Source organism: Nuphar pumila, chromosome 4 (genome assembly GCF_984573655.1).
Source record: "Nuphar pumila chromosome 4, dmNupPumi1.hap1.1, whole genome shotgun sequence".
Classification (NCBI taxonomy): Eukaryota; Viridiplantae; Streptophyta; class Magnoliopsida; order Nymphaeales; family Nymphaeaceae; genus Nuphar; species Nuphar pumila.
The window spans coordinates 125202407-125308937 of NC_143252.1; the positions used below are offsets into that span (position 1 = coordinate 125202407).

The following is a 106531-nucleotide window of genomic DNA, read 5'->3' on the forward strand; positions in this document are numbered from 1 at the left end:
TATTAGGGTTATTACCGGACTTTAGGGGTCAGGTCCATTTCTCTGTTTTTGAGACTCTCTCTCTCCTCTCTCTTCTCATCCTCTCAGCCGAGCTCCCCCATCGCCATCGCCGGCCCTCTCCCTCTCTGGCCACCACCAAGCCCTCAGCCCTCAGCCCTCTTTTGTGGGTACATTCATCGGACTCCTCTCTCTCAGCGGAATCCTTGCCGCCATCAGCCGGCCCTCTCTCTTCGGCCACCACTGTCGTCGGACACCACCGATGGCGGTGGCGGTGTAGGGAGAGAGATAGAGAGCCATGAGTGCTTTTTTTCTTTGGTAATCTGATTTTTTTAATCTTTCTTGTGTTTTTGTTCTATTTTTTATTGGGTTTTTGTTTTACATCCGTTTTCTGCTATTTCTTGATTCTCTTCTTTCTCTCCGTTTGTGTGACCGATTCGAGGTTTCTTTTGGCACCAAAGATCCTGGATTTTGGGAGTCTTGAGGAGTTTAGGGCGAATTTTAAGCGGCAGTAAGGATTTCTTTCTTTCTTTCTTTTTTCCTTTATTTTTTTCTCTTTTTCTGGTATTTTAATGTGATTGTTTCTTACCGATTAGAAAAAAAAAAGTTTTTTTTTTCTTTTTGTGAATCAAGATCGGTTTGTTCTTTTTCTTCACACCCTTTTTTCTAAGGAGAGGTCTTTGTCTGGTTTGATATCCGATTGTTCGTGAATGGAGGAGTTGCTAGTGTTGATCGATTAGGTGTTCCTCTTGGAGGATTTTGTTTTCCGGGTTATTTTTTTGCTAAATCGTTCTTGATCCACTCAGAATGTGCGAGTAGCGTGATAAAGATGCGGAGATTTTGATATGCTAGTATGTCCTTGTGAGTAGGAGTTGTTTCTGGACGTATCGATTATGTTCTGATGAAAATTTTTAGTGATTCAATCGAGAGGGTTGAATTCTGTGGGAGTCCTCTTGTTCCTTGATGCCTTTTAATATTTGCTTCTTATTGGTAAGTGAGAAACCTTCTTATTTTCGTCCACTCGCTGCACGGTCTTATGTGATGCAGAAATCAGCTTGATAACCTGCTATAAGAGCCTTAATTTTTTTTTCTGAAAACTTAAAAAAAAAATTTATAAAAAATATCTAAAAATATAAATAAATAAAATTTACTTTATTAATACCAATAAGAAATAGAAAATCTTAAATAAATATTAAAAAATATAAAATTAACATGTAAATGTAATTATATAACTGAGAAACTGATTATATAATTAAGAAACTAATTATATAACTTAGAAATAAATTATATAGCATAACATTGATTAAAAAAATCATAAAAAAGTAATTAAGAAATTGATTATATAACTGAAAAACTAATTATATAATTGAGAAACTAATTATATAGAGCAGCAAAATATAATGTCCTATCTTGTATGTATATGGGTTTTTCACACAAATACACACAGATTTATATAATTAATTAAATATATTATAACTAAGAAGCTGATTATATAAAAAAATTCTTGTTAGAAACTGATTATTATAATTGAGAAACTGATTATATAATTATAAAATTATTATTCTTCTTCTCCATGCCTTAGGCTTTAGGCACAAAGGGCCTCGCCTTGCACCTCTAGGCACACTTTTAACAACACTGCTTTGTACTAAAAGTTTCAAGATTAAAAAAAGACTTTGAAATAAGTTTTCAGTCATTTTTATTAGTCCAATCATATTAGAACTTTGCTTGTTATCATATCTGTTACCCGTAGAACCAAATCAGTCAGGATTTCACAAGAGTTGCAGAGTAACCGCGGATGGTAGGATCTGCAAATTCACATCTCAATCTGTACTTCCCATTTAGGAATTGATGGTAGAAGATGATGTCAAATATAAATTTTCTATGCAAGATTGAGAATAAATCAGATGACCTACTTTGAAGTGATCGTTTTTAAATTGGGTGAGGGAACTGGCCATATCAAATTGCAGCCATTTTGAGTTGGAACTGTTGGATGCATCATGTGAAGAAGCCCTGGGAAAGAACTGGCCATTTTTTCTTTTGGGTGTTTGCAGAACTACACCTCTGTGATCACTCTGCGTTCACAGATCATCGATGGGAGGCCGAGCACGTTGCTGATCGAGTCGTTTGTTGTGGATGTTCCAGAAGGAAACACGAAGGATGAGACATGTTACTTTGTCGAGGCTCTCATCAAGTGCAACCTCAAGTTGCTCTCGGAGCGACTTGCAATGCAGGACAGAACAAAACCTATTGATCGCATGTGAAGTTGTTAGAAGAGGGGAGAGGAAGAGACGGTGAAACAAAGGGAGAGTGGAGCTGAGATTGATGCCAAGGGCACACCATGCACGGAGGCTGAGCCTGAGCTTTCTTTGAAACCAAAAGTTTGTGGTTTCTATCGCCTGTAAAAAAAATCATAAGAATCGCTTGTTTCTGTCGCGAGTAAATTCAAATCACTTTTACACACCTAGAGTATGAAGGAGCTTCCCCGTTCCCCAATTCCATCAAAAATAGAAAGGACCATTAAATTTCATTGAAGTCGAGAGACACAACATATTTACAATAAGTTTCAAAAAGGTATCTTTTTTTTTTAGGCAAGCAACCCTCACCAGTTATTATTCAAGGGGTTTGAGCCTGCAATGTCCCGCCACAGGAAGACGTGCACTGACAGCTCCTACCAAGCACTTCATAAGGTTATTAGGTTGAATACAACAAACTTTTGTTGAAAGAGAAGAAAAGAGAGCCAACAAAGACGTGTGTTGGGGTCGCCTTCGACAATCCTCACACTTGATATGTATTTTTCTAATTGATAAGAAAACAATAACATAAAAATACCAAAAAAAGAGAAAGAAATCTTTATTGCAGCTTAAAATTTGCCCTAAACTCCTCCAAGACTCTCAAAATCCAGGATCTTTGGGGGCAAAAGAAACCTCGAAAAAAGGAGAAAAAGAAGAGAATCGAGAAACAGCAGAGGATGGATTTAAAACAAAAACCCAATAAAAAATAGAACAAAAACACAAGAAAAAAGATTTAAAAGATCATATTACAAAAGCACTCATGACTCTTTATCTCTCCTTCCACCGCCATCGATGGTGGCCTCAGAGAGAGAGAGAGGAGGAGGAGGAGGCCCACGAAAGAGGGAGAGGGTCAGTGAAGGTGATGGGGGACCTCGTTGAGAAGGTGAGAGAGAGTTTCAAAATCAAGGAAAATGTAAGACTCATAATTTTTTAGTAAAAATTTTGAATAAAACTAAAAGGTATTTTATGTAAAATTATCATATTAACCCCAAATGTAAAATAAATAAATTTTAATGAACCAATTATACTTAGAACGTATATATCTTTAGAAATATATACTCAAACAGTCGGGGAGACATAACTTTTTTTCTAAACAAAATTAGGAGATTTCAACAAGTAAATCTACTTCATCTCGTCGATATGAAGAAAATAGTGTACTCACATTTTTTTTGCAAAAAATATCAACGAAACCTCAAAAATACGCAGGTCCTATAAAAATATCTGAGGGGCCTTACGAAAATATCTCACCAAAAATATCTTTTGGGCCTCACATAAATATCCCATGAAATTATTAAATGGGCCTCACAGGGATATAGATGCCATTCAGTTACTTTGCCCTTAAGTTTGGGTCTTTGATCAAGTAGGCCATCTCAATTAGAACCAGACCTCATGTGGTTCTAAGATCCACTTTTTGCCTATAAATAGGAGCAGACACTTCCTCCTTTTAGAAAAAAATTCCATCTTTCTCTCTCCCTCTCTCTCATTTTTCTCTCTTCTTTTTCTTGGTTCTAGCCTAGGTTAAGCCTAGTTGACCTAAACCAAACCCACTTGCAGTAAGCATAGACCTGCCTAGCCTAGGTTGAGCCTATTTGAATCAAGTCAACTTGACCTACCAAGTTAACCTTTCTTTCTCTTTCTTTATTTTGGTCTTAGCCTAGGTCAAGCCCACTTGACCTAGATCAAGCCCACTTGACCTAGATTGAGCCTAATTGAGGTAAGATTGGACCCACCCGATCTAGACCAAACCCAATTAGAACAAAACCCCTTAGCCATGAATGCTTGATCTTCTTTATCATTTTCTTGACTAGGTCCAACCCATCTGACCTAGCTTAGCCCACTTGAGGTAGGTTCGAACCTAATAGGACCTAAACTAAGTCCAATTTGTTCTTGGTATAAACCTCATCATTTCACTGCATCATTAAGTTCTACAAAATACACTTGGTTGTGACCATACCAGATGTAAAGGATGTGTTGACCATAACCTAAGAATGTCTTAACACCTTGTTGAGTCACCGTCGTCGATCCTTGGTAGGTTTGCACACAGAACAGTACCAAGACTCCTACTTTTCTTGATAGATGCTTTGCTTATGCATTTTGTCTTGTCGTCGCACTGTATGATGCCAAGGCTCATGTTTTTTGTAATATATATATATATATATATATATATATATATATATATATATATATATATATATATATATATATATATATATATATATTGCTTATCTATTTTGTATTGTCGTCGCGCCGAATGATGCCAAGGCTCTTGCTTTTTACAATATATATGTACTTTGCTTTTGCATTTTGTATTATCGTTGTGCCGAACGGTGCCAATGCTTTTGCTTTCTGTAATATATATATTTTGTTTATGTATTTAGTATTGTCATCGCGTCGAACGGTATTCAAGCTTCTGCTTTTCACAAGTTATTTAGTCTTATTTCACCCGTCGAACCTTATATATACTTTTTATATTGTCATCGCACTGTTATGCGCACAAGCTCCTACTTTTACTAAATATAGCTGCGTATAAATAAGCATATAAATAGAGACTGCTCTCTGACGCCAAAGCGATTTCAAATACCCTTCCATATTTAAGATGTTTGGTGAAGAAACTCTTATTGAAAAGATTTTGTAATTTGCGCAAAACTGCTTTTACGTAAATATCTAAGTCACTAGCATATGGCCTAACTAAGGCATGAGTTTTCAATAAACCATGGTAGATGCAAAGTACGCACAATGGTACGTATCTGCCCTCGAACGAGCGTAGTGCTTTCTCCATCAAAAAGAGAAAGAGTTGCTAAATTTTCTGAAAAGATGTTCATCGATCTTAAAAGAGCGTAGTGCTTTCTTCGTCAAAGAGAGGAGGTGATGCCGAATTTTCTAAAAAGATGTTCACTGAGCTTAAAAGAGCGTAGTGATTTCTTCGTCAAACAGAAGAGGTACTGCCAAAATTTCTAACAAGTTGCCTTCCATAGTAAAAAGGAATGTCACGCTTTCTTCGTCAAACAAAAGAAATGCTACCAAAATTTTTGGCAAAATATATACCTGAACTAGTATGAATGGCATGATGATGCCCCCATTGTCAGAACTCTGTTTGGATGGGTCATTCTATTTTCACAGTCAAGGGCACCGTACTTGTAAGGGTCGATATATCAGAGTAGTTGTTGTGCCTTGTTAGGCCAGTGCTCATTGTGGCTACATATGCCAAGCAGTTGATCTAAAGTGATCATTGTCTATGCATGCACGTGTAAAACATTGTACTACAACAAGACTCGTAAGGGTGGTTGTGCTGGAGTTGGTTGTCCACTCGCAAGGGATGAAGCACTTGTTAAGGCCGTAGATGTTGAGTGAGATCATGCATGCATATGAATAAAACATAACGGTAGTTCCTGAACCACACGGGAACCGGCCCGTGCTTCAAAAAACTGAGTGGAGTTTGGGGTATATGTTCTCTTGGTGCATAATGTACTAGACTGCCTATATGGCACTCGACATCCGAATAAGAAAGATTATGCCATCGAATCTCTTTAGAACTTATGCTCATTGTGGCATGACGATGATTATACTACCTCGAGTCACCTGTACGATGTTATAGATCAAAGAGTTCAGGTGACCTCCTGTCATTCAGAGGTTAGGAGGTCAGGTTATCCTTAAGATCTAGGAATTAAACCCCGCTACTGTAGTAGAAGGATGCATTCGAACGAGTCTCGTGGGGATCTCACGACATGAAAATTGTTGCCCCACTATGGATAAAGTCACTCAGGGCACTGGGATATACAAAATACATAGCATAATACCCCAGATGACTTTGTTTGACGCCGAAGTTAAATTCTCTTGTGTACTAAGGGGTGAATGAGTAAATATCAAAATAATGCATTAGTTATAGATACAACGATGAATGAATAAATGAATGTGTGTTAATATTACTCATACATAACCTTGTGAAAGGTATTGATATTGGTACATTGTTGAACCGATAAGGCAAAGGACCCAAGTTGTATCAGAACGGCTAAGCTAAGTTCGAGGAGCTCTTGCTTTGATTCATGGGATACCACTATGCTAAGTCGTAGAGACTTGAGCTACGATATCCCAAATGCGGTCCTGAACAAGCTTTTTCGTATTTATATGATAAGTCGTAGAGACTTGAGCTACGATGTTTCAACTATGACGCTTAAAAGGATTCTCATGCTTATACGCTAAGTCGTGGAGACTTGAGCTACGTTGTTTCCAATTACGACCTAAAGATGCTCCTCATGTTTACAAGCTTTATACTTGTTTGAATTGACATACTTTTCTACCATACCAGCAATGGTTCTAGCCCCGTTTTATAGAGAATACAGGTACTGAACAGGCAATGTGATATACAGAGCAAGGCGACATCGAAATCCAGGGTTTCTCTAGACTGTGTTGGACATTTTATTTATAAAAAACAGTTTTATATAATACTGCTTTACCAAGCAGTGTTGTTTGTAATAAATAACTCGTTTTGGTTTGCATAAATGGAATACTTTGGTGGTTAATGAGTACTTGGTCATAAACCTGTGACTTGCCCGATATCTTCTAAAATCGATGACTAACTATCGTCTATTTTCGCTGCTAAAAACTTTTTCTAAATTCCACTGCAAAGAAAAAAATCCATGATTTTTTACCAAGTTTTGTTTTGAAAATCTGAGGCATTACAAAATTGGTATCAGAGCCTAAGTCTAAAAAACCTAGTTTGTGATTTGTCATGTTCACGATATCATGTTGTAAGTATTACTTTCAAGCTCAAAAAAATATTTTGTCAAATATAGATGGCAACTTACGACTCGAGGGGTTAATGCGATGTGACAATAAACAGGCCTATTTAAGGCAATTTATGTCACAAAAAAACACTCAGTTCTTAGAAATCAATGTGTTTTGAATCAGTGAACTCACATGTGACGTTTTCGCTGCCTATGTCTGTCAGTGAGGCGTGACCCTTGTAATTATAGTGATATGTGTCAGTATTATATATACAAATAAATTTTTACTTCCCTATATATGATCAAAAAGCTGGATCATGTTAATTGTATGTGAATAGACAAATGGCTCTCACGGTAAGCAGAACCGCGTCTAGTGATGAGTCTCACACTCAGGGGTTTTTATTGGAAACCCTCAACAACCTAGTCATCATCATCCGTGAAACAAGGCAGGAATCGGTCCTGCCTCGTAACGAGAACGCTGGAGAAATTACTTATGATCGGTCTTCGTCGGTAAAGCCAACCCAGAACTTGCAGAAATATGGATTAAGAAAAATGAACATGTGTTTCTAGTGTTGGGAGTGCTAGAGGAACGAAAAACTAATTTCGGCACATATCGATTAAAGGACAACGCACGGAAGTGGTGGGACCACCAAAATTATCTAGTTTTCAGAATATGAAGTCACCACTAGGGGTAATTTTTGAAGGGTCTTTCGAAATAACTGCTTTCCGATATACTTTAGAAACTGGAAAAATATGAAGTTTTTGGAGTTGAAACAAGGTAGATACTGCTCCAAGTTGTTCGAGACTGACCGGAAAGAGTTGACAAATATGTCAATAGATTGCAGGAAGAGTTGCGGTCTCGCGTGATAACCAACATACCTCAGACATTCCAAGTTGTTGTGGTGGCAGCTTTGAGGATTAATACGAACTGGGAGCGATCCAAGGGGATCGCAGGAAAGAGGCCAGTAGCAAGTGATAGGAACAACAAGAAGACATTTTTAGGTGGGTAGGAATCACAACCACCTTTTTTCAAGAGGGAGTTCCGAGCAAAGAACTTTGCTCCACCAGTCGAAGGGCACCGTAGATGGAAGGATTCATTCAACCCTATCAATAGTTCAATTTTTGTTGCCCGAGGTGTAGCGCACATCACCCTAGAGAGGCTTGTCTCGGCGATACAGATGGTTGCCTATATTGTGGCAAATAAGGTCATCTATAAGAGAATGTCATAAGAAGGCATCAGACCATCAACGAAAAAATATGGGATCTACAAGACCCTCCCAACAAATGCAACAACGTCCATCATTCCAACGATCGCTACCACCTAAGGCAGAGCAGAAACCCGTGGTGGGTCCTGTATATGCTGTATCAACTAAATAACTCACGAATAACAACCTTATAGAGAAACTCAAATACCCTTGATAGGTAAAAGTTATGTTGGGTAAAAAGCAAGCAAAAAATAAAATAAGATCAAATGAATGCTCGAGCCTAGAGAGGTGGCTCATGACCTTGTGTATGGTAATCTGAATCGATATGTATTTATTCTCTAAAGTAATGATCGAAAATCTTGGACTTGTCAAATCGAATTTATACGTGATTGTGCCGAAATTGGTGATCATTAACCCTATAAATGGGTAATTGAGTTTGTACAATTAGGACACTAGAAGTCACTTGATAAAATTCATAAATCGTTGATGAACTGTTCTCAAGAGTAGGATCCTATGAGGTTTTACATATCCAAGATTGGATAGTCTGGCCAGTGTGAGCCTGTGAGTATGTACAACTCCACGACCAGGCAGTCCTGAGAGACCTTGTATGAGTGTACATGTCCAAAACCAGTAGTTTGGCTAGAATGATTCTGTGAGGGTGTATTGTCCCAATATCAAGTGAGTCTAACAAAGACGAGCCTGTGACGATGTATGTTTCTAAGACTAGGTAATCTGATAGGGGACTTATTCTAATATAGTAAATCTTTGCGAGAATGATCTGGGTATATAAAATAGTTACATGAAATGACTATGATTGATAGCCAATTGGGAGACTTTAAATTTAACTAAGCTGTCAATGTTGTAGCATGATTTAATACTAAACTCATATATGAAAAGCATAATCTCATTGATTATAAATCGTGATATAAGGTTATAATTAAAATGAATATGATAATGAACTAGGTGAATGACACACCACACCTACTTAGACACCTTGCAAATGATTACAAAATTATTTATTCGATATCTGATTGGGATAGATACGTTGACATACTAGTGAACGAAATATCATGCCTACTTAGTCTTGTTGCTGATAGCATAGAAAATCCAATATGAGAGAAAAATATTCTAAGTTATTCACGTAGTACTCGCAACGGAATTTCGAGAGCAGAATTCTTTTAAGGGAGTAATGATGTAAGACCTGCAATTTTTCAATAAAATTTCTTAATAAAATTAAGAGTTATTTTATGTAAAACTATCATATTGACTCAAAATGTGAACTAAATAAATTTCAACGAGCCAATTATACTTAGGATGTATATATCCTCGGGGATATATGCTCAAACAGTCAGGGAGTCATAACTCTCTCCCTAAACAAAATTAGGAGATTTCAATGAGCCAATCTGCTTTATCTCGTCGATACAAAGAAAATGGTATACTCACATTTTTTGTGACAAATATCGGCAAAACTCCAAAAATACACGGGCACCACAAAAATATCTCACCAAAAATATCTTGTGGGCGTCACATAATTATCCCATGAAATTATTAAATGGGCCTCAAAAGGATATAGATGTCATTCAGTTACTTTGCCCTTAATTTTGAGTCTTGGATCAGGTGGGCCATCTGGATTAGAACCAGACCTTGTGTAGATCTAAAATCCACTTTTTTGCCTATAAATAGGAGCAGACACTTCCTCCTTTTAGAAAAAATTACAGCCCTCTCTCTCTCTCCTCGTTCTCTCTTCGCTCTCTTGGTTCTAGCCTAGGTTAAGCCTATTTGCCTTAGACCAAGCCCACTTACAGTGAGCTTGGACTTGCCTAGCCTAGATTGAGCCCAGTTGGGTCAAGTCAACTTGACCTACCAAGTTAGTCTTTTTCTCTCTTCTTTTATTTTGATCTTAGCCTAGGTCAAGCCCACTTGAGGTGAGCTTGGACTCACCTAATCTAGATCGAACCTAGTTGGGACAAAACCCCTTAGCCCTGACTGCTTGACCTCTTCTACCATTTTCTTGACTAGGTCCAACCCATTTGACCTAGCTTAACCCACTTGAGGTAGGTTTGAACCCAGTTGGACCTAAGCTAGGTCCAATCCGTTCTTGGTCTAAACCTTGTCATTTTATCGCACTGTTGAGTTTTGCAAGAGACACTCTTGATTGTGATCGTATTTGACCGTATTGGATGTAAAGGATGTGTCGACCATGACCTAGCAGTGCCTCAACTCCTCGTTGAGCCACCGTCATCAATCCTTGGTAGGTTTGCGCATCGAACAGTGCCAAGACTCCTGCTTTTCTCAATAGATGCTTTGCTTATGCATTTTGTCTTGTCGTCGCACTGTATGGCATCAAGGCTCATACTTTATGCAATATATATGTACTTTATTTATGCATCTTGTATTGTCGTTGCAGCGAACAGTGCCAAAGCTTCTGATTTCGCAATATATATATATGTACTTTGCTTATGCATTTAGTATTGTCGTCACGTTGAACGGTGTCAAGGCTCTTGCTTTTCATAAGTTATTTAGTATGATTTTACATGTTGGGCCTTACATATGCCTTTTATGTTATCGTCGCGTTGTTATGTGCATAGGCTCTCGCTTTTACTAAATATAGTTGCACATAAATAAGCATACAAATGGAGATTGTTCCTTGTCGCTAAAGTGATTCTAAATATCCTTCCCCGTTCAAGATGTTGTTTGGAAAAGAAGCCCCTATTCAAAAAGTTTCATAATTTACGCAAAACCACTTTTACGTAAACATCTAAGTCACTAGCGTATGGCCAAACTAAGGCATGAGTTTCTAATAAATCATGGCAGATGCAAAGTATGCACAACGGTACACATCCACCCCTGAACGAGTGCAGCATTTTCTCCATCAAAGAGAGAAGGTACTGCTGAAATTTCTGAAAAGATGCTCACATAGCTTAAAAGAGTGTAGCGCTTTCTCCGTCAAAGAGAAAAGGTGCTGCCAAATTTTTTAAAAGATCTTCATCGAGCTTAAAAGAGTGCAGCACTTTCTTCGTCAAATAGAGAAGGTGCTGCCAAATTTTTTGATAAGTTACCTTCTATAGTAAAAAGGAACGTCATGCTCTCTCCGTCAAACAGAAGAAGTGTTACCAAGATTTTTGGCAATATACCTACCTAAGCTAGTATGAATGGCACGATGATACCTCCATTGTCGGAACCCTACCTAGATGGCTTGTTTCATTTTTGCCTTCAAGGGCACCGTACTTGTAAGCATCAATGCATCAGAGTAGTCATTGTGCCTTGTTAGGCCAGTGCTTATTGCGGCTATATATGTCAGCCAGTGCTCATTGCGGCTATATATGTCAAGCAGTTGATTTTATGCATGCCTATGTGAAACATTGTACTACAACAAGACTTGTAAGGGTCGTTGTGCCAGAATTGGTTGTCCACTCGCATGAGGTGAAGTGCTCATAGATACCGAGAGCATGGTCCAGCATGCATATGAATAAAACATAACGATAGTCCTTAGACCACACAGAAACTGGCTTGTGCTTCGAAAAAATGAGTGAGGTTTGAGGTACATGTTCCCTTGGTGCAGAACACATTGTATTGCCTATATAGCATTCGACGTCCTAATAAGAAAAATTCTGTCATCGAACCCCTTTAAGACTTACATTCATCGTGGCATGACAGTGATGGTACCACCTTGAGTGACCTGTATGATATTATGGACCAAAGAGTTCAAGTGACCTCCTGTCACTTAGAGGTTAGGAAGTAGGGTTATCCTTAAGATCTAGGAATTGAACCTTGATACTGCAATAGAAGGATGCATCCAAACCAGCTTAGTGGAGATTTCCTAGCATGAAAACTATCACCTCACTACGAACATGGTCACTCAGGCTTCTAGGGTATACAAAATACATAGCATAATAAACCCCCAGATGGCTTCACTTGACATCGAAGTTAAGTTTTCTTATGTACCATAGGATGAACAAGTAAATATCAAAACAATGCATTAGTTATAGGTACAACGATAAATGAATTAATGAATGAATGTGTGTTAGTATTATTCATGTATAACATTGTGAAAGGTATTGGTATCGGTATACTACTGGACTGACAGGGCAAAGGACCTAAGTTATATCCACACGGCTAAGTTAAGCTCGAAGAGCTCTTGCTTTGATTCGCGTGATATTGATGTGCTAAGTCGTGGAGACTTGAGCTACGATATTTCAATTGTGGTTCTGAAGATGTTTTTTCGTGTGTATACGCTAAGTCGTTGAAACTTGATCTATGATGTTTCAACTGCGACCTTGAAGAGGTTTCTCATGCTTATACGCTAAGTCGTGGAGACTTGAGCTATGTTATTTCCAATTATGACCTAAAGATGCTCCTTACGTTTACAAGCTTTATACTTGTTTGAATTGGCATGCTTTCTTAGCAGACCAATGATGGTTCTTACCCCATTTTATTGAGGATACAAGTATTAAACCTGCGATGTGATATGCAGAGTAAGGCGGCATCGAGATCCAGGGTTTCTCCAGACTGTGTTGGACATTTCATTTATAAAAATCAGTTTTATAAAATATTATTTTATCAAACAGTGTTGTTTGTAATAAATAAACTCATTTTGGTTTGCGTAAATAGAATACTTTGGTAGTCAATGAGTGATTGGCCACATACCTGTGACTTGCCCAGCATCTTTTAAAATCGACAACTAACTATCGTCTATTTTTGCAGCTAAAAACCTTTTTTAAATTCCGCTGCAAAGAGAAAAAAATCCCTGAATTTTTTACTAAGTTTTGTTTTGGAAATCTGGGGCGTTACAGAAAGGGACCTAACCCCTAACGTCGGGTAATAACCCTAATAAAACAAGGGTTGTCCAATATGGTCCTAATGGGTTCAACAATTTACATCTTTCCCTGGTTTACATATTCCTGAGATCCTATATATATATATATATATATATATATATATATATATATATATATATATGTGTGTGTGTGTGTGTGTGTGTGTGTGTGTGTGTGTGTGTGTGGAAATATTTGGTATTAATGAATATAAGGAATTATTAATATAAATTATAGGTACAAGTTGTATCCACTCAATCTACACACGTGTTCAATATGGTATATTTGCCAAGGATCAAGCCTTGGATTGAGCCTTAGTAACGTAAAAACATGATTTTTTGAGTTATGAATTTTTGGTAGATTATAAGCCATTGAGTTTTAAACCCCTTTAAAAACCTACTTCCTTGTTGTAATCACATTATTTAAAACATGTTTCCTAATAAAGAAATGATAGCAACCCAACCCAAAATACTTTTTGTATTATTATTTGGTGTTTTTATTTTTGGATTTGGGTTTACACTCGTAGGATTTGGATTTGTTGATCCACTTGGGTGTACGGAGGATTTGGGGATTAGGTGGAGGGTAATCTAAACATTAGTATTAGGCAAGGGCATTTGGGAGATTGTCATGTTTCAGAGCGATCATTTGATCCCTTTTCTAGGATGGCATCATTTTAGGGGCAAAATAAAAAAGAAAAAAAGATAGGATCTCTACTGGATAAGGCCGGCCAACTTGGGTCCTCAATTTTAGGTTGAAATTGCCTTTCTTTCTATAAAAGGCTCATATAATTCTCATTTACTTTGTATCTTAATGAAATTCTACTTTGAGAGCTTCCTTTACCTTTCTTGGCTTACTGAGTTTAGTAGGAATACGTCTCCTTCCTTAAAAGGAGAAGGCTCTTCATTGATCAAGAGAGTCCACCCCAACAGTCCAACCTTCCTTCCATATCCTCTCTCTCTCACGAGTTCCCTAACTCGCTCGCCTCTTCACCTCCATCTCATTCACCACCATGGTCACCTCCTATAACCCAGCCCACCCTGGTTCGAGTGTAGCAGCCCCCCTTGAGTTGTTATCAAGAAACCATGTATATCACAACGGTAACATTTGACAAAAAAATTTAAATTTTTTTAACAATAATTTCTACTAAATAGTTGTGTACCCTTCATTAGTACCAAATATTTATGGTATATATGGGTAATACATTCATGTTAAATTAAATGCTAAATGGGTTTTTTGGCTTTTCAGGTGTTTTTTTTTAGGTTTTAACCCCATAAATGTGTTGTGCATTGTCGATTTATTAGGAATCCACACCTTGATCATGTGTTTTTGATAAAAATATATATATTTGGAACCTCAAAACTTTATATAGATTTTGGACCGCTAATTTTTTGAACCTTATAAAAACCCACCCATGTATTAGAATCGAACACTTCAAGAACTAGTCCCTATAAAATCAAGTACATAGATCACATTTATACGGTCAAAATTGAAAAATAAAATGACAAAACTCAAAAAAACAATTTAGCGTGTTTCATTTAGCACTATTACCCTCCTATACATAGGGACGAGAGTAATGTCAAACTTTTTTTTTGACATTACTCGAATGCTTGTGCGTTAATGAAAAAACCAACCTTTAGCAACAGTTACAACTGCCGCTAAAGGTCGGTATTCTGCCCACATCTTTAGTGAGGGTCAAAGACCACCACTAATACAGTTAAATCATTTTTTTGTTGCACATTACTCCCATATCTATATATAGAGAGAGTCGTAGCTGTTAATCCCATGCTGAGGCTTTTGAAAGGACATTTGCATGTTTTCTTTAAATCTAATCATACATATGTGTTCTACATGCTTGATTTTATAGGAATCAACTCTTGGATCATCCCATTTCGATATGCAAGTAGGTTTTTATAAGGTTTAAAAATTTGGCAGTCAATTTTTTCTAAATATTGAAGGCTTAAAAAATCAAGTTTATTGAAAAAACATGATCTAAGTATTGTTTCCTAGTATATCAATTGTGCTGAACACATCTTTAGTCAAATTTGAGTAATATATGAGGAAAACCCTTGGAAAGCCCAATTAGCATGGCAGTTAGCTAGAAAAGTGGTACGCACCTACCACCTTCTCATATATATATATATATATATATATATATATATATATATATATATATATATGAAAACCTGCAAAATACAAAACCTACTAAATGAAACATAATAGTGGATTTTTGTTGTTTTTTCGAAATTACGATTGCATAGATGTGTTTAGCATGATTGATTTACTAGCAATTGACACTTGGATCATGTATTTTAGATGAAAAAAATTGATATTTGGAGCCTCAAAAATTTATAAAAATTGTTGATTTTTGATTTTTGGTTTTTGATTTTTTATTTTTGAAACCTTATAAAAACCTATCCATGCATCAGAATCAAATGTTTCAAGAAGTGATTCCTATAAAAACAAGCATATAGACCACACCTGTAATGTCAGAACTTCAAAAAAACATCAAGAAATTCATGAAAATCCAATAACCATGTTTCATTTAATAGGTTTTGCATTTTGTAGGTTTTCATTTTCTATATATATAGGAAATCCCATAAGAGTGAGCAGGTTAAACAATGAACGTTTGTCCAGTGTCGTTAATCCGTGCAGGATAAACGGCAGATATGAGCAAATTGTCCACTGTTACGGACACACACACACACACACACATATATATATATATATATCAAGAGAGAGAGAGAGAGTAGCGTGTAGCTGCCTACACTGATTGATGCCTACAGCCATCATTGTAAGGCTTTTGGAGGTTTTTTCATGTTTTTGTCAAATCTAATCATATAAATTCCAACATGTGAGTAGGTTTTTATAAGGTTTGAAAATCAACAGTTTAAAATGATCATAAATATTTAAAGCCTAAAAAATCACATGTTTTCATCAAAAAAAATATGATTCAAGTATCATTTCCTAGCAAATTTAACCATGCCAAAAAAATCTACTAGGTCAGATTTGCTAAAAAAACACCCCCAAAACCGTTCTCTCTCTCTAGGCACACAACTTTTGTTAGCATATAAGGTACTATAAATTGTTTCATGCTATCTGGCAAAGAAAGTAACAATTGTAAGTGTTTTTTTGCTTAATTGGGCTATATTTATACGTTTACTAGAAAACAAGCATAGGATCGAACTATTTTAATAAAAATCTCTATTTTATCATAAAGTTTTGGTACAATATGGTCATCGTTTCTTAAACTTATTCAAGTAACTTGTCTAAACATCAAAATTTCCTAAATGATGTTTTCCACTAAATAAATTATGGAGATCAATGTAGTCTCATCTACAAGACATGAAATAGAATATTAAAAAACTAACGGGGTCTAATTGATGGTATGGCAGTATAGAGTTGTGTGTGTGCTCACAATTTCTGTAAAGCCTTTCCCGTATTAACAATAATAACAAAGGAAGTTGGAGAGAAACATTTTCTAAATAAAAGAACTTGCCTCTAATTCCTAAATGCAGGAGAAAATATTGCTAATTCATTAATTTGTTTCCAAAGTAAACTAGACGTTGGAAATGGAGCACTTGAATGCAAAGAACACTATTTAAGAACGCTTTTGAAGATTACAAGAGTATCAAGCGCACTATCAGAAATTAGGAAAATCCATAGCACGCCTTTTGACTTGTATTCATGAAGCCCAAACAAAAACCAAGTTCATGAACATCCATAGAGAACAATCATTTTCTGTGAAGGGTTTATATGGGGGCACCCAACTGATCTTTCCCGATATTCCAGAAGTAAATTGAAAGAAATTGACACAAATGCCATGTGCATGATCCCCGTTTCACAAAGTGCGACAGAGAAACTAAATTATTATAAACCATCATATTATTCTAGACTTAAAATGCATGTTAATATCGTTTCTACTTCCAAAGGCTCCATCCAGCAGAGATCTACAGAGATAATTGAGAATAACTTCTGAAATTCTAGTAGTTGTATTAGGTGGAACACTAATATCAACAATGATAGAAGATCCTTATGATCTCTCAATTTCAAATCGTCAGCATACAGGTCAATCTAATTGTCTTATTATATACTCATTCTATACTTCAGATCCCTATAAACACCAGGCCACATTTCCATCAACAGCAATTGATCTTATAGCTTAGATTGCTAATCAACATACCTCTTCCTTGACGTTTTTATGTGGCCTATATGTCATTCCACAGAAAAAGGTAGTACAGTGTACTTGGAATAAGCAAAATTGCCCAATTAATCCTACAAATAATGAACCTTGAACAAGATGTAGACATCCCAATCGTCAATGTCACCTCATTTACCTAATTACAAGAAAGATGGAAACAAATGAGAGGCAACTAAACTGAAATTTAATTTGTAGTGAGTTTATTTCTTCATCCAGACATGATAAACTAAATAATGGCTCCATAATTTCTAATCACATATGCATCAGGAATATGGATACATCAACATGTTTCGCTGGGTTATAACAAGAAATTAGTTTCCGTTTCTAATTTTGATCATATTGTTTCATGATCTTAAGTTTCCTAATCATATACGTGTTTTCATCTGTTACAAGTGTATGCTCGATTCTTCCATAAGCTAGGACAAGTACCATACATCTTTTCTTTTGATAAGAGTAAATCACCAAATCTGCATTTAACCATAATGGAATGGACATAATACCACATGCATTTATCATGAAATTATTATAATTCTTCATGCATTTAATTATCAAGAACTAATCCTGATCATGTAATATGTTCATAATGAGATCAACATGACACATCTGTACCAATCCTGATCATGTCACACACATGCAGGCATGCACTCACACATGATTCTGAAAGCAAGATACCCCACATTAAAATTCTGAAAAGATCTGCATCAAACTTTCAAAATGAACTATTTTTTATTATTCATAGTAATCCATAAACCATATAACAAGAAATACATGTACATTCAACACCACTAAAATCTAACTACAAAAGAAGATATGATAAAGATATATTTAAGATAGTTCTCAAAATCTTTATCAAGAAATTCATATAGCATATCCTTAAAAAATTTCCTTTTTGAATTGCTATTCAAAAAAGAAAAATTAATGCACGCAAATTTGCAAAAGGTGAAGCTATTGCTTTGAGAAAATTAGTGTTAATATAATATCCCAAAGCATCACATTAAGTTAGAAAATAAAATTTAGTTGCAAAATCTCTTTTTTGCTTTTTTTTCTTGAAGAAAAGGGAAGCAATTTAGTAATAAAATGATCAAATCAGTAGGACAAAGAGATAACATGGCTAAGAAGGCATCACCTAGAACCAACAACAAAAATCATATTTGAAAAGATCTACTCCCCTATGCCTGAATGCTTCCAGAACCAATCGCCTAAACTAATTTAACTGCAAAACTTCTTGATTCCCGAATTCCAGTTTCCTAGATACTTCTAGAGAACTTTTTTTTTATATTTACACGTAGAATCCACCACCATGAACAGAGACCTAGCTGCACTGGCTCTGCCTGCCATACCTACGGTCACTGTCCTGGCAGTGTAAAACTCTGTGGGCTTACCCTTTCCCCCTGGGAGTCGCCATGCTTTGGCTTGCGCAAGGGGTGACGCTTATGAGATTTGAACCTAGACCGCCTGCCTAGCAGCCTAGGCCCCATCCCACTACGCCAAACCCAAACCAAATATTGAGATACCTACCAAATGACAAATGAGTTAATTTACAAATGGCACATACAATAGACGACAGAACAACATTCATTTGAATTTCCTTATCCAAAATCTCCAATTGTAAATCATAGAATTTTCCAGAACATGACTCATATAGGACTGCTTAAAAGCTGCAAAAGGTAATCTCATAAAATTTAAATTGCTAAATAACAACAATTTAAGGTTTATAATCACAAAATGTACCATGCTAGTGAAAGAATGGGCTAAAATGATAATTTATTGAATTTATTCTGTGTAAACTCGTTCATATTAAATATCTGTACCAAAACCTTCCCAAGCTCACCCACAAGGACTATGAAGTTGCAAATATCACAGAACATATTGCCTACCAATACAACTTTTGTTTAGGAGCTTCTTCAATTCCATGTGAAGATTTAAAGTAAAATTCACCCTTATCATTGTTCTAAGTAACTTTCTCAAGTTCACTGATTGTAGCTGCTGACGATAATGAGCGACAACAACTGAGTTGCTGATCACTATTCGCACACACTTGAGAACGTCCAACACTAGAGTAACAACGCAGCAACTGTAAACAGTCAAAAGTTTTAAGTGCAGCAAGGCAGTTCAATGTGACAGCAGTTAATCATGCATTCAGCGTCCAGATATGCAGAAAACAGAAAATATGTTGCAGGGAACGAAAAATGTGCAGAGAAAACAAAGGGGCTTCGAACCACTTTAATGCCTACAAATATTCAAATTGAACACACTTCAGTCCCATGCTAACACAAACAGATTTCATAGGCAGTTTATAACGCACAGAAAATTTGAATTCAGATGTTCTAAATCGATCTCTAATGCACCAGTTTCACGTGTGCATTCAACAAGAGAAAAAGGCAGAATTTGGTTTTACTCGATTTTCTGAACAACATACAAATTAAAGAGCTGAAACCGAAAATTCCAAACTGATGCCATGACAGAATTTGCGAACAGCAATTGCAAGTTTCACACTCTAAGATTCAAGCATGCCACAATGAACAGAAAAATATATTTCAGATTTGAAACGTGTATCTGATAAAAAATGGCAGCCACCAATCACGGTTCAGCAGCAACCGTCCACCAACAGCAGGGACTCGCACGGTTCGGTTCAGCAATGACCAGGTTCACGCCCAGCCACAAGTTCAAGGAACGGATAAACTATGTTATTGTGATTGAAGGATCAAACGAGTCACACATTATTTCTGTATATGATGATCATCACAAGGATATAGCATGTGAACAGAGAATTTAAACATGAAATATGAGAGATCCACCTCCTTTTTCTTAACTAATCAACAAACGAGCTGAACGGTAACCGACCAACAATTGGTATCAATAGTGATCAACCAATTGAATCATCGTCTACCAAATCTACTTCTTCATCTTGCAATTTTTCCTTGGGCCCCAAACCTCTACTCTACCAATGGGGCAACCGCATTTTGCCCGAAAGATAAGAACCGCTCTACCATTTGGAGGTGCCACCTTCCTGAGATCTTCTTCCAAATCCTTGTGCTCCTCCCCCAATTCGAACAGCCCTCTGCCCCCAGAATCCTCTCTGGATGTGGATCGAGAATTCTTTATGCACTCTTCAGTCTCGAGCTGGAGATCAAATTCAGCTGATTTTCTCAGGCCACGACAATTTGGCTTGTTGCATTTTCTGGTCATGTACCGCGAAATCTCCCAAAGAGAAATGGAAACCAAAATCCAGAATGCAATAACTGATGCATAAATGGATGGGGCTTGACGAAACTCTTCAACGACGATCAAGACGGTATCATAAACAATATGGGAGACTTCGTGGTAGAAGAATTTGATGAAGGGGAGAACCAAGAAGCCATAAGCACCAAGAACAAGGATCAATATTACAAGATCGACGGCGGCAGCATGCGAACCATCACAAAGCGAATGAAATGAGGAATTCGACGAACTGGGGTGTTGATGCTTCTTGTTCCTGTGATTGTTTTGAGAGTTTTTAGAATGACCCAATTGATAATGATCTGTTTGGGCAACAGAAAGAGTCATCTTGGCACCAATACAAAGCATAAATATAGGAACTAATAAATCCTGACAAACATGCCATGCAAGCCAAGAACCATCAATTGAAACCCAGCAATCAAAAGAACAAAAGTGAGCGCAAAAACCACCAAGGTAACAGAAAAAAAAATGGGAGGAATTATAGAGTTCACCTGGGTGAGAGATGCATTTCGGAGAATTGGGTCTTCCACTGCCTGACCTTGGAATTGAAGAATTCCTAGGCAAGATCTAGATGATAATCTGGAAAAAGAGGTCCCTCACCGATCCCAGAGAGAGAGCATCTGAATTGCCGCTGACCCAAGAAAATGCTAAAAGGATTATGGGGAAAAGACAAGAAATGAGAAGTCTGTCTGGCTTCCAATGCATCATTTCCCACTTTTTCAATATAGGAAGAGTTGCCAAAACATGGGATATGTATGGTCAAAGTCAACAAGGAGGTGGTAGACCGTATAAACCTAATCGTTATTCATGACTTGGTAAGGGCATCCTGAACCTGGATAAGCTGATTTTCAGAGTACACTTTTTTTTAAGAAAATAACCGTACTACTCCTTAGAATAATGCTATTACAGCAAGATGTCGGGATATTCCTCTTAGCCGATCGATTTTTGCTGAATATAGAAATATTTTTTATGATTTTACCCTTTCATTAAAACATAACAATTTCAGTCAAACTCAACTTTTGTCAGATTTGCCTATATATTCAAATAGCAAATATCAATTTTGTATAAGAACTAATGAATCTCAATTGTGTGATCTTTTTTCTTTACTACTTTTTTACTACTCCATCCCCATCATCTCTATCACCACTACCACTTCTCCATCCTATCACTACCACCATTTTATCATTGTCATCGCCACCACCATTATTGCTACCACTTTCACACACCAATATTTTCCTCACCATTGTCATTATCTTCATCCCCTTATGACCATCAGCATTATCACCATTAGGTTTCACTAGTCCTATAGCAACTAGGTTACATTAGTCCTATAACAATTAGGTTGTTTCTTTATTCTATTAGAACTGAGTTTTGTTGGTAATAGTAACTAAAGCTATTATAAGTAAATCTCAATTTTGCTAAAAATTGTATAGCCTTTTGAAGTTTTAAAAAATTTTGACTTTCGCCAGCGAAATTGAGATTCACTCAACAGCAATAGAATAGCAAAACTCAATTGTGATAGAATAGTAGTACTTTATTATAAAACCTAGTTGCTATAAAATTAGCAAAACCTAGTGGCAGTGATGTTGATGGTGATGGTAATGGTGATGGTGATAGTGGATGAAGATGGTGGCAATGGTGATGATAGTGGTGGAAATGAATGATGGTAATGGCTATGGTAGTGATGGTGGTGATAGTGGTAGTGATGAAAATAGCAATAGATGGTGATGGTAGTGATGGTAATGGCAATAGCAATGGCAATGGTAGTAGTGATGATGGTAATGGTGATATGGTTTCAACAACAACAACAACGCCTTCATCCCAAACAATTGGGGTCGGCGATATGAACCAAAAAGAAAATCAATATGGGTCCTCCACATGAATCCGTCTCCTCCAATCATTTTTATCCAATGTCATGTCTTCGGTGAGGTTCAAAGCCTTCATATCTTTTCTTATCATCTCCATCCAAGTCTTCTTAGGCCTACCCCGACCTCTTTTAGCTAATATATTTTCCCATTTCTCGATCCTTCTAACCGGAGCATCATTAGGCCTTCGTTGAATATGCCCAAACCATCGTAAACGATTCTCACTCATCTTATTTTCAATGGGTACAATGCCTACCTTCTTACGTATTTCCTCATTCCGAATCTTATATTTTAGTGTCTTTCCACACATCTATCGAAGCATACGCATCTCAGTTACACTCATATTTTTTGAAAATGATGTCTCTTGGCAGCCCAACATTCTGTACCATATAGTAAAGCAAGTCTAATTGTCGTCCTATAAAACTTTCCCTTCAACCACAATGGCATTTTACGATCGCACAACACACCAGTTGTACTTTTTCATTTCATCCACCCAACCTTAATCCTATGATTTACATCTCCATCAATTTCTCCATTCTTTTGAATGATAGATCACAAATGTTTGAAATAGTCATCCATCGCTATTTTTTTGCTCACCAAGCTTCACTACACTCTCATCACTACTTCGTTGCTTACTAAACCGACATTCCATATATTTTGTCTTACTCTTACTCAACGTAAAACCTCTTGCTTCCAAAGTCTATCTCCATAGTTCTAACTTAGCATTAACCCCAGCTCTAGACTCATCAATCAAAACAATCTCATAAGCAAACAACATACACCACGGCACATTTTCTTGAATTGATCTCGTAAGTTCATCTAACACTATAGCAAAAAGGAAAGGGCTTAATGCAGATCCTTGATGTAACCCAACCGTTATAGGAAAATTGTTTGTCACCCCTCCACAAGTACGGACATTGGTTACTACTCCTTCGTACATATCTTTAATTATACTAATGTACTTGAGAGAGATACCTTTATTCATCATTGTCCACCAGAGAACATCCCTAGGTACTCTATCATATGTCTTCTCCAAATCAATAAAAACCATATGCAAATCTTTGTTCCCCTCTCTATATCTCTCAATAAGTTGTCTAAGAAGATGTATAGCTTCCATAGTTGATCTTCAAGGCATAAAACCAAATTGATTCTCCGATATCATGGCTTCCTCAACCTATACTCAATCACCCTCTCCCAAAGTTTTATAGTATGACTCATGAGTTTTATACTACGATAGTTTGTGCAATCTTGTATATCACCCTTATTCTTATAGAGAGGCACCAAAGTACTCTTCCTCTACTCATTAGGCATCTTATTTGTCCGCCAAATCTTGTTAAAAAGATTTGCCAACCATACTAAACCTTTCTCACCCAAGCATTTTCAAGCCTCGATAGGTATACCATCCGAGCCAACTGCCTTTCTGGATTGCATTTTCTTCAAAGCCTCTGCAATTTCTTTCTTTTTAATCTTGCGCATGAAATCATGATTCATCTCATGAAAAGGAATGGAGAAGTCTCCAAGATCCTGGGCATGCCTTCCATTAAATAGCTTATCAAAAAAATATTTTCATCTCACCTTAATCTCCTCATCTTTAACTAAAACCCTTTGTGTTTCATCTTTGATACATCTAACCATATCCAGATCCCTCGATTTCATATCTCTCATCTTTTCAAGCCTATAAATATCCTTTTCGCCCTCCTTGGTATCCAATGGTGATATGGTTTGAATTCTAAAAAACCTTGATCCAGATTTATCACCCCTCACCAACAAAGTAGAGTCAGGTGTGGAAGATACTGATCCACTCCTAGTAGCCCAAATTGATCCAAGTACAAATCCAAGATCCTAGCTTTACTCAATAGTGGAACTCTACCTTGAGGTGTTGCCTCTGAAAATCAGATATAAGGATCCCAAAGCCAAAACACCACATCAACATAGTCACTTCGTTGTTGCAGGCCAGATCCACCAGAGGCAGGCCAACCCTTGTGGGATTCACGACTAACTATTAAAGAACTGGAGGAACAAATGTGATGCAAGAGCATCGGGATCCATGCTACTCATGCGAGGAGTGAGAGGAGGATCCAAATCTAGAAGTCTGATAAAAAATGCATATCCAAATATACTCGATCCATTTTTTATCTATTTGGGCCAATTCGAGACCTAAAGGTATTTTGATAATTTTACACTCAATTTTTTTTTAGAATTTTGCTTCGTATATCTCAAAAATTTTATTTTGATATTTGGTTTCAATTTTGTAAATTTCTGAAACCACATGAAAAGCTTTTATATTTTTATTTTTTTTTAGGAGTTGAATTCTACATATGTGGATAGATCTAGTATCCGTCAAGCTTGCTTTTGTGGTACTAGAGGGTATAGTGGGTCAAATGAGTAGTTTTATTTTTAAATCCAAAAATCAAATCAAATTTTGGTCCCCATCTACGCCAAGCAGACTTTCCTTAGTGGAGTTTGAGGGATGTGGACTCTTGAGAGGCCAACCATGGGATAGCCACCTCACCTCAAGCTTCATTGGGATGAAATGGAGGTGCCCACCTTCACCTATTCTTTCTTCCTTGGTGGCTCTTCATTTGCCAGACAAGAGGAGAATAGGAAAGGCTTTTTGAAAGGTGGCTCCCCATTGGCTTCAATTGTGGTGGCCCCTCACCAGGGCCAATGAGAACCAAAGTAGTTTGACTCCCCAATATAAAAAGATTCCAGGGAAAAATGTTGGGGGCATTTTTGTTATACTTTGAAAAAAAATCTAGAAAATGGAAAGAAAAATGGAGAGATGGAAGAGAAAAGCGTGAGGTTGAGAGTGTGACTGAACTTGAAGTTGCGCATTTCATGAATCCAAGATTTGAAAGCCAAGACGTGGAGGCCAAGCATTGGACGTCCCCACTGTCATTTTCGTCTTGCTGGGCATCTCTTGATGAGTCCGGATCGGGTGCTTAATGCACAAATATTTGTGCAATCATAATTAGCAAATAACCACTAATCTTTCAAATAACCAGTACCTTTCTAGTGTTTGAAACCTTTTGGGCACGTTTGAAAGCAAGAAAAACTCTCATAGGAAAAGAAAATTTTGCCTATGCGAAGTTTTGATATGATAACTTTTCTAAATGAAAAGTTTTCCCTTGTTTGTGTAGCATGAGAAAAATAGAGTGAAAAAAATGAGGAAGAGAGATAGTCGATCCATTCCCTCTTAGAGAGAGAAAGACTTGGTAGAGAGAGGTGGTTCGACCAGAGAGATCTGAAAATGGTGGTGGGTAGGTCTTAGAGAGAGGTGGTTTGACCAAATAGAGAGAGAGGGGTTGTCGACCACGCCTAAGAGAGAGAGTGAGAGAGTTCACCCTCCCAAGTGGAGGAATTTTTCCTATCAAAAATCAAACTTTTTAGAAAAAAATCTTTCAAAAATTTTCTCTCGTTTGGAGAGGTTGAAAAAGTAGCCATTTTTTTTTCCTATCTGCATTTTTCCTACCATTTTCTCACTTCCAAACGTACCCTTTATGAACCAATTTGTTTCCATCCTTCAGAAAATCTGGTTTTGAGTCAGGCTAATTCACATATTTCTATCAGAGGCCATAAAATGGTAATTTTCCTTCTTTTGGTTCCTTTAAACTCTTAAGTACAAGATTTCCAAAGGTATTGTGTTTACCTAAAATATGGCACCCATTCTGATATACGTTGCAGTTATTTCCATTGCCAAACAAAACCCAATAAAATGAGCACTTATGAAAATCTCATATGATTCTCTGCTTTTTGGTTCTTGGGTTTCCTTTCCTAATAACTTGAGAGAAGGCACAGGCTACACTGAGTCACAGACAAAACATGCCAAAACACTCATCTTGTGTGCTGTTTTACCTTTAACATTGGTACCTGCATGTCTTACTGATAATTTATTAATTGGTTCTCTGTTAATATTCTGTGCTTGTAGCAAATTGTGGCTTACAAAGAACATCATTCACATGATTTGCTTCTTGAAATCCAAATTGTTAACAAATGTCTCACTAACACAACATCGCTTATATAGTGGTTACACTGCCGCCGCCTTACACTATTTTCCTCTATACCATAGTCTTTGGTACCAGCGAAGAGATGATACCAAAAGAGCATGATCCAGACTTGAACTTGAATATGTACTGTTCTTGTTTGATCAATACGTTTGCACTCATGACTACAGTAAATGGGCTTACTACCAGTGCATTAGAAGAGCCGCTGTTGTTATGCTTTGCAAATTATTCAGTTTGCACAAAATAGAAATAATAGAATGAATAATGTGAAACCATTTCACTATTATCGTCAATTAACTTTATAAAGTGTTATAGTTTCTACCTTTCCAAACTGAACATTCAGTGCAACAAACTTAGTCAGACAGTCGAAAAAAATCACAGGTCTTCTCTTAGGTATTATGTAATCCATGTTTGTGAAACATTCAATCTACAGAAGTAAAAACTGTAGAGAAGGTAAAAAATACAGAAAATGAGCACATTCGGGCAACACTCAATACGCAGGGATATCTGTACATGCCACAGAGATCTGTAAACTGGGCTTATGCAGTTTTAGAAGCAGCCTGGTTCTGACCTCGGTCCAGCATGATGCCGGGTGCCAAACAGTGACCTGTCAATCTGTTTGTCTCCTGAAAAATTCAATTTCAAGAGCTGAATGTGGTCTTTAATTGACATTTGTGTTTGCGAAATTCCTGGATTTTGCCCGTTAATGCTTGTTCGCTGTCCAAATTGAATTCCGAAGTGTAAATTAGCTTATGACTGAGAGGTGAAACTCATTTAAGTGTTCGAACTGAACATAAATCATATATATATTCTTGTTCACTCAACAAACATGTCGGGTTCAGTCCCTTCGAAGAAGCACCAACTAGCAAATTTAGAGAAAGAGAAAATTTCTGTAAATTTTATTGTAGCTAGATGGATATGTCTAGCAAAATCTACCACAGGTCGAAATTCTATCTCTGCTATGAATTAAAATTCACGAAACCACAGTCTCATCAGGTTCTTGGACAAGCTATGTTTCAAAAAAATTCAAGTTTTGAAACCATCTTTCATGATTTTTTAATTCACAGACGGTAATGAATTTGTACATCAAAATTTTATTAAAAGTTCTTTAATATGTAATATAACATATATAAAATAATTTGTCATAACTACGAGATAAATTAAGAGAAATAAAATCCACAAGACAGGGTAATCGTCTACAGAATTTTTGTTATGATAGAATTTTATTCCAACTTACCGAGGTCATATTTCTCAATCTAAACTTAAACGAAATCAAATTTTTTTTAGACTTCCTCTATGTGTCTAAAATGTCCTTTTAAAATTTTAAAAATTTTAGAGTCACTATTTGGATATATGATAAAGTTCTTAAAAAGTGGTTGACACCGAAATAACAGGACAACATGCTTTTCACACAAATACCTCATTTAATTTATGTTTTTAATAAAACAAACACCATAAACATGTTTTTATAAGGTTTGATTCAGCATTACTCAATCAATATCAGTTTAGATATGAAATATAATCAACTCAAAAACATGTAAAAGCATATTGTTTGGGTGTATGATAAAGTTCTTGAAAAGTGGTTGAGACCAAAATAACAAGACATCATGTTTTCCACACAAACACCTCATTTAATTCATGTTTTTCATAAAACAAATGTAATATCCAAACATTTTCGAGAATTTTCCAAATGAATAAAGGCAAAAGACCTTTAAAATAAATATGATAATATCATGATTTTTGGATGAATTTGGTCTGAATTGATATTGGATCCGAACAAGACCATATGGATCCAGTAATTGGATTCGGATATGGTAATTGGATTCAAAACCTAGATGGATCCAAAACCCAATCATAATTCAATTGGATCTCGATGAATCCAAATATTGTATAATCCAAGTCATGATCTGAAAACCAATTAATGGATTCCATAGACATGAGAGAACAAAAAATTGAAAAAATCAAAAAAGTGAAACTGAAGCTCATTAGCTTAAACTTGAATAAGCATTTATTTAAATTAAATTGAAAAAAATGTGCAACGAAATGAAGCATGGTGTTGTGGAGAGGTTTGTTGCCTCTAAAGGGTTTGAAGCAAGTTTAAATCCCAACATACCCATGTGTTTTTCATAATAAAGAAATGTGTTATGTTTTTTATCAAAAATGCCTAAAAGCTTACACGTGTATAAATAAAAGAAAAGAGACCCTATTTGCAATGAAACAAAATATAGTGCAGTGGAGAGGTTCGTTGCCTCTTTGGACTAAGACTCAGGTTCAAATCCCCCATGCACACAGGTTTTTATCTCTTTTTACAAAAAATATTGAAAATACATGTTTTTATTTACTCTAGAGATAAGTAGTAATTTAGGAAACTACCATATGTTTTCTTTATGCACTTCAAGATAAGAAAACCGATAATGAAGGAGAATGGGAGGTTAAAGTTGCTAATTTTTCTCCCATCCTCCATGATTTTAGGGATGGTTACGTATATAGCTAGAAAGAACAAAAAAATAATAATTAAATTCAGCAAAAATCTCTCCCATCCTCCACGAATGTACAGGGCATGATGGGTGAAGGGGCAAAAGTTAAAAAAAATAAGAAACCAATTAGGCATGAAGGGAGAAAGGTAAATTGGTATATTTAGATAAAGTTTATCAAGATGATCAACTAAAAAACATGAGTTGATGAAGGGATGGTTTCAAGACTTCAAACTTTGACTTTGGCTCAACCTCCTTAGAAGAAGAAAATTGTGATCTTGAAAAGGCATCCACGATTTTTTAGAATTATCCCTCTCTCATCCCACGCATCTCTCTCTCTCTCTCTCTCTCTCTCTCTCTCTCTCTCTCTCTCTCTCTCTCTCTCTCTCTCTTCCTTCCCTCTTCCTCTATTCCAATCTACCTTCTCTTTCTTCTTCACTGTATTACAAACCAAACCACAATCACTAGATCAAAGGAAGGGCACAGATGCAAAGCCAACCAAACCATATAAAAATATTCAGAGATTTGATTCATCAAAAGAGGTAGAGGGCCTTAGATCTATATGCTTGTGTCCAGGGTCATGTGTTTATTTCGACCAGTTTAAAAGAAAGGTTGATATCTTCTAAAATACATATTAGAAAAAAATAAATAAGTAGTCCATCATCATCTACATTTTTTAATCTTTAATTTGATATATTTGATTATTTTTTGGGGTTCGTATTCTAGAAGATATGCTCCTTACAATGGGAGACCAGTCTCTGTCTAGTTACAGGACTGTGATGATATTTTTTTTTCGTTATATTTCAAAAAAAAGGTTGATATCTTCTAGAATACAAGTCCAAAAAAATAAATAAGGATTTTATCTCAATCTACACTTTTTGTACTTGAGAATTGCATATTTATTTAACGTATTTAGATCATTATTCTAAGAGATATGACCCTCGTAACTAGGGACTAGTTTTTGTCCTATTATAAGACGATATTGTTTGCTTTTAACTGGACCAGTTCAGAAAAAGGGTTTGTACCTCTTAGATAACAAACCAAATAATTAAGAACAATGATGCTATCTGGAGCTATACATCCAGAACTTAAGTTTTTGTATTTTATTGGATTAAATTGAATATGTTGCATGGGAGATATGCTTGTTCGCTGTCCAAATTGAATTCCGAAGTGTAAATTAGCTTATGACTGAGAGGTGAAACTCATTTAAGTGTTCGAACTGAACATAAATCATATATATATTCTTGTTCACTCAACAAACATGTCGGGTTCAATCCCTTCGAAGAAGCACCAACTAGCAAATTTAGAGAAAGAGAAAATTTCTGTAAATTTTATTGTAGCTAGATGGATATGTCTAGCAAAATCTACCACAGGTCGAAATTCTATCTCTGCTATGAATTAAAATTCATGAAACCACAGTCTCATCAGGTTCTTGGACAAGCTATGTTTCAAAAAAATTCAAGTTTTGAAACCATCTTTCATGATTTTTTAATTCACAGACGGTAATGAATTTGTACATCAAAATTTTATTAAAAGTTCTTTAATATGTAATATAACATATATAAAATAATTTGTCATAACTACGAGATAAATTAAGAGAAATAAAATCCACAAGACAGGGTAATCGTCTACAGAATTTTTGTTATGATAGAATTTTATTCCAACTTACCGAGGTCATATTTCTCAATCTAAACTTAAACGAAATCAAATTTTTTTTAGACTTCCTCTATGTGTCTAAAATGTCCTTTTAAAATTTTAAAAATTTTAGAGTCACTATTTGGATATATGATAAAGTTCTTAAAAAGTGGTTGACACCGAAATAACAGGACAACATGCTTTTCACACAAATACCTCATTTAATTTATGTTTTTAATAAAACAAACACCATAAACATGTTTTTATAAGGTTTGATTCAGCATTACTCAATCAATATCAGTTTAGATATGAAATATAATCAACTCAAAAACATGTAAAAGCATATTGTTTGGGTGTATGATAAAGTTCTTGAAAAGTGGTTGAGACCAAAATAACAAGACATCATGTTTTCCACACAAACACCTCATTTAATTCATGTTTTTCATAAAACAAATGTAATATCCAAACATTTTCGAGAATTTTCCAAATGAATAAAGGCAAAAGACCTTTAAAATAAATATGATAATATCATGATTTTTGGATGAATTTGGTCTGAATTGATATTGGATCCGAACAAGACCATATGGATCCAGTAATTGGATTCGGATATGGTAATTGGATTCAAAACCTAGATGGATCCAAAACCCAATCATAATTCAATTGGATCTCGATGAATCCAAATATTGTATAATCCAAGTCATGATCTGAAAACCAATTAATGGATTCCATAGACATGAGAGAACAAAAAATTGAAAAAATCAAAAAAGTGAAACTGAAGCTCATTAGCTTAAACTTGAATAAGCATTTATTTAAATTAAATTGAAAAAAATGTGCAACGAAATGAAGCATGGTGTTGTGGAGAGGTTTGTTGCCTCTAAAGGGTTTGAAGCAAGTTTAAATCCCAACATACCCATGTGTTTTTCATAATAAAGAAATGTGTTATGTTTTTTATCAAAAATGCCTAAAAGCTTACACGTGTATAAATAAAAGAAAAGAGACCCTATTTGCAATGAAACAAAATATAGTGCAGTGGAGAGGTTCGTTGCCTCTTTGGACTAAGACTCAGGTTCAAATCCCCCATGCACACAGGTTTTTATCTCTTTTTACAAAAAATATTGAAAATACATGTTTTTATTTACTCTAGAGATAAGTAGTAATTTAGGAAACTACCATATGTTTTCTTTATGCACTTCAAGATAAGAAAACCGATAATGAAGGAGAATGGGAGGTTAAAGTTGCTAATTTTTCTCCCATCCTCCATGATTTTAGGGATGGTTACGTATATAGCTAGAAAGAACAAAAAAATAATAATTAAATTCAGCAAAAATCTCTCCCATCCTCCACGAATGTACAGGGCATGATGGGTGAAGGGGCAAAAGTTAAAAAAAATAAGAAACCAATTAGGCATGAAGGGAGAAAGGTAAATTGGTATATTTAGATAAAGTTTATCAAGATGATCAACTAAAAAACATGAGTTGATGAAGGGATGGTTTCAAGACTTCAAACTTTGACTTTGGCTCAACCTCCTTAGAAGAAGAAAATTGTGATCTTGAAAAGGCATCCACGATTTTTTAGAATTATCCCTCTCTCATCCCACGCATCTCTCTCTCTCTCTCTCTCTCTCTCTCTCTCTCTCTCTCTCTCTCTCTCTCTCTCTCTTCCTTCCCTCTTCCTCTATTCCAATCTACCTTCTCTTTCTTCTTCACTGTATTACAAACCAAACCACAGTCACTAGATCAAAGGAAGGGCACAGATGCAAAGCCAACCAAACCATATAAAAATATTCAGAGATTTGATTCATCAAAAGAGGTAGAGGGCCTTAGATCTATATGCTTGTGTCCAGGGTCATGTGTTTATTTCGACCAGTTTAAAAGAAAGGTTGATATCTTCTAAAATACATATTAGAAAAAAATAAATAAGTAGTCCATCATCATCTACATTTTTTAATCTTTAATTTGATATATTTGATTATTTTTTGGGGTTCGTATTCTAGAAGATATGCTCCTTACAATGGGAGACCAGTCTCTGTCTAGTTACAGGACTGTGATGATATTTTTTTTTCGTTATATTTCAAAAAAAAGGTTGATATCTTCTAGAATACAAGTCCAAAAAAATAAATAAGGATTTTATCTCAATCTACACTTTTTGTACTTGAGAATTGCATATTTATTTAACGTATTTAGATCATTATTCTAAGAGATATGACCCTCGTAACTAGGGACTAGTTTTTGTCCTATTATAAGACGATATTGTTTGCTTTTAACTGGACCAGTTCAGAAAAAGGGTTTGTACCTCTTAGATAACAAACCAAATAATTAAGAACAATGATGCTATCTGGAGCTATACATCCAGAACTTAAGTTTTTGTATTTTATTGGATTAAATTGAATATGTTGCATGGGAGATATGCTTGTTCGCTGTCCAAATTGAATTCCGAAGTGTAAATTAGCTTATGACTGAGAGGTGAAACTCATTTAAGTGTTCGAACTGAACATAAATCATATATATATTCTTGTTCACTCAACAAACATGTCGGGTTCAATCCCTTCGAAGAAGCACCAACTAGCAAATTTAGAGAAAGAGAAAATTTCTGTAAATTTTATTGTAGCTAGATGGATATGTCTAGCAAAATCTACCACAGGTCGAAATTCTATCTCTGCTATGAATTAAAATTCATGAAACCACAGTCTCATCAGGTTCTTGGACAAGCTATGTTTCAAAAAAATTCAAGTTTTGAAACCATCTTTCATGATTTTTTAATTCACAGACGGTAATGAATTTGTACATCAAAATTTTATTAAAAGTTCTTTAATATGTAATATAACATATATAAAATAATTTGTCATAACTACGAGATAAATTAAGAGAAATAAAATCCACAAGACAGGGTAATCGTCTACAGAATTTTTGTTATGATAGAATTTTATTCCAACTTACCGAGGTCATATTTCTCAATCTAAACTTAAACGAAATCAAATTTTTTTTAGACTTCCTCTATGTGTCTAAAATGTCCTTTTAAAATTTTAAAAATTTTAGAGTCACTATTTGGATATATGATAAAGTTCTTAAAAAGTGGTTGACACCGAAATAACAGGACAACATGCTTTTCACACAAATACCTCATTTAATTTATGTTTTTAATAAAACAAACACCATAAACATGTTTTTATAAGGTTTGATTCAGCATTACTCAATCAATATCAGTTTAGATATGAAATATAATCAACTCAAAAACATGTAAAAGCATATTGTTTGGGTGTATGATAAAGTTCTTGAAAAGTGGTTGAGACCAAAATAACAAGACATCATGTTTTCCACACAAACACCTCATTTAATTCATGTTTTTCATAAAACAAATGTAATATCCAAACATTTTCGAGAATTTTCCAAATGAATAAAGGCAAAAGACCTTTAAAATAAATATGATAATATCATGATTTTTGGATGAATTTGGTCTGAATTGATATTGGATCCGAACAAGACCATATGGATCCAGTAATTGGATTCGGATATGGTAATTGGATTCAAAACCTAGATGGATCCAAAACCCAATCATAATTCAATTGGATCTCGATGAATCCAAATATTGTATAATCCAAGTCATGATCTGAAAACCAATTAATGGATTCCATAGACATGAGAGAACAAAAAATTGAAAAAATCAAAAAAGTGAAACTGAAGCTCATTAGCTTAAACTTGAATAAGCATTTATTTAAATTAAATTGAAAAAAATGTGCAACGAAATGAAGCATGGTGTTGTGGAGAGGTTTGTTGCCTCTAAAGGGTTTGAAGCAAGTTTAAATCCCAACATACCCATGTGTTTTTCATAATAAAGAAATGTGTTATGTTTTTTATCAAAAATGCCTAAAAGCTTACACGTGTATAAATAAAAGAAAAGAGACCCTATTTGCAATGAAACAAAATATAGTGCAGTGGAGAGGTTCGTTGCCTCTTTGGACTAAGACTCAGGTTCAAATCCCCCATGCACACAGGTTTTTATCTCTTTTTACAAAAAATATTGAAAATACATGTTTTTATTTACTCTAGAGATAAGTAGTAATTTAGGAAACTACCATATGTTTTCTTTATGCACTTCAAGATAAGAAAACCGATAATGAAGGAGAATGGGAGGTTAAAGTTGCTAATTTTTCTCCCATCCTCCATGATTTTAGGGATGGTTACGTATATAGCTAGAAAGAACAAAAAAATAATAATTAAATTCAGCAAAAATCTCTCCCATCCTCCACGAATGTACAGGGCATGATGGGTGAAGGGGCAAAAGTTAAAAAAAATAAGAAACCAATTAGGCATGAAGGGAGAAAGGTAAATTGGTATATTTAGATAAAGTTTATCAAGATGATCAACTAAAAAACATGAGTTGATGAAGGGATGGTTTCAAGACTTCAAACTTTGACTTTGGCTCAACCTCCTTAGAAGAAGAAAATTGTGATCTTGAAAAGGCATCCACGATTTTTTAGAATTATCCCTCTCTCATCCCACGCATCTCTCTCTCTCTCTCTCTCTCTCTCTCTCTCTCTCTCTCTCTCTCTCTCTCTCTCTCTTCCTTCCCTCTTCCTCTATTCCAATCTACCTTCTCTTTCTTCTTCACTGTATTACAAACCAAACCACAGTCACTAGATCAAAGGAAGGGCACAGATGCAAAGCCAACCAAACCATATAAAAATATTCAGAGATTTGATTCATCAAAAGAGGTAGAGGGCCTTAGATCTATATGCTTGTGTCCAGGGTCATGTGTTTATTTCGACCAGTTTAAAAGAAAGGTTGATATCTTCTAAAATACATATTAGAAAAAAATAAATAAGTAGTCCATCATCATCTACATTTTTTAATCTTTAATTTGATATATTTGATTATTTTTTGGGGTTCGTATTCTAGAAGATATGCTCCTTACAATGGGAGACCAGTCTCTGTCTAGTTACAGGACTGTGATGATATTTTTTTTTCGTTATATTTCAAAAAAAAGGTTGATATCTTCTAGAATACAAGTCCAAAAAAATAAATAAGGATTTTATCTCAATCTACACTTTTTGTACTTGAGAATTGCATATTTATTTAACGTATTTAGATCATTATTCTAAGAGATATGACCCTCGTAACTAGGGACTAGTTTTTGTCCTATTATAAGACGATATTGTTTGCTTTTAACTGGACCAGTTCAGAAAAAGGGTTTGTACCTCTTAGATAACAAACCAAATAATTAAGAACAATGATGCTATCTGGAGCTATACATCCAGAACTTAAGTTTTTGTATTTTATTGGATTAAATTGAATATGTTGCATGGGAGATATGCTTGTTCGCTGTCCAAATTGAATTCCGAAGTGTAAATTAGCTTATGACTGAGAGGTGAAACTCATTTAAGTGTTCGAACTGAACATAAATCATATATATATTCTTGTTCACTCAACAAACATGTCGGGTTCAATCCCTTCGAAGAAGCACCAACTAGCAAATTTAGAGAAAGAGAAAATTTCTGTAAATTTTATTGTAGCTAGATGGATATGTCTAGCAAAATCTACCACAGGTCGAAATTCTATCTCTGCTATGAATTAAAATTCATGAAACCACAGTCTCATCAGGTTCTTGGACAAGCTATGTTTCAAAAAAATTCAAGTTTTGAAACCATCTTTCATGATTTTTTAATTCACAGACGGTAATGAATTTGTACATCAAAATTTTATTAAAAGTTCTTTAATATGTAATATAACATATATAAAATAATTTGTCATAACTACGAGATAAATTAAGAGAAATAAAATCCACAAGACAGGGTAATCGTCTACAGAATTTTTGTTATGATAGAATTTTATTCCAACTTACCGAGGTCATATTTCTCAATCTAAACTTAAACGAAATCAAATTTTTTTTAGACTTCCTCTATGTGTCTAAAATGTCCTTTTAAAATTTTAAAAATTTTAGAGTCACTATTTGGATATATGATAAAGTTCTTAAAAAGTGGTTGACACCGAAATAACAAGACAACATGCTTTTCACACAAATACCTCATTTAATTTATGTTTTTAATAAAACAAACACCATAAACATGTTTTTATAAGGTTTGATTCAGCATTACTCAATCAATATCAGTTTAGATATGAAATATAATCAACTCAAAAACATGTAAAAGCATATTGTTTGGGTGTATGATAAAGTTCTTGAAAAGTGGTTGAGACCAAAATAACAAGACATCATGTTTTCCACACAAACACCTCATTTAATTCATGTTTTTCATAAAACAAATGTAATATCCAAACATTTTCGAGAATTTTCCAAATGAATAAAGGCAAAAGACCTTTAAAATAAATATGATAATATCATGATTTTTGGATGAATTTGGTCTGAATTGATATTGGATCCGAACAAGACCATATGGATCCAGTAATTGGATTCGGATATGGTAATTGGATTCAAAACCTAGATGGATCCAAAACCCAATCAGAATTCAATTGGATCTCGATGAATCCAAATATTGTATAATCCAAGTCATGATCTGAAAACCAATTAATGGATTCCATAGACATGAGAGAACAAAAAATTGAAAAAATCAAAAAAGTGAAACTGAAGCTCATTAGCTTAAACTTGAATAAGCATTTATTTAAATTAAATTGAAAAAAATGTGCAACGAAATGAAGCATGGTGTTGTGGAGAGGTTTGTTGCCTCTAAAGGGTTTGAAGCAAGTTTAAATCCCAACATACCCATGTGTTTTTCATAATAAAGAAATGTGTTATGTTTTTTATCAAAAATGCCTAAAAGCTTACACGTGTATAAATAAAAGAAAAGAGACCCTATTTGCAATGAAACAAAATATAGTGCAGTGGAGAGGTTCGTTGCCTCTTTGGACTAAGACTCAGGTTCAAATCCCCCATGCACACAGGTTTTTATCTCTTTTTACAAAAAATATTGAAAATACATGTTTTTATTTACTCTAGAGATAAGTAGTAATTTAGGAAACTACCATATGTTTTCTTTATGCACTTCAAGATAAGAAAACCGATAATGAAGGAGAATGGGAGGTTAAAGTTGCTAATTTTTCTCCCATCCTCCATGATTTTAGGGATGGTTACGTATATAGCTAGAAAGAACAAAAAAATAATAATTAAATTCAGCAAAAATCTCTCCCATCCTCCACGAATGTACAGGGCATGATGGGTGAAGGGGCAAAAGTTAAAAAAAATAAGAAACCAATTAGGCATGAAGGGAGAAAGGTAAATTGGTATATTTAGATAAAGTTTATCAAGATGATCAACTAAAAAACATGAGTTGATGAAAGGATGGTTTCAAGACTTCAAACTTTGACTTTGGCTCAACCTCCTTAGAAGAAGAAAATTGTGATCTTGAAAAGGCATCCACGATTTTTTAGAATTATCCCTCTCTCATCCCACGCATCTCTCTCTCTCTCTCTCTCTCTCTCTCTCTCTCTTCCTTCCCTCTTCCTCTATTCCAATCTACCTTCTCTTTCTTCTTCACTGTATTACAAACCAAACCACAGTCACTAGATCAAAGGAAGGGCACAGATGCAAAGCCAACCAAACCATATAAAAATATTCAGAGATTTGATTCATCAAAAGAGGTAGAGGGCCTTAGATCTATATGCTTGTGTCCAGGGTCATGTGTTTATTTCGACCAGTTTAAAAGAAAGGTTGATATCTTCTAAAATACATATTAGAAAAAAATAAATAAGTAGTCCATCATCATCTACATTTTTTAATCTTTAATTTGATATATTTGATTATTTTTTGGGGTTCGTATTCTAGAAGATATGCTCCTTACAATGGGAGACCAGTCTCTGTCTAGTTACAGGACTGTGATGATATTTTTTTTTTGTTATATTTCAAAAAAAAGGTTGATATCTTCTAGAATACAAGTCCAAAAAAATAAATAAGGATTTTATCTCAATCTACACTTTTTGTACTTGAGAATTGCATATTTATTTAACGTATTTAGATCATTATTCTAAGAGATATGACCCTCGTAACTAGGGACTAGTTTTTGTCCTATTATAAGACGATATTGTTTGCTTTTAACTGGACCAGTTCAGAAAAAGGGTTTGTACCTCTTAGATAACAAACCAAATAATTAAGAACAATGATGCTATCTGGAGCTATACATCCAGAACTTAAGTTTTTGTATTTTATTGGATTAAATTGAATATGTTGCATGGGAGATATGCTTATTGCAAATAGTAAGAAATTTATGATTTGTGTGGCTATGCGCAAGGTATAGAATGCGTGTGTTAATTACATTTATTTGATAATTTTATGGTCATGAATTATGTGAAAGAAAATTTGAATTTATATGGTTTCGAAGAACCCTTATAATGTCACATGAACACTCCTGAATTGAGGTACTTGAGACGGGTCATGTGGTTGCATGACCAGCGAGGTACGATGCATGCACCCTAATCAAGAAATTAATGTGTAAAGTGGTTCAAGTACTTGGCTCGAATGTGAGCTAAAATTCTGAGAATTTTGTTGGCGCTTAATGAGCAATAGGTTAATAATGTGCATACACTTGATCAACCCGAGTGTGGGTCGAGATTTTGGAAATCCCCTATGGTGCAGTGAATTGCATAGAGAATTAAAAATAAAAACTTAATATATGCACTTATAACTTAATTGTGAGACTCTGGGTATACCTGAAAAATGATATATGTTACCAGTTTTTTCAGGGTTCTAGGTACACCTGAAATACAGTATATGTTATCAGACCCATGTTCTACCTTAGAGAGAGTAGATGGTACAAACTCTATAGGACAATTACGTTTTTGTGAGAGTGAGGCGTCTCACCTGGTTTTCAATCCTCGGAGTTAAGGAGGGACAAGACTACCAATGCATCATAGGTGGTAGATTCAAGTTTGCAGAAGTTTTCCTATGTGCATCCAAATTATTGTTATGCCATTGGGAAGTACTATCTCGGTCGTGAACCGTCTCCTTTGGGTATCTGTACGGCTAGTCACACGGGGTATTAATTGAAAAAGCATAATAAACCCTCGTGTGGTCTTGATCCGCTATGATGTTGAATGCCTATGTGTACCCATAGGGTAATTAATAAGAGAAATATAAAGTCAGTTCACTTTTAGACATGTTTAAGTACACTCAATGTTGGAAGTTGCAATTCTTATAAAATATATGAGTCATTCATGTGATGCATAGCTGCAGCAAAATATATATGAGTCACTCATTAATGCTTTCACCATGAGTTGGTTGTATTACATGAATTGTTAATATTTTAATATCATTATGTGAGTGTGTTACACATATATATGTAGACATGCCACTGAGCACATTCATATGGATATAATGCTTCTTACTAAAACGGGGTATAGTTTGGCACCATCTGAATTATTATTTTTTAGGTAGCGATTAAAGTTATCGGGCGATTGCAAATGTCACTTCGAACGAATCCATGAGGCTTCATTTATGTGATCCTGCATAAACTCTGATAAACCTTTCCTTATTTTATTAATGGGATTGTAATAACTTTGGACATAGCATTTGTTGATGTCATTAAATATTATTCGAGTACTCTCTGTGTTACCTTGTAACTCGCCCAACTATTGGATCGGATAAGCTAACTGGTATTTTATTGTCTTTAAAAAAAAATTTATTCCAAAAATTTTTTCGTCCAAATTGTTGGGGCGTTACAACAAACACCATAAACATGCTTTTACATGGATTGATTTAGCATAACTCAATTAATATCAGTTTAGATATGAAATATAATCAACTCGTAAACATGTAAAAGTATATTGTTTGTGTCTACGATAAAGTTCTTGAAAGTGGTTGAGACTGAAAGAACAAGACAACGTGCTTTCCACACAAATATCTCATTTAGTTCATGTTTTTCATAAAATAAACACCATAAACATATTTTTACATGATTTAATTCAGTATAACTCAATCAATATTAGTTTAGATATGAAACATAATCAACTCATATTGTATATAACTCAATCTAAAGCATGGAACAAATCTGGAATCACACAAAAACCGTTTTCTCCAAAACAAGCACCCATACACTAAAACCAGGTATCACAAGTTAGGATTTATTTCTGAATAACATATCAATTATGCACATGTATATCAGATGTAACATTAATATAAATAGATATAATTGATCATAAATTAAACTAACACAGACCATAAATAAAACCCTATAAATCATTTTTCCCAAAAAAATCTCTTATAGACCCTAATCAGTATAACATACATGAATCTATTTATGCAATTACATTCAGTCATGCATAACAATTTTACATCTAACATGAATAATATCCAAATCATATTGTACATGAATCCCAACATAAAACATAATAGCATAAACCCAAAAAAAATGTTATTCCAAAAAGCGACCCTAAGTCTCAAAAATTGATTTCTAATATTCAGGGTTTTATTTTCCTTTTTTTTATATTAAACTGATTATACACCACAAATACTAATTTTAACAAGGTTTATACAAACTGATCATATCAAATAAATGGCCGTCATCAATTTAGAATATCAAACACGATTTGTACAAGCAACCAACATGATTTATGGTATTTACCAAAAATCATTTTTGTCATAAATCTGTTTGGTGTTTTGCAAACCTCCAAAATCATAAGATATCAGTCCAATTATGAAGCTAGGGCTAATGTCATATTAAAATACACACTAAAATTTTATCGAGCATGCACAGGCACCTTGGCACTATGTACACACGCAAAGCCAATGTGCACTTACCTCAGAAATCGGGTAGAACAGGAAAAACCATTGAATGTTGTTTGGCTTCACCACCACCTTCTTCAAGCTGCAGCTCTAATAGCAGCAACCCCGACACGTGAATAAGGTTTCTCTTAGAGGGCGTGGATGGGGAGGAAAAAGAACAAAAAAAAACAACAAAACTCAAAAAAAATAGAAGAGAAAGTGAGAAAAGAGAGAGATGAGAACGTCGTGTGAGAGAGTCCTTATGTAATACCTGTAAATGTTTGGCATTTATCAAAATTAATAAAGATGAATTATGTCTCAATTGGGATTTGATTTTATTCAAATATATACATTTGAATAAGAATGTAATATGTATTTAAGTTCATGATTATAGATGCATCACTTTGAAATTTCCAAGAAATAAAAATGAAATTACGACTTAAATGTGGTATGAAATCTTATTAGTATTTGAATTTTTTATGTTAGAATTGAATTTGGATGTGGGTCGGGGTTGAATAATATCCGATCCAATTAGCATATCTAAATTCATATATAGTTTGATATTAGATCTTGGATAGTCTAATATTGAGTCATTAAATCAAATTAACCATAGGGTGGGATGCCCCTATCTGGTTCCCACTATGACATTGGATCCTCATTTGGAGTAGATCCAAATACATGAGGTAAGAACCCAGGTAGAGTGGAACGTCCCCACCTACTTGCTTTATCTAATTAAATAAATTAGATGATATAAAGTAAACAAAATCTTAATTTACTAGGGAAAAAGGATGGTTAAATAAGGAAATTTTAATTAACTAGGTTTAATAGGATTAATTATCTTAGATAAATAAGAAGTTTACCTAATATGGGATAGGGTTTGGTAAGACCAAAAGGAACTAACCTTCATCCAACGTTTTTGGAGAGTCCTGGGAAAGGGAAGTTTTTAAATTACTTTTGAAAAAAAGAAAGGGGGTAAAAAGGTAAGTTTCGACTCTTTTCACTCTCACATTTTTTTGAGAAACCAAGAAGTAAAGGAGGGGGGCTTGACTAGTAGGAAATTCAATTGAAATTAGAATCTTGGTGGTTTCCAATTCCCCATTGCTTTGAGGATACTCTCTTATAAGAAGGGGAGACCCTCATTCATGACCCACTCTTACATTTTTTTTGTTTCTTCTTCTTTCCCCTCACTTTTTCCATCTCACACGGTGGTGGAGGTGCTGATGTGGGTGCAGTAGTTGTACTTTAAAGTTGTGCAGCTTGAAGGAACGGCTTGGAGTTGGGGGAATGGCTAACTGAACCCAACCGAGTTATTTACACTGTCACAATTTTGGGTTCTCGGTTCATCGATTGGGGTAGGTGCATAGTATCTATATGCATGTGCTTTTTGCCATGGTGCACATGTCTAAACATATACGTAGGAGGATACATATACTCAACCATGGACCTTGGCCATGTCTGATTTGTGGATAAAATATAAAGGAAAAGCTCCAAAATGTTTTGTTTGGAGAGAAGCAGTTTTGGAGAAGTTGGATGTTTTACTAGATATGATTTTTATGCATGATCGATATTTTTTTTGTTATATGCATGGTGTATGACAATCCTAGGTTACTGAACTGTGGCAAATGTGCTATCACAACTGGATGCTTTTGCAAGGTTGAGAAAAATGGTATTAAAAAAAAGAGACCACATACTGAATGAATTAATTTTCAGGGATGCATCCTCAGGAGAGACTTATTTTACCAAGCGTTCTGTGCAACATGATTCATATGCCATACATGATAGGGATAAGTGAGCTAATTATCCCACATATAAACATCAGGTGCAATGGCCAACATACCTTTAGCTGTAATATGTAAATTAAAAATATAACTAGCAGCTCTGGTGCATATTGCCAGGCAATTAAGTTCCTTGTTGTGGATTACCTTAATCTTGACTATTACCTACTTTGCACCGCTATTGAAATATAATCCGTAAAAAAAAAAAAGAAATTTACATACTTTATGAGACAATAGATAAATGCATTTATATTTATGTTTGTGGGTTAGCAACATTTTCGGCAGTTGATATTTGGTGTAAATTAGTCTAAATTAATGGTTGGTGCATATGGCATCATGACCTTCACAGTAGCTGGGCCATGATAAGTTTATAACATAGCTTGACAAAATTGTGCAATCCTGGAGAGTTCTTCATTCAGTTGTTTTAACTAAAATACATTACTTTCAGAAAAAAAAAACTGACGTCAAAATCTTGTTGCCGTCACAGGCATAATTAGGAATTTTGAATGCATTCAGGAATACTCATTGTGGGTTGAACCGAACAAATCTTTTAGTTTTGTCATGACGTTTTAAAACAACCAGCAGTTTATAAATTTTATTTTCGTATATTCATGAAATTTTGGATCATGAGCTGGTGGTATGAAAACCAATATGTAGATGTTGCCCAAAATTTTGTTTTCTATGGAGTTGGTTGTGCTTGGTACAAGTTTGGTGATTTTTTCTCCAACAAGTATGTTTTGTCCCTAGTGCGGGAATTGATTTATATATGTGGGTGATGCATGTGTGAAGTACAAACATGTAAATGTGATATGATTGTGTTTATGACATGTTAACAGGTATGCATGATAGTGTATTCGCATGAAAATAGCATATGCTTATTGTTAAATATATGTATTCATGATGAGTTGAATCTTGCAATTCAATGAGCAAGCTTGTTATGGTAGACGCATATATGATATGATAGTTTGCATGCATGGCTCATGGATAACGATGTGCATCATGTTATGGTTTGTGCATGTTCATGATTTCATGCTTTCACCATGTGGCTCGTGATAGGCATACTTGCTTTTGCGATGTTTATGTATGCACAAGTGTTGGCGCTAGTGTGAGCCTATGGTTCATAAAAACTATTGTGATGCTTAAGTATATTTGTTTGTGTGTGATGCAGTTTACATCAAATAATAATAATTATTGAATACATACATAATTGTAAATGGGATTTTGTGTATCGTTTTCCTGTACTCTAGATAAGAAATAAGTAAATAGTGAATGCACACATAGCCATAAGTATGGGGATTTTGTATATTGTTTCCCTAGTTTTGAGTTTTTCTGTATCGTTTCCTTGGTTTGGGGAATGTGCATCATTTTTCTACTTTTTAGTATTGGTTTAAGGTATTTATAAAAGTTGATATATGTCACCAGACACTTGGTCTACGTTGAAGAGGGTAGATAGTACAAACTCCACGAGATCATTTTTTTCTCGTGAGAACTAGGCATCTCACTAGGTCTCCAGTTCTCAGAGTTAGGGAATCAGAACTGTCAATATGTCCTAGGTGGTAGATCCATATCTTCTGTAGAAGTCTCAGGATGCATCCTATTCTGGTTTTGGCCTCTGAAAAATTCTCTCTCGGTCACTGACTGTCTCCTTTGGATTCAGTTTTAGCTAGTCACTTGGATAATTAAAAATACAAAGCATAATAAACCCCATGTGCATTCGACCTGATCTTAGGTCCTATCATGTGCATACCTGCAGGGGAGGTTAAATAAAGAAACGTAAATGTTATAATCAGGTGGTTCACTTTTATGTAATAAAATGTTATGCCTTAAATTTATGGATATTTTATTAGAGTTAGATTTTATTTATGCAATGTATTGTTTTAATTTTGAAATTTGTTTGCTTAGTGAATTGATGGTTATATTGTATGTTAGGTGTATGATTTGCATGTGTCTATAAATAAAATGCCTATTATATACTGGAAAGATGTACGTGTGTTATATATCGTTGACACTGTGTATATGCATATTGCTATTATACTACTTACTCGGACTGGTTGTAGTATGACCCCTATATTTAATAATTTTTAGATAAGGAATGATAAGCATAGAGCGATTGTGGACTTGCTGCGGGTGGCGTTATGAGACCATACATTTTGATTTCTGTCCTACAGAATTCTGTTGTGGATAATATCAATTATTATTTAAGAATTTGCTTGATATAGAATTTATTGAATTGATGTTTAAGACGATTCACTTTATGGAATAAAAGTTGTGTTTAATTACCTATAGCTCTCCCAAATATTTAATTGCATTCTCAATAAATTATTTTCGTGGTGATTTTAAAAAAAATGTATTTTTCATGTTAAAATTTTTGGGGCATTACACCTTATATAGGCCCGCTCCCCCAAGCCAAGTAGGAGACCTCTCTCGCTCTCTCTCAAAATTGTGTGCATAGAGGGAGAGAGTCCAAAAATCCTTAAGGACTTTCATTTAAGTCCCAAATGAGACTCCTTTTTCAAGGGGGATTCCTTATTCATTTAGTAGAGTCCATGTACATTGATTGCCTATTCTATTATGGAGACCAACTTTCATGCACTTTTTTTAATTAATTACTAAAATTAAATAGGGAGGTAGGGACGTTCCACCCCTTTTGGGATCTTTAAATGTGCAAAGTTCATTCCATATGGACTCTTACAAGCTAGGAGGGGCCCACCTAGAGGGAAACCCACCCTAGTGTCCAATATAATTGGAGATCCAATTAATCATTAACCCATTTCAACTCAAACTCTTAATTTTAATCTTCCAAATCCAATATATTAATTTAAACTCACATTGGATCCAAACATTAGAATTTAGATCCATCTTTAAAATATTCAAAATCCATTTATCTTATTATTCAAGATCCAAATTAAAATTCACACAAATATTAGACATAAAAATACATCTTTATTTATTTAATATCAAAGAAAAATTGCAAGTGTTATAACACAAAGGCTGGACTTCTAGCCCCTTCACTTGAGTCTGAGCTCCCTCAATGCCTGGATTGTGCGTTTTGCTTTTTCAGCAAGCCAAGTAGCCTCTTTACATTCCATAACATATGTTTGAGTTCTATAACATAGAGAACTATATTTCAGCTTGCTACAGACCTTTTAGGTACCTCTACAACCCTTTCATGACCTTAGATTATCCTCATTGACTTTTTAGAACCTGAAACTTGAAATTGTGTCTTGTCAGGTGTCTAAATACCCAAATTCTCTAAACCAATAATTATTGTTCATCAATAGTCTTTTCTTGTGTTTAAATCATATCTCAATCCTTCACACATGTTTGTAAGTGTCCCTAGAACCCATGGACCAGAACCCTTTAGTTACGAACTGAAACAATACATGAAAGGATTACCAAAACCAAAGTGCACCTACCCTCTGTTTCTCTTGTTTTGCCTAATTCGCAACCATAAGAAACCTCAGGCCTCTTCCCCACTGTGTCCAACAGGGTTCAGCACTCTCAACATGTGTTACAATAGTCTCACTATCCAAAATTCACAGCTTTGATCTTCTTGAGTCCTTCGGGTTCAAATTTCAATACATGTCTGTTGAAAATCCAGACCTACCTTTCAGACCTTCTTCTGAACCACCTACTTTAGAAATTCTGAAGGGTCTAACAATATCCTCTAATACCAGGAACAAAAGTAGGACCCTACACATTAGAGAAAACCAAATCAAGTGGTCCATCAACTTTATGTGTAGACAACTCAAAGAGTAAATTATAACTTTTACCCATTTGGCATGCTCACATATATTATTATATTGTTTATGCATAACTAGTAAGCAATGTTTATTTAAAATGGATTGAATTATATGAAAATATGGGTGTCTTATCCACTTGTGCCACGGTCAATAGTAGTTATTTCTCTAAGATGAGCAGTTGCTTCATGTTGTATTAATGCTTGTTCATCTTTCTGCATGTCTAATATGTAAAGGCCCTAATCACTGATACCCTACATTACTGCTCTCCCTATTTTGCAAAAACCAATTGATGTCTAATATGTAACACACCAATTGTCATGATAAATTTCAAAAAAAGACATCATTGTCTTTAGTAAACCATTGAACAAATAAAAGATTTTGTGCAATCTCAGGCACATGAAGAGCATTTTTTATAGTAAATTTAGAATTTAAATTTTGAAAAACTAGAACACCAACATGCTTGATTTTTAAGAAAGAGACATTACCAATTTTCATGTGATAACTCCCCTTGCATTCAGATTGAAGCGAAAGATTATTCAAATTAGTTATGACATGATATGTTGCTCCAGAATTTGGGAACCAAATACCTTTTTCTAACGTGGCATGATAAACCTTAGGGCCTATAGAGTCCTAAAATTTGAATGTCTTACACTGCAGTGCATCGTTCCCTTGCTTCATGCATGCCTCACATGTAATACAATATTATGCAGCAATGTGTCTCTGATTGCCACATACATGGCATATAATAGGAGCAGAAGATCGGCCTCCTCTATTTTGTCCAATTCTATTAGACTGTCGCCCACCCTCTCTTCCTCTAGTAGGATTAGATCTACTTTGATTGGATCTATTTCCCGAATTAGAACCTTGATTATTTGGCTTATATGCAAGATTGGCAATATGTTTAGGATCATCATTTTCATATAGTTGTGCTTCATGTATAAGAAGCATACCCAAAAGGTCATCAGGAAGAATTGTATATTCTCTAGTATTTAACACAATCCTTAGAGCACCATATTCACTCATAGGAAGGCCAACAAGAATATGCATAAGAGGTCTTCATTGGAATAACTTTTTCGGCCATAGCAAGCTGATAAGCTATATTTTTTACCTTATTGAAATATGCAGATATGTTATCCATGCCCTTTTTCAAACTTTGTAGTTCGGACTTGAGTTGTTGAACTCGACCTTTAGAATGAGCTACATAAGTTTTCTTTAGTGTGTTTCACACGATGTATGATGTAGTGAGACCCACATGACAATCCATCCTTCATCACTTGAGATATTTGGAATTTTTCTCTGCTTTTTTTCTTGGTTCACTACAAAACACATTTGGTCGTGGGTTTGTTCCATCAACATAACCCATGAGGCTATAACTTTTGAGTAAGGAAATAAATTGTGATTCTCATAATAGAAAGTTATTTATTGACAATTTAACGGACAAAAAATATTGTAGAGTATTTAGAGTAGGAATAAGGAGAAAAATCATTAGAACATGTTATACTAATGCTTGTTTATGCAGTCATCGCAACTTTAAGGAGAGCAAAAATCTGGCTCTAAGAGTTGGGATCTCAATAAACACGCGAACAGGTAGGTTGAACGGCTTTAGAAGATCATAGGATTAGAGGGGCTCTGTAATACTTTTTGAAGAAAAAGAACAAAATGCATTTCATCAATTCAAGAAAGCAAGGAAACCACCTTCATTAGGGTCTTTAATCCAAGAAACTTTGGGGGGGAGTTCCTAATCTATAGAAGTATAAACCCAGGAAGCAAGACTACATGGTGTGGCCCTTGGTGTACACCAAAGGAAAGCAAAGAGAATTTATGAGAGTAAAGTTGTTATTTTCGCAAGCTGGTCAAGAGAGGGAAAGTACAGAAGTTGAGAAGTTTGACAGCTCAAATGCAGAGGAGCACAAAGTCCACAGTTGTAGCAACGGAAAGGAAAAAGCTGAATTGAGATTTGGACACTTGGGCGACCCCTATTATGGAATCAAATATTAGGAAACAGATGACTGAGTTGAAGCTAGGAAAGAATACGAGCGGGTAACATCCCCTTACATATTGGAAAGTAATAAACACAACATGTTTTTTTCACACAATCTTAATGTGGTTCGACTAGGATGGTCTACGTCCATGACCAAAAGAATTTCTCTCTATTTCTCTACCCACTTTTACATAGATGTGAGCTTCCCTTTATATAGCACATATTACATGATTTTTCTCAAAGGGATTACCTACCAGGATTATTTTTATCAATGGTTACAATCTTATTGAGGCCGGTGGTTAACTCCACATCAACTTGATCTTATAGAGTCTTATCTTGAATGGGATCTGGTCTACAGCATCTGGACTGTCACGGTTTTCCTCATGTAAAATGTGATTCTTAGATGGAGTCCTACTAAGGCTTATCTTCTCATTAATTAGTTCATCATTCTTTGTAATTGTCTGACTCTCAATAGGAGTCCTTTGAGAATGTTAACCTCCATATGCATCTTTAATATTTTTTGGAGTATTCATCTCATCTTGAACTTCCTTCACCTGATCATGTTTTAGGTGTCCCTGATCTTGATTATCTTTAATTAAACATAGTTGAACTTCTAGATGTTTCTAGATCAGATCTGGATCATTCTTTTCACTAACACGCAGTAATCCTCTAATAATTTGTCTTTATACAAACCGCATGTGATCGCATGTTTGCATGAAATCTTGCTAACCTGTCACTTTTTACAATAGCACAAGTGATTCTAAATATCAACACTATAACCATGAGATTGGTTTCGGGCTTCATACCGACGTCGATAATAATGCACTACTTGTACACGTAGTTGTGTCTTTCCTTCAGTTCCTCTAGCTTTTCCTTTACCTTCAGTGCCACAATGCCTAACATATGTTGCTCGGTATTCTTTCTTTTTTCAAAAAGTTTCATCAACATGCGATGAAGCCTTTTAATAAGAGCAATTAGGGGATTATCACATATGGAGAGAATCCATGAATTAAAGCTCTGTGCTATATTAGACGTTAAGCACCCATATATTTTCTCTAAAAAATTATTATTAGCCCAATGTTTTGGTTTTACATCAGTAACAACATAATTATATGTGGCTTCGTCTTGCTCCTAATTTTTTTTTAAACAAAATAATTACATAGTCATCTTGTGGCTACTCAAGTTACAGTCTGCCAAAGTGCATTGAGTGGTGAACCAAATTTCTTAGAAAAGTTTTTTGTCAAATGCTTCATGTAATATCCAGCATGACATGTAGGCCATGTTTGGGAGACAACATACTTCAGATCTTCTTGCCTATCTGAGATAACTGTAAGTTGTATTCTATCATTATATTCATTGAAACGTATGAGTTCTTTCTTTAGATGCTTCAAAAATTATCTTTTGAATCCTTATCAATAATAGCAAATGCTATCAGAAACATCCCACCACAAGGATCAATATTATGGGTCGACAACAATATAACTATATATTTTTCTTTTAGAAACGTACAATCTACAATAAGAACTGAAGGCATCCTTTCAAAAACTCATTGATGCTTGAATGAAAAGATAAGAATAGGTATTGAAATCTATCTTTCTGATCGGTCTCAATCTACCCTAGTGATCCTCAGTTAGCCTTCATCAAATGATCCAAATAGGTGAAAAGCATACTGAATGATTGTTCAAATAAACCATATAGTGTCTCTTTAGTTTGTTCTCATCCATGCTATGCTTATTTGTAATTAACCTCCATACCTTCCTTGCGACTGATATCATTTGTGATTTCTGTTGAAGTTACCTTCGAATTGCCGTGCATGTGTTTATGAATAACACCTAAACTTCACTTGAAAGATATTTTTTCACTACAAGGTTTCCTAATCCACCACATGTGTGATCGCTTTGATATTTCTTCACTTGAAAGAACCTGGCTTCATGCACCTTTATGCAATGGATCTTCTAGGGAAAATCAATAATCATATATGGGTCCTCTCTTGTGCATACAACAGTGATTTCGTATTGCAACACTTTAGGAATTTAGCTTTATAGTTATTCTTGGTCATATGATCTTTTAAAAACTTGCAACATTGTTGAAGATCATTAAATCTTTTGCCAAAAATAATTTTTTGACCGATTGAATATGTTGTTAGCTGCTGAAATTGTTCAAAATCATTAAGTTATTTGGTACGCAAGTCATCATGCAAACGAGATGCCGCCATTTCAATGGTTTTAAATTGATCTTCATTGTAGGAGAATCCAATGAGCGAGAACCTATTCAACCATGTCTCATTAGTGTAATAACATAAAATTGTTATATTGCCCAACAAATGTTCATATAGGTTAGACAACATACCGAGAGTTTGACTTCTCAAATATCATTTGTCTCATGTTATCACTGTCTTTCTTCTCTCCCATCAATATGGTATAGTCATTATCATCGATATCATTTGATTTTTCACCATCGATATGATAGTTGTTACCACTAATTAATTATTCAGTTATACAAACTAAATCAAAATTCATCATATCTATTGCTTTTGTTGCTTCCATGTATTCAACATTCTTTCATTTTCAACATTCATGATTAACCATAAAAACTTCACATTCATCATAAATTACAAAGTCCAACAACTTTTACCTAGCTTTGTTATCTTTTCAGGATGGTTGGATGTCATTCAAATTGCTGCGATGAAGATCACTAGTACTGGTTTGCCCACGTGGTTTCACATCTTCTGTAGTGATCTTTTGATCATGTTCAACATCAATTGTTTGTTCTTCATTACCTGCACATAGAACATCTATATCCTTAATCGATTCGGGCAATTGCATGCCCTCCATGTGCCTGAACTGAATATTTGGGACGTCAATATTGTTCACTATTTGGGATAGTTGGATGATCGCCAAAGGACTGAGCTCGATAAATGGTTCCTTAGATAGATGTGTATTTTTCACTTATTCTTTAGTTTGCAAGCAACTAAGTAAATATCAACATGAAATGACATTGATTTCACATAATCATTGTCCAACACATGCATCCATATATATTGGCTATCTAGGTTATGAGAAAAATTGTATCGAAAGATCATTAACTCTTCTACATATTTGGTCTTACGAGACATCAAATCCATAAATTTCTTATAGCTAGTATTTGTTATGATGATTATAGATCACCAAGTAGAGTGCTCAGTGTTGCAGTAGTGTACTCTAGCCATTTAAGAGTTCATCAATAACTACCTACATTAACCACATAACATATCATTCATCTAATGAAAATAGCATATGAGAAAAGATCATTCACATACACTTCATACATTTAATTAACATAACTATCTACAACAACCACTCTGAAAACCAACTATCCATAATAACCCCTTAACTCCTATTCAATGGTTGTACACAGTAAACCTTAACCCCATTACATTAAAATAAAAATGTCGAATATGAACTAAAAGACAAACAAACAAACATAAATCAGCTATAACACAAATATATATATATATATATAGTTCGCATGGAACTCAACTTTCGACCTAAACAGAGAAGTCGATGAGAAAGATGATATTGCAACCTTGTCTGAATGCAGAAAAAAATTCATGGGGCTTGCCGCAAGGGGAAAGAAAATGTTTATAGTTCTAGAAGGAAAAGGGTTAAGGTTCATTCCATAAACAAACGAAAAAGAAAAAAAAAATGAACAAAAATGACTTTATATATGATTCAGCAAAGCATGCGAAGTTACGCAGGTTCACAGGACAAAAATTTATAAAGATCGATATGTATTTGTGGATCTCTTGGAAAGAAATTCGCATATTTGAGAAAAAAATTGCCTATTTGGAAAGAACTTTGCATATCTGGAGGATATGTCCACTTAGTTAGGTATTTGCGAAGTTTTGAGGTTTGGGTTTAAAAGGATATTCGCATATATTATAAGCAAACTTCTTGATGTCCACAAAAAAATATGGACCTCTTTTTAAGTGAGAGTTTGTGATACCTTATGAACGAAGCAATATATCATGTGAACTTCATGAGTTTCGCACATGCGAAGAGTAAAAATGTCCTAACAAAGTTAGCTATTTGTGGTTTTTGTTATAGGAGGGATTTGGCAAATTATGAGGTTTTTAGAAAAATACTTCATTTTTACTTATTTTCCATTTTTTATTTGGCATTTTCACTTTTACTTTCTATTAAGATTCCACTTTCACCATTTCAATTTAAATCCAGCTACTGCTCTTTCTCTCTCCAAGTGGTGGCTGTCTCATTTGGCGGTGGTTAAGTGGACGGAAGAATGACAGGACAATGATGATAGAGATTTGTATCGTTCTTGTCAGCAAATATCAGTCAGGTCATTGGTTTCAGGAAAAAATGAGAGGGTGCTGCCAAAATTTGAGTTGATAAAGGAGTATGTCCATAAGTGCGCACCCGGGCTCCACGTTGCTGGCTATAGAGGCAACCGTAGTTTGTCACTTGACAAAGGATGACTAGGGCTGGAAACCCATTCAGGGAAGGGGGGTGTGCTGGAAGATAGAAACTGAGTGTACTCTCAGCTGGAGGGGAGGTGGGTCTTGGAGTTCTCCATCTCTGTAGACAGAAAATGGCAGGGGTTGTACCAACGGAGGCTCCGCTTATTTGACAGGAGCAGTTGGTGCATGTCACCTTGTGTTGGGACATTGCAAGTTCGAACCCCAAATGGTATGGTTGTATAACTGGTAGAGGTCTGCCTAACCTCAGCTTTCTCTGTCGAAAAAATGGTAGGGGTTGTCAAGACGATCAAATACAAAAAAATGGCAGGTGCCTTTAGGCCGAAACGGCTGGCACTTTTTCTTAATCGTAGAGGACCAATGGATTATCAACGGCTTATAACATATGAAGGAATAAAAGAGTAATTTCTAAAGCTTTTGAACTTTGTTGGAAAAGAGATTGGAAGTTTGGGGACTTTTGCAATGAAAAAAGCAGAATTTCTAGGGTGAGATCAACGCATTAGAGATACAACTCCGCAAAGTCAGTCCAGAGATATGCGTATCTCAACTAATATATGACTCGTAATCGCCATATGTTCTGATGTTTCAGCCTTGATGACCATGGATCTTACCATAGGTAGGCCCCCATAGCGAAACAGATCCCTCTTATATAAGAACCGAGCAATCATGCACACACCTTTTGGGTTTCTTTTTTTTTTTTTGAAAAGCAAGCTGGGGTTAGGCTGACCCCTACCAGTTATAACCATTGGGATTTAAACTTGCAACATCTCAACATAAGGTGACGTGCACTAGCTGCTCCTACCAGACAAGCAGAGCCCCTGTTGGTACACCCTTTGGGTTTTTGAAACAAAGAGAATAAGAGATTCCCTACAAGTGAACTAACCCGTGAACTTGTTCCTCTCCCCCCAATGTTTTAGCCAAAGCTCGGATGGTTCATCCAATAACTAATAAAAAGGGGAGGGTGATTTGAAAGAAAAAAGGGCACTCAACTTTTAGAGGTGAATGCGTCCTCTAGAAGGCTAAAACAAGAGCTACATTGAAAAAAAAAACATCTTCAATTCATATGGCCAACAAAAATCAACTCCAGGTCTTTATTCGACAATTTCCACACACAAAAAAAGACATTGCCGCTTTCTTAGTTTATTCATAAATGTAGGTCTGTATATGGAGTACATGGCAAAAGATGGGTCCCATGTGAAAACTTCCCTAGTTAGTATTCATTCATGTTGGAATCAACTCATGCCAATATATACCATAAAACCATTTTACAGGAGCAATCTGAATTTTATTATATTATTCTAGGCTATTGATCAGGATGAGGCATTTTTGCAGCCCAGTTGACAATGCCAGATAAGTATCATCAAAATTTTACAAGCACAAATAGAAACATACGATTAACATGGCCACATGTCTCATCCAAGTTCTGGTGAAAATCATGAAAGCTCCATACATTGACAAAAGATGGACTTCCACATTCATGGCGCCTTGCTCTTTTCTGGCGAAGGAAGCAACTGCAAACGCATGTTGCAACAAGCAAACATGCTCATTAGTATAAGAACAATCAAACAAAAAATGTCATCTCTTTAATACACTCGGCTCACCTGGTAGCAGGAGATGAGGGAGCTGATAAATCCAAAGCCTCCGACTAACCGAGGAGTGACTTTCCCTGGTGCCAATTGCAGCAGACCAACTGCAACTACGATATCAAAAGAAGCTTTCACCAGAGCTAAAAACCTCTCATTTGATTTTTTAACCTTCTCAAGGTATTGTTCATTCTGCTCACAGAAATTAAGAGTACAGATGTTCAGAGAATGAAATGAGTAATGAAGCTAGTTCAAAGACAGAAACGTACTTTACTCTCATCATTTTGATTGAGATTTTTCTCCAACTTTTTCATGGATGCAGATAATCTCCCAAGCTCTGCAAGCTAAAAGGTATAGCAAATGCTAATCAGGTTTACTAGTGACATGTTAACTGTATTCTGATTCCATCGATACAATTGCATACTTTAGCAAAGTTCCCACAAGCACAAAAGGACGTAAGGCTGCAAACCTCAATTATGGTACTACAAACTGACGAACCCAGCCAACAAAAGAGGGAAATCCTGCCGATCAATTCTGCCCGTTCTTTGTTCTACCACAAGAAGAGCGTCAACCTTCAAACTACCTCCTTATCAATAGCCAGAAAAAGAGTGGGAACAACAATAAAAAAAATTCTCACCTTGTAGATACCTGTTCTTCCAGCCCAAACAACTTGATCTAGAAGCAAGAAGGTTGACAACAGAGCATTTTTGGACTGCAAGAGACTGGCATTTGAGGCAAAAATGAAATAACATAAAGCAAAACCAAAAAAAATCATACCTTTCCAAGCAAAATTAGTGGAAGGGGAATTCCTCTAAGTGGTGGACTAATCAGAGCATGCAAATCATTAACAAACTGCAATTTTTTACATTAATGAACAAATGAAATCTACAAATGATAGAAAAATAACACCAAAACAAGGTCCTTTGAAATAAATAGAACAATGACAAACTAACCTTAAACAGCCGAAAAACTTTGCGTGCCAAGCTAGTTGTCTTGTCAACATTTTGAGCAGGACCTGGCTCACCATTGCTCACAAATTTTGAGCCATACTGGATAGCTCGGCATATCTTATCCCTAGTTTCAGCTTTGTTCAGATATGCAACTAGAAGAGCAAGCTCTGCACGGGTTGCATTTAATGCACTCATCCTTTATCCAAAAGGACCTGCCTATGGAAGATAAAATGTTAATCTTCAATGAAGTCACCTTTAAAAAAAAGTTTGAATAGCTATACATATTCATTATAACATGCAATCATTGGTTATTGAACAAATCCCAAATAGATTCACGTAATGCAGCTACATATTTAGACAGCGAGCAAGTTATGCTTGGAGTTCTTACAGTTGAATGTGATAGCTCACTAGAGTTGCACCACTTAATCAAGAGTTGAGGCAGTTTGAATTCAGCTTGGCCTCAAAACAGGAAAGAAAAAGAGAAAATTTGAAGAATGACGAACCAAATTTGTGATTTTGCAAGAGTACATGCAAGAGCTACTGAAACTTCTTAAAGGGTGTTTTACGTGCCTGGTTGGAACCATAGTCACCTATATCGTTAAGGTAATTTGTCGGCTGTCACCTGGGTAATTATGTTAAAATGTAATGTTCTTTATATATATATAGTATATATAAAGAGAGAGAGAGAGAGAGAGATACATGTACATATATATGGTATATAAATGTATATGTATATATATATATATATATTCAAAACCTGATAAGGGTATTTCGGTCATTTATCACATTTTGCGCATATTCTTATTTGAGAATATGTTTGTAATTTGTCTTTTCTATTTTTTTATTTTATTTTTATTTTTTTCATATTAGCCATGAGGGGAACCAAAACATATACGTTGGAGCCCCCTCCAACGGTTAGATTTATAACCGTTGGAGGTGCTCCAACGTATATGTTGGAGCCCCCCATGACTCTATTTTTGTATAAATAGGGGTCATCCCCCTTTAGATCGGTAAGCTTTTTGTAAAGCCCCTTTGGGATTCAATATATTGAAATTCATTTTTTTATGCATTTGTGCATGTGTATCCGTGCCTTTATGCACTTGTGAGAGTTCTCTTTGTGCCTTTGTGCACACTTCTTGTTTCTATTACTGTGTTTGTACACAAATTCACCTTTTATAGAGATTTTCACATGGTATCAGAGCAAGGTTGTTTGGAGAAAGAAAACCTTGTGATTCTTCGCAATAACGAGTGCCTTGAAAAGCATGCCTTCAACTTTTTGGTGATTTACGTGAAGACTTCTCCATCCAATATTTTAGAAGATTACTACAACAAGTAATATTTAAGATCTTATTGTGATACGTATCTTTTTCTCTCATCTTACCTCTTTAATGGATGAAAAGGCTCACATTTCTCTCTTAGCTTTAAGCTTAATGGTTCCAATTATCACATGTGCCCATATTAAAGGAAAAGGGCTTTGGGGTTACGTTCAAGGCTCGATTCCGGAACCGAAGCCTAAAACCACTTTGGTTGAAAGAGGAGAAATCAAAATTCTTGATGGAGGAATATAGCAAAAAATATGAGTAGGAAATGAACAACTTCAAGATCTTGTCATGGATCTTCTCCTCCGTTGAGACAAGAATCAACGTAAATATTATAAAGTTCAAAAAGGCATCTCAAGCATGGGAGTACCTTGAGAAGATGTACACTTCTAGGGACTTGTCCCGTAAGTACTACCTCCAAAAGAAAGTGTTAACCCTTCTTCAAAGAGAAATGACCATAAGGGAGTATTTTGCCGAACTCTCTTTCATTTGGGATGAGTTTGCTATGCTCGAACCAAAGTGGAGTGGAGAAGCCATAGAGCTTCGTCATAAACAATTAGAAGAAGATCGATTTTTTAATTTTTTGAATGGGCTAAAGCCCGAGTTTGAGTAAATTAGATCTTATCTTCTATCCTCCTTCACCTCTCCCTCTCTTGAAGACGTCATTACAAAATTAAGTGAAGAGGAAACTCGTATGGGCATTAGCAAGCAAAATCCAAGTGTTATTGCAATGCCTACAAATCAAGAAGAGTGTGATGGAGCGAATGTCGTTTCTAGGCCAGAGAACAACTTGAGGACATATAAACCTCCTCATTTTAAAAATCAAAATCAAGGATCCAATGGTGAACAAGGAGGAAGAAGAGACTATAGCAAAATTGTGTCACTTTTGCAAAGAACTGGGACTCATCAAACTGGTTTGTCCTAAATGGAAGAAATTATTGATTATGGCAACCATATCCCAACCACAAAAAGAAGAAAGTGCATCTACTTCCACAAATGGAACTCTCTCTATAAATCAAATTATGGAAGATCTTCAACCTATGCTTAAGGAAGCCATTTCCGGTGCCGCCGTATCTACTCTTTCCCCTCCAAGTAAAACTTCTTGGCTTTTAAACTCGAGTGCTTCATTTCATATGATTCCAAACATTTCTTCTCTTTTCGAATATTCTAAAAATTCATCACCATCTTTTATTTCAACCACGGATGGCACTTCTCTTGAAATTAAAGAGATTGAAACCTTTGAATCCCACAATTTCTTTATTTCCAAAATTAGATTTATACCAAAATTAAATTTGAACTTATTTTCCGTCTCCCAACTCTCGGAGCTTGGATGTGACATTCAATTCTCATCTAATAAGTGTTTAATACAGGATCACCGGTCTGAGAAGTTGATTGGGAAAGGCTCTAGGAACGAAAACTTGCACAATGTGGACTCTCTTCAAATTCCTAAAACTCATTTTTGTAACGTGGCCCAACATAAAGACATAAATGTTTGGCACAAAAGACTTGGTTATCCCAACATCACTAAGTTATCCTATTTACATTTTGTTAAAAATCTTTGTAAAAGTACTGTCTCTTGTAATGATTGCATTCTTGAAAAAATGAGAAGCATACCTTTTGAACAAAGATCTATGTTTACCACTAAACCTTTTGAAATTATTCATTCAGATGTTTGGGGACCGCCACCCGTCATATCCAAGGGAGGCTTTGCCTATTATGTGATTTTTTTAGATGAATTTTCTCGAAATTGTTGGATATATTTTCTTAAACACAAGCATGAAGTCTTTTCATGTTTTAAATCATATCATATGATAATTAAGAATCAATTTAATAGTAATCTAAAGATATTTAGGACCAATTCCGAAGGTGAATATCTCTCCGATGAATTTAAGAAATATCTTTAAAACTATGGTATTGTCCATCAAAGATCGTGTCCTAAGACCCCACAACAAAATGGGATAGCCGAAATGAAGCATAGGCATATCATTGAAACCACTAGAACCCTACTTATATCCCAAAGCATTTCAAAAAAAATTGGGTCAAGGCAGCTCTTGCATCCATTAATCTTATTAATCGTCTTTCATCCAAGAATTTAAGTAAGATTTCTCATTTTGAGACTCTACATGGAAAAGAACTCGATTATAATAGATTGAGAGTTTTTTGTTATAAGTGTTTTGTCCTTACGGATAAAAATGATAAACTCTCACCAAAAGTCATTCATTGTGCTTTTTTTGGCTATTCCGAAACCCAAAAAGGATATCGATGTTATGATACTAAGAATGATAAGTTATATATCTCAAGGAATGTGATGTTTTTGGAAAATGATAGTGGTTTTGAAAAGAATGAATCACACCTAGAAAATGCCGACTATTCCTTTCTATTTGATTTATTATCTAAAGATGATATCCCTAGTGATGATGAATTAACATATGATAGTAACAATGAATTGGTTGAAAACAACAATGATTCTAATCCTACTACCTCTCAAGAAGAAAATATAACTAGAGTCTCTATCACCTATACTCATAGAGATAGAAGTACCTTTAGAAGTGCTATTGAACAATACAATGAACCTAGCAAATCTATCTCCTCATATGATACAAATCCTAGAAGAACCGAAAGAACTACAAAAACTCCCTCTAGATTTGTATCTTTTGATTCTTTTTTTCCTAAATATCAAACTTGTTTAAGTGTCATTCACTCATATTTTGAACCAAAAATTTTTTAAGAGGCCAAAAGATGTATCGAATAGAGAGAAGCCATGGAGAGCGAACTCAAAGCGCTTAGGAAAGCTAACACTTGAATTTCAAACGCTTCCCAATGAAAAAAAACTATAAGATGTCGATGGGTGTTCAAAGTCAAAACCAAGAGTGATGGATCTCTTAAGTGGTATAAAGCTCGCTTAGTAGCTAAAGGGTACAGTCAAGAATATTTGATTGACTATAAAGAGACATTTGCTCCAGCAGCACGTATGGTTATTGTTAGATGTCTCATCACCATTGCTTCAATTAGAAAATGAAATATTTTTTAAATGGACGTCAAAAATGCATTTTTAAATGGAGATCTTAATGAATAAGTTTATATGAATGCTCCATCTGGTATGAAAATCCCTAAAAATAAAGTTCTTCGTCTTCGAAAATCTCTTTATGGCTTGAAACAAGCTCCCAAAGCTTGGCACGATAGGTTCAACAATGTAATGATAGAAAATGGTTTCTCTTCCTGCTATATTGACACTGCATTGTTTGTTAAGAAATTTGTTGCAGGAATTGTTATGTTACTGTTATATGTTGATGATATGTTAATAATAGGTGATGATACCAAAGGAATCAAGAGCATCAAATCTATCTTGACTTCAAAGTTTGAAATGTCATACTTAGGATTTCTGACATATTTTGGGAGAATTGAGGTTGTCTATTCTCACAGAGGCTATTTTTTGTCTCAAACTAAACTTGTTTGTGAGATTCTTGACAGATCAGAAATCACAGATGACAAGCTCTGTGAAACTCTTAAAATAGTGGGTTCAAAGATGTAGATTGATGATGAGATTCTCCTAAAAGATCCCACACCTTACAGACAACTGGTTCGATCTCTAATATATCTTAGCATTACTAGGTCTGATATCTCTCATACAGTATATATTGCTAGTCAATTTCAACATGCACCCACTACAGTTCACATGAGCATCATTCTCCGCATCATCAGATACGTAAAGGGTACAGTAAACAAGGGGGTATTTTTGTCTTCTTCTTCTAAATTAAATTTAATTGCCTATACTGACTCTAATTGGGGAGGTGACCCAAATAATCGTCACTCCACCACTGATTTTTGCATCTTTTTAGGAGAATTTTTAATTTCTTGGAGATGCAAGAAACAACAGAAGGTCTCACTCTCATCCACAGAAGCTGAATATAGAGTTATGGCATCTACTACTATAGAGATTGTTTGGATTCGCAGCTTGCTGGAAGACATGAATATTCAAGTTCAAGGGCCCACAAAACCATGTTGTGATAATAAAAGTGCAATTTACATTGACAAAAAAACACACATTTCATGAGCGAACGAAGCATATTAAGATGGGCTGCCACTATGTTCGTGAAGAATACTTAAGAAGAACCATAGACCTTCCATATATTACATCAGAATATCAACTGGCAAACTTCTTCACCAAAACGTTGTGCTCTCCAAGATTTAACTTTTTTTTTGGCAAACTTTCGGTTATGTCACCCTAAGTTTGAGGGGGGTGTTAAAATGTAATGTTCTTTTTATATATATATTCATATAGAGAGAGAGAGATACATATATATATATATATATATATTCAAAACCCGAAAAGGGTATTTCGGTCATTTCTCACATTTTGTGCATATTCTCATTTGAGAATATGTTTGTAATTTGTCTTTTCTATTTTTTATTTTATTTTTATTTTTTTCATATTAGCCATGAGGGGCCTACATCATATACGTTGGAGCCCCCTCCAACGGTTAGATTTATAACCGTTGGAGGGGCCATGACTCCTTCATTTTTTGTATAAATAGGGGTCATCCCCCTTTAGAATGGTAAGCTTTTTGTAAAGCCCCTTTGGGACTCAATATATTGAAATTCATTTTTTTATGCCTTTGTGCACTTGTGAGAGTTCTCTTTGTGTGTTTGTGCAGACTTCTTATTTCTATTATTGTGTTTGTACACAAATTCTCCTTTTATAGAGATTTTCACAAATTACGGTTGTGGGTGCATGTATAGAGGGTACGACAGCAATTCCAAAAAAATGTGGGTACGGGGACACAGCTATATATATATATATATATATATATATATATATATATATATATATATATATATATATATATATATATATATATATATATATATATATATATATCACATAAATTCAAAATAAACTGAATATAACATAAATATATATGCGATATCTAAAATATATATTATATACCACAAATATAAAACTCTAAACTGAAAATATAATTATAAATTATAAATTGAGTACAAACTTGTATGTATGGAGGGTAAAATGACATGTCCAGGTGTCGATGTGTGTCGACATGGATACATAGGGCAAAATAGAGTGTACATGTGACAGTTTCTCGAAGATATTTTGAAAAGTGATTTTTCCCAAAAAAAATCTCCCAAACTTTAAATTTTGAAAAAATATAAATATTAAAAAGAAATATGGGAAAATAATAGGTTTCTATTATTTTTCTTGCAAAAAAATATAAAGAAACAATTGAGAAAAGTTTTAAAAATATAAAAAAAAAGATATTTAAAATATATAAAAAATATGGTTTTGAAAATATCATAAATATCTCAGGAAAATCTCACGATAATATCACGATATTGTTGTTGATGGTGATATTTTGAAAATCACAGGAAAATATTGGTTGACCTTGAAATACCAATAATATCACGATATTGGTGCTTATGGTTGTACATAACCTCCATCAAAATAATATTTCAGGTACTGCATGTCACGAAAATAGCGTGAAAACCAAGATACTCCAAACCGAAATCAAAATGTCAAACCAAAAAACATTTGGATACAAACAAGACACATTAAAACAAATACAAAACAAATATTATGAATAAATGGTTTAATTAATAATAAACATTAAAAATACAAAAAAAATACATGAAGACCTCACTACAAAATACACTCAAAAAACCTAAAAACTACCCATCACTCTCTCAGCCACAATAAGCACACACAACCCATATATATGGAGAAAAGAGAGGAAGAGTTAGAGTAAAGAAAAGAGAGGAAGTCCTCTCTAGCCGTTGAACTAGGTCCAACGGCTAGTTTAACTAGTTGTTGGACCTAGTCCAATAGCTAGAAAGACTGGTTGTTGGGCTTAGTTCCGAGCGACTAGTAGAGAGTCAACTTAAGTTGACTTTATATATATTATATATAAATATATATATATATGAAAAATGAAAACTTACCGAATAGAAAACCTCCCAAACCTACCCAATAAGAAAGATTTAGCGGATTTTCGGTGTTTTTTCAAAATTCTGACATTACAGATGTGATCATCATGATTGATTTACTAGAAATTGACACTTAGATCATGTATTTTGGATGAAAAAAATTGGTATTTGTAGCCATAAAAATTTATGAAATTGTAGGCCCTTGATTTTTGAAACCTTATAAAAACATATCCATGCATTGGAATCAAATGCTCCAAGCACTCATTCATATAAAAACAAGAGCAGAGATCACATCTGTAAGGTTAGAATTTTGAAAAACACCAAAAATCTGATAAATGTTTCTTATTGGGTAGGTTTCAAAGGTTTTCTATTGGGTAGGTTTTCATTCCCCATATATATATAGATAGATAGAGAGAGAGAGAGAGTGTGTGTGTAATATCCTATGCTTTTCCATGATTTATAAATTCAAAAATTATAAAATTTTGGCTAAGTATTTGATAAAATTGATAAAAATCGTCGAAAATATCCTTAAATATGGGGTGACGTCAGCTGGGTCTGGGCATGGCCCAGAGCCCACTTACAAGACCGAGATGAGACAATTAATATTTGAGAAATTTTCCGTTTTTAACCTTTAAATTCAAGCAAAATTCAAGTTAAATTCAGGCAAAATTCGAAGGCAAAAATCAGATAAGTATACCGTTAGATGCGTCTCATAATTTTAAGAATGTTAGTACCTTATTTTTCTGAAATCGATTTACGATTGGCCCGAAAATCGCATTTTTAAAAAATGACTTTCCTCTATTTTTACCTTTTCTGGATTGGATCGAGCTGGATCTGATCTGTATGATCCAAGTTTATATGGATTTGGACCCAGTCTGGGATCCATATTGATTAGGATCTGGTCCAGGTTGGATCCAAATCTGAATCTGAAATCCACCCATGGTAATTTTAAAACTACTTTGAATTTAAAGTTTAAAAGCAGTTTTAAAATAGAATAAGGATGACATATGGGCTTCCAGAATCCCTTTAGAATATTCCTTGAGAATATTAATTTAAATAAAAAAAAAGCATAAGATCTAGATGGATAAAGAAGGAAGAAGATAGAGTTCTATATATGGTAAAACTCTACCCATATGAGAGGCCTCTAGACGTCACCCCTTCTTTAGAAGACCTAAAAAAAATTATATAAGGGGTCTAACTCGTCTCCTCTCTAGATCTCGTTTTCTAGAGAGAGAGAGAGAGGGAGGAGAGAGAGAGAAAGAAAAAAGGAAAACAGAGAAAGAGAGAAAAAAAGAAAAGAAGAACAAGAAGAAGAAGAGGAAGGACAAAAAGAATTCATCTTTCTCGCCGATCATCCGTAGTTTTTCAGTCTTTTTCCACAACCAAACTAAGGTACAGATTTCTCTCTAGATTGATACAAGAAGAAAGAGCTTAAAATAAGATTCATGTGAAATTTTAGATGAAAAAATAAAATCTGATTCGAAAACATGTATAAACATATTCCTTGATTCACAATTTCATGTATTACTGATTTGATGAAAGCATGCCATCATTTTCCCCTGTTTAAGCATGTATTAATCTATGTTCAAGTAGTCGATCTCTTCTTTTTAGCGGAGCATGCTTAATACATACATATATATATATATGGGACGACCATGATTTTTCTATGCTCTTGAAAGAAAAAAATAGATGTTTATGGTTTGGGATCAGATTTGATCCAAACCAAGCCTGCCGATTGGTATATAGTTTTTTTTATATTTTTGGCTGATCAAATCGGCACCCGGTGTGGGTGCAGTCTGGCCAGACTTGCCGTGTGTGAATAGTTTGATCAGATCTTGTTAAGACCTGCCATGCATTAGCTTGATGACTGAGATTAGATTTGTTTTCAAGATTTATGGATATGTTGAATTCGTTGGCTGTTGAAAAATCCGATTATGTTATGATCAAAACTGTTAGGGTAAAAAAAAAAGGTATGATGTTATGATCAAAACTGTTTTGATGCTGTTATGTAATGGTAAAAAAATCAGGTTTTATGTTGTTATGGTCAAACCTGTTTTGATGATGTCAAAACAGGTTTGATGTTGTTATGTTATGGTAAAAAAAAACAGGTTTGATGCTGTTATAATCAAAACTGTTTTGATGTTGTCAAAACAGATTTGATGCTGTTATGTTATGGTAAAAAAAAAAGGTTTGATGATATTATGTTAAGGAAACAGGTTTGATGCTGTTATGTTGACTGCTGTCAACTGTTTTGTATGTTGTTATGTTGTGGATCTTCAAACCCGAATTTATTTGTTGTAAACCACCATCAGAACTGAATTTATGTTGTCATGTAAACTACCATCAAAAGTGAATATATGTTGTTACGGGGATTGTTATCAGATTGGTATATGCATGTCTTGTTGACTGATTTTCCAAACTGATTATTTTGTTAAAAGTGTTGATTGCTATGGGACTGTATACACATGTTTAATTACCTATCAGCAAATCTGATTATTTTTGTTGTGAGTGTGAACTGTCATCGGTTGTAATAAAGATGGGTTTTCATGTGTTGTTTAAGGGCAGCACCTTGTTGTGCACTTGTGCAACATTCCCGTACTGTCAACAGCATGTTGCTGTACTCGATTTTACAGCAACAACATGTGGATGACAGCATGTTGCTGCTCGCATTAGTGCAGCAACGACATGTTGTTGACAACATGTCGTTGAACACGGTTCAGCAGTAGAATAAAAATCAGATTTGCCACTCTTTGTGGGTGTACAATCTGACCAGATTTGTGCACTCATGCAATTTGATCGGATTTGACACTGATTGCACATGTGTAATCCGATCAAATTGTTGAATGGTGAGTCATGTGCAATCTGATCAGATTTGTTAGAGGGTGTGGTTGTGCATCCCGATCAGATTGGCAGTATGTTATTTCTAAACAGCGATGTTATGTTCATGTGCACTACAGGGTGATATATATGTTTCAGATTTGATTGTGCATGTTTATGCATTCAAGTCTATGTTGTAAATGTGTATATCATACACATGAAAATTTTGAAGTTATTTGATGTTTGCATAAATATGATCATATGCATGTTTGGGTGTTTATGCATGAAATTGATATGTTAATGAATGTTGCAAGCATTTGTTCGCATGCTTATGCAATTGGTTTTATGTGCATTCATGTTATGTCTTTGAATGTGCATTGTGGACATGTTTTGAAACAAGGTGTGTTGCATGTTCACTAAAATTTTGTAAAAAGATGCATAAATCACTTTGAAATGCTTTATGGTCAGATGTGAACCGCTACGAGAGTGTGGGCCAAGAGCAGGTGTTGCTCCAATGTTGTTGAATCTTCACTCACTTCTCGAAAGAGCGTGAGTTTTGGATCCATTTTACTTATTGGACACAAAAGGACATGAGTTGGATCTTCAATCACTTCTCAAAAGGGCGTGAGGTTTGGATTCCTTTACTTATTGGACCCGAAAAGGCCTGAATTGGATCTTCATTAACTTCTTAAAAGGGTGTGAGGTTTGGATCCATTTTTTTCTTATTGGACCCGAAAGGGCTTTGAAATTAATAAATTAATCTCACAACCTTTTACCTATTTTGCTTATTGGACCCGAAGGGGCCTGAGTTGGATATTCACTCACTTCTCAAAAGGGCGTAAGGTTTGGATTTCTTTACTTCTTAGACCCGAAAGGGCCTGGACCAGATCTTCACTCACTTCTTGAAAGGGCGTGAGTTATGGATCTCGTTACTTTTTTGACCCGAAAGGGCCTGAATCAGATCTTAACTCACTTTCCGAAAGGGCATGAGGTTTGGATCCATTTTACTTTTTGGACCCGAAAGGGTTTAGGTTGGACCTTTACTCACTTCCTGAAAGGGCGTGAGGTTTGAATCCATTTTATTTCTTTGGATTCAGTGTTGACAAATCATGAATCTGGACTCGATCCTCAAAAAGTCTCAAGTTGGATTCGAACCTAAAGGTGTGTGGACATGAATCTGGGCCCAATAGCTTATAAGTGTTGCATACTTAAGTCGGGTTCATAAACAATATCAAACAAGTGAATCCAACCTCAACAAGCCAAAACTTCAACTTTGATATTAGCATCCAGTGAATTTATTTTACCCACTAAGAAGAAAAGCTTCCCAAATAGCGCATTAACATTTTAATGAGATGCTTATCTTGTAGCTAATGTCTCTAGCAACACCGAAGCCAAATTATTCAAGGCATGAATAATTGTTTATTTTTCTGTCTCTTTCTTTTTTTTTGTATGAAGAATTAATATTTGCATAATTTTTTTTTGGAGTGCATTACTTTTGTATTGTTGTCTTCAATGGCATTATGTATTTCAAGGATATGATTCTTTAACTCCTTAGCATTTTTCATGCTCATGAACAAACCATATTTTTTTAGGCCATATATGAGAATGACCTAATAATTAATATGCAGTTTAACCTCATGTGGCAAGAAGGAAAAACTGTTTAACTTAAACTGCAAGGCAATTTATTAGGCACATTTTTATTAGAAGTTTATACTCATGCATAGAGTTCCTACATTAGAAAGACAAAGCAAAACTATTTGATGACTCTAGGCAATTTATACTCGTGTGAGGCTTTTCTTGGAGTAACTATCCATACAGTTTATACTCGTAGTAAGAGTGGTCTTCGTGCAGTTTAGGCTCTTGTGGCAATGAGCACTCTTCGTGCAGTTTAGGCTCTTACGACTAAGAGCGCTCTTCGTGCAGTTTAGGCGCTTACGGCTAGAAGCGCTCTTCGTGCAGTTTAGGCGCTTACGGCTAGAAGCGCTCTTCGTGCAGTTTAGGCGCTTGAGGCTAGGAGCGTTCTCTTTCATGCAAAGCATTTTTTAAAAAAGTGGTCATTTACGACAAGAACAACATATTCACTATCTGAAGATGTCACCCTATAAGCCTCATTTGCAAACACCTTCTGGACCACATACGGTCCCTCCCATTTGGGCTCGAATTTACCATGAGAACGTCAAGATTGAATAATAGGGCGCCGCATTATCAACACTAAATCTCTCTTTTTTAACAACCTATACTTTACATTCTGATCATAGGCATTAGTCCTTCTTACTTGATAAACTTGTAAAGATTGATAAACTTGCAACTTTCTTTCATCTAAAGAATTGAGTTCAGCATAACGAATTTGAGCTCTTTCTTCCTGAGTCAACGAGTTGCTAAGTGCTAACCTTAAAGATTTGAGATAGACTTCCAAGGATAATATTGCTTCAGAACGGTAGACGAGAGAATATGGGGTACAATTGGTGGCCATTCTATATGTTGTTCGATACGCCCAAAGAGCTTCACCCAACTTTTCATGCCAATTTCTTTTGTTGTCGCCGACTATCTTTTTCAAAAAATGGCACAAATTTTATTAAATGCCTTAGCCAATCCATTTGCTGGAGGATGATAAGACGATAAGAATTTCTGCATGATTTTGAACTTTATGCAAAGTTTTTCCACCACTTGATTTTTAAATAGAGTCCCATTATCGGAAATTATTGACTTTAGGATTCCAAATCGATAAATGATGTTGGTCCACAGAAAATTTGCTATTATTGCTAAGTTACCGTTCTGACATGTATAACTTCAGCCCATTTAGAAAAATACTCGGTAGTGGCCAAAATATATTGATGATTTACTGATGATTTAGGAGCAATAGGGCCAATACATCTAGGGTCCAAAATACAAAGGGCCAAGATGAGGTCGTGGCATGTAGGTAGTCATGTGGTTGTCACCATGAATTTGGCAGACCTTACAACTCTGTGAAAACTTAATTGCATTTGAGATAATGGTAGGCCAATAGTAGCCCATTCTCCGCAATTGATTACCCAATTTTGGATCAGGTTGAGCACTACAAGATTCTTGATATACTTCATGTAATGCTATAGTAGCTTCTCTTCTTGTAAGACATCTCAAAAGAATTTCATCATAAGATCTTCGATAGAGGGTGTCATTTAACACCACGAATTGGGGGGCCATCCTTCTGATTCATATACGTTTTTCTTGCTCTTAAGGTAATTGCTCATTTTGTAAGTAGTCATAAATAGGTTGTCAATCCTCTTCAATGAATTGTATTGTTACTATATTAACCGGCTACCTCATCCTCGTCAAGGATTGGGGAACAATGAATTTGTGAACTTTGAACTTCTACAAAATCAGAATGTTGTACATTATCTCGTCTGCTTCGAGAGGCGATTTCACTTGGTCGTGATTGATAGGTCGCTCTATATTTTGCTCGGCTAACTAAGTCAGCTCTTCGAGAAGGTCATGCTTGCCCCATTATATTGCCTTCATGCTCAATATGTCTTGGCATGAAATGAGGCCTCAATAGTATTGACATATGATTAGACATCCTCGATAGGACTGTTTGAATTCATATGCTTATCTGAAATTCACCTTCTTCTAGAATCGATGCTTTTTTAGCATATCGAGCTAATTGTAAAGTATGATCAAGTGAAACCGGGTCATTTATACCAAAAGCCAGGATATCAAATGAATATTCTAGTTCTTTGAGTATCCTATGATATATGGTAAATTGAGGTCATTCAATGCCATTTAAAGCATCAATGTGTGCCCTTTTGACTTGACAATCTTTGTGGATGATGAGACGCCAAATTCTTTTTTTTGGCAGCCATTTTTAATCCTACTACTAATGCCACATAGCTTGAAGGCAAATCTATTGCACTCGCAAGGGTGAAGGCATGTAAATACTCTTTCGCCCCAGATAGGATGATGCCAAGATATCCTCATTGCACATACATTGCTTTGTAATACAATTTCCAAATAAGTTGTTCTCTAGCAACATCACTTAGGTCTATGTCATCCACATAAATGATGATGTTCACTAATACATTAGGAACATGTTGATGACTTGGTTCTGGAATTTGTATTTCTTGATCTTTTGGTAGTGTACGATAAAATGCCACCAAGACTTTTTTTTGTATTTCCTTGCTGATGTCAAATGATGTTGCTAACTTTGCAAGTACATCTGCCTGAGAATTAAAACTTCTCGGCATATGAGTAATGTTGACTTTATCAAAATTATTCAGTAAACCTTTTACTTTTAAGTAATGAGGCACAAGAGTGGGTTTTCGAACCTCATATATGCCTTTCAATTGATTGATTACCAACTGCAAATCACCATAAAATTTAAGTTTCTTCATTTCCATGGTACCTGCAATTGATAATCCTAAAGTGAGAACAATATACTCGGCCTCATTATTAGAACAAGAGGTAGGAATTGTATATGCATGGGGTATCATAGTGTTTTTGGGCAAAATAAATACTACACCGACTCCAGCTTTGTTGTTTTGTGTTGCCCCATCAAAATACAATTTTCCATGAAGGCTTTTCTTCTGCAATTGACACATCTTCATCTGGAGATCACACAAAGGTGAATTGTCTGGGACTGGATGGTCAGCAAGAAAATTCGCCAATGCTTGCCCTTTGATTGTTTTTTTGTGGACAAAGAAAATGCTAAATTTTGATAACATCATTGCCCATTTTGCAAATCTATCAGACAAGACTGTTTTTTAGAGTATATGCTTAAGGGGGTCTATTTTAGAGATTAATTGGATCTCATGTGTGAGTAAGTAGTGCCTAAGCTTTTGAGTGGCAAACACTAGTGTTAAGCAATACTTTTCAATTGTTGAATACCGAGTTTATGCGTCTAGCAGAACTCGACTAAGGTAGTATAGAGCATTCTCATGCCCCTTGTCATTTTGTTGGGCAAGAAGTGCACCCAGTGATTTATCCAATGTTGCAATATATAGGATGAGAGGTCGTCCTTTAATAGGAGCGGACAACAATGGAGGTGATAGCAAGTATTTTTTTATGACATCAAATGCATTTTAACATGACAGGTCCCATACAAATGGGACAACTTTTTTTGTCAAATGTGAGAAGGGTTGACACCTACCAACAAGATTTGATATATAAATCTTCTGAGATAGGCTAATTGTCCTTGCAAAGTTCTTAATTCTTTTATGGTTCTTGGTGGAAGCATGTCCATAATAGCTTTTATTTTAATTGGATCAATTTTAATACCTCTATGTCGAACAATAAAGCCAAGAAATTTTCCTAAATTTACTCTGAAAGCATATTTTGATTTGTTCATTCGAAGCTTCACCCCACAAAGTCTACAGAAAATTCTACGCATATAAGCAATATGATCATCTTTATCTGCAGATTTGACAAGTCATCAACATAGCACTCAATAATTTGACGAAGCATGTCATCAAATATTACTTGAATTGCATGTTGATAAGTTGTACTTGCATTTTTTAATCCAAAAGGCATAACTGTATAACAGAATATACCTATCGATGTTCGGAACGTTGTCAACTCTTCATCGCCTGGATGCATCTTGATTTGGTTATACCCTGAAAACCCATCCATAAAGGATAAGATTTGGTATTTTGTTAAATCATCCACAAGTAATTCAGTAATTGGAAGCGGAAAGTCATCCTTTGGGCATGCAGCATTTAGATATCTTAAGTCAACACAAATCATGATTTGGCCATTTTTCTTTCTTACAAGCACAATATTTGCCAACCAAATAAGATATTTGACTTCACGGATAAAACCTACCGTAATCAACTTTCTAACATCAATTTCAACTTGCTCAGCGAGTTCTGGTCGCATTCTTCATTGGGTTTATTTGATCGGCTTTTTACCTGGTAAAACCGATAATTGATGCATTGCAACATTTGCATCTAATCTTGATATATCTTGATAAGACCACACAAACACATCTTGAAATTCCTTTAGTAATGCAACATATTGCTCTACTTCTATTTTTGTTAGAGATGCACTTATAAAGGTAATCTTTGGATCTTTTGTGCCAAGGTTTACTTATTGAAATTCATCAATTGTTGCATATATTTCATTTTCGATGCTAGGAGGTGCTACTTGTTCTTGAATAAACTCTCCATCTTCCTTTGTATCATCTGCAGATATGTGATGTACTCTATATTTCTTTTCTAACATGATGGTCTGTTGGTACCTTATTCTCACTTTACCTTTTCAATTTAGGACCCTATATTTGGCCAAAATCTCTTTTTCTCTAGGTCTAAGATAGGGTTCTACAGGCTCAATTATTCCTCCAGCCTTTAAGTCTTGAGGGTTATCAAAGTCATATCCCATCTTTTACATCTTTCTAGCATTTTGAGTATATTTTTTAGTAGGGATTTTGACTTGCTGAGGCTCCTCTTCCTTTTGGGGGGTGTTGTATGCCAACCTTTCCCATTTTACCCCCAGGACTTTGAATTACAAAAGTTTTTCTCAGGAAAACAATATGGATATTTGGATATTGATTTTAAAGATTTTATCTCAAAACTTTTTGCAAAAAGACTTTAAATCTCCTTTACAAAATTTCTGTATTTTTTTATCCATATTTTTGCCCCGAAAAACCATTTTTTCTTCTAAATTCTTGAAAACAAGCCAAGTTTTATTTTGTATTATAAAAAATTCCAAAAAGAGGTTATTTCTTTTGCTTTTTATTTTTAAATAAATGGTGAGGGACCCACCTTAAACTAGCATCACACTCAGACTCTCAGGTATGTTTCTTAATTTCAAGCAGGGCCCACCCGGAGATGGCACCAATTTTGTAAATCCCTCTTCTTTTTATTTTATTTTATTTTTTTTATGTTATTTATCTTCTAAAATAGTTAATGGGCCCACACACATGTGGCGCCCCACTTGAAAATAAGATTTGCCAAACAAAATAAACTTTATTTCCAAAAGGATTTTAAAGTGGGTTGAAGTGGCATTTCCCTAAATAACCTCCCATTTATTTTTTTTGTTCACTATTCATTTTTCTTTTTAAGAACAACCTAAGATGGCGCCAGAGCCAAACTTTCCTAAAAAAAAATCAATTTTACCTAAACTTTAGGTAAATGAACCGAAATTTTTGAAAAACATAAGATTCGCCCCTTTTGAAAACGGCAGATTTTCAAATATCGGTTTCAAAAGTTTCAAAAAAATGTAACGGAAACTCAAAAAAAGAAAACTGCGATTTTTTTTTTAGAAAGAGGGTGAAAGTCTTTAAAAAGACAGCTATTGATCGAAAAGGGCGCCGAGTGATTGAGTTTCTTCTTTTATTCTGATTGCAGGCACTTTTCTCAAGGGCGTGGAGTTTTTCCCGTTTGGGAGGCCGTTTCCTCCATCCAGCGTGAAGGGCTGCATACCTCTCAACTTTTGTAGGGGTTGTGTAGCATTTTTCAGAGGTGTGCAGGGGATCCAGCAGGTTGCTGCCCCTTTCCTTCAGCCCACCAGCAGAAGATCCAGCAGGTTGCTGCCCCTTTCATTCAGCCCACCAGCAGAAGATCCAACAGGCTGCTGTCTCATTTCCTTCAGCCCAACAGCAAAGAATCGCCCTTTTATTGCTATCTACCAATCGTTGGGTACAGAGGATCTACAAGCTGGAGTACAACGTGCTGCTATTATTGCTGAAGTTGAAGGAGCTGAAAAAAAAACGAAGTGACTACTTCGAGAGGATTCTGCCTCAACTGTTGTTGGATTTCTGAAGCGAATCACGCTTTTGAGAGATTGATGAAGCTGCTAAAATTTGAGCCTAGAGTTTCGGGTAATAGTTTTAACTCTTCATCCTTGACACAAATCATTTTCATTGCACAATTCAATCCAAGTTCATACTTTCCTGAAATCTATGAATTTCTTTGCCATTTTATATCTTGAGAATCTCTCTGGCTAAACGATTTAGGTTTAGATTTTACATCTTCACTTTGGCTCAGAGTCTTCCATCTTAGGGTCAGAGTCTCCATATTCTCTTGTTATTGATGTTATTTTAATGATGATCAATATGTTAGTTTTTTTTCTCTTCCATTTTATTGCTTTTGTGAAGTCTGCTTCAATTCCAAGAAATGGATTAGAATCAGGGTTCTTTGTTTTCACAACTCCACTTTTAAGGAATTCGAAACACTGATGTAGTAAAGATGTCATCACTCCATTATCATGTATCCATGGTCTTCTTAAAAGTGCATTATATGATATAATAGCATCAATGACATGAAATTTAACCATTAATGAGAGCTCTCCAATGCTTAATTTTAGTTTAATTGCCCCAAGAGATTTTTGACCATCTTGATTAAACCCTTGTATCATGAGTTTGGATATCATCAGCTGCCCCACAGAAAATCCAAGATCTGATAAGGCTTTTAAAGAGAGGAGGTTTACTTCAGATCCGAAATCAATCATGATTCAGGAAATCCTTTGTGATTCAAGTGTTCCTGTGACAAATAGAGGTTGATTATAGGGTTTCTTAACATGTTGAAAATCTTTTTCAGAAAATGATAAGCAGGCAAAACAACTTAATCTCTCCAGATTCGTGACCATAATTTTTGTCATATAGCACTCTAGTTAACTAATTGCTTGTATTAACGATTGATGCATCTCAGAAGATAACATAAGGGCATCATATACACTTAATAATGTCGTTATCTTTTTGAGATGAGCGGTTAGATGCTTCAACATTTTCATGAACTATAGGTGGACGCCCTCTTCAATTTTGTCTTTCTTCTTGAGCTGGTTGACGAAGAGGTGTCTCTCTTTCTAGCAATTGTCTGCCTGGCCTCAATTTCATAGCTACTACTTCAACCACATTGATACGGCTACATAGTGCAACAGATTTTGATCCTTCATCTTTTGCTTGAATTTCTTCAATCTTTACATTATGAAGTACCATTTCAACTTCAAATTCTTCTCCCCACCTGTAGGTAACGATGGGTTCAAAATTTTGTTTTTGACTTTCTTCAATCCAGGCACAGACACACTCCTGGTCTTGCAACATTTGGGCATGTGTAATATACCTTGGATTGTCTCCATACCCATTAGCCAACTCATCATTTCAGAACTCTCATAGCATGAGTTCAAATCCCAACCATAATCTATGTTTATTTGAACTTGTGTTACTAAAGAATCTGGTTCTAGTATTATTTGAGGTTCAGACAAGGGAGCCGTTTGGGCATCAAAAGGCGGAATTGGTTGAGCCAGTACAGCTTGTAGCAAGTCTATTGGAGAAAGTGAACCAAATTGTATGGTGGTCATATGGTCATATTTGTCAATACTTCCTCTTTGGATGGTGCCCATCTCTCTAAACATAGCTCCTTTTTATTGATCTTGTTTGAATAAAGTCCTTTAGAACAAAACACTCTTCCGTCTTGTGACTAGTAAGATGATGATATTTGCAGTACTTAGGATTGTTTATTTGTTTCGCTTCCCTTAGTCTCTTGCACTACGAAAGCTCAACCATTTTCATTTCTAACATGTACTCTAAAATCTCTTCTATGTTATCATCATTAAAAGAGTATTTCCTCTTTAACTTTTCTTTTAAGGTAGTCTTGGCCTTACCCTCTTTATTATCTTTCTTGTTACCATCATCTTTGGTGTCTTTACTCTTTTCATTCTTAGGTTCATTAACCTTTGGTTTGAGATTCAACACCGTTTCAACCACGTTGCAATATACATAATCCATATTGCGGGTGATCATGCATAAATTACATTTATTTTTATACAATGTATGCATGAATTTTATTGATTTTAATGTTAAAATACCCATGGTTAAGGAATTTTTGTGTTTTTGTGTGCAAGGAGTTTTTGGTTCGGATTTTGTCCAAATCAGGTGCAATTCGGGCATTCTAGAGTTATTTCAAAGCAATTGGAGCAAAGATCCGGAGTCAAGATCCAAATCTTACATGCTCCAATCTCAAATCCAGTTGGGCAAAGGTTAAAAAGTCCAAAATAGCGCTCCATAGAGGGCGCCACCTTGGAATTGTTATGAAATAATGGTATTTGTAGTGTAGTTTTAAAAATAAGTATTACTTTTGAGTGTTTTTTAAAATAAGAATGTTAGAAGTGTTTTTAGAAATTTAAACATTATTTTTCTTAGGTTATCATTATAAATAGGTTAAGAAACCTAAGAAGAGGGGTTCTTCTCCTTAGGAGTTGTCGCCCTCCCCTCTTTCCTCCTCTTCTTTCCCAATGTTGGGAACTCTCTCTCCCTCTTTCTTCTTTTCTTCTTTTCTTCTTTCTTCTTCCTTCTTCTCTTCCTCCTCTCCACGGGAGTTTCATGTGCAGCAGTCATCTGGCATCACTCCTCACGTTGTGGGCAACCTCTGGGACGCAACACCATCATAAGAAAGATCCGCCCTTTTCTCAACCCAATCCAAAATCGAGAACCGCCGCCGGTAAGTTCCTTCTTCTACCTCTTCTTTAGATTTTTAGGGTGTCTTGCATGTAGATCAGATTTCGTTTTTATTTTTCTTGCATATTTAGATCTACTATCTGAGATTTTTATGTATTAGGATTGTTTAGGATAGTTTAGAATCATTGTTTTATGTTTTAAAATTTTTATTTTTGCCAAAAAACTCTTTTCTTCACCGGCCGGATTTTCTGTGTCAGGCCTGAATTTTCCGGTCTGATAAGAAAATTGTTTCAGCCAATCCAGAAAGAGTTTAAGGCTGAAATTTTAGTATGGGTTAGTTGTACGTGTCTAGAGTATTCAATCCAAATTTCATCTCAATCCGACCAGGGGTTAGGATTTTACGGCCATTATACTGAAGTCGGTTTTCTGGCCCTGCAGAAATCCGACTTTCGGTTTTAGTTACACAGATTTTTTAAAATTATTTTTATTTTATTTTTTTTAATTAAGTGGCTTGCAAAGATGAGAGAGAGGAAATCGAGGGATCTGGGTATGGTTAGATGTATCAAAGATGAAACGCAAAGGGTTTTAGTCAAAGACGAGGAGATTAAGGAGAGAAGGAAATATTATTTTGATAAGCTATTTAATAGAAGTCATGCTCAGGATCTTGGAGACTTCTCAATTCTTTTTCATGAGATGAATCGTGACTTCATGCGCAAGATTCAAAAGAAAGAAATTGCAGAGGCTTTGAAGAAAATGAAATCAAGAAGGGCAGTTGGCCCAGATGGTATAATTATCGAAGCTTGAAAATGTTGGAAAGAGAAAGGTTTAGAATGGTTGACAAATCTTTTTAACAAGATTTGGCAGACAAATAAGATGCCTAATGAGTGGAGGAAGAGTATTTTGGTGCCTCTATATAAGAATAAGGGTGATATACAAGATTGCACAAACTATCGTGGTATAAAACCAGAGTTACCAGTCGAGGAAGCGAGGAGTGGAAAAAACACTGCACCTAAGCAAGCCCAATCTTAGCTCAACTCAGTACACACAATAGTGTGGGGTCACCCAATTAACTAGTAACCCCCCAAATCCCCAATGCACTTCATATCTAAACCATACTCACAAAAATATCTCGGGATTTTTTAAGCCACGCTATTTTAGCGCAAGATCTCCAGAAACAAATACAATCCCCCCACAAAAAACGAGACATTTTGAACATATCATGGTTTTTGTTGCAATATCATTAACATGATATCTACATTTTTATATTTTAATGTTTTTATTGTGTTTTCTCATACATTTTCAAGTTTTAAATGTACATAGATCCCCCCCAAAAAAAAAAACAAATTTCTTCAATTTATTGCAATATTTTCGTTCACCTTCGAGAAAATACCAATAATGAGATTTGTGACTTTGCTATTAACCAAGCGTCACAGCGAGCAAAGTGACTCCCTGTGAACGATCGACACAGAAATCCTGCTTCGCTGATAAGAATCGATCGATGCCACCAAGACATCTTAAAAATTCATGTATCTAACGCACAGTGGCAGCATCGCCAACGTGTCGGCTGAAACCCAATCAAACCCATCAGTTTCTTTCCATTCATTTCCAACCAAACACTCATCAAGCTCGATCGAGACTCGGTAGCAAATCAAACAGCAACAACGGAGGGACGAGAAATGGCAGAGGAGAGAGAATCGAGAAAAGAGAGCGTACCTGAACAGAGACATCGTCGGTGGCGGAGGTCGTCGGTCGTCGGACGTCAGTGGAGGAGGTCGCCGATCGTCGGACGTGAATAGCGGAGGAGGTCGCCGATCGTCGAACGTCAATGGAGGAGGAGGTCGTCAATCGTCGGATGTCAATGGAGGAGGTCGCCGGTGGCCGAAAATGAGAGAGAGAGAGAGAGAGTCGGATGAAAAAAACAAAAACCCCTAAGTTTCTTTTTTTTATCTTTACGATTTTTTGAAAATGTCCATTTTGCCCTTATTCAAAAACGATTTTCTTTAATTTTTTTGTTTTTCACATGTTAATTTCTTTTTAAAAATGGGGCAAACTTGACATTTTAAAAAACATGTCCCCCTTTAAAGGAGTACGCGTACCCCTTTAATAGGGGATGCGCTTCTCTTTAAAGGGGGACGCGTACCCCTTTAAAGGGGGATGCGCTTCCTATATTTTTCATGTGCTTCCCCATGCATTTTGAAAGTGTTGCGCTTCGCGCTTCTGAAGCACGTCTCGGAGAAGCGCGCTTCCCCTAGTACATGTGTGTTTCCGGTAACTCTGTATAAAACTCATGAGTCATACTATGAAACTTTGGGAGAGGGTGATTGAGTCTAGGTTGAGGAAGGTTGTCATGATATCGGAGAATCAATTTAGTTTTATGCCTGGAAGATCAACTATGGAAGTTATACATCTTCTTAGACAACTTATTGAGAGAAATAGAGAGAGGAACAAAGATTTGCATATGGTTTTTATTAATTTGGAGAAGGCATACGATAGAGTACCTAGGGACGTTCTCTAGTGGACAATGATGAAGAAAGGTGTTTCTCTCAAGTACATTAGTATAATTATAGATATGTACGAATGAGTAGTAACCAATGTCCGCACTTGTGGAGGGGTGACAACCAATTTTCCTATAACGGTTGGGTTACATCAAGGATCTGCTTTAAGCCCTTTCCTATTTGCTATAGTAATGGATGAGCTTACGAGATCAATTCAAGAAAATGTGTCATGGTGTATGTTGTTTGCTGATGATATTGTTTTGATTGATGAGTCTAGAGCTGGGGTTAATGCTAAGTTAGAATTATGGAGACAGACATTTGAAGCAAGAGGTTTTAAGTTGAGCAAGAGTAAGACAGAATATATGGAATGTCGGTTTGGTAAGCAACGAAGTAGTGATGGGAGTCTAGTGAAGCTTGGTGAGCAAGAAATATTGGTGGATGATTGTTTTAAATATTTGGAATCTATCATTCAAAAGTATGGAGAAATTGATGGAGATGTAAATCATAGGATAAAGGTTGGGTGGATGAAATGGAAAAGTGCAACTAGAGTGTTGTGCGATCGTAGAATGCCATTGCGGTTGAAGGGAAAGTTTTATAGGACGACTATTAGCCCGCTTTACTATATGGTACGGAATGTTGGGTTGCCAAGAGACATCATATTCAAAAAATGAGTGTAGTTGAGATGTGTATGCTTAGATGGATGTGTGGAAATACAATAAAAGATAAGATTCTGAACGAGGAGATACGTAAGAAGGTAGGTGTTGCACCCATTAAAAATAAGATGAGAGAGAATCGTTTACGGAGGTTTGGACATATTCAGCGAAGGCCTAATGATGCTCCAATTAGAAGGATGGAGAAATGGGAAAATATCTTAGTTAAAAGAGGTCGGGGTAGGGCTAGAAAGACATGGATGGAGATGATAGGAAAGGATATGAATGCTTTGAACCTCACCGAGGACATGGCATTGGATAGAAATGAGTGGAGGAGAAGGATTCATGTGGAAGACCCAGAATGATTTTCTTTTTTGGTTCATATCACCGACCCCAATTGTTTTGGGATGAAGGCGTAGTTGTTGTTGTTGTTTGTTGTTGAAGTGTATTTGGTGAGTTTTTGGTGTCTTAATTGAGTTGCTTTGTATGTGTCAGGTGCTAGTTTTCGTCAGAAAATCAGAACCTAAAGTTAAGTTTTGACTACTTAAGTCTAGTTGAGTATGTGTCAAGTCACTAACATAGCATAGAAATAGTTGTCTTTTAGGTTTCCATTTTGTGTAATTGCAGGTAGTGGCCTCGACGAGCACTAAGGTGGACAAGGTGGTTAAAGTGGAGGCACTTAAGTTCCTTGAACATAGGTTGAAGGAAGCTAGTTCGCAGTTATATTTGGAGTTTTTATAGTTAGGGCATTAGGCCATTTCTATCATTTTCGGGTTGTAATCCATTTAAATTTAATTTTTACTCGTGCTTTTATAATAGGGTGTGTGCGCATTTGCTTTTGTATTTTTTTTTTTGAGGTAATAAAGAGTATGATTTGTTTAGAATACTTGTTTCTTATCACGTTCCATGTGGTTCGACTCGGACTTCACCACTTTTGTATGAGCCGGTTATTTAGATTTGGTGTGCGGTTTACACTTGATTTTTATTGAAAATATCTTTTAAAATATTTTGAAAAAAAAATAGACACCAATTTTTTGGCGTCGTTGTTGGGAAACGGTGATTAAGGTCTAAGTATTCACTTTATTGCCTAGTGTTTGTTCATGTTTACCTAGGATTGCTAGTTTATTTTGGTTTATTAGATAGGATTGTTTAGTTTACTTCATTGTTTTATATATTACGAATGTTTAGTTTGCTTTGGTTAAATTAACTAGGATTGTTAGATCCACGCTTGGTTGTGCACTTTAGAGTGATCTTACTTTAATTGTCCGGCCCACCTAAATAGGGTACCCAAACTATAGGTGACCGAGCATCTAGTTTGATTGTTATTAAGATAACTTCATTGTTGCAAGTGCATAGTTGCGTGTTTATTTGCTTTCGTAGTACTTTCTTGCATGGTTTGGCTTGATTGTGCTTGAATTAGGTTAGGTAGAAAGCCTTTAAAATGTGTGTTACACCGGGTCCAACTCAACGGTGTATGCCCGCAACGCTCTCTAGGCCCTGAGTTTGTTGATCGAGTCGTTAACCCCGAATTAATCCTTAGGAGATCCTGTAGAGCCAAACCTATGGCGGAAGACCCCGCCCAAATTCACCGCTTGAGGGAGTACTTCGTTCCTACCGAGTATACTCCCACCTCCTACATTGCAAGACCTAACGTAGGAGTGAACCAATATGAAATCAAAACCAGTGTCATTTAAATGCTTACATCCAATTATGGTCTTAGCAACGAGGATCCCTATCGATATCTTGATGAATTCTTAGAGATATGTTTTTGGATCAACAACTTTGGAGATGACGCAGTTAGCTTAACCTTATTATCATTCTACCTCAAAGACAAAGCCAAGCACTGGTTGAAGTCTCTGGATATGGATCGGATTACCACTTGAGATCAGATACAAATAAAATTTTTGAAAAAATATTTCTCGATTGGTAAAACAAACCAATTCTGAAAGGCTATCATCAGTTCCAACCAACCGGAGGGAGAACAATTCCATGAGACCTGGGATAGGTTAAAGGATCTTATCAGGAAGTGCCCCCACCACCAGGTGCCTAAATGGTAACTAGTTCAGTACTTTTATGATGAGATGATAGAGAAGAATCGTCATATAGTTGATGCAGCTTGTGGGGTACGTTTATGCTCAAAAGCGAGGATAAGGCATGGGCGTTGTTTAGCTCTAACCTCTTATCAAATGTGCTTGTCTCTTTAATTAGACTTATTGACCTTTTGTATGTGATGTGCTTAGTGCACTTGTTTCTTGTTGGTAGATTCATGATATTTTCTCTATGTAGAGTGCCTATATTGAACCTCACCGAGGACATGGCGTTGGATAGAAATGATTGGAGGAAAAGGATTCATGTGGAAGACCCAAAATGAATTTCTTTTTTGGTTCATATCGCTGACCCCAATTGTTTTGGGATGAAGGCGTAGTTGTTGTTGTTGTTGTTGTTGTTGTAGAGTGCCTATATTGAGCATGATTCGTTCAAAATTGTGAAAATTGTCATAAGACATCATGTATTCCATATACTTGCATTAATTGAAATATTGTTGTGCATATGATTTCATAAATTTTTATGCTAAGGTTTTTTTTACCTAACTTTATTAGATTTGATTTGAAACGTCTTTTCAAATCGGATATTTGATATGAACTCACATATTTGGAAATTGAATTATGTATGTATTGTCTTTTTATGACATTTGATTGTTCATATTTTATATGATGCATGATTTCTCTTGGCCTTGATTCAGAGATGTTTGTTGGGGTGAGTTGTGTGCACCTCATCTTATGTCAGTTTAGATTGTCAACTTGTGGTTTGGCTCTAGCTGATGGTTGATTGATCTCTGGATTTGTGAGTGTTGTATCACTCATTTGTTGTATGGCCATCGTTATTATTATGGATGCTTATAACTTTATTTATCTGTGATGACAATCTATTAATTTAAATCATGGTGTTTCGAAAGATTGTTAAAATTGACATTCTTATTGGTAATATTAGTGTGTTTGCATTACAAGCTTTCTTACCTCGAGTGTCTTTTACTTATTATGGCTTTTATCTAAGTGTCATTATATGTAGACAACAGACGTTGTTTATGAGTATGGTGAGGTATGTGCAGTCATTGAAATTGATATTGTTTATAAGCTATGTCACATGGGTGCGGGTGCGGGAATGCGGCACTTCCAAAAAACTCGGGTGCGGGGGTGCGGCAAAATATATATATAATGAGCCTATACAAGTCAAGCGGAACCCACATATTTTTAATCGGGTACTTGAACCTGATAAGAACTATATGAACCAGACCCGAATGATACTCAATAAAAACATATTTTTTATTATTTTTACATTAAAAAATTACAAGTCTTAATGGAAACTCAGGTCAGGGTCTAATATAAATTTCACAAACTATACCTAGGTTCTTGTATTAATCGGATCTTTTGGTCAAACTCGACTCTTAATCGGGTCTTATTATTCATCACCATACCCGGATCTTATAGGGTTTGGTTCGAGTATGGGTAACGTTGAATGCAATAATAAAAAATATGGTCTTTTTCTTATGTAAAAACTGACACGATGGGTGTCCGTATGTAATTTCACATTATATAAAACAAAACTCAGTTCAGAAAATATCTTCAACGAGAGAGAAAAAGAGGGGCTGGGAGATTAGGGTTTGTTGCTTCCTAGTTCTTGAATTAGGCTTTTTTTTTGCTCTATTGCGTGCATCCAAAAGCATCGGCTTGGGTTCTTTTTCTCAAGGGATGGCTAGAATCAGTCCGTTGATGCAGGATTGGGAGCCGGTTGTGATCAGGAAGAAGACGCCCAATGCCGCGGCCAAGAAGGATGAGAAGGCGGTGAACGCCGCGAGGAGCGGTGCGGATATCGAGACCATCAAGAAGTGTGAGTCCCCGCTCGCCTTTTTTCCCATTAGAAATCGCAAGAAATATGAGTTCCTCGTCGATCACGTTCGTGTTCTGTCTTTCCTCTTTTTTCTCACCCGTATCTTCCGATCACCTTTTTTTCCCCTTGGAAATCCTATGTCTCGTTGATATTTTTGCTTGTTTTCGGCTTCGTTAGCTCAAGAGTTAGACGATTCCATTGATAATTCGTGAATTTATTGGTTATATTCATCTTTCCAACCTCCTTTCCCCTGAAATCCGTGGAACAGGCTCTAATGATCCAAGATCTTTTTGTCCTTGATAAAAAAAATAATTTTTTTTAATAAAAAAAATAGACAAAAAATGACCCTGGTTGCGGTCAACGCACCCAGGGTCGGGTTGACCGCACCCGCGTCGAGTCGCATCGACGCGGGTGCGGCACCCTGCTAGCCGAATCCCTGTGACATAGTTTATAAGAGAGTTTGGATTATCAGTGTGGTGAGGAATGTGCATCCATTGAAAGTGATGTTTATAGTTTTACAATCATTTGTAAAGTAAGTTATGTACACCTTTTGTGGATTGTAGCAATTTTGTATTGTTAGATAACACTGTATTGCTTGTGCATGGTCACAGAGATGATTGATACTGACATTTGTAATTGTGCTCTTGTTCTAGTAGTTGATACACTTAAATTTTGAGGTTTGGAGGTCAAGTGTGGTAATTATTTGTGATGGTTAAACCAGAGTTACTGGAAACGCCTAAGTAACTGGGGAAGCGCGCTTCTTCGAAGCGCATTTCGGAAGCGCGAAACGTCGTGCTTCCAAAATGCGCTGGGAAGCGCGCTTCCGAAATGCACTGGAAAGCGCACTTTTTTTTGGAAGCGCACTTTCCTTTTATGGGAAGCGTGTTTCCCTTTTATGGGAAGCGTGCTTCCCATTTATGGGAAGTGTGCTTCCCCCTCGCTTCCCCATTTTTTTATTTTTTTATTTTTATATTTGTTTATATTTTTTTTCTCTTTTTTTGCTTCTCCCTCGCTTCCTAGGCCGCTTCCGATTCACTTCCTATGTCGCTTTTGGTTTGCTTCCTAGGTCGCTTTCAAGATGCTTCCTGATTTTCTCTTAAGTCGTCCCGCGCTTTTCGCTTCCTAAAATTTTGAAAGTGCATCGCTTCTCGCTTCTCGCTTCTCGCTTCTCGCTTCCGCTTCCGCTTCCCATATCGCTTCCCGCTCCTGCTTCCTTGACTGGCAACCATGATGCTCGCACTTGAAGTCATATCTACTGAAAATGAAGAGTTATCTACACTTTATAGGTTAGAACTTGTGGTTTTTGCATCAAGAAGTGAAAGATTTAGCCGAAATGCAGCAAGAATAGATGCATTGAATCATACAATGTCGGTGCTTAATTGATGACGTTTTTATGGTGGTGATACACCTGAGTTGAGAGCATTAGCCATTAAAGTTTTATCTCAACCTATTAGCACATCTTCTGCAGAAAGAGTGTCGAGCACTTATAGTTATATTCACAATGTTAAAAGAAACAGGCTCAATGAAAATCGTGTTGATACATTGGTGTATATTCATTCCAATCTTCGATTGATTGACAGGTATAATTAAATTGTGTAGTACTTTTGTTTTGGTATTTTTTTTCTCTTTTTCTATCATTGATTTTTCATAAACATTCATATTTTATATTTTTGTTATAAAAGGTGCAACAATCGCTACAAAAAAAGGACCTAGTCGAAAATGGATATCAATCCAGAACTTTCTATTGTAGAAGAAAATACATTGAGATTAAAGAACATGCGATGGAGAGATTTGGATGATAGTGCACAACAATCAAGCACTATTTCCAAATCCAAACCGAAAGATAGCACAGCCAAGAGCTCTATTATCTCCAATAATCATACGTACAAATGAAGTTGAAGATGATACAAATCAATCCAATAGAGCTAGTAGAACTGCAGATATACAAGAGCGATCATCAGTTCCTCAAGGTCGAATTGATCGTTTCTTTAGCAGGAGACCTAGGCAAGGTATGTTGATCTTGTGTTTTTTATTTTTACTTTTTTCTATATATGTATTTTTTATATTTTAAATTAAGGCTTTTGAACATTTTTATTTTTTAACGTATTCATTATAGGAAATGAAGGAAAGAGCAGAAGGCATGATCGTGGAAAACAAGAAGCACGTGATGATGCAGAAGGTTCTGGATTTATTGCTGACTTGAAGGGAAAGAGAAATATAGATTAATGAACTCTTGAATTTTTAATTATTCTTTTGATGATGTAGTTGTAGTCCAACTTAGAAACTTTTATGTTACTTTTTTTGTCATGATGTAATATTTTGTTGGTTTGATATGTACTTTTATTTTTAACCTTTCATGATGAAGCGAAGTAGTGGATTATGTTAATTTTAAGTTTATAGTTTAAAACTTTATAGCTTATAATTTATAGTTTAGAACTTTATAGCTTAAAAATTTAACCATGTCTCTATGTAAACTTTGAGTTTATTGATTTCTCATTTTCTATGGTGCACAGATCACAAGATTTACAATAATTAAGTCATTTAATTCTTTCATTTAAAAAGGTATATTTTTTAATTAAATTTATTAGTTTTCTTAATGCATTATTTAGTGCTCGCATGCATTTGTTAAATGGTTGCAACGGGAATGTGAATTATGATCTTCTCTTGATGTATTATTTTTTAAATGCTTGAAAGTTGCAAATCATGCATTTATTAGATAATAGCAATTTATATTATTTATTGTTTTAGATACATATTTTATTTTGTCAATGATGACATAAATCTTATTTTTTGATAAAATAAAAATATATAATTACATTTTCGCTTCTCATTCGCTTCCTTCTTCGCTTCTTAGGTCGCTTCCTATGTCGCTTCCGAGACGCTTCCCGGTTCGCTCCTAAGTCGTCCTGCGCTTCCCGCTTCCTAAAATTTTATAAGTGCCTCGCTTCCTGCTCCCGCTTCCTCGACTGGCAACTCTGATTTTCACACACATACAGTGTCCAATACTTGACATGCTCTGACCAACAAGTCCAATATTATTAGGCATTTTGATGTTCGAAAACAGATAATGTCCAAGCTGCATCAAAGGATATCAATGTCAGTGTCAGTATTGAACATGGAAGTGCTGGACCCTAAGAGTGTCCAGTTAACACAGGATCTCACATTTTCTAGGAAATTCTCTTATAGTGGAAAATTCCTCACTTTTTAGTTGAGGCCACATATACTGCAACAGCTTCTACCAGAATGAACATTATCTGAGTTCAGTTTTAGTCATCAAAGAGATAGGTTCCTGACGATCACTAGTCATTTTGTTGCCCGCAAAGCTCAAAGTATCTTCTTGTAACTACCAAATAAAGCTCATGTTTAGTCACCTAATTAAACAGCATACCCACCATTGCCTACTTAATCATGGCCATGCTACAACATAGAGATAAACTTGAAAATGCACAGTATAACTACAGTAACTCTAAATCAAAAGCCACCAAACATTATGTCCACAAGCCTTTCACGTGCAAGGACCTGGAACCAAGTTAAGGGATAAAGGCAGTGACTTTTTGAAAAGCAGAATACATGAATATCTGCAAGCATATTCAGTTGTTTAAATAACTAATTATAAAGTTGTATAATAGACAATATAAAAACATGTATGACACCAAATTCCTAGGGCACAAGTCTGACACATCAAAGTTTGGCTTAGTACCATCTGGAAACAGATACAAACTCATAGCAACAACAAATCCCTCAAAAGAAACAACAAAAAAAGAATTCATACAATAAAATGCATATAAATGTCATAATCATGATGCTCACTGTTGACACATGTTTAAACATGTCCATGAAGGTACATGCATGCCCACCATCTATGCACAATAATTGAGATGTAGCTTAACAAACATAAGCTAATCGATTGAGAAAGTAACAGATGTGGCAAATGCCTCATAAAGCCACCATATAAGAAAGTAGTTTTGCCCTTCTAATGTAGGTCCATCCTTGATAGCTATGCATAAACCAGAGTTGCCAGTCAGGGAAGCGGGAAGCGAGGCACTTCCAAAATTTTAGGAAGCGGAAAGCGCGGGACGACTTATAAGCGAATCAAGAATCGTCTCAGAAGCGACGTAGGAAGTGAACCGAAAGCGACCTAGGAAGCGAAGGGGAAGAGGAAAAAGTAAGAAAAAAATTTAAAAAAAAAAACATAAAAAAAAATAAGGGAAAGCAAGCTTCCTTTAATTGGGAAGCGCGCTTCCCCTGAATTGGGAAGCGTAATTCCCAGTTTTTTTGGTGCTTCCCCGCGCATTTCGGAAGCGCCACGTTTCACGCTTCCCCATATTATATGGCGCTTCTGGTAACCCGGGCAGAAACTGGTGTTGTTTATTGTTATCAAGGCAAGCATAGCAATTGTTTCATGTGTCAATACAATTAGCAAACTTAATACATGATCTTGACCAAATACTTAGTTCTTCATCGAGACATATCAAAGTCTGTCAACAACGAATCTAGACTTTATAACATACTAATTGAGTGCAACAAATAGCATTTTTTCCTTCAGAGAGGAAAACAACACCGATGTGTGTGACTTCTTACTTCAAATAGGAAACCAATATCCATGTGTGTATCCTCTATAAGGTTGTTAATTCTTTTCTAATACAATGCTTACACAATCAATGTGGCATTCAAGCACTCTACCAATGAGTCTATGCCAAATAAATAAATACATGCAATAAAATGCCTAAATTATAATGTAGTGAAAGCCATAGTCTCACCTACCAGGCTAAGGGGGGGATGCAATTGTTCACAGCTTCTCAAACACCCCATATTTGAACCAGCAGTGGCCCTATTAACAGGGGCAAAAGTTTCCTCATAATATATCCTATACTTTTGAGAATATCCTTTGGCTACTAATCTAGCTTTATACCTCTCAAGGGTTCCATCACTCTTGGTTTTTACTTTATACACTCACCTCCATCATATAGGTTTCTTCTCTTGAGAGAGGTCTTGTAGTTTTTAAGTTTTAGATTTTTCTAAGGCCTCTAATTCTACTTTCACGGCTTCAAACCATTTGAAATGTTCCTTAGCTTGGGGCATAGGACGAGGGTTCTACATAGGAGCGGATACGAGCAAGACATGCCTTCTACTTTGATGAAAAAGACTCATAAGATAAACTTTTCTCGGGGTTTTGATATTCTAGATGATTCAAAGGTTAAGAAATGAAGGATCCCGGAAAGGAGGCAGTAATATTAATTCCTCTTGGCAATCCTAAAAAACAGTGGTTTCCCCGGTCAATAAAAAAAACAAAGTATGGGTAGCACAAGCCTAGAGCCAAACGAAACTAATGATGCAGTATGTTAGTGCCACAAGTGCAGTAGCAAAAAACCAGGGTGAATGCAAATAATGAAACTATACAGGATGAGGATAGTGATAAGGTATTCTACTTAGCTTAACATACAATTTCCTAAGTTTCTCGCAACCAAAATATGAATTGAAACCATCAAATGTGTTGATTGAATCAACTAAAATGTATACCTAAATCAAGTAACTAAAATGTCAATGTCAAGCAAATAACAAAAATGACAATGCCCGGTAACTCAGACTGCACCAACCTAAGCACCTAACACCATCCTCAAAAAAGGAAATTTGTTATTCATAATACTTGATTTGAGGAGGTCAAGTGCCCCTATCCTTTCTGTTCGTCCAAGTACAGGATCTGAACAGTGCAAGTAGCTCTTAGAGGTAGTACAACATTTGGGGTGGGTGTATAGAGTGTTATACCAATTGTGATGCATGCTTCGCGCGCGCACACACACACACACAGAGCACTTATATAATCGAGATGGAAGACATGTTGAGATAAAAGACCAAATACGCCAGAAATTTCAGGGATAGTAATACATAATTAAATCGGCAACCATTGAAAAACCAACAAACCAAAAGTCCCAGAATAACTCTATCAATCCCAAGAAATCAACAAAACAAGCACACCAACAAACAGAAAAAAAAAACAAAAAACACAAAAACAAAAGAACTTTCATCACCAAGTGAAATCAATAAAACACGAACACCTTCATAACCAATTGAAGTCAATAAAACAAGAACACCAACGAGCTTAAATCTCTCCAAACAACATAACTAACAAACTAAATGCGGCAAACCAACTCTCTTCATGACCAACAAAAACAAGAACACCAATGATGAGAAAACCACAAAATAAAGAATTTTCATCATCAAACGAAATCAATAAATCAAGAATACCAACAATCGTGAACTTCTATAACAACGCAGATCCAAAAAGAGGCAAAGTCGAGAGAACACAAAGGATCAACGGGAGAGAGAGAGAAGGCACCACACCTGCAGTGAATCAGGTCTCCTTTAGCTACCTAGGCTGCGAAATGGGCTGAAAATTGGCTCCTTTCGAGCAAAAAGGAGGGTTTGATAAACTAAAAAATAATAAGGAAAGGAAAAATATATATCTTTTTCGTTAGCCTCTTGTTACGTGCAGGATGGGCCCACCCCTATCGTTCTTGTCTGCTAGTGGAGACGCATCGTAGCCGTTAGATCAATAATCTGCGGTTATGATTTTGTTTATTCTTCCCTTAATTTCGGTCAGGTTCCGAAAACAGCTTTTGTTCCCGTAAGATATTTACAGTGAGGGCGGCTCGACAGCAAACGACCTGCATGTACCAATATGTGGGTGGATTTCGGGTCGGGTCAGACCTAGTTAATTGTTGAGATCCAATGTAGTGGACTCGCTTCGAAAAGCCCAGTCCTGCTAACTAAGAGTGTAGAGTTACGTCCATTTCGGGTTGGGTTCTGTTAAACACATTTTGCAAACTTGGGGTCAGGCCAGTCTTAATTGACTGAAATTTCGGACCCATAGCAATCAGGTCATATGCTTGTACGGTTTATATTTTAATAGGACCCATTTTTTATTGGGTCTAAGAATTAGACCCTAACCTAACCCAGTTTGATTCTGGTTTGTGTTTTGTCAAGGGTATGGCGGAAGTTTTAGAGTTAATGGGTTTAGGTAAAAAAACTAGTCGCGTTTAAACAGGTTGGATTTTAAATGTAATCGTTTTTTTCAGTTGGGACTTTTAATGGGTTTATAGATTAACAATTACCATTATAAACACTTGTAAATTGAAAGCTTATAAAAATTGCTATTCTAAAGGCATACCAAGATGAAAGGAATATTAATTACTTGAAATGGTTTGAATGCAAATTAACCAGTTTCGGGTTTGGTTTGGTTCAGGCTTAATCAAATCAAGTTTGGGTGGAGCATAAAATGGGTGAATTACAAACCTGGTTTAGGTTCAGGTCGATTTGGGTACAAATTGCATGGAACCATTTGGGTCGGATATAAAGTCAGGCCCATATAGCTGGATATTAGCTAGTTGGATTCTCTATTTTTTTACCCAGCACCGCCCCCTGTTTCTGAGATGGGTTTTAGGTTTCCGACTCATCTCAAACCCACGGGCTCTATCAATGTCTAGGTTGAGTCGGTTGTAATTGGTTCAGAACATGGGTTTGGGTCAAGTATACTGAACCCAATTGCTAGGGACCCCGTTTTTTAAATGGGCTTAGCCATAGAACTCATGCCCCGTAATCCCTTATGAATATGGGTAACTGGGTCGTTCTCCATCAGGATAAGCTCGAACACGTTGAAAAGTTTGTTTTTATGTGGGTAGTGTTGATAGGGGTGGGCATCGAGCCGGCACGGGCCATCAATGACCAGCTGGCTCATTGAAAAAACCCTAGCCCACGACCTGACTTTTTTGAAATTGTAGAAAAGTAGTTCTTTTCTAATGTTTACATCTTAGAGCTTTATTTTGATAAATTAAAGTTCGATTTATATTGTCTTCCATGTTTATGAAAATTGCATGATTAATTAGTGTTTAAATTTTAAAAATTAAATATTAATGTGCTCATATGTCAGATTAAGCACTTTATTTGTTACACACAACATAAGAAATGTTTTTTTGTGAGAAAGTTTTTTTTATAACATGGAACACTTGATATTGAGTATGATATTTTGGATAATCATATCTAATGTTGTGTGATTTTTCTTGGATGTTGGATTTTTGCTTATCATTTTTTGTCAACATAAAATAATAAAAAAAATAACTAGTAGAATGTGTGCTACCGAACTAGCAAAATTTGATAAACTGAATGGCAAAAAAAATCATATATAAATGAGGATGATTCCTCTTGTTTTAACTTTAGAAGGCATCGAGAATGCCTTGAACAAAGAAATGCAAGGCCTTAGAGAAGTTACTTCGGAGGAAAGCAAGAATGCATATGAAATATAAAAAAGAAAATACATTGGCTAGAACCATCACGCTCACATACATGAAAGACGACCTCATTAGGGTGTTTGAGGGTTACCACTCTGCTAAATCCATATTTGAGGCAATATCTACCAAGTATGACACTATCTCAAAAACTCATATTTAGTTACTCTTAGAGTAATATAATTCATGCAAAATGCAAGAGAGTGATGAATTAGTTGATTAAGTGAACAAGGTGCTAGTGATGGCAAGAGACTTAGTCATTGTTGAAAATGTGATCTCAGATCGTATACAAATATTAATCATCATGCATAGTCTACCTTTTTCATGGAGGACAGACAGTCATTGTTGCTCTTAGGCTGAACTCTAAACACCTGACACTTGATGAATTGTCCGCTCAATTGAAAATTAAGCAACAACACATGCAACAAGATAAGAAGAGAAAATTACTCTTTGCTAGAGATGCGCTTAGTGGTAGTCTTGGACCTTCTAGGCACCCCCAATTTAAGAAAAAAATATTTAAATATTTTAACAAATTTAATAAGAAGAAAGGTCCAACATTCTACAAACTATAAAAAGTCGTCTCTTAGGTAAAGTGCTTCAAGCGTAGCAAACTTGGGCACTTCAAGAGAAATTGCTAAAGTCGTCAAAACAATAACAACAATAACACACACAACTAGAATGAGTGGCAAAAGGAGAGGCACAATATAATATGTGTGATATCAAAGTATTTGTATGCGTACCATGAACTTTGTGAATGGTGGGTGGACTCGAGAACAACATGTCACATTGCAAACAGAAAGAAAGGGATAGTGGAGACAACCGAATACAAACCAGAGAAACATCGGGTGTATATGGGCCACATGTTTTTGGAGGCCTTAGAGGAAGAATTTGAATCCATGCCTAAAAAATGAGAATCATAGGGTCGGTTGTCTATTTTCCAATAAGTCTTAGAATACAAAGATACAACTTATGCATAGGGGATATGGCCTTACCAATAATGCAAGGTCAATTAGAAAAAAAAAAAGGAAAGGTTGGATTTCCTGTCTGAGGTGTGTCCAATATCCAAAATTAATATAATCTAGAAAGTACAAACTTCACAACATTGAAAATCCCAGAGATGTCGATTTCAAAGTCTAAATGAGTAGTCCCACCATGATCGTCATTATATGGATCTATGGATTTTGAAAACCAAAAAAAAAGGTTTATCCAAAGAAGTTTTTTTTAAGCTTCGACAACAATGTGATCTACATGTTTGGTTTTATAAGAACCCGCTCTTGAATCTTTCGATTTTGATGCATAAATGAGATTTTTTCAAGGTTTTAAAATCAATGTCTCGTAATCTTCGTAAATATTCAAGCATTAAAAAACCATATTTTCATAAAAAAAAATACATGATCCAATGATAGATTCCTAGCAAATTCACCATGCCAAGCACATCCACATGGTTGGATTTGCAAAAAAAAATATTGGAAATGCCCATATTCTAGTTGTCATGTTTCAGTTCTCATATTCTAGTGATTATATATAGGTTAAGATTTGCTACGGACATTTTTAGGTGCAATCAACCAAGAAAATGGGTCGAAAACCCCTTGTTTGATTTGTTTTCTCACATTTAACACCATAGGTGTGATTTACATGTTTTGTTTAGTGAAAACCAAGTTTTGGATCCCTTGAATCTGTCTTGTATACATGTTTTTTGGGTGATGTGAAATTTAATGGCTATGAAGGCATCAAATTCTCTTGAATCATAAAAATATGATTTTCATTAAAAAAACAAGATCCAAGAATCTATTCATATTAATTCGTGCATGCTAAACACATCCATGAGGTTAGATTGTAGGTACAATCATTGTACTAAATATCAATGACATATATGTTTAGGCGAGTCAAGCATGCCCTTGTTGTTCTGGTTTGTACTGAACCGAGGTTGAATTTAAAGTTCAGGCCTGGTCCATGGGCTACTAGCCCATTGCCCGCCTCTACCTTATGGGCTGGGTAGTGATGAGGTCCTACATCTTTAATTCATGCTATCATGATAAAGTTAATGTTTTTTTTTAGGAGTGTATAATTGCCTATTGGATGTGCAGAGAGGTAGAGAGAAGAGAGAGCGGGAGGATTGATATTCGCAACCTTCTTCAGTGGAATTTCATACTCGGATGATCCTGCAATGTACAAGGGCTTAGACTTAAATAGCCTCTTTTGGTTAGTTGTTTCCTTATCTTTGACTAGGGATGTAAATCCATGCATGCAGAAAATCCAAAAAAATAAAAACATATTTTTATTTTTTTATTCTGAAACAAATTTTGTTATAACTTTTAAAAACATACTTTATTTTGGTCTGTCCCTTCTTTCTCTTTAATGCATGGATTCCATGCATATGAGGGGAAACATGGACACCTTAGTTGCCATATATGGCCAACATCTCCCACTTGGCCATGTGAGGCAAAACATGATGCAAGTTTTTTCCTCTCACTATTGGAGTCTTGCTCTTGCAAAAAAAATCTAACAATGATGTATATCATTTTTACTCATCCAGTTAAATATCTCAAATAAACATATCTCAAATCCATACAAGACACATGTTTTGACAATAATTATTTAGATATGCATTTAGTTAGAGGATCAACAATCATATCATTGGTAGGTAAGTAAACGATTGTAATTTCATTCTTATCAATCATGTCATGAACATAATTTCTATTTCACCGTTATGTGTTTGCTTTCATAACTATCTGCTTCACTCTTCATAAGAGAGATAACAACTTGATTGTCACAGTAAAATTGTATTGACCCATTGGTTATATCCTACTTCAAATCGTTGATGAAGCAGATTATCCAAATGGTAGTGGCAACATACTCACTTTCTTGGGTATGCCCCAAGAAATTGTATATCTTCCAAGAAGAAAATATATCCACAAAATCAACATTAAAGTATCTAGTCTGTTTTAAGTTATCATCTTGAAAACACAATTCCAAGATTTTAGTCCATTTTAAATATCTAAATATGTGTTCATTGCTTGCCAGTGAGGCCAACCAGGATTACTCTGGTATCGACTAATGAGGCCAACAATAAAACTGATATAAGGCCACGTGCATAACATAACACACATCAAGCTTCCAACAACTTGTGCATAAGGGACATTCAAACTTTTTTGTCCTTCACTCGGACAATCACTCTTAATTCATTCTACTTTTTTTACTAGGGGGTTCCAATTGGTTTGCAATCACTCGTTTTAAACTTTTTGAGTATATGATTGATATATTTTTCTTTACTCAAACTTAAAACTTTAGATTTTATATCTTTAGTGGTTTTAATTCAAAGAACATAAGATGTCTCTCCCATATCCTTCATCTTGAATTGTGAATTTAACCATGACTTGGTTTTGACAACCATTTAATTATCGTTTCTTGTCAAAAGAATATCATTCACATATAAACAAAGGATATAAAATTAGCTTTCACTTTTTCAAACATAAATAAGTGGTCAAATATATTTGCCACATATCTCTGTGTAGTAATTGCCTTATGAAACTTTAAGTATTACTAGTGGTTGGTTAAATCCGTATAAGGAAATTTTCAACCTATACACTTTATTCACTTGGCCTTTAACAATATATCATTAAGGTTGATTCATAAAGATGATTTCTTTAAGATCACAATTTAAGAATGCAGTTTTAACATCCATTTGATGCAAAACTAAATCATAATATTCTACGATAGCCAAGTTTATTCTTATAGAGGTAAATTTATCAACCGATGAATATGTATCAACATAGTGTAACCCTTTTTTTAAAAAGAATCCTATAGCTACTAGTATAGCTTTAAATTTATCTATACTACCATCAGACTTGAATTTATTCCTCATTGTCCATTTGAATCCAATGGATTTTTTTTCTTCTGATAGATTAGTTATTTTTCAGGTTTGTTTTTTCTCAGTAGACTCAATTTCTTTATCCATGGTTTTTATTCAATCTATTGACTCAAGTGAGTTAATTGTCTCACTATATGATAAGTTATCTTCTATGTCATCAAGGTCTATCAAGTAACATAGTTTCTCTTATAATTAGGAGCTCTTGACCTTTTATGGCCAACCCGTGTGTATTGTAAATGATTACTAACAATTGGTTTATCGTTATTTAATTGTTCTTGAGAATCATCAAAGTCACATGTGAGATCATATAGATCATTTTTATTTATTTTCGGGATGAATGGTTTCATCTATATTTTCAATCAAACCCTTATCAGGATGATAAAATCTATAACTTATGGATCCTTTTGGATATCCAATACATGTACATTTTATAGATCTACTATCTAGTTTACCTTTAGATTGATCTATGATTTTTATTTAAGCTATTGAACCTTGTTTTCTTATATGGCTAAGGTATGGTTTTCTTTCAGTCAACAACTCATAGGGTGTAGAGGAAATGGTATTACATGAAGCCCTATTTAGAATATATGTAGTTGTATAAATAACTTCCCCTCCAAAATACCTTGGGTAATGATGCATGAGCCAACATAGACCTTACCATGTTAAGCAATGTCCTATTAAATCTTTCAGTCACACTGATTTGTTTAGGTGTTCCAGGTATTGTGTTTTGAGGTTTGATTTCATTCTTTGTATAAGATTCAATAAATTCATTTGAGCTATATTCTCATATTCAACCACACCTTAAGTCCTTGATCTTCTTTTTAAGTTGGGTTTCAACTTTTTGGCGATATTTTTTAAATTTCACTAATGCCTCTCACTTATATGTTATAAGTTATATATAACTATATCTTGAGTAATCATCAATGAAGTTTATGAAATATTGCATTCCTTTATGAGTTTAGGTTCTGAAAGGTGCACAAATGTTTGTATGAATAATTTTTAACAGTTTGAATGCTCTATGTACATCAGTTATAAATTATTTTCTTGTCATTTTTTAATGTATACATGATTCACATATATGAAAGAATGTTTTTCAAAATTATATATTAAATTTAGTTTAACAAGTTTATTTATTTTATATAGACTAATATGTCATAGTCTTTAGTGTCATATATTCACATCAACATTAATAAAACTATCAATATAAGCAAAAGATGATGAAACTTTATTCAAGTAAAAAACATGAATCTTAAACAAACCATGGTCTTGGTCAAAGCGCATTTCAAACTTGAGCCGACCATGCTTTCTCACAGTTACTTTGCTTGGGACAAGCCTAACTTCAAATCCCTAATTAATCAGGGTAGTAACCGACACCAAACTTCGTCACACGGACAACATAAACACAACAAATTTTTATTTAGATAAAAAATTGGATCTGAACTTGGGATTAGTGAGACTAGTGGGGTCTACAATTAAAGTTGTGCAAGGAGCTAGAAATCTTCAACAATGGCTTCAACTTGCGAGTACTCTTACCTTGTATGCGAATCCTAAAAAGAAAAGCAGACTTGATGGTGTGAGCCACAACTAAAACTCAAAAAAGAATAAAGAAACATAAACAATATACGAGGGATAGAAAAATCCACTCTTATAAAATGAATGACACAAGCAAAAAGAAAAAACCAAATCTCAGGTCGGGCTTAGGTAGCCCTTTTTTATGACGATGATGAATGAGGTGGAACTCGGGCAGAATTCCAGCTAGGCGCGAGCTCCAAAAGTGGGTGAGATAGGAGACCTGGGTCCTAGTATAGGCTAAGTAGGTTTAGCTAGGCTAGGCTATTAGGTCTAGATGGGTAGAGATTTTGGAAGAATGTATGTGCTTCTAGTTTTCAAACTTCAAATGCTATAATGTGGAGATTAGGCCTCTATTTATAGAATTCTTGATGGATTATGACACAATTCTTACACATCCAGGATCCGAAGATCCAAATCCATTTGAAGGTGAGATAAAGGGGTTAGATTGACTGGGATCTAACAGGTCTTTTGTGATTGGTTAAGGGGTTTTCTAGCCTAGGATCTAGAGAAGGGATGAATTAAAGGGTACTTTCGGATTTTAGGAATGGGTCAAATACATTAAAACCTATATCATGACTTTTTGATATAAGGAAAAAGGTTTCCAAGGTTTATCTCTAAATGACATAGATTTCTGGATCAAACGAGTCACTGGAGCCCCTCCAAGGTCTCCTAATGCCCTATAAATATGGGCACTCCCTCTTGTATTTTCTTAAGGGTGTTGGGGATTATTGCCCAACCTTTTATTGTTTATGAATCTTATGAGTGTATTTACACATTTGTGATTTCGTATTTTGTGCTTTTGTGCACAAGTGTTCCAAGTGTTCTTGGTGTGTGTATGTTCATACATTTATTCTCAAGAATATCGTTCCAACGATTATAGTATCTTGTTAAAGATACTTTTACAGCCTTCTCCTCCCTTCACCTCTCTCTCTCTTCGGTAGGGGTTTGTTCCCCTGCCATCGACCTTTCGCCAGCAGACAGGGGCTAGCCCCCTGCCACCTTGGTGTTGTCGGCAGGGGCGTGACCCTTGCCGCTTCGGTGCTGACGACAAGGGCTGGCCCCTTGTTGATTCGTTGCCGTCGGCAGGGGATCGACCCCTACCGATTCGCTGCCATCGGCAGGGGCTCGACCTTTGCCGATTTGTTGTTGTCGGTAGGGGCGCGACCCCTGCCACTTCGCTGATGTCGACAAGGGCTTTCCTCTTCTACCGCTTCACTGCTGTCGGCAGGGGCTCACCCCCTGCCGTCTCGGTGCTGTCGGCAGGGGCTCGTCCTCTATCGCCTCGCTGTCTTCGAATGTCAGGGTCTCACTCCCTGTCGGCTGTCTTGTCAGGCAGGGACCAAGGCCCCTGCCATTTGTTGTTCGGTCAGGAAGGGGCCGAGGTCCCCTATCACCTAATCTTACCCTTGCCCTCGTCACACCATTAATTACATTTGCATAATTGAATATTTCACACCCTTGCAGATTTACGCAACAGGTCCAGTTCGCGCTCCGCGGCTCGACCCTCGTATCATCTACACTCGTAGATGCATGCAACTGCACGACATTCCGAGGTAAGGTGAAGTAGCACAAAGGGCAATAAATGAACCTATTTAAGTTGAAATAATTAAGATGCTCATGCTAGATATGCTTAGAGTTATATTGTTTCTGCATTTCGCATTATCTTGTTTGTATGCTCATGAGTCGAGGTACAATTTCATTCTTCGATCATTATTTTGCATAGTTGCTTATGAGTTTGAGGTGTAGTTTCGTAATTCTTGAAATACATATGCCCTTGTTTGCTTGCATACATTTTTGCATGTACGTTTCTTTTGAGTGAGGTATGACTTTGTGTCTCATGTATTACTTATGACCTTATGTGTTTGCCTATCTAAATGGTCAAGGTATGGTTTTGGTACCTCGTATATTACTTATGTGCTTTTCGCTCGATGTGCGGCATCGCAAGTCGATAGTTGCTTGTCGTCATGTTATAACCTGCATGTGCTCACACTCATGGTAAATATGTACTTATATAAATGTAGTCTTGTGCCTAACCTGATTTCAGTTGTTTTCAAAACACTAGAAGTTGCGCTTGTGTGTTATAGTTATTTTAAAGAGGGTTTTCTTCTGCAAACTCAGTGCTCTTCAAAATGCACAGCTTTTGCAAAGTTAAGTTTTAAGTCATGTCGGATTGCAAAGTCACATTTGGCCCCTCCCAGGTCCTCACACTTGGGAGAAATATTTTATAACCCCGATTCGAGTTGAGACTCAATTCGAATAACCCCGATCAGGGGCATGAGCCTATGAACGAGTGGGGTTCTGTTGAAGGACCCATTCTTCATTTATCAAGCTAGTGTCCCATGTCGTGCGAATCGTGTTGATACTAAGATAAATTTTGGATGCAAGATTGATAGTGATGTGCCTTGTGTGAATGACTCAATGTGGTATTATGGCTTTTAAGGATGATTCGTGCCAAATGAGCACTCCTATATTCTTTTGATTGTTATGAAGTTGTGTGTGTTGGGTGTTTCTTTTGAGAAGCCCACACACCTCCCTTTTTTAGTACAACGTACTTTTAGACATGCACAACATGTTAAGTACTTTGTTGATCGGACGAGAGATCCGAGACGACCTTGCATCATGAAATATGCAAAGTATTGTTGAAATGAATTCAAGACTTATCTTGGCAAACCGTGTTGTATTAGTTCTTTTGTAGATAATATTTGTTGGGTTTTTTTTGTGGAACCATTTCCCTTTCATCGTAGTCGTACTTTTGTCAAGTCTGACTTTACTTTTTGGCAAGTACGTCTTCTTACGTTGCGATGATTGAATGAATAGGTTGTGGCAACCTCGACGAGTGCAAATAACAAATGCTAAGATCACCTAAATAGGTGATGATTTCGCCTTCATCTGCAAGATACTCGAGTTTGGTCGAAAGACCAGAGTATGTAGAATGGGTCTTCAGTTAACTAACCCTGATATACTCATTCGAATCGCTGACTCATGTTTGGAGAGAGGATGTGAAGGTACAAAAACTTAAATGGACAAGCCATTAATGGCAGTTACAAGCAAAAGACTCGGCTTCCCCAGTCATCGGAGTTAGGGGAAGGGGACTACCATAATTATCCTAGGTGGTAGCTTTTCATGTTCAGGATGCATCCATTGTTTATGTTGCTTCGGGGATTTCTCTCTTGGTCATTGACCGTCCCCTTAGGTGCGGACTCAGTCAGCTATCCGGGTTATCATAAAATTCATAGCATAATAAACCCCCGGATCAGTCTAGGTTGTTTCTAGAGTCGTGCCTTGTGCGTACCCATTTGGCCAGTTAATATCGAAACATAATTTCAATCTGATCACACAATTTGTTGAGTTATACGTGTATGAAAGTTATAGTGTACAACAGGTTCAATACTTATGGAATTGTGTGTGTGGTTGATGAAGCATTGTATTTTGCTAGTCAAATTTCTTATGCAGTTCTTTGCTTGTAATAGTTAGCCTACTTGTGCCATTAAAATGCTTGTAATAAATTTTAGCATTGTGCTCATAATAGTTGCTCCGTGAATTTCTTGAAATTAAATTGCTATATAATTGTCTGTCTACTTGACATATTAAATTATTCTGCTTAATTATGTTCAATATTGTCCTGTCTGTGCACCTACCAGTTTTTAGTAGAACTGACCCATTTCATGGGCAGGTAATGGATAGGTAATACCGTCTGCGATGGCACGATGGCGTGATGAGATCAAGATAGAGCTCTTTCCCTGACGTTTCGCTCTTGAGGACATGTTGGTAAATTTGGTATAAAGTGTATTTCAAAATTTCTCTTTTTATTAAACCTTGAGTTACTAAAACTGTTTTAGTAAACTTCTTCTTGGTTTCAACAAACAAATTCTCCATCATTGAAATTGCATTTTAAAACCATTTGATTTCGATAGTTGTGCGGAATTCGGTAAAAGGAAAGTTTACGCTGTAATGCGCTCAAGGTCCATCGACTTGTTGTTTTAAAAATATAATTTTCTGCTAAAGTACTATTTAGACTCTAATAATTTTATGATTTCAAAGCTTTCTAAACTATTCTAAAAGTTACAAGTCCTGGATTTTTTGGGCGTTACACTAATGACACATGCTACTATTGACAATCCATGTGTTATAAGAAAATGTTGATGACACATTATGGATTTAGTTGGCTATTGACAACACATCATGGTTTAGGTCAAGTGTTGGCGACAATTTAAGTGTACTTGTTGATGACACATCATGTGTTGTTGAAAGATGTGAACTTGTTTTGGCCATAATTTTTATTTTTTTTATTGTTTTGACGTGATTTTTGACTTGTTTGAAAGTTGAGATCCCCTGGTTTATTTCATCTTTAGATAAAATACCTAAAAAAAGTATTTTTAAATGCAAAAAATGAGATTGAAGTTGATCTCGCTTTAAAATAAGCCCAAAAAGCATGGGATCTTGATACATAAAATGACTGTCAAAATTGAACCATCTACAATCACCAAGTTGCTGAGATGTTATGAGTTCAAAACCCACAAGAGATGTCATCTGGTAAGACTAAACTTGGCCTAACAAGAAAATAAAGTGCCGTATAAAGTTAAAGAAAAAAAAGATCATTTGGTAAGACTAAACTTGGTGCACAAATTTCGTATATGAATGAGACCTTTTTTTAGTAGTGCTAACAAAAGATCGATGCCTATGATAAACAAACATGGCTTTTTTATAATTCTAATCTTGAAAATATGTTTAGCATGGTCAAACTGCTGAAAAACAACACTTTGATTGCGTTTTTTTTAATGAACATGATTGTTAAGCCTTAAATATTTAATAAAAAAATTAAACAGTTGAATTTCAAACCTTATAAAAACCTAATCATGTGCCAAAATCGGATGAGCAAATAGACTATTTCTATGAAACCAGGCATGTTGAAAAAACTTTACAGTCATATTTGACAAAAAAATCCCCAAGAGACTTGTGTGATGGCAGTAGGCAACTACATCATATATATAGAGAGGGAGAGAGAAGGTTTATAGCCAGACAACAAAAAAATTTGACCGAAGTCATGTGATCTGTGGCACAACTTTTTTTTTGGTGCTTAAAAGGTCTTTAGCGAAGGTCACGCCTATACATGTTTGATTCTAATTATCCAAAAGTTGGTTCCCACTAAAAAAACATGTAGATCACATATATGGTGTTAGATACGAGAAAAAAACCAAAGAGAGGGATTCTGTCCTATTTTCTAGGTCAATTGCATTTATAATCAACCAATGCAAATCTTAAACATATGTATAGGGAAGGGTTTGTCCAATAGGAAGGTCGGACAAACCTTCATCATTGATTGTGCACGTGATCAACAAAAAAAAAATCCAAAACAAAGGTCTTAGTGATGGTCACGACCTAAAGGCCTTTCGGGCTTTTTCGTGATTGCCTAAAAAAACAATGGCTATGAAGGCATCAATTTTGTTGGCTCATATAAATATGTTTCTTCATCGGAAAAAACCATCCAAGAGTCGTTTTCCACTAAACCGAGCATGAACACATCTATGCGGTTAGATTATGGCAAAACAAATTGCATCATGAGATTCAAACTAGATTGTCGATATAATCGATTGTACCATATATATATATATATATGTGTGTGTGTGTGTGTGTGTGTGTGTGTGTGTGTGTGTGTGCATGCACGTATGGAGTTGCATAAAGTTTAGTTTGGTCTTACTTGAGCTTAATTTGATTTCTTTTGCAACTTATAATTAATGCTTTTCACATTGTTTGTTTAATAGGTCAAACTCACACAATCGTTTAATGAGTCAAACTCAATTCATTCTCAAGTATCTTGATTTGATTCTGATGCAAGACCATTAGGATCCGTGCCACACAAAAGAGGAGTGAGAGTAGGATCCAAAACAAAAAAATTGAATTTGAGATATATGTCCAAATATACCCAAATCAAATATGATTTATTCGAGTTAATTTGTGACCCATGGATACTTTTAGATTTTTATCACACACATCTCAGAAAATACCTTTTGTATCTGTTCTGATGCAGGATACATGCCTAAACATTCCCAAACCGAATTTGATCTATTTGGGCCAATTCGAGAAACAAGAGTATGTTTGTAATTTCACTCACATTAATTTTCTGAGATTTTTGTATGTATATCTCAAAAAAAAATCTTTAATATTTGGTTTCAATTTTTTGAATTTTTTGAATTTTTTGAAACCACAAATATTTTTTATATTCCATATTTTTATTGTATTTTGTAGAAGTTGTATTCTACGAATCCAGATAGATCTAGTATTCGTTAAGATGAATTTTTTGGTACTAGAGAGTGTATAGGGTATTCACGTAGTTTTATTTTAATTTAGATCCGAATCAAAAAATTAAATTAAGGAGCCCAATCCACGCAAGTGAACCCTCCTAATTGGTGTTTGAAGGAGGTGACCTTTTAATCAACCAACCATGGCCTCACTTTAAGCTCTATTGAGCTGTTTTAGAGGTGTGGCTTGGTCTAGTCTCTTCTAACTTAGTGGATACTCAAATGTTAGCCAATAAGAGAAAGTGACAACCAAAAAAGAGTTGTCTCTCACTAGCTTCAAATGAGGTGATCTCTCACGAGAGCCAAATGAGCCCTCTTCTCCATTTAAAGGGATTTTCCAAAATCATGGGCTGGTCTTCTCACTTTAAACAATTTCCCGAGATTTGTGAAACAAATTGGCAAACTTGAACTTGTGTGAACCAACTCCATTGAAGAACAAAAGGAGAGGTCATTGGAGCACCGTCCTCTTGGACGACCTCTATTGACGCCCTGCTAGCTTCATTCGGTTGTAGATAGGCATCATTCACTTGGTGTATTGCGTGGACCAGAACATTGGTGTTGCATTTGTTCCATACACCACTTGTGGGACATGAATCAGTGGTGATTGTACCCGTGGATCATTGTGGTTATAGTTGGACAAACTTATGAAGGGGCGTGGGAGCTAAGCTATTTATATCATTTTCTTTGTGCTGCATACTTTGAGGATTGTTTAAAGTGTGAAACTAGCTGAAATATTGTTCATTTTTCGGTTGTGATGAAACATTCATAACTGGTTATGTTATTAAATCAGTGAAAATATTGTATTTCCTGAACTTCAACGTCTAGTGTGAGAAAGAGGTCTGAACGACTTCTGTCCACACTTGAATGTGCTAAAATTGAACTTAACTGAATGTTGGCATCAACTATTCCTATGTTTTATTCTCTAGCATAATGTCATTTCCTATTTAATGTGTTATTGAGTGTGGTTGCATTAGGCGTACTTTAATGACCCCAACTCTAACCCGTTAAAAAGTGACAATTTTTTTTTAAACAATTGCGGTAACATTCCCAAATACCAAGGGTCTTATAGTTATAATCACATCCACGACCACAAGGGATCTTATACTACCATCATTGAAAGCAAACAAACTTTATTCAATAAAATTTATAATGTCTAGAGACCAAGAACATGAACAATAATAACAATCATAATAATAAAAATAGTAATAACAAGTCTCTAAAGTAGAGCCCCTCTGTCCAAACAAAACACTGTCTAGCAGTCATGTAACTCTCGTAGCTCCTTAGAATAGCAAATCTCATCACTGAGTCTCAGCAACTGTGAAAAACACAAGAAATAAGGTGTCAGAATGTGAGATCCTGCATATAAATTCTTCTATCAATTCAAATAAGTAGAAAGAACATGAATTAGATTCAAACAATATTGTTAGATAAAAATGTAACAACTATCTCATACTTCAACTAATTATTTATGCATTATAAGAATACGAATTATGTAACAAGAGATATCATATTTTAGAAAATGATAAAGTTGCATGATTTAATGCAGGACAGTAAAATGCATGAATTCAATGCACATGCATGAATAACTTATTAAGTTATTATCAGAGTTTTCTTTCCATATGCATGTCTTTAATTAATACACACATTTTTATTTCTCTTTTTATTACCATAACCCGCAGATACTCAAAATGCGTAAACAATTCTCGAGTTCAAGTTGGATCCCTAGTTGTAGCTTAACACACAATTTGGTATTTTAATATTGGGTTTCCTACATGACCCTCAACCGATTTCAAGATTATGTACCATTCATCAGAACATTAAAATTTAGCATCTAATGTCGGGACATTAGGAAAATGAGTATCTACTAATGCCACTTTCTTGATATACCAATGACCACAGTTGCGTCTACACGACACCCTTAGGCAAAATAGTAGAATCTCCTTAAAATCGTAGCCGAGAGGTGAAACATCTAGTTGGGTTCATGGGCACAGACGCACACAAAATTTTAGTATCCTCATGGTTCCCCAAAACCGCAGTTCAGGAATCCCACAGTAAAAAGGGACATCCAAAAAAACATTAATTACACTATTTCTCATTTGTATATTTATTTAAATAATGATTTATTTTAATTATTTATTTTGCAATTCAACATGTAAGCTAAACATTCGTTTCACAAATTAACATGCGAAACTCATCACGGGACCACAACCCGTTATCACATGAAATTGTGTAATTAGTTTAAAAATATTAAGTTGATTTTTGCGATGAATAAACTAAACATGGAGCAACACCTGCTCAAGGCCCACACGACCCGATGATCCATCATTTGACCATCGGTGCATCTAACGCAAAAACCATCATGAGCATGCCATTTATGGATTCATTTTGCATGTCTTCAAATGTTATTTCATATATGATTAACAAGGATGCGCTTGAGTAACAACTTTTATATGCATGTGTTCACATGATCATACAACATACATGTTTATTTTCGTGAATCATCTCATACATAACATACGAACACTCATGCCAATATGCATAAGTGAAGCAACATCAATTTCATGATTTGCACCTGCCCACTAGATATATATCTAAGAACATATATAGTATTAAAATATGACATGTCTCAACAATAAGTCTTCTCACCATTTCAGCGAGCTCGAGTACCATGCACGTACCCAACGTGTCCAACCTATGATGCCCGCACGCAGAATAACATTGTTAGGCAATGGGACATATTTAAATAGTCCATGAAAAATACATGAAATAGTTTGGAAATGATCATACAAAAGTCTGCATAAGTGCAGTCACAAAGCTCGGCATGCTAAGTCTCTGCCTACCATGAGCATTCAACAGATAGAATTTAAACCCACCCATGAGCAAGAGTAAACCTGAATGTTCCATTTATCCTGACATACATAACATTCTCTTTGTATTTCACCATTTACCATTTATTCTGAATTCTCTCTCTATATATATAAATTGTATATCTATATATAAAATGTTCAAGCATACCCAGTCAAACCAAGTTCAACTGGGACTTATAGGCTGCACATGTAAGCCCTACCGAACTCAGATCGACTGGTCCGGCCTGGCAGGCTTTGTTCAGCCCAGCCAAACCCAGGTTGGCTCGACCTAACATGCCTCTATATCTGCTCAGCCAAATCTCAGTTTGGTAAGGTCTGATAGGGCTACTATTTGCCCAAGTATAACATAATATTTTATTTTCAAGAATATGGAAAACAGGACGTTGAAACAGTTACGTAGATTCAAACCTATACTGGTTATAAATTCAGTGTGTACGACTTTAAAGTTGTTAATGCAAACATCAATACCTACTAAATCAATTAAATCAAGATATCTGCAAGGTTCAATCATACCAAGCATCGATTTATCCAGTAACAG

General features: G+C 35.5%; 2 protein-coding genes across 3 annotated transcripts; both read right to left on the bottom strand.

Annotated features, from left to right (window-relative positions):
- Positions 1-19608: 19608 nt before the first annotated feature.
- On the bottom strand, positions 19609-21092 carry LOC149840932 (uncharacterized protein At5g19025-like). The gene is made up of 2 exons (XM_090004591.1): positions 20940-21092; positions 19609-20704 (listed from the first exon to the last, which is right to left on the bottom strand). The coding sequence occupies exons 1-2, from the start codon at positions 20954-20956 to the stop codon at positions 20125-20127; spliced, it is 597 nt and encodes a 198-aa protein (XP_089860717.1). The 5' UTR covers positions 20957-21092; the 3' UTR covers positions 19609-20124.
- Positions 21093-54363: 33271 nt separating this feature from the next.
- Positions 54364-89535, bottom strand: LOC149840933 (peroxisomal membrane protein 11-5-like). 2 transcript variants are annotated; one of them, XM_090003474.1, is made up of 8 exons: positions 89445-89535; positions 55637-55845; positions 55461-55535; positions 55321-55395; positions 55153-55233; positions 54953-55027; positions 54702-54875; positions 54364-54611 (listed from the first exon to the last, which is right to left on the bottom strand). In XM_090003474.1, the coding sequence occupies exons 2-8, from the start codon at positions 55826-55828 to the stop codon at positions 54576-54578; spliced, it is 708 nt and encodes a 235-aa protein (XP_089859600.1). In that variant the 5' UTR covers positions 55829-55845; positions 89445-89535; the 3' UTR covers positions 54364-54575. The 2 variants fall into 2 exon arrangements, with proteins under 2 accessions (XP_089859600.1, XP_089859599.1); XM_090003473.1 differs by having other exon boundaries at positions 55637-55849.
- Between the last annotated feature and the right edge of the window lie 16996 nt (positions 89536-106531).

Bases quoted from the DNA above. Each gene is read 5' to 3' on its own strand.
- LOC149840933 (XM_090003474.1), bottom strand. From the start codon at position 55,828: ATGAGTGCATTAAATGCAACCCGTGCAGAGCTTGCTCTTCTAGTTGCA. The intron at 55,234-55,320 runs GTGAGAATTTTT...TTCTTGTGGTAG, and splicing joins GAAGAACAGGTATCTACAAG to AACAAAGAACGGGCAGAATT. The intron at 55,028-55,152 runs GTTTGCAGCCTT...TATACCTTTTAG, and splicing joins TTTGTAGTACCATAATTGAG to CTTGCAGAGCTTGGGAGATT.